This window comes from Ixodes scapularis, unplaced genomic scaffold (genome assembly GCF_016920785.2).
Source record: "Ixodes scapularis isolate PalLabHiFi unplaced genomic scaffold, ASM1692078v2 PGA_scaffold13__105_contigs__length_92229423, whole genome shotgun sequence".
Classification (NCBI taxonomy): domain Eukaryota; kingdom Metazoa; phylum Arthropoda; class Arachnida; order Ixodida; family Ixodidae; genus Ixodes; species Ixodes scapularis.
The window spans coordinates 60,746,709-60,890,887 of NW_024609839.1; the positions used below are offsets into that span (position 1 = coordinate 60,746,709).

At 46.3% G+C, this 144,179-nt stretch overlaps 1 protein-coding gene across 1 annotated transcript; it reads right to left on the reverse strand.

Annotated features, from left to right (window-relative positions):
• Positions 1–3,618: 3,618 nt before the first annotated feature.
• Positions 3,619–115,355, reverse strand: LOC8027243 (serine/threonine-protein phosphatase with EF-hands 2). The gene is made up of 16 exons (XM_042289655.1): positions 115,283–115,355; positions 115,034–115,161; positions 79,097–79,193; positions 55,141–55,307; positions 53,267–53,428; positions 44,161–44,327; positions 41,944–41,980; positions 40,493–40,642; positions 37,671–37,733; positions 36,174–36,359; positions 20,060–20,205; positions 18,351–18,457; positions 10,165–10,331; positions 8,035–8,119; positions 4,619–4,871; positions 3,619–3,679 (listed from the first exon to the last, which is right to left on the reverse strand). Exons 1-16 carry the CDS (start codon positions 115,353–115,355, stop codon positions 3,619–3,621), a joined length of 2,049 nt encoding a protein of 682 aa, XP_042145589.1.
• Positions 115,356–144,179: the final 28,824 nt, after the last annotated feature.

Below are 144,179 nucleotides of genomic sequence, written 5' to 3' on the forward strand. Positions count from 1 at the left end.
GTGATGACTGCACGTGGGAAGTTCTGAATGGCTAGAACCGAGAAGTACGGTACATTTATAGACTTTATGGAACTCAGCTGCAAACAGATTTTGAAAGAACTCATTACCATTTTCTTGCGCCATATATAAAGCTGTGAAATTTGGTGCCAAAGAGAAAGATGTGCACTGACGACGAACAAAATCGGTGTGTGCCCTAGTATATATGTCACCCTCGAAGGCTACTTGAGTGATTGGCGTAATGGTGCAGAGTTGACGGTGATAATCACGCAAACACACGCGCATACGTGGAACTCACAAGGACAAAGAAGCGCGGCGAAAATCACAGCAGTGGCTTTGCTTTCTCACCTGCGGTTTCTACATCTTCACACACACACATATTTTGCTTATAGACATACTATATGGGACAATAAACCATTTTCAAAAACGCGGGAGCCACCTAGTAGCAGCTGCGCCAATTAGCCGAGTCTGCCATTCCTTGGGCGCGAACTCTGAGCGTTTATTGGACACGAGTGCTACGTCATCATTCGGCGAGGATTCGGGTCCAATCACACGCTTTGTGCCCAATAAAGGGCGACCGCCAATGTTGCTGGATGGGGTTTTGAAAAGGTCTATTGGCGAACAGCTGAGAAACTCTTGTAAATCAAACGCGAAAATGCGATCAACAAGGCGAAACGCATAACCACAAATTACGCAGATGTCGAGGGCACAAGATGATTCTCTTTGATTTGAATGCGTATGTAAGCACTTGCTTATCATAGCGTAAGCTAATCTATGAACAGGTGGTAATCTGAAGTTATAGGCTATGGAACTGAAAGCGATTCAGTTGCGTCCAGTTTACTGGCATAGGTATCGAAAGAGCACCGCGGGAGGCGTTCCTGGGAGAAGAATCGTCGACTGAATTTGTTACCACCTAGGTTATCTTATGTACAGGTTACACGGAGTAGGATGCATACGGGAAAAAGTGGCAACCTGGAACCAGTCTGTTTGTCCCAGCAGCCCCGTTTTGGTGTGTGCACACACCGTGCTCGAAAAACACGGGGTTTATACGTGGATCGTACAAGGCGGTGCAAACCTTGGCACTCTTACCATCGGCAACATGATACCCTAAGCCTTCCTGTCTTCAGTAGCCATCAATAGCGAAACATTGCGCCAGAAAAAGAAGTAGCAACAATCGGAGAGCAGCGAGCAGGAACATTTCCACCCTCAAGGGAAAGATACCGATGCTACGCTGCTTCGCTCTCTTCAGGTTCGGGTAAAGACATATAACGTCTGAATTACCCATCTCTCAGTGTGTTCTCTGACTCGTCGTGTGTCTCTGCCTGTCCTACCAAATCGATCCGCTGTACACTTGATAATAATCAGGCTCAGGTTATCGCGCGCACTCCGCATGTCCGCGCACTCTACCAGTGTCCTCTTAGCTTAAAAAACGGGGATACGCCTTAGCAAGGCTAGGCGGCGCAAGCTAGCGCCCTTTATAAAGGGTACAGTCGTAAACATCCCTTCGCCCTACCTCTGTCCATCTAGGCTTGACTGAACTCCATTTCACTTAGGTGCCCGACCGCGGCCGATGCTGATCCGATGGAACCAATAAAACAGAACCAAAAGTGCATTGTCATGGCACTCGTTGTCTTTGTGCGGTTCCTATCACCGGCTAAATAGCAGACGATCTACGCTTACCAGTGCAAGATGGCGGCGCCCAGAGACCATAATTGCAAACATATATTCATTGGTCGGTGCAGTATCAACACCCCCCCCCCCCCCCCCCCCCAAACCTCTTCTTGGAGTTACTATGAGTAACACACGCACAGACGATTATGTCACACGTCGAAATGCAAGACAACGAGGGTTGATAACGATTACGATTAGGTAAATGCGCGTCATACGCAGCGATAGGGCACGCGCCAAAACTCGAGAATAACGGGTTTGTGTGTGAGTATGATTTTTTTGTTATAGCAAAATCTGAGTAACTATATTTTCAATGGAACACATGGAAGCGTATGTTTTAAAGGGATAAATGCTGATGGCAATAACGAGATGTCGTTTGACGTAGGCTGCAGCGAGACACATCAGCAATACGTGTAGACACCTGGTCTTTTTGTGGGACCAACTCGGTACTCGCAGTCGAGGCATTCTTGACGATTCAAATGTCAACTGTCGTTGCGCAGACTATTTTTTTTTTCAATCCCTATCCGCTTTCCAGACTTCATGACATTCGCCGGACGTATTCTGCACATCGTACGGTCTGTTGCAACATAAGAACAGGAGCTTCTCTGCCCCCCAAATGCCGAGAGAGAAACAACGTCATTACGTCACCCAGAAGAAACACTCGTTTTTGAGGAACTTCCGCCCCGCACCTTTTCCTTTTTCCAACAAAGCTCCACCTTGGGTACTCGGCAAAGCATTTCTCTGTAATGTGGAAATGGTCCTCCGCGTTCTGTGCTGGTAAAGCATTGTTTTAGGTGTATAGTTTTATTAATATAATTATTACGAGTGACATATCTTTTTTTAGCTCGAATTTTTCAGCTAAGGGTGACGTTTTACAGCTTTTACTTATCATGAGGTACTCGGATTTGTTATCGTTAAAGGCGCACGTTAAATTTTCGACGTTGACATATATTCTGTACTAACCTTCCAGCAAAGTGACTCGAGCCGTTCGCCATGGTGAAGTATGATTTGTGAGACACGCGTCTGGTGATTTGCAGCAGAACTGTGTAAGCGGCTCACTCGAACATCGTATTAATCATGGTCCCGTTCAACTCAAGGTCTACAAGTAATAGGCCCCCCTTTTCTTTATCAAAAGTGAACGCCATTTGGAGAGAACCACCGAAATATTCCCTTTTCCGCGCCAACGGCGACTGAAGTACTCTTTTTTACCGGATTCTGGCATCCTGACCTTAGAAGACTCGAATACTTAAACTCGTTAGCCTTTGTCCCATTTTTCTTTTTGTCCACTTTTTTTTTAAACGATTATCAGATTGAGTGGTGCGATGTGATGGACCTTTTCCGCGTAGGGACAGACGATCGAGATAGCACACGAAACTAGAGTCGGAAAAGCCAACGTATCATCTGCACAAGCGCAGATCTTGCGCTGGCTGGTCTTCAACCTTGTTGTTTCGGCACGCGGAGCAGCAAGGATATTTCCCCGAAGATAGTACGCTTGCCACTAGGTGCCGGCCTTGAAAAACGTCCATAATTACCAGTTAATATCAGAAGTATAAGGGTTCAATCCAGGACAAAGTGCCTACGGTGACCCAAAAAGAAGAAGGCCTATAAAATACATAAACTCATGTTCCCGACGTCACAACAAGGCGGTGACGCTGGCTGCAGAATAGAGCATACGCGAATGCTGCAGACTTCAAAAAAAAAAAAAAAAAAATCCTGGCCACGCGCGGTGTTCGCAGATCCTGGCGTCTACTCGTGGTCAGAATGGCGGCTGCAACGACGCCACGAGCGCGGATATTCGCGTCCTTTCTTCGTGTACAGAAGTCCATAAAACGAGTTTGATTCGGAATCTCGCGGGAGAAGTCCGCAAGGGACAGCGTGGCCAGGGGGCCCGCCAGGACGACATCGCGACTGGGACCCACGTCTTCCATCGAGTCACCGTACAGTGAACTGGTCTCAGAGCTTGGTGCAGTAGGACTCTGGCTCTGCGCTGTCGGACACGGGAACGCCGTTGCACCTGGGACGGAGATGGCATGAATGACGTAACTAAAATAAGATTATGATAATAGTACACTCATATCTCGAATGGATTAGGAAAAATGCTCGTTGGAAACACCTTCATGTGGAAAGCGTCCCAAAAGTAGTCACTGAAGGGCGAGATGTATCTTTTGCTTCGGTGGCTGCTGTATAAACCTGAAGTCGGTATCCCGAGAACTCTAAACTAAAAACCAGAAACTTTGGCCAACCACAAAGTTAGCCAAAGTGCAGTGCCTGCAACGCGTCTTGAACTGCTGTGTTAAGCGATTTATGCGGAGCGCAAGTTCATCTGCTTCTTTTACAAGGGTTGTGGTGACGTCATAACGCCGAGCTCTAATTGGCTCTAACTGAAGGATAGTGTGAGACCCCAAAGCAGCTTACTCTGAGGTCTACCCACTATTTCATTTTTATACAGCCAATAAGAGCTCGGCGTTCTTACAACATCGCCACCCCGGTGAAAAAAGCAGACGAAGTTGCACTGCGCGAAATGGCAACGCACGACGTCACGGAAGCCGGCATATCATGCTGTTGGATGTCGCGATCCTGGCGGTCGGTCTTAAACGTTCCGACAAAGGGTATACGAGCGAAGGCGAGTGCCGCAGTCGTCGCGGCGTTCTAACTCCTGGCTGCTGAGGCTACCCCGTACCGTCGCGCTGCAAAACGACCTGCACAAAATAGGCGTCTGTTTGCAACCACCTGCGCCGCTGTGCAAAAGCCAGGAGCGCGATAGACAACAGCATGACAGTTCTGTTACGCCTCCAGGCGGAAGTAGATGGACCACATTTGAGAACGTGGTAAACCAGTCAGAGAAGCGTTCAAGACATAACTGCCGAATTAAAAAGAAAAAAAACAAACAAAAAACCTTTAAGGTTTTTTGCACGAAAATGTTTTACTGTAACCTAGAAGCGTATCTGCGTACCTGGGCTCGGACGGCGGAACTCGTTCGTCGGCCATCCTGTTGACGACGGAGTCCTCGGCGCCGACGCCGGAGGACGGCGGACACTTGTCCACGAGTCGGAAGGCTTCCAGGAACTCGTTGAAGTCGATGAAGCCGTCCTTGTTGATGTCGATGCTCCTTGCCAGTTCCTCGACCTGGTCTTGAGACATGGGCGTGTTCACGTGCTGCCCGAGCAGGTCGCACGCGTCCTTGAATTCCTCCATCGAGATGAGGCCTGGTGGACGACGGCGAATCCCCCGGAATGTTACGGTCTGGTGGTCTTATAAGTTATAACAGGCGAGCAAACAACAAATAATGTTCGCTGACGTGACTCAAGCAGCTTCTAAGCAAGTACTGCCGGCTCTTGACGAACTCGTGCTTTTGCGATTGGTAGGTGACGCTCTTTGAGGCCGCATGACTCAATTCATTTAAATTCAGTTTCATTTGTTTCTCTTCATACAAGAAGAGAGGGAAGAAGGAAGAAGGGCAGAACAAGAACTGATCGACAGAATACCCTCCTCCCCTGCAGCAACAGCAGCACAGCACGTTATTCACACTAAAAAAAACCACAAGAAACAACAACAATTTAAGACCAGTAACATGTCTTGTGTACGCAGTAAAACATTGCTACAATTAGCTCGACGAGACGAGCAACGAGCGTATAGTTTTGCGAGAAACACTTTAAATATCAATCCCTAGGAACTAAGTAAGATGAAGTACTTTGCGGAGCTGATACCTTAACTACTGACTACCATAGTTCGTCCTGGTGTGTGGGACCGTCCAAGTACAGGCATGACGTATGAAATAAAAATAACGTTTTAAGTGAAGAGAACAAAGTGAGATGAAATTTCCGTTCGGATTACTCAACGCTGTTTTGTATATCAGGTTAAGTTTGCAATCATAAAAATTTCTTATTGGAACAATACCCACTTTTTTAAATATTGGCGCCGTGCAGCAGTGATACTTTGCATTACCCAAAGTGCGAATTACTTTTTTTCTTTAATATATGGAGAGTGTGGATATTTGTAATACTTGTATTTCCCCAGACCAAACAAAAGCAGTCATTAAAACAAGCATGAAATAAAGAGTTGTACAGAAGTCGTAGCGTAGATGGAGGTACTTTGTTTTGTACTTATAAATTGTTCCTACTCTCTTTGATAGTTTTTTTTTTTGCAATTATTTGAACTTTACTGTCCAATCGGATGTATTAATTGATTATTACTAAAGCACATTGACATTTTGGACAATTTCAATACCACTTGAGCCCAAGGGCCTCAGGACCGCATTATCGCAAACCCTCACACCCTTCGATCTAAAAGAAAATACGGCTTTTGTTTTATTACTATTTATTACTAACAAATTTAGATCGTCCACTCATTAAGTATTTCAAAATATACATTGCCCGTTTTTATCATTTCAGAAATGCCTGTCTCCTAATATAAAATGGTGGTGTCACTAAGGTTTATATGCTTGATAGAATACAAGCCTTATTTCTTCGATCGCGTTAGCAGACGAGTCGTCCGCTAATGAGATCTTGGCTCGCTCTTTCAAAGCAGATATCTCTCTCGCTCTCACAGCAACCAAAACTGGAACCCCCGAAGTTTCTGCCAGCAATGTCCGCTAAATATTCGTCTTGGTAGACTACAGACCATTCCAAGGGCACCAGTATATATAATTCAGTAATTGAACGAGTTTCGCTCAGTATTCACAAAGAGAAAACTTAACCATATGCAGATGCTTACTCTTGTCTGGTAACGAGTGAATTTAAAACCACAGGACTTGTTGCTTTTATGACATTGTAGATTATGTTAGCCTACGAAGGTCGTTACACAAGGGGCTCCTTCCCGGTCTGGTTGAGAAATGCCAGGAAAAGCAAGAGCAAGATCTTCAGCACTTCTGCTGAAAGATCTTGCATGTCGGCTTTTAAACAATTCATTACCTCAGGTGCCGGAGCCACTTCGCTCAATTTAAAAGCCTTCCGGACTTCTAAAATGTTTTGACGTGCCCTTCAAAACATGTTGAGGGGGTTGAGATGTCCGTCGAAGCTTTCTAAAGAGCCTAACGTACCCTCCAAGAATTTCTAATGAGTGTAAAAGACCCGTCATAATTTCTTTTAGAGGCATGTGGGGTCCGTCCCAATGTTCCTCCTGGAAGCACGGCACCCATCATAATAGTTTTAACGGGTCTGTGGGAGAGATCACGTGACCTCAGAATATATGCGTCGGCGAAACCGCTTGGCTATTTTATATCGGGCGGCCTCAATGTCGGCTTCCCGTCCTATGCGTGGGATATATCTTCTAAAGCAGCTCAGTGTGCGGATCAAGGAGAAGGTCTCTCAGTACCCTGTTTCTTGCGCTTTTTTGTCCGTCCGGCTTCAGAAGCTCGTCCAGTGAGTGAAAAAGACACTGGGGATGATACCGTGGCTATGCTCCGGATTTCTTAGTGGTGGCGGACGTTGGTTTCGCGTTCGTGGTCTTTGCTAAACGTGCTATTGACAGCGTGTAGATTGCCGCGCGCAGGGTCGAACGAGCAACGCTCGGTCACGGAATTCTAGAAGATTCGCGTTTATTCTTACTCGAGGCGTAACTTTTATCATTTCGTCCTGCTTTCTTGTTCTCGAAAGTGCCTGTTCATTCTCACCCCGAGCGCGCGACGCTCGAAGCTTCTTTGCCGATTTTTCGAGATAGTCACGCACACTAGATAAGGAGCGGCGCGGGACCTTGTCGAGACTTGCACTTTTGGCAAAGGTAACCCTGCCCCCCCCCCCCCCATCACGACCCCCCCCCCCCCCCCCTTCCCCTTGTCAAGTCAGTCTCGCTCTCGCTGCTGTTCCGCCACCAAATCGCCGCCCGCTTTTCTGCTGTTTTGACGCTCGTCTTTTATTTTGTTTGGCACAAGTTCGCCGATCAATCCTTTATTTTCAGTTCACTGCTCATCCTCTCGTCCCCTTCACTTGTGACAATAGGTGCGTGTGTAACACCTGCTCGGTTTTATTAGTTGAACTACCGTACATCACGAGAATTTACGCAGCGGCATTGTCAGCACCTCGAAAGATTTTTTTCGCCAAAAAGTTTGGTTGTCCCAATTTGGTCTGATCGCTTTTGTCTCCAGCTGCTTGCGCGCGGGTTTGAGTACTCGTTGGTTTTTATCGCATTTTGAATAACAGCATGCAGGTTAAACTCAATGTCTGAAATAGAATTCCAATAAAGTTTTAAATTGCTTTTCTGGTTTATGGTTTACATATATTTAGGCATCAAAAGGTTTGAAGGATTAAGTGGGTCTGAAAGGCTGAAGGGGTTGGAAGGGCTAAGGTGCGTGATGTGCTAGAGGGGCTTGAAGGGCTAAGAGCGTCCCATAACACATCAAGGCCGAAGTGTTATTTTCAATATAGCGGTTACCTGATCCATCTTTGTCCATTATCCTGAAGATGGTTTCCAAACTGTCCTTGTTCCGGTACAAGGACTCCAGGAAGGATGGTCCATTCTGAAAGAAGAGAGCTAAGGTTAAAGGAGCTATGCAACAATTTTTGTACTTTGCGCAAATACCGCTTAAAACGGATCCCTAACGTTAATGACCTATGAAACACGCGTTCGTTCTTCACCCCACGCAATAGAAGTCCCAGAAAAAAATTTAAGAAAAACGAGCAGCGTTCACCCCCTCAACTCACAGCCAGAACAAGCGATCACGTGATCTGGAGCCGATTATATGCCGCCAATGTTGATCATAGCCACGCGCTGGGGTTGGCAAAGCGCAGGACACGCGCTGAGTTCCAGACATTGTTATGGTTCGGCTGTTGTCGTCGTTGCAGCGATTGGACACGGGTCACTACCCGAATGCTTCTCGAGCTAGCAATTATCACGAGCCCGAGTCGAGTGCCCACGCAATGCTCGGGTCCAATTTATGAACCGCATTCAAATATCGTCACTTGGGAATACTGCGATCCCCACGTTACGTCATCAAATTTTGCAAAGGAGAGATTGAATGAAAATGATCGCTTTTGTCCTTGAAATTACACCGCAACAAAGGAGTTTCTTGGCCAGTGGCGTTGCGTGTGGGTATCCTTGAGTCCCAGGTGTGCCAGTAAGCTCGTGTAGAGTGAAAAACATTCCAATTGAATATCGTTGCACCGGTCCTTTAAGGACCATAACGCTAGCAGACTGAACCATAGAAAGGCATCAGTGGCTTACGCTTAGAAACAGTCTCATATACGATACAGAAAAAGGTGGCTCAATTTCAAAAGAATTTAGTACCTGCTACAAAACATGTGTTTAAAATAGTTTTTTTTTTTCACACCAAACCCAAACTGGGGACTACTTCCAGAGTAATCATTGATTTTTTTTTATTATTTTAGGTGGTCACGTTACTACCATTATTTAAGGTTACGGGCAATTACGTGAATTCAATGAAGGTAGTTCTATGAACATCGCTGAGGTCTCATTGATTCTAAAGGATATTATTTGTACCATTCTTTCGCTTATACACAATAGATGCAATTGTTTGCAAGGTTAAAACACTGCAGTAAGAATTTCTAACACTCTAATTTCCTTCATAAGTAATCACTCGGGAGATGTATACTCGGCGTAAAAAGTAATGCAGTATTTTACGGTTTGATGGGTGGACATACGAAGGTAATAGATTACAGTATGTACGATAATTCGCAAAGGGTATAGACCATTAAAATATCCACCTTCTGCAGGCTGCTCATCATTGTTTACTGGGCTGTAGGACGCTTTTCTGAGCGCGTGCAGTATATAGTTCTCTCTTGCGCAATATCAGACGCCGGGTATGCATCCACAGCCCAGTGACCCAGCATGTTTCACCTGGGTGAGAAGCGGAGGAAAGGTAGAGGTGTATAACATCCAAACAGTGTTGGCGGCAGCGCATCACAAGTAACGCCGTTACATGTAGCGCGTTACTTCTCGCAAACCTTTTAAGGTACTCGTTGCGTTTTTCAAAACAGTAATTAATAATATAGTTACGCTACTTATTTCAATTAAAGGTTGACACGTTACTTGTTACATCAACCCAGAAGTAAAAAAAAAAAATGTTTTCTGTTTGTGTTTTTAGGAGCCATGTAATATGAATGCTTGCACTCATTCCACCTTTCACCAAAGTTTTGCTTCTTCAATTGGTTCCACCAGGAAAGGCAAAATCTAGGTGAAACCGTAAAAAAAAGGTAATTATTATAATTACGATCAAAAAGCTTGAAACAATGAAAGACCAGCTAATCTGCGTTTTCACTCTTATATAAGGTTTTTATGATAGGTTTCTGCATGGACATAATGTTCCTTGAAATATGGCGCTTGAGCACACCTGTCCCGTCAAAACAATAAAACGGTAAGGCTTTTTTTCAAGTAACGCAGGTCGGTATAGCGTTCCTTTTATTTACAAGTAACGAGTAACGTATTTCGTTAATTATTTTTCGGTAACGGCTACAACACTGCATATATAAGTCTGCCTAGGGGTAATTTAGGAAGCGTTGATATTACTCAGAAAAGGAGAGCAGAACGATTGAGCATGGCAGCTACCTGGGCGAGCTTGTTGGTGAGCGCGTACTCGTCGAAGGTAGACTCATACAGGACTGTGCCGTTGACGGCGTCGTACTGGGCGATCTTGGGGCACAGTATCCTCCAGGTCACGTGCAGGCCCACAATCTTCTCCATCACCGAACACCACTCCGCCATAGTCACCGTGCCTGGACACAGCGGAGAGGCAGATGAGAATCGCGACGAATTTTTTGTCCCACTGGCCCAACAATCAACCACAATATTGTTCGCCAACGCAGGAAATAGAAGTGTTGGCGACTGGACCAATCTTCAGCGGAATCGTTTGTTCTCGAACGTGTCCTTTTGTAGCCGCCGGCAGGTAACGCTGAAGCGCAAAGAAGGTTGTCTCTTACAAGGTATACCTAATGGCGAATTCCACTGGGCGTTTTGGAGCGCGCCGGGATCAGTTGACCAGATCCGGTCTGGAGCACACGATCCGAACGGGGTCGTGCCGCCTACGGATCCCCAGTGGAACATGACCACTGATCCGGGATCGGCGGATGCCTTCCAGTCATTCAACTGCCCGGGAATCCCCTTTCGGCGGCCGCCGCGGTCGTTTCGAAGACGTTTTCGCAATCGCGGCGCTAACACGCGTTCGACGCACGAGCGGCAGGAATGGCTCAAGCGCTTCTAGCAAAGATTGCCGGAATGCCCGTAGCGCGACAAATACCTTCCCTTCTCCTTCCTGGAAAACGAACCGGCTGTCGAGCCAAGGGGTAAGCAAGCGGCCATTACGAATTCTTCTGATGTCGAGACAATCTAAGAGCCCAGCCCGCGACGTGCTTCTTCCGAGGCGAGGTGGGCGAGATCAGGCGAGATGCCCCACAAGAAAGGAAGTCACGTGTGTGCGCCGAATGGTGGCCCGGCTGGCTTCGGGTTGAATCCGCCGAAATCGTGGGAGCGACTTTTCTCGGATCCAGATCGAGATCTTGTGCGTGAGCTAATCCAAAACGACCATCGAAACACGTCGGTCTCGATCCCGATCGCCCAGTGAAATAGGCTCGCTTCAGAAAAGTCGATCCCGGCGCGCTTCAAAACGACACGTGGAATTCGCCATAACACATCTGCGACCAGAGTTTGTTAAATATCTGTCCAGTGAGACGAACCAAGCACAGTAAGAGGTGGCAATAAGTAGCACAAAAAGAAACGCCGTCAAAGTACCAGACTGACAGTCGGAGTTTCACTGAGAGGGTCAAGCCTTTTTTGTTTTTTCAGGGCAAGATCTTTTTCCGTTGCGCCTCAGCCCTGTGTCCCCACCTGAAGATAAGTTCCTCGGGATTTGCTCTCCTGAAGAAGCTATATGTACACAGGCAAAACGTCAGCTGCTATGCTCTGAGTATTTCCAATAAATGTTTTTCCAGGTTCTAGTCGGACAGGGCCATTCTAGTGGCATAATCAAATCTGATTATATTTTGTTTTCTCACTTCGATAAATGCTGTACTTGCGGTGAACAGGCAAGTTCTAGCTGTGGAAAAAATGAATTCCGCCGACAAATTTAATTAAAGAACAGGGTTAAAAGCAGTGGGGTCGTAATACTGTATGTCAAATATGGATTTAATTTGACGGAACCTCTCGATATTTAGCAACTTGCTCGACCAAAAGCGCCAGTGTGGTCGGCTTTTCACGACTGGTCGTAAGAGCATTGTCAGACTGTCAACTTCGACGGTGTTGGTTTAAAGGGATACTTCAACGAAATTTGAAATATTCTCGTCGTGTTCAAAAACAGGTTGAATATGATCCACAATATCCGTAAAAGACAATCGCACGTTTGTATTTTGAGTCTGGTGGCTGTATTTTTCGTTATAAACGGCCCACTCTGGAAGCGCTCGGAGAGGGCCCAGCGGAGACCACGTGACATCCAACCCAATCGTGACGTAGGTCGTCTCGGGACGAGCAAAGCTACGGCGAGGCTGACGTCGAGAGGATGGCCTTGTCATTTTAGCCACCGAAGTGACTGCTTTTGTGCGAATTTTGAGTGACGGGCTAATCTTCTACAATCTGGTAGGGGGACAATAGCGACTTCTGGGACACACAAAAGGCATTCTCGGGAAGAGGGGAGTTCCTCCTTCCCCTCTTCTTTCGTCGTGGCGGGAGGCGAGACAACCTCCGTCACTAGCTGTCAAGGTTCCTAGACGAGCATTACAAACGAAGCGTTAGCGACATCCACCAGGTGCTCTTTGCTAATCGTTTACTTCGTTTTAAAATTCCTTTTCGAGACTTTTTTCAACAAGATATTGGTACGTTCGATGTGATACTGCTCCTTTGAACACATATAGACCAAAAAATGAGCGCCGAAATTTCGTTGTAGTATCCCTTTAAGGACGCGAGTGTTCCTAGTTTCCAACGTACTTTTCATCCCCACCATCGAGCTTGACCTCACAACTGATGAGAAGTAGCCGGGATCGAAACTCGTGACCTCACGGCGATCGAGGCAAATCCTGATCGCAAAGTCACGGATGGAAACCGTAAAAGACGCCACGAAAATGTCTCGGCGCTTTGGATTAAAATCGACAGGGAGGCACTCTATGCAGTTGCGCGGCCTCGAGCGCAAACTTCCTGGCTTAGAAGACACATCGGCGTCGAGTGAGTATCGAGCTTGCACGCGTAGCCAATGTATGGCGAAAGGCAGCGAGCGCGTGCTGGAGGCAGGGCATTCGAAAGAGACGTCCTGCCATTATCATCCTGTCAAGTAGAGCCCTGTGCAGATAGCAGTTTCATCATCCGCATTCGATCAGTATTTGCAGACTTTGTATCCGCGTCCGAACCGTATAAGCTAAATTCGGAACCGCATCCGACCCTCACTTCGTGCATTCATTTTAGACCATAAAGTGAAGCAGGAATAAAAATGTTAAAACGCATCTGGATGGTATGCTGTAAGCCGTCTGCTTACCTTGGTACAAAGAGCTCTTCGTGTCAGAATATGGTGAGTCACTTTATCGTGCTCTGCTTTATCGTATTTATGAAAGAAGCGATTATCCTTCTAGAGACACTTCGGATCGCTGGAAAGATGATCGCAGTTATAAGATCGTCTTCTGAGTCCGGGTGACACTGACACTGTCCAGAAGATGCGCTCAAAACCAAAGAAACTTTAATATTATATATCTTTTTTTCTTTTTGCTTGGTTAGACCAGCTTTAAGCAGACACCTACTTTATAGATATGAAAATTAACAAAGTACAGACTAATAACGTTGTGGCCTTTATTTAGGCCAAACAATTGAAAAAGCGGGAAAGGAAAGGCGCTCACACCTTGCAGAAAACGTGTATATGTGGTAAGGCGTGAGTACACAACTGGGAAAATATCACAAAATTCAACAATGGCAACACCTCCTATCGGTTTCAGTTTTAAAGACAAACCCTCAACTGCATGCTCGGAGCCATGTACTTAAAAAGAACCCAGTGCCAACTGTCGAGAAAAATAAAACTCACACACACGCAACGTTTCACTTGTCGGGGCTGCTGTGCAAAGAAACAGAATATCCTGAACATGGACGGATTCAGACTAGTTTGCCTTTCTTAAATGAATACCCGCTAATGAGAAGTTTCTCTTTGTTGGTGGACTTGACGCCGGGATGGCATGCCCAAACTGCGCTACAAGAATGAGGTCCGGAAACTCGTACTGGCGCAAGTTCCACCATTCCAGAGGATCGAATTCAGTCTCTTCGATGTACTTGTAGGGCGAAGAAGCCTCTTGCAGACTTCTACTTTCTTGTGGCTTCTACGTTTTGGGCTTTCTTTGCCCGAAGAAGGTTTTCCGCTCTTTCCCTGCCAAACAAGAACACAGTTTCCCGGGACGACTGATGCTTCTGAATTCTTTGCTTTCTATGGACACCATTTTTGGCGACATAGAACGTTATAAAGCGACGTTCGGTGGGAATCAAATCTTCCTTTACGTAAAAAAAAAAAAGTTCTCTCCGGTTGGCACCTTTTATCAAAGGAAGTAGTTTGCTCCCGCAATACGTTCAATGATGCACCTTCATAGTATCATTCCCTTATTCACTCTACACTGTGCGCCGGTCGCCCACGATTATGGGCCGCCTCGGCAAAAATGTAGACCCGGACCCACGGATATCGGTATCCGACCCGCATCCGCAACCCTATAGCCATCCGCATTCGATCCGCAATCCGCTAAATCTGTCTTATTTTTATCCGCATCCGCCAGTTTACTGCGGATATCCGCGGATGATCCGCGGGTAGTCCGCGGATATGCAGGGCTCTACCTGTCAGTGACCAGTCCATTTCAGTCTTGAGTGATAGAGAAGTGAACTCCAGATTCGATTGAGAGACCGACTTTGCCGGTCTTCTGCCAGAACAGTCCTGAGCACCAGCTGTTCTTCGAAACAGGATGCTCATGCGTCGGGATTATTAAAGCTGAGGCCAATTAGCAAACTATAGATTGCAAAAGCCGCCGCCGCCGCATCGAACTCCGGTGTCATGTTTCTGACAGGTCGCTCCGAAGGACACCGTCCTAGCGACATCTCTCCCTCATTTTGGCTTCGGGTACCCATTTATTGTACTCTGTTCACCCCTAAGCTGACAGTGTGGCGGGAGCTACGTGCTCGACGGACTAATCATCCACTTTCTTTTCATCGTCTGGTCCCGCTGTCTGCGCGTGGGTATGGACGGGAGCGTGATCACGCGGCGAAGAATAGAGGTTCGATTGGTTCAACGAGTGCCTAGCTTCCACCGCACTGTCAACCTAAGAAGTGAACGGAGTATAATTACGACCGATTTTTGGCACAGCACTGGCACGTCACAGATAAAGGATCCAGAAAATAACTGCAGCCACCAGAAGGCTAAACTTTTCAGCAGCCGTTCCCTTTCTCCCCATTGGGGATCTCGCGTCCTCCCCAAAACTAATTACTACGATTCTGTGGAGGACAACAATGAGATTGAACAAAGACTAGGTTCGTTTGCCCGACGGGCGTTTTGGGTTCACCTCGTGGACGTTGTGTTGTCTGCTTTCGACATCTCTAGAAAAGGGCGATGGGGGGAGGGGGGGGGGGGGGGGGGGTCTTAGCCTGCAGGTTCAGACGATCCCGTCGAGCCTTTTGTTTTTGGGGATGTTTCTGTTGACAACATCTCAGAGGAAAAGGGACGCCGGACACACCAACGATTTCACGGTTTTTTGTTCGCTTTATTTTGATTTTCTCGAAGAATCGACCTCTTCTTAAAACTGAACCTCGTTCTCGATTTGGCGTGGCACGCGAGTCCATACTGTAGGGGTAGGGAGGTCGCTCGATGCAGAAATGGAGTGGAGAGTGTCGTGAACCTTTGAGTTATTTGGTGGGTTGTAAACAGTTGCGCCAGCATGCGTTTGAACACACCGCGCTTTCAGCGATTTGATAGAGCTTCTTCAAGTTCCCAAATATAGCGATGTGTAAGATCTAATGGAAACGTGTGCAAGAAGGACATTAAAATTTTGAAGCATTTTTAGAACTCATTTTCGCCTTTCTTCTTTATCAACTCGAAGCAGCAAAGTAAATAAACCTGGTCTGGATTTCAAAGTCAAGATTGTTGTATATATGTTTTCTGAGAGATAATGGATCTCAATACATAATGCCCTAGTGTCATTGATGTTTTTGAACTTTTCTCCCCGCTTTTTGTTTTGAAAAACGAAATTAACCCGTACCACTCTCGCAGGACATACACGAATTGATCCTCTTTACGCAACTATACAAATGACTCTAGATATCCGCAGGTATATCGTGTACACAAAAGAATCATAGATGTGTTTATATAGTTGCTTAAATTCGCAAGCGTTCTGGTTTATGAGCTCCGACATATATGGAAAAGGGGGGGATGCCGTTATAGCTCATCCACTGGAATGACCAATGTCCATATTTTTGTTTTGTTATAATTGTTATAGACGATGATTAACGAGGCTAGACATGGCTCGAAACGATAAGACGGTGCAAAGGAGGAATGAGTAATGACCATAAAGAATTGAGGATAGAAAATGATCTCGTCCAAAATCCTCGTCATTATACACGCACCTGATGCGAGGCCTGCGAGGCCACAAACATCCCGCACATACCGTGAAGATACGCTGGGGAACGATAGCTCTATAAATGATGATCTGCCGGCAAATAAATATATTTTATTGCGCGTGACCAGAAAAGATGACATCAACATTTCACCAGTCGAGAACCGATGGCAAGTACGATGTTTTAGAGCAACGTCAAGCACACAGTTACACGAATCGCGCGTGCCAACATTTTTGAGTAAACCGACAAGGATACCCGAGAAAACTAAAATAACAACGATATTATAATACACGTAGAAAAAAAAAATTCTTTAGGACCACGCTTTGCGTCGTGGTTGGCAGGGAATGGATTTCTTCACCGGAAAAGCTGCACAACACATTTTGTTTATGTCTGTTTGTTTATATTAGATGCCCACCAACAAAATGCATTTCCTGTGACGCGTCACAACACCAACAGTGTGCTGATCGTACTACGCGCACAATTGTTCAACACCTTTTGTTGTTGTGAACGTTAATGCTATTCATCTGCACAGTCTAGATTCCTAACTACGAAACTTGCTCAGAAAGTAATGCCCCACATTGTTTCTCTCTACAACTGTACATTGTTTTTCTCTGCAACTGTTTATTCGAAATATGTAAGATCATATCGAACATTACTGCACCTTTCTGCATACATGCTACATTTTTACGCTATCTCTTCTCAGTTTTCTGATTTTGCGCTAGCGTAGAACAAGGGTATGCATGCCTTTCCTGTACCCTCTCGTTTTCTGCTGATGTAGCCATGCTATCACTCCACGAACTATGCGTGTTTTTTTTTTTTTTTCAAACCTTGTTTAGCGCAGTGCATTCCTAGTCGCCTGAACAGATGAAAACAATGATGGTGCCAAATCAGACTTATAGGTGGGAGTACAGTACAGTACAGTTGAACAGTAGAGTACAGTTGAACAAAAGTTAGCAATCGCCTCCTGGGTTTGAGACTTTTGTGAGGGCGGACATTGTCAGGCTGAAGACAACATTTTCCTTGGATTCCTCTTATGGCGCACAGGCCGATAACGTCGATAACTGGCCAATGCACTTCCTTTACTCACTAAAATCTCTAAAGCCCATTCTTGGCTTGCGATGTGCCGATGTGCGCGAAGAAATTTGTCGGCGCGTTGCAACATCTCTAGGTTGCTGGCGATGGCAGGACGCTCCGACTGCGACCGATCACGCAACTCCATCTCTGCACCTTCTGAATCTTTAGTACTTTTCACCCAGCACCCAACTGTGCTCCTATCGATTGCACACAGCGCACAAAACGGTTTCGGATTTTTTCCTGCAGTTTGCTTTTGCGCCGCCACCAGCTCGTCGTTTGTGATGCATGTCATAAATAGACACCATGTTCACGTGCTATTACAACAGCGTCATTTGTGCAGTCGTCGTGAAACTACACGCATGGGTGCAGGAAACCTCTATGTAGTGAGAGGAAGGGAGATAAAAGGAAACATCTATGTAGTGTGTGGGATGAAAAAGTAGAATAAAGATGGCTCGGGGGCACGGGAGCGGCTGGAGCACGCGGGGGCAGTTCGAGACAAGGCACCGTCGGAATCGGTAGTCGTCTCATTATTCTCCACGACTGGCGCTCAATGTGGGGCACTAATTCACGACCCTGAGGTTAAAACTGTAAATTTTCATATTACTGTTTTTATTTATGGGCGAAAAAAAAAATGTGAGGCATTAATATTTCAGGAACCCTCGTAGATTGCAAAACAATCGACTGCACTCTCGAAGAAAGAAGGAAAGCCCGTAGAATTTAATAATAGGCAGTTTAAATTCGATTTCTTTCCCAGTATTCCAGAAGGACGGTCTCCCAAAAGATATTGGTGCTGTCATTTTCCTGTAGTCACGAATTTGGGCGCAGCAACCCAAACTAAACCGCTATGAGGGTAATTTCGGGCGCCACTCATCTACCGTGAGGAGTTCTGTTATCCGCAAACTCCCGCACATCAAGTTAGAGCGCTGAGAGGACGAGGTAAGAAGCCTCTCCGGTGCGCCTTTTAAGAATACAGTCGATCAGAAGTTGTTATCGCCAACCGCAGAGAAGCCTTCCTGAAGACCACGTATGCGTAATTACACTGGTTCATTGACAGGCGCTCCCCACTAACTGCTATAACTAATCGATTATCGTCTCGAAGTCTCTGTCACCTTTGCTTTCTGGGTCATACTTCTGGAACTCTGCTCGAAGCGGTGTCTGGCAGGCGTAGATATGGTGCTTGAGTTCCTTCAAGGCGCTGTGCTCGATGTAACCACTCCTGAAAACAAGACAAAAAGGGGGACCGGGTAAGAGATGGTCCTATTCAACCACCAGATGCGAGCTCCGTTAGCAGAAAGCGCCTCATTAGTATGTTTTCGTATACCGTTAGCGTGTTAACGGTATCGTCACCACCATGCCACAACTGGGTGAAAGTACCGCACGGTTCTGTTCGGCATGTTCCTTTGAAAACTGAGCTGAAATTAAACGTCTAGCCGAATCAAAAATTTGAGCCAAACTGAGAACTGAGTTGAATGAGAACGTCCAACCAAATGGAAACTTTTGGCCCAACTAAGCCTTCAGCAGAATAGAGCCTTCAGCCAGAGTGAAACTTTTAGCATAACTCAGCCTTCCGCCGAATGGAGACATAAGCCGAAGTGAAGCTTTTAGCTTAATGAAGGCTTCAGACGAAAAGGGACATGAACCGAATTGAAACTATTAGCGTATAGCTCGGCGTTCAATCGAACAAATACTTCTAGCCAAATTAAAACTAAATATTAAAATGAAAAGCTCGAATGAGACTTCAGCCGAATGAAACATTCGCCCAATTGAGATGTCACCGCCATTTCCAGACAAAGGAGTCGCCTTTTCTCAACAGCAATACTGCTCACCACGAAGCTGCTCAGGCGAAACGGGCTCCTGTCTCTCCAGTTTACCGATGACTAAAACGGGGTAACCGCCGCATGGCTCTAGGGTCGTAAAATGAGCGCTTGCGTCGCATCGGTTTGCGAAGCCCCGAACACTGGAGATCCTACACTTTCTAACCGACAGGCGTCAGTTTGCACACCTGATACCGCTGTTTCTACTTTCCCGTTTATTTAAAGGGCTGATGCTACTCGCTACATCCTCTGAAGTGATGTATCCCAATTACACTTAACCGCGCAGCAAAAACTAAGTTTACTTTTGGTTTGTTATTTTGTTTCACGTGCTCATTCATGGTTTGGCGTAGATCCACTAACTAAGCTACGCTTCAAAGTAACTACACGTCAGATATCTCGGTGCTTAAAATTACGGTTCCCAGTTATCCGAGGCCTTGTGTGAAAACGCAGGAAATGCTCTGCGATCTTCCAGAAATATTAATGCACTCACCGCCAGAGCAAAACTATATCACCCAAATGGTAACAACGACCTATTGCGCCCGCTTAAGACTAGACACCAAAATGGCGGCGCCCAGAAGATAAAACGAGAGAATGGATTATCGATACTCTAATTTAGTGGATCTGGTTTTGCGCTAGTGTCGAGTTATTATTTTTTTTTAACGTGAAACGTTCTTCGCCTAGGTGATCGACATTTTGTGAAGCCTGTAAAAGCGTTGCCGCGAGGCTCGACAGTGATTGGTTAACGAATAGGAGAGGAGGAGTGAGGTGCTCGAGGCTGATTGGTTAACAGGGAGGTCATATGACCAGAGGGGAGGCGGAGTGAGGCAGGCGACGAGGAGCTTGACCACCTGTGCGCTCTGAGGGAGAGGAGCACGAAAGTATGGAAGGCTCTGAAAGATCTCCAGGTTTATCAGTTCGATTTGCGGTAGTATAATATAGTCGCCTAGCAATTTGCCATAAATGTTTATGCATCTCATTATATGCTCCGCGCGTGTATATCATACCTCTGCTGGATGGTGGCCTTTCGCGTCTGCGCGGTACTGACGAACATCACGGTGTGGGGTACCAGCCTCGGTCCCACCAGTTTCACGTAGGCTCCTCGGTTGCTCCCGATGTCGTAGTAGTTGGAAGCCGAGAAGATGGTCAGCACCTGCGGCAAATCAGCGCCCAGCACGGGCTCAGTGCATACACTCTATAGAGTCGCAGGCACACCACTCGTACACTGTATAAAAGACACTGTTTGCTGCAAACACTATAATCAAATTGTCTGCAAAAACAAAAAAAAACTGAACCATGTTTTTTTTTTTTTTTGTTTATATATGCGTTTGCTTGGAACATGTCTGCCAACAGGTGTTGCATGACAACTGTTACAAGACCGTCACACAAAGAAGAAAAGCGCCTTAGGCATGCGGCGTCCGCAAACTGACTTTGTATAATGTATTAGCAGTGTCCAGATAATTTACCATCAAACATTTCAAAAAGACCCCCTTTTTTATATTTTTTTTTATATTTAGAAAAAACGGAGGAGGTGAGATGGATGTTAGTTCTGACCGTTAGCTTCTTTGGGAAGGGACAAGGGGAAATACGAGATAAAAAATGGTGAATGCGGCAGATCTTGTGTTCACACTGTGGAATCGACAAATCCCACGCAAACTAGGGAACACATGCACGTCATAGCTTGATCGCGTAGATTCGTCGTCTTCGAGAAGTCTCGGAGAGCCGTTGCCATATTGCCCAATAATGAATGGTCCAATGAGCATTGTGAGATTGTAGGGTCTTATGTCGAGGGAAATGCTGGTCGTCGCAACCACGTTCCACTTGTTGTGTTGCCAAAATATTTTCTTTGGTACACGCTAAAGAAAAAAAACGGTATTCAAAGTGTTGTTTGCAGACGCAGGTTGTGAAGATAAAAGTACCGGCTCTTTAGATGCGCAAATCAAAGATACACATGCAAGTCTCTTTAAGCCAAAGATTTTTTTTTTTTTTTAAGTTTTAGGAAAACAGGCGAATATACTTGGGTCAATACAGTAAAGGCGGTTGTTGTGGTTTACAGAGGATCACCACGTCCGCTTGGTCTCGAGCTATGTTGTTGAATGTGTTGCCTTTCGTGCTGTTTTGTGCATATGAAAGTTTTCCACCCCTTTTTTTAATTTGTGACCCGACTTTTCACTTCTCTCGCTAGTTTAGTTCCGAAAATTCAGAAGGGACAAAGGCCTACACCTAATCTGAAATTAAAGGGCTCCATACGATCATTAGGCTAGTTCGTATATCTCGTGATACGATGGGACTAGAATTGTTATCGGAGATAATAAACCCGCGTGTCGTCTGTGTACTTTTATGTGATAAAATAAATGTGGATGATGTTAAGATGGTGTGATGCTGTTGGAAGGGTTTGAGTGATCCTTTAGGTCAGTACCGACCTAAAGAATTTGTAAGGTCCGATTAACTGGCTCCTATATTCGCGATCCAAGGTGCTTAAAGGGACCATGAAATGATTTTAAAATCTAATTTCATCCACCGCACGTCGTAAAAGGTGTGAAAAGAAACACAAAAACACAAAACTAGGGAGCCAAAAAAAATATTTGCTATAGAACTTTTAAAAGAAAACTGGACTCTTTTGCGACTTCTTTCCTTCGAAAGCTCTGCCTTTTCACTACGATGCATCCGCAGAAATGGAGCACGTCAGCCGAATCCACGTCGCCTATTGGGTAAGAGCCTACCTCACCAGCACCGCTATCGTAAACAATAAATAGCCGGCGAATGTTTCCTAAAAGTTTTGTTAAATAATATTCAGGCCCACATTTTGTAGCATAATTAGAGATGTGTGGCGAAAATTGCCAAATTTGATAATGCTGAGAGCCAAGCGCCATCTATCGTGTGGTAAACGAAGCAACTACTGCGCGTGCGCAGTAGGGCAGGGCTGGCAGGGCCGCCTTCAGAACGGTTGTTTCCTTTGGTTTCCTTCCTCTCAAAACTCTGACTGACTGAACGTTTATTTTTCTACGTGTTCATCTCGCGCGTGCCGATTCAAGCAGCAAGAAAAAAATTTACTTAAAACAGACCACGACGAACAAGAACGCTTTATCCACAAACACCCGAGAAGAGCGACAACAGCCGCGAATCGCGCTCCGACGAAGCTCTCAGAATATAGGCCTAGCAGGCACTCCGACTCGGCGCAGCGTTGCTTCGTCGCAAGACCGTCTGTCTGCCTGCGACCGGCTGGCGTGCTGAATGGAATATGCCCGCGCTACCCTTGTGGGGTACCCTTGTGGACCCTTCCTGTATAATAGTTTGATCGCTGACCTCAATTTTACGTTAAGAGGTGAGGTCAATCTCTTCCCCTTGTTTTCCGAGGCAGTGTTGACGAACACTCGTCGAAAAGGGACCCTCGTCGATTCTCTCTTCTTGTTTTGTGTGATATAGAGCTGAAATAAACGCTGTATGGATTACTTTCGTAACACGGTATGTACACTTTGTTATTGGTGTGCCATTTTTATCCTGACAGACTGCACGTCACTGTCGAGCTGTAACAGTTCGTGAGAGGTATACGTGCAATACCGGTCCAACCTTTCTTTGCCGAGTGTCGCGTCAGTATCGAGTTGCAATCGTAAAAGATCGGTCCCGAAGCGCTTACCAACAGCGCGAATACAGCACTTCCATCAAACGCGCGCGTCCGCTCGAGTGTTAGCAGGTATTTACGTGGCTCTTGCTGACACTCGTAGTTCAAACGTATCTTTTTTAACGTCGGCTCGCTCCTGCATCTCCGAGACCGCGAAAAACGCCGCGGCAATTTGTTTCCATCTACGTCGCTTTGCAAACGACTGACACTGGCCGCCTTTTGCCAACAATGACAGTTGGGTTGACTTCTGGAGTCTTCACCGGAAGACTCGCTGCACTTCCCAACAGGCATACCAGCGTATGGGACTAGACCCATGCTGTCGCTGTAGCGCAACATATCTCGTTGAATTTCGCTCAGCTGCGATGCGGCGATGAGAGGCGCCGATTCAGAAAATACATCGGTGACATCGGCGCAGTAAAACCTACCGGCGCACACCAACTCGTCGCCGCTAATGCTCCCATCTCCTACTGCCGAGAGAAGTTCCGGTTCCGGAAATAGCGTACGTCACGGCTTGTTTTGCGGTCAAGAAAAAGTCGATATCTCATTAATTTTTTGTGTAGAAGTTATTAAACCGAGACGAAAACGGATGCCTGTTCGGCATTCAGTGAACATTGACGGTTTAATGTAAAAGTTATCTGGAAAAAGTAAAAAAGTCATTTCATGGTCCCTTTAAATAAACCAGTTAGACCCCGCCCTCACATCCGTGCCTGTCCCCGCTTTCCCTGCCTCCAGGTGTTTAACGAAGGAAAGAAGTTACGCCGTGCGGCTTAAAGGAGCGATGCAACAATTTTTGTACTGTGCACAAATACCGCTTAAATCGGATCCCTAACGTTAATGACCTATGAAACACGCGTTCGTTTTTCACCCCACGCAATAGAAGTCCCAGAAAAAAATTTAAGAAAAACGAGCGGCGTTCACCCCCTCAACTCGCAGCCAGAACAAGCGGCCACGTGATCTGGAGCCGATTATATGCCGCCAGTGTTGATCATAGCCACGCGCAGGGGTTGGCAAAGCGCAGGACACGCGCTGAGTTCCAGACATTGTTATGGCTCGGCTGTTGTCGTCGTTGCAGCGATTGGACACGGGTCACAACCCGAATGCTTCTCGAGCTAGCAATTGTCACGAGCCCAAGTCGAGTGCCCACGCAATGCTCGGGTCCAATCTGTGAACCGCATTCAAATATCGTCACTTGGGTGTACTGCGATCCCCGAGTTACGTCATCAAATTTTGCAAAGGAGAGATTGAATGAAAATGATCGCTTTTGTCCTTGAAATTACACCACAACAAAGGAGTTTCTTGGCCAATGGTGTTGCGTGTGAGTATCCTTGAGTCCGAGGTGTGCCAGTAAGCAAGTGTAGAGAGAAAAACATTCCAATTGAATATCGTTGCACAGCTCCTTTAAGATCGGTGGTCTTCGTCATGGCTATTCGCGACTCCAGCGACCTATAGGGGGCGCCACCACCAAACAAACATGGCGGCTGAGTCCAGGTCGCGTCGGCTCGGCCGGGCCGCCTGAACAGGTGGCGCGTTCAATTTAACAGAGTTTCTTTTGTTTAATGCCCAATTTTATAGGTATTTGAACTGAGACGGTTAAGTGTAGCCGGTGCACATAAACTTGCAGAGCATAGTTTTGCTTTCCAAGAGTCTTTTTGTTCTTTTCGTGTCAAACTTTCGTTTTGGAGATTTCGTTCGAAACCGAAACTACGGGCTCTGGAGAGACGGTAATATACTAATCAGTTTTGATCATCTAAGGAAAGCGGCAATGACTGCAGAATTCTCCCACCGACAGTAATTTTCAGCCAACTCGCATGCCTCGACCATGCGACTTATCTGTCCGCGAAATCGAGCTTTTGTGCGTGTCCGCGTTTAAGAAACCGCTTCAGTCGTCTGCTCGGTCAACAACACAGGCTGCAGGAAAATTACGAAAATTAAGCACGCGCTTTTTGAGCCAAGGAGCATGTTAACCCGCCGGCACCCCCACTAAGCAGCTGATACTCGTATTTCAATTCAGGTTTTAGTAGCATTCGAGAAGTCATTTTGACGAGCGGGTTATGTATTATATTACGTACTATAGTCCCACCAAAGCGATATTAGTATATTCTTCGGTTTGAAATATGAGCTTAGTTAAATAGCTATTAGGTGAACTGCTGAATAAAAGTATATTTGACAAACAGAGAGATACTAAGTTAAACTTAGCCAAATGGTTCTAGCCGCTAGCACGGAGACGAATGCGGACAAACTGAAGAGAGTCTTCATTGGAGATTCACAGAGAACCTCTCTGCATTGAACTTGACTTCGAATCCGGAACGGAAAAAATTAGTATTTTTGCGGCCGGTCAGCCTGAGCAATGTAGACGTATATTGCTGCTGGCTTAATTCGACGGGGGTATAATATAAATATTGGAGGCGCGATAGATCATAATGCCGTGACAGCTTCTAACGTTGCGAGACGCGTGCCCCACCTTTTGAAAACAGATAATTTCCCTCATTCATAGTAAAACATATAAAATAGCGCAACAGAAACAAGGACAAGAAGTAAACAGGGCAGGCGCTCAGAAACAAGGACAAGAAGTAAACAGTACAGGCGCTCATTCATCATTTGCAGCGAGCAGGTTTTCCTGAATCAAGTAATTCCGAAATCAGCCCAACTCCTTCAGAGTGGTCCAGAGGATTGTTCGGCAAAAAGCAGCCAAGATGAATAGCCAACGCACCGACCGGCGTGGGTGGCTCAAACTTGAAGCTAATCGAACACAACCAAACTCAAAAGCAGTTATCGAACTTTCCCATTCATTTGACTGCAGCATTGGTGTTCCCTCTAGTGAAACACCTCGTCTGTTGTCCTCAGTCCACTGTTCTACATCCTTATAAAGAAACCCCTTATCAGTTACCAAGTAGTCGTCACTTTGAATGCGATTCGAGACAGACAAGAAATCAAAACGTTCTTCCGCGAATCCTCCCCATCCAAGAAATCGGAAACACGTGACGGAAGGAAACAATCTACTGAGGCTTCGCCACACTAATGAACACTCAGGGAAACTTCAGAAATTTTCGGGCCTCCGTGAAATTACACGGTTCGCCATCGCGCCGACAACACGTGTCCGCGAAAGCCACCAGAGACGCGGAGGGGCGCGGAGCGACCTGGACCGGCTGGTTCCCGGTTTTCCCGCTTGGTGGCGTCCGTTTTGCTGGAGTCGCGAATAGGGTTCTGTCTTTTCGGTTTTTATTTTTCTTCGAATTAAAAGGTGTTTTTTTGGAGATTATCTTTTTCCCACACAGATACGGTGTTTTTTTTTTGTTATAAAGTTCAATCTTGCCGTCAAAAAAAAAAAAATTAGGTTTTTTTGGAGCTTATGTTAAAGCAAATAGGACACAAGCATGGGATTCCACAAATTCCAACGAACGTATACGCATGACCCGAACATTTGAAAAAAACATCCCTGTACAGTCGAGAGAAAAAAAAAAATAGAATACACGAGATTAGATGTGTGGGTTTGAAGCAAGAAGCCTCGCGGCCATTCATTGGGGGTTGTGTTCAGGGTAAACACAAAGTAAAGCTGGAAGCTAAAACTTTCTCCCCATGAAGCTTTCTTTCTTTCCCCTATTAGATGACAGCTCCCATTCAGTTGTTTTCGCTATTTCCTCGATTTTTAACAAATCTGCTCGGGAGATAATTTTCTGGTTTTATCGGTATGTGCCGAAAGCATGGAGCCCTAGTTAGAACTTATAAGCCGTTTCCAAAAGATAACCGCAAACTTCCTCAAAAATATCCGCGCTAAAGAAACAGTGTTCGAAACCGCCCGCAAGCGTAAAGACGTCATTTTCATCCGCCATATAAAACTCGTGCACGTGGAAAAGTGGCGGCTCTTGTGTTCCTGAGAACGAAATCTTTGCACACAGATAGAACTCGATTTTGCCCGCATCATTACCAGACAAAAAAAAAAAAAAAAAAAAAAATATATATATATATATATATATATATAGCCAATGACGCGGCGAGTAGTAATAAAATTTAAACGCCAGAAAATGGGACAGCAAGTTTATGTAATCATGCACATGGTGGATAGGTTAGCTGCATGGATAGCTGGATAGATTGTAGGAAATCGCGTACCGCCGCCGATTCGCCGTTTCCCACGTGGTCCGTCAACAACCCGAGTCCAGCCTGGTTCTTTCACGGGAGCGGGATTCCGCTCCCAGTTTATTGGTACAAAAACACACAACACTACAAAACACTCAATCTAAAATACAAATACAAGTTACGTTACAAAAATATTTACAACCGCACGTTAAGCCCAACGCTAAACACAAAGAAGGCCTTAGGCCTCGCGCCCGCGATATCCTAGATCCGGTCGCCACCCACTTGCCTGCCTGCGTCTCGGTCTCGTTCGGAGTTCTTAGAGGCCTCTCGCCCCCTGCCCCACCGAGTATATATCTCGATGGGCGAGGAGGTTTCTCCTCGCCTGCCACGGGGGCGCCTGCAGCGCCCTCCAGTGGCTAGGAGAGAAAGCGGCGCGTCGGGAGCCGAATTCGAGATCCCGATCGACCCCGCGGCAACACGACCATGTGATCGTGTCGCGGCCAAGATTGGCCGAATGGTTTGATGGGCGCCCTCGTGAATTCACGGTGCGCCATACTCCCCTCTCCCAAAAATCGAAGTACGCCGGAATTCAGACGTACGGCTAGGCTGCTGGGAACACCGTCGCTTGGTTTGGCCTGGAGACCCCCCCACACGCACACACACACCGCTGGTCCCATGGGTCGTCCTCACTGAGGTCCATCAGTTCGCCTGAGACCTGGGGTGCGCGGCCGCCGCACACCTCACAGTAGACTTTGTCGACTTCGGCTTGGCGGCAACCTCCGGGGCAACGGGGTCCTTGAGCAGTGTGCCTGGCCACCATGAGACTGGCCCCCCCATGGAGTGGTGCACTGGAGAGGGACTGTGGTTGCGACCCAGCTGCGACCGCCCTCCCGGAACAATGCGGGGCTGGAAGTCCAGTGTCAATGAGAACTGCACACCGGCGTCCTGCGTGGCGTCGCGGACGTCCCACAAGGCTCCCCAAGCTGTGGTTCCTGCCGGGGAATACACTGCCAGAAGACGAGGAGTTCAGCCCAAGCTGGTGTTCGTCCAAACGGCGACTCATCCTCTTATCGTCTCCCAGGAGAGGATCACACCGAGCCGCGTCTCGAGGCAGCAGCCGCAGGGCCGATGACGCACAAGCTGGGGAAAGTCCAAGGCGCGCGCCCGGCGAGGGAGCAGTACCCCAACACCGACAGCAACGCCGCACAAACAAAAAAAGAAAAACATTCCACAGCAAAAACAAGAAACAAAAACTAACACTGAGGGTTCCGAGACACCCCTCCCCCACCCACTAAGAAAAACAAAAACACAATGCCGGGAACGCCGATTTCGGATCGTTCCCCCCTCTTCTTCCCTTTCCCGGGCCACGCACTCTACGAGGTTCCGATCCCATCGGGTTGCCTCCGGCTACGCGTGTTGTAGCTGTGCCGCGGTGGTCCCAGGAACTCCTGAGATCGTTGGTGCCCGCGAATGCCCCTTTGCGGCCGCTTGACCGGCTCATCCCCTTCCCTGGGGAAAAAGGGTTTCAGTTCGCCGATGTGAACTGTCCCGCGGACGAGATCAGAATTCTGGTCCCTCAGCGTGTATGTCAGTCGAGACTTCTTGGAATCGATGACAAAGGGGCCAACCCACTTGGGGGCCAACGCCGCCGAGAAAAACTTACTCGCATCGCTCTGCACGTGACTTCGCCGCAGAACGGTGTCGCCCACCTCGAACTGCGCATCGCGGTGCGCTTTGTCATAGGTGTTCTTCTGCTCCGCCCGCGCGCGAGCCCTGTTTCCGCGGGCGGCGTCCAGCGCCCGCGACAGTCGCTCTCTTGTGCGCGTCGCGAAATCCTCGTGCGAGGGCACCGCTCTGGCCGCGCTCTGTCGCGGGCGAAGAACCGCATCGGTCGGCGTAGAGAGTTCTCTGCCGAAGTTCAAAAGCGCCGGCGTGAACCCAGTGCTGCGGTTGAGGTTGGACCGCAATGCAAACGAAATCGAATCCAAGTGCAGATCCCAGTCCCGCTGCTTACGAGCATACGCCCCGAGCAGCGGTTTGATGTCGCGGTTCCGCCGCTCGGTCACATTTGCTTGTGGATGGTAACACGAAGTCTTACAATGCTTAATCCCGAGGGCCTGGCAGGTTGCCGCGAAGACTTTCGAGCAAAATATCGAGGCGTTGTCACTCACCAGTCTCTCGGGGAACCCGTAGCGACACCAGACTTCGGACAGCCTGCTCAGGACTCCCTTGGCTGTCACCTTCCGCATCGGAAACATCTCGACGAATCCGGTGAAGTGGCAAGTGACTACCAACACATGTTGATAGCCTCCGCTTGACCGCGGCAGGGGTCCCATCAAGTCGCAGGCCGCGATCTCCCATGGCCGCGTACTCACGATGGGCTCGAGCAGGCCGGGTGGTCTGCCGCCCCTGGGCTTGCGCTCTTGGCACACTGCGCAGCTACGGACATAACGGCACAGCTGCCCCTTCATGCCCGGCCAGGTAGCGAAACGGCGCAGCTTATGCCACGACTTCGGTGCACTGCCGTGACCGTCCGCATCGTGGTAGTGACGCAGCGCTGCCACTCTGAGATCGCGGGGAATCACGGTCTTGAACGACTCACTTGAATCGCTCTCTTCCGGGAAGTAGCGCAGCAGGACGCCGTCCCCATCGATCAGGTAAGATTCCAGCTCACCTGCTTCGATGTCTGACTCCTGGGCGATGGCACTTGGCCCTCTCGGTGTTCCGGAGTGCCGGAGCGTCTTTTCGCCCGTCTGGTCAGGATCCATCTCTTGCCTGAGCCGGTCGAAGATAGCGCGACAAAACGAATCGCTCTGCTGCGCTTCGTACAGCTCCGTTCGGTTGAACGCCGGTCACAGTGAGGTAATCGCCTCAGCCAGCTGCGCGACGCCGCCACAGTGGGGAGCGGAGCGCGAGGCGGGATTTCCCGTCTCCTGGGGGATGGCTCCGCCTCTGTAGTCTGCTGCCTCGCGCGGTGGGGGATCCACGGGTGCGCGGGAGAGGGCGTCGGCCACCACATTTGTCGTGCCCTTCCGGTACCGAATTCGGTACTCGTACTTCTGCAGTGTCAAGGCCCAGCGCGCCAGTCTTCCGGTGGGTTCCTTGATTCGGGAGAGCCACGCGAGGGCCATATGGTCCGTCTCGATCGTGAATTCCGTCCCCTCGACATAATGATCGAACTTCTTAAGAGCAAAAATGATGGCGAGGCATTCGCGCTCACTCACCGTGTAGTTCTTCTCTGCCGGGTTCAGCGCCCGGCTGGCAAATGCCACCGGGCGGATCTCTCCCTCGGTCTCCTGCAAGAGCACCGCGCCGAGTCCCTGGTCGCTGGCGTCCGTCTGGATCGTGAAGGGCCTATTCAGGTCTGGCAGTTTGAGGGATGCTGTACGCGCCAAGGCCTCGGTCAGCTGGAGGAACGCCTCCTCCTGCGGCGCCTCCCAGCTCCAGGGAGCCGCTTTCCTCAGCAATTGCGTGAGGGGTGCCTGCATGGCTGCGCAGTTCGGGATGTAGGCTCGGTAGTATCCTATCATGCCGAGAAAACGGCGCACTCCCCCGACATCGGTAGGGACTGGGAACTCCAAGATCGCCCGCAACTTGTCCGCGTCGGGGGAAACTTTTCCTCTCTCGATCCGGAATCCCAACAAGCTGATCTCAGAAGCTCCAATTTGGGCTTTAGTCGGGTTAAGTGTGAGGCCGGCGATCCGCAATTTGCGCAACACGTCCTCGAGGTGACGAAGGTGGTCCTCGAAAGTTTCCGAGTACACAATGATGTCGTCCAGGTACGCGAGCGCGTGCTGCCACTTGGCATCTCCGAGCACCCCGTCGATCAACCGCTGAAATGTCATCGGTGCCCCTGTTAATCCGAACGGCATCCGAGTGAACTCGAACAAGCCTCGGTGACACACGAATGCAGTTTTGCTTTCGTCGCCCGGGCTCATCTCCACTTGGAGGTAGCCTTTGCTTGCGTCGAGGGTAGTGAAATACTTCGCCTTCCCCAGATTCGAGATGATTTCTTCGATGCTCGGAAATGGATACGCATCTTTTACGGTCACCGCGTTCAAGCGCCGATAATCGACGCAGAGTCTCGATGTTCCGTTCTTCTTGGGCACCAAAACCACCGGGAATCCCCAGGGGCCTGATGACCGGCGAATGATTCCCGACTTCAGGAGCTCATCGACTGCGGCATCTATCGCTTTTCGCTTCGCCAGGCTCACAGGACGCGGATTGGACTTCCAAGGGCGTGCGTCCCCAGTTTCAATGCGATGTTGCACCTGCTTAGTGCAGCCCGGCTGTTCGGTGAACATTTCGTCAAAGTTGTGCAGCAAAGCCGCCAACCTCTCTCGCTCTGGTCGAGACAGTCCATCGGCATTGGCCAACGGGTGGCCCATTCCGTCGCAGTGCTCGGCGGAGCTCGGAGTTGGGTGACTCATGGCGTCGTCGCGGTCGGTTCTTTCCTGTTCTGTCGCTTTTCCCAGCGCTGCCGCCATGGCCCCCATGGAGTGCTCTCGGAAACTTGAAAGGGGTGCATGTGCCCCCTCTCGGTACCCGCCACTTGCCACGTCAATGATGATGCCGGTGTGGGCCAGGAAATCCCGTCCCAGAATGATGGGCACTGTCAGCCCGGCCAAATGGACGAACCGCTGTCTCTGCGCCCGTTGATTCCAACGTACCACGAGACGCACTGCACCCCTCGAGGTCGTCGACCCACAAGCCAACTGGAAAGTGGTCTCCCCATGCCTCACCCGAACGGACTTCTGTTGGAGATGCCTGAGGACCTCGTCCCCAATTAGCGACGCACTAGCCCCGCTATCCAGAAGAGCTGCGAACTCCTTTCCCGCCACCGTCAGGGAAATAAATGGGGCCGCGGTGCTTGTCACTGTTCCGACTCGATACGCCGTCGGCACGCACACAGTCGATGGGGTGTCGGGGACCCGCTCGTTGGTCTGTTTCGCCGCCGATAACTTTATCGGCGGCCTCCTCCGTTTCCCGGTATCTCCCTTGAGCAGTCGCGCCTATAGTGCCCGATTTCGTGGCACCGAAAGCAGCGGCCTCGCCAACCTGGGATAGGACTCTCCCCAGTGGGACGTGCGATGCGCTCACCCCTTTGTGGCAGCGGGTCAGCGGCAGACTGCTCCTGGGCTGCGGCGATCCGTGGTGCGCCGGTCGGCCGGAATTCCGCCGCGTGGACGGCCGCGCTCCCTCCTCGGCGTGATCCTGGCTCCAAGGCGTCATCTGTGAGCTCCCAGGGATTCCCGCTCGGCTCCCCGCTGGCCGCCGCCATTGCGGCTTCCCCCCGTCGACACCCACGTGGCACCGGCCCGTGCCACGCGCATCGGGGTTCGAGCGTGTCGATTGGAGCTGGGGGAAGGTGGTACCTGCGCTCCGCCAGTATGTCGGCCTGAACCTTGCGCGCCTCCTGTGCGAGCTCACTCAGACTTCCGAATGGGCGCCCACGCAGATACCGCGAAAAGGTGGGATGCGCCTGCCTCACCACCCGCTCGACCTGCTCCTGGTTCGTAGCATTCGGATCGGCGATCTGCAGGAGTTCCTGCATTGCCCGCAGGTACTCAGCAAAGGGCTCAGCGGGAGCCTGCGTTCTTTCCTCCAGTTCCCTGCGCATTCTTGGCAGGTAGTCTGCCGGCAAGAACTCTTGCCGGAAGAGGGCCGTGAACTCGTCGAGTGTTCCGGCTGACTCGCCCACAAGGCGATGCCACCTGGCTGCTGGGCCTACGAGAGCCACCGGCAGAACCCTGCCTAGCGTCTCCGTCTCGGTCAGGCCGGTAGCCTTCCGATATCGCTGGATTTCCAGCAAGAAGTCGGTCGCGCTCAGAGCTCGATCGCTGTGTCCGCTGTACTCCGGCACCGGAATGCGGATGAGGGTTTTTGGCGGTGGCGTTTGCCTCTGCATGCTCTGTAAGGCCTGAGCGAACGCCGCAACCAACGCCGTGGATTCACGGGACATCTCCGTGCTTTGCGGCATAGACACTACTGGCGATACCGTCGGCGTTTCCGGACTCCGCACTACGGTCATCTCCGCGGCGTTCCCCTCCGCCAAGCCCGAGAGCCGTCGCTCTTTTTCCGCTTGCGTCGTCGCGACGTCAGCCAAAAACATTAAATCTGTTAGCGCGAAATTACCCGCGGCCATCCCGAACACTTGTTTGGACGTGCCTTTTCCAACTTCAAAGTGCCGCGGTATAGACCCGCCAACCAGGGGGACCGCCCCGCGTGAACTTTCACGCAGTGTCGTCGACGGACGTTGGGACCGTAATTACGGCTCGCCTGCCCCAACGTTGATGCGCCATTTGTAGGAAATCGCGTACCGCCGCCGATTCGCCGTTTCCCACGTGGTCCGTCAACAACCCGAGTCCAGCCTGGTTCTTTCACGGGAGCGGGATTCCGCTCCCAGTTTATTGGTACAAAAACACACAACACTACAAAACACTCAATCTAAAATACAAATACAAGTTACGTTACAAAAATATTTACAACCGCACGTTAAGCCCAACGCTAAACACAAAGAAGGCCTTAGGCCTCGCGCCCGCGATATCCTAGATCCGGTCGCCACCCACTTGCCTGCCTGCGTCTCGGTCTCGTTCGGAGTTCTTAGAGGCCTCTCGCCCCCTGCCCCACCGAGTATATATCTCGATGGGCGAGGAGGTTTCTCCTCGCCTGCCACGGGGGCGCCTGCAGCGCCCTCCAGTGGCTAGGAGAGAAAGCGGCGCGTCGGGAGCCGAATTCGAGATCCCGATCGACCCCGCGGCAACACGACCATGTGATCGTGTCGCGGCCAAGATTGGCCGAATGGTTTGATGGGCGCCCTCGTGAATTCACGGTGCGCCATAAGATCTATCTACAGTTAGGTATAAATCTACAGGGTTAGATCGGGTGAAAAAAAACAGTTTTTTTCGGCCCGCATAAGCAAACTAAGCATTGCAGAAAGCTGAGACTCTGAGCATGGGACGCTATAGCAATGGTAATATAATTCAAACTTTTGACCACATGATGTTACCTGGATAACGACGAAAAATCAAAATTTCTCTGAGCCGAATCCACCTAAGCCTAATATTCATCAATCCTAAATTTGGGGTTGTGGGCGCGTGTAGCATCTATTTCAGTGACAATATTTCTTCACTTGTACAGTTGCTACGGGCGCGCACAACCTTGAACTTCGGTTTGATGACTATTAGGCTCAGGTGGAGTCCGCTCCTAGAGACATTTCTGTTTTTCTTTCGTACCCAGGTAACGTCATGTGCTCAAACTTATGCATTTTATCACCACCCGCTAGCGTCGCATTCTCACAGAGTTTCAGCTTTCTGCGACGCGTCGTTTTATTTTCTGTGCCCCGGTAGATCAACCAGATGAGCAACGCTTAGAGTATCGGCGCTGTATTTCTCGATTTGCTCGTGGGCATTGCGATTTTGGAGCTCAGTGCAGAATAGCGATCGTTGCGACAGGAAAATGCAAATGTTCGAGCTTCAGGTAGGTTGTCAGAAAGCTCAAGGTAAGATCGGAGTGCTCTCACACGAACTGTTTTTCACATTTCTGGGGGTCAGAAAAGCGTTTTCAGCGATTTCCGCTAAAGCTGGAGCCTTGGATCGCGAATATAGGAGCCAGTTAATCGGACCTTACAAATTCTTTAGGTCGATACTGACCTCAAGAATCACTTAAACCCTTCCAACAACATCACACCATCTCGACAACATCTACATTTATTTTATCATATAAAACTACACAGACGAAACACGGGTTTATTATCTCCGATAACGGGTCTAATCGCATCACATCGCGAGATATACGAACTAGCGTCTGGATCGTAAGCAACCCTTCAATTTTAAATTAGGTATAGGCCTTCGTTATAGTTGGCAGATAACTGCCAACTATGACTTTAGGCATCAAGATAATTGAAGTGTGGTGAATCTGAAGCTTACATAGCGAACTTAGATAGATGAATAGACGAAGGAATTTACAGGGAGAAAAAAAGAAAGAAAGGAAAGGAAACGATGCGAAAGGTCCGAGCGCAGTCGACCGTTTGGAAAGCCTGTTGGCCGTCGTAAATTTCCGTCCCGCACGCGGCTGACTTGACGAGCGGCAAAGTGGCTCACTCGGCCGGGGAACCTAATCTCATAATGCGGGCGTCCACGCGCGAATCATTAAAAGTGGCGCCTCCTTTCGAAGGAGGCCAGGCGCGGTAATACGATCCGACTAGCACTTCCTTCATCCCCGTTTGTCCTCGAGCTGACGGTGCGGTGGAAACTACGCGCTAGCCAAACCACTCAACCGCCTCGCTGTCTTCACCTGACCCAGCTCTCCCTGTGGCTGGATATGGGCGGGAGAAGCGCGATCACGTGACGAAAGATGGCGTACGATTGGTCCAACAACCGTCGTAGCTTCCACCGCACTGTCAGCTAAGGGGTGAACGGACGGGATGCATATATCTTGCCGCGATCCACCGGCCGCGAAGAGGCTGCGCCAACTTCGACTCGCTGAATAATGAAAGCGACTCTCTGGAACCGGAACCCTTGCTGCTCCCTCCACGAGCTCATCGGACATGCCGAGCTAAGCCGAAAGAAAGCCGAATCGGAAGCAGATGGACGCCACGAGCGCATGGCTGGTGAGGCCCGCTTCAGACAGGGCAACTTTTCCAGCAATTTCGGGGTTGCTGGCGGGTTATTCCCTAGCTTTCCCTAAATCGACACGAATTGCTGAGATCGGGTTCGGCTCGAAACGGACGAGCAACTCGAATAACTCGAGCCCTTTGAAGCGGCAGCAGCCAATCAGGGGCACGATATGTCCACGTGACACCCCCGCGGTGGTGATGATGACCGCTAAAGACTTGGTTCTTGTTTGAAATAGATCGCTTTCGGAAATAAACCTTTTCAGAAAGATGCGTTAGTATTCTCAGCGCTATTCAAATATATAAAAGCACGTTTTCACCGCGTAGCTGTGCGTCTAAATAATGCAAGAAATTTAAAACTGAATGACGATGATGGCAAGTGGTAGCAATTCGGTTGCTGCGTGTGAACGCGGGCGGCCAGTGTTGCTGGTGTTGTGACATCAAGTTGCTGTGGGAAATTGCCCTGTCTGAAGCGGGCCTGACGGGATAGCGTCCCGAGCAACTAATAAATTACGCTTTAAAAAAAAAAAAAAGCCATTTTAGCCACTTGCCCGAAGTGTTGCCTCAAATCACCGGAAACGTTTTTCCACGTCCTTGAAAATTTCCACTTAGTCCGCGACAGAGTGAAACGATATCGTCTGAGCTTTCTTGACAACGTGTCGAAAAATCGCGAATGTTAAATGTTCGAGTCGTAAGGATCACCTATTCCGCCTGCCCTGCAAATAAGCGCCGAAGTTGCGGCACCTACGAAACAATCGAGTGACTTTAGAGAGAGCCACGCATGGAGTAAGGAGTGCAGGACTGCAGGTACCTTCCCGTTGTGGGCGTACTCGAAACCGTCCGGCTTGCACTCGTGCGAGCGGATGATCCAGTCGAGCTTGTGCCTCCTGAGGAAGGCCGCCGTCACGTCCGGCCCGAAGAAGCTGCCGCCGCCCCGCATCTCGTTGGGCCGGCAGCCCGGCTGAGGCCGAGGGTCGCTCCACAGCAGGTCCACCAACTGCCGATGGATTATCTTATGTTGATCGATAGATTGATTGATTGTCAGGATTCAGGTCCACCAACTGCCGATTGATTATCTTATGTTGATCGATAGATTGATTGATTGTCAGGATTCAGGTCCACCAACTGCCGATTGATTGATCGATTGATTGTCACAGCAGGTCTACCTACTGCCGACAGTGCGAGAATAGAGATGATAGTGATTATACAACCCTATTCATTTATTAATTTGATTAATTGATTGACTGACCGGCTATGCTTGATTGAGCGATGAACTGCCACACCAGGTTCACGAACCGCCGACCGCCAACTGGTTGTACAGATCTAGAGTAATTATACTTCGTGATCGATCAACTGATTTACTTGATTGATTGATTGACGGACCTACAAACCAATTGACTGATTGATTGATCAAATGCAACTGCAGGTTCACGAACTGTCGAACGCAAAAAGAGTATAGAGATATATAGTGGATATATATTCCCTGTTTGATCACTGATTCACTCGATTGGTTGATTCACAGACCGACAGACTAACTGATTGGTTGATCAAGTGCCACTGCAGGTTCACTAACTGCCGAGCACGGGCACAGTGGATTTATAGTACAGGGTGAGATCGCAAAAATGAAACCGGGTTTTTTTAGCCCGAATGAATAAACTACGCATCACAAAAAGCTGGAACTCCGTGAGAATGTGATGCTAGCGGTGGCGATAAAGTGCGAAAGTTTGAGCTCATGATATTACCTGGAAGAAGAAATACAAGAGGAAAACAAAAATTATCCGTGAGCCGATGTTCACCTAAGCCACCAAATTGATTTAAGATTATGTGTGCCTGTAGCAATTAGGTCAGTGAAAATCTTGTCAGCAAGAAAGAAAACGATATCGTCTTTCTAACTGACAAGTTTCTTCCCTCAAATAAATACTACAGGTGCACACTTTCTCAAACATCGGTATTATGCAAATTAGGCTAAGGTGGATGTCGGCTCATAAAAATATACTTGTTTTCCTTTTGTATCTTTTGAACCAGCGAACGTCATGTGCTCAAAGTTTTGCACTTCACCACCACCACTAGCGTCACCTTCTCCCAGAGTTTCAGCTCTCTGCGATACGTGGTTTATTTACGTGGTCCGAAACATCAGGTTTCATTTTCTGAAGCTCACCCTGTAGTTGACTTGACTGACTGACAGACAGATTGGTAGACTGATTGCTTGATTGATTGATTGATTGAAGTCCCTTACCGCCCTCTAGGATGTTTCTAGTTCTCGCGTGCGAAATAGAGCACTACATTATCCCATCATGTCATGACCTACCTGCCTCCATTCGTTTGCGTTGTAACCACTGTGATGAAGCGGTGGTTGCAGCACCGTCACGAACTGCAACAAAAACGGGAAAGAAAGAAAAGACACTGTTTGAGTCTGCGCCATGTTACGCGCATAAGATTAAGGCTGCGCCGGTATATCAGGAGTACCACCAACATGTTCGCCCTTGTTTCTTTTTCTTTGTAAAAGACGCGTGTAACTAAGTTTTTCTACGTCGTTAGGCTTCAGGAGGCCGAAACTAAGACTTCTCAGTAAAAGTATTTCTTAAGAAATTTAAACTTCTGTCATTCTTTTTCTTCTTCTTACCACCAGTCCCAACACGGTCGGTTAAACGCCGCTATTAGCCCCGAGAGCGAACACAAGCGTCGCTGCGGTCGCCGCGCTCTGATTGGGTGAGGCGTACCGTGACGTCAGGGCGAGTACTCTGCTCCGCGATCTCGCATCGGCTCGCTTCCCAGCACCGGTTTCTTGGTTTGGCGATGTGCGCCGCAAGCTCTTCGAGGAGCTGGACATCGTTTTCCCGGTGTACAAGACGTTAAGTTAGGCCGATATTGACGTGCTCCCGTACATTTTATAAGCCTGCTCGTCCCCTTTACCTTTAAAATTGGGTTACAAATCCCGAAAGCAATCGACGGAGGCAATTTTGCGAGGAATCGGTGAAGCGGTGCCGCAAGTGTTTCAGACGCTGGAATTCTGTTCCTTGCACGTTCATCATTCAGGACGATATTACATCCCGCTTTCAAGGCATTTGAAGTAACATTTATATAATGGGCCTTTGGGTGGTCGGCAAATGAGCTCGCGACTCCGACTTTGCGCTGCCACTCTGCATGCGCTGGTTCGCAGATGTTTCAAAGGCCCTGTGTCTGATTATCTTTGAAGTGCTCATGGAACAGGGTTGTCTTACATAAATGTAGCTTCTTCGTGAATTAATTATATAGTTTATACATGTATGCAGGCATATTTCTTAAAAGATTCCCAATTACTGGAAATTAGTTTGTATGGTAGCAGCAAAGACGGCCGAATTGCCTCCAGTTGCCTGTATGCTATGTATTGAACTGCCCAAAATATGCACAGCAATAGTGCCGTAATTTGGAATGTTTATATTTTTTCCTGACATTTTTATTCCAGCCTTGGGTATTCAGAAAATACACCGTTTAGTCTGAATTGTCATTTCCAAGTAAAAGAGACACTGCTGCAGGTCTCCAAAAGCTTCCTCAGCCTCCAAGTTCCCTACAGCTGGACTCTCTGACAACAGAGGAAAGCAGGAGTAAAAGCAAGGATTCGAACGTCTGTCCAGTGGTAGATGCAGCACTATGTAGTAGCATAAAATGTGGAACCTGTGAATGGCGACAGTCTGCGTGAGAAAAGCTTCTGGTATATTAGCTTCAGTACATTTCGGTTTAAGTAAAATCTCAATTTTAGGACTTAATGGACTAATAACGAGCTAGACACCTTCGCCTACGTTTGTTATACATTACTTGAGGGTTGATATAAACAAGTCCACAGATACCACCCGTGTATTCCATTGAAATACTATCCGAATCCAGCAAAGGTCAAATGCGAGCAATGTATATAATAAATGTTCCTTGTTTTTTTTTCCTTTGCCCCTGCACTTGGGCTGTCTTACTTGTGATTCTCTCCCCATGGCCCAGACTGTATTTAGCATGTTGCTCGAGCAGCATGCAGCTTTTCTGCTTCAGCGATCTTGTTTAAAAACGGAGACACAAAAAAAAAATAGTATACGTAACCTGCCAATTCATCCTAACCATCAGCAGCGTTTATTGTGTGAGATGTAAATCTATAGTGATGCTCCTGCAATTGTGGCCATATTTGTGTATTTTCATATACCAGCTCCGATTCATGCGTTGCCTGCCCTGTCTACCATGCTTAAAATGTTGTTTGAAGTTTCGCCTGTAGCTACAAGCCATACCTCAATAAAGGCACATATAAACGGTTATACTTCCTACGAAAAACATGCCAGAAAAAAAAATATAGAAACGAGCGCGCCGACAGCTAGCGTCGTCACAGCCTCCACAGGGCGAACGGCGCGAGTCGGGGAGAAATTCACTCCTCGCCGTGACGTCACCCCGGTTTGCCGTAAGGGGGCGCCACGCGAACTTCTCGCGGCTAATATTGCGCATGCTCACTCCAAAAACTATAGTACACACACGCAGTTTGCAATTAGCGTCATATTTTGACTGGCAGTACTCAAATAAATCTGCTAAACGATTCCCCAGAACTCTTCCATAAGAATTGTTAAAGAGTTTTTTTGTGCTGAAAGGATAAACTTTTCCGATCTGTGCTTAAAGGATAAAATCCCAAGTAGTACAACAGGTGGGGCCCACGTGGGTCTCACCTCTTGTGCTACTTGTGGGACTTTCCCTAGAAGCAAAGCTTTGGCTGGAAGCACAGTACACCGGAAGGGCGCATCTTACGTCTTCATTCGATTTGCCGCCAGCGACTGCTTGCCTGCTGGCCCGCCACCGCCCTCCTTCGCTGTGGCGCTGGCGTCGTGAAGGGCACCACGTAGCGCGTACTCCCACAAACTCTATCCAACTCCGGTCTGTCAGACGCCCCCAAAGCGCATGCCCAGCCCGAATCGCCGTCCTCGGATGGTGAGCTTACCATACCGCTCCCTAAAGCTCCCTATCATCCCTGTCTTATGGAACTATATAGATCATTGCTCCTGTCCTAGGGAGGTTTAGGGAACGATGCTTCTGTCCTAGGGAGCTTTAGGAAGCTGTTTGGGAGACAACCCACTCAACATCCACTTGATGTCTACACACTCTAACACAGCCAATCGGCGTCTATACCTGATGTCTGTTGATGGCCGCGACGACCTTCAAGTCCGTCTCGGAGGACACGCCGCCGTGAACGACGAACACCTTGTTGTCGATGAGCGTCGCAATGGGTAACCAGCTGTACAGCTCTTCCGTAAGCTGGACAATCTTCGACGCTTGCCTCTGAAAGGAACGCCATGGTCCAAGATGTATACCATCGCTGACCAACAGGAGCGGCATACCAGGATAAGCTCGCGGCCAATGGGCGGAGCTTTTAAAGCCCGCCAGCTGTCCTAAAGCGAGCACAAAAATATTGGAGAGGTTATTTCTTGACTGTTGTCGTCTTCGGCCAAAATTCCCCATGTCCAAAGCCGAATTCGCACTGCTCGTGCCTCGTGTACACGGGAGAACACGGTCTGTTCGCAGCAGACATGATGACAGCATTAAAACTGCGGACACACGCCTCGAGTACGTTCGAAAGCATGTTCACTTCACACGTATGCACGCTCCGAACATGTCTGCAAACAGTTCTTCTGTGACCAATGTGGATGGATGGATGGATGGATGGATGTTAATGGCTATATCCTTTGTAAGAGGTGGTAGCTTGCGCCACTTATAGCCCAGGTTACAAGACCGTCATACAAGGAGGAAACACATCGTAGACAGTGTCTGCAAACTGTCTTTTTGTGCGATATATTAGCTGCGTGTCCGCATCTTAAAAGGACGTGGGCAAGCCGTCCAAAAGTGAGCGCCATCTCGTGGCTGTCGCACCTATCGTCCAAGTCCGCCATTGTTTGGTCACGTGTTCGGAGCATGTACTGCGTCAGCGTTCGACTTGATTTCAGATTCAATCCGCACGCTTTGTGCCCAAGTAATGGCGACCGTCCATATGGTTTAACGAGTTTTTTTTTTTTTTTTCATTGGCGTAACGGCATCCATATTGTGATATATACCCGAGAAACATTCTGTATTACAGCTAGGTCACAGACAAGCCGATTTGTGGTCGGTTGCTCAAAAGAAGTGTAAAGGTAATAAGGGTTGCTAACGCGGGTATTGTAGAACAAGATTTCGTGCTGTTTGTCGTTCTTCGCTCTGACAAGACCCTTACAACCGCGACGCGGCCAGAGGACACTAAAGCCTTTGTGTCGACATCGATGCGAAAAGAGCTGGCGCTGTGAAAGGATAAAACTTTCCCCGCCGTTATGAACGAAAGAACTTGGCGAGACACTGGGAAAGGTTTTGGGATCAAAACGAAGCCCCTATTTTCAAAATTCAGAAACTCTCAAAAACACTCTTAGCGTGTACTTCTAGGGGTTGACGTTCCATTACACTTGAAAGAGATGCATCTATAACTCTCCGACGTCTTAGGAACGGTTCTTAAATCCCCGGGTCGATTTCACGCACGAAGCGTTCAGAATTTTGAAACAAACAGAGTCGCAAAAAAAAAAAAAAAAAAAAGTTGAGTAGGGAAAAAATTTACTTACAGTGTACTTGAACATGATTTCCTTGAGGAACCCGTACCTTCCAGCAGGAAAAGAAAATGAGCGAATTCAAAGCTCAATAAAAATGTCATACGCGTGTCTCAAAACGAAAATCGACAAGTTGCAGGATCTGAGTGCGTGGTACCTTTCGTAAAAATGCACTTAAAAAAATAATAGAAAAAAAAAAAAACCTGAAATAGAAAAGTGTAGATTACATTTAATACCTAGGGCTTCAAACTCCGCGATGAAAACAACAACAACAACAACAACAGCAGCATCGGCAACAACAAGTTCTGGCGTCTGTCTCAGCCGTTTGTATGTTCCGACGTGTGTTTATTTGATTATGGCAGCGTCTGCGTCACTACTTTGAAACGAAATCGGCCGGCATTTGGACGGGTTGCTTGGTACGAATCAAAAAGACGTTTGACGGAAATTTCCTTTCGCAATTTTGACATAAACCTTCTAGAAAGCGCGTAAAAAAAAGAAAAGAGAGAGAGAGAGAGACAGTGAGGCAAGGAAGGAGGTACAGACACTCAAAAGAAATCTCAGTTTGAAAGGCCTCCTAAGAGAGGCGATTTGTTAGTTGCATTCGCACAGAAACTCTCACATATGTTTGATGCAAAAAAAAGAAAAACTAAACTAAAGAAAACCTGGAAGAAAATGAGATATTTGACACGTAAAATATACCAAAAAAAAAAAAAAAAAGAGAAGCGGACACGCGGATACATTTAGGTGGATCTGCAGGCAGACGAGGGTGGCTTTTGGTACTCTACAATATTTCTATCTCGTTTTTTTCTTTAATACCTTAATTTCTTTTCTTTTGGGGATTTATTTATTTAGTATAGGAGTTTCACGACTTCACTCAAACAAAAAGCGTTTTCAAGTTTCAGCTGAGGTGCTTGAAAGTTGGACGGGCCACGGACGTTTGTGTTGTAGTTTTTTTCTTCGCGTAGAGCGCCGGCAGAGCGGGCCTTCGCGATGACGCGTGAAAAGGTCAAAACACGTCCCGTCGGCCATCACTAGGTTTTGAACAAAATAGTTGTCAGGTTGTTTAGATTTTTGTTGTTGTTGTTGCTTTCTGAGGCTTATTCTAACGCTATACACCAACACAGAGTTTAAACCAGACGAGGCGTCCGGCATGCGCAGTGCCGACAGCAGCATCTCATTACAACTCCGCAGCCAATCAGACTGCGGGATTTGTCAATAAGAACAACGAATAACCAATGACAAGGAGTGATATTAATGAGCCACGCCCCCACGTTACTACAATTACTACAGACGAGGCACCGCCTTCCTTCGTGGTGCGGGCTGTTGCCTTTCTGCGGTGCCACGGCTTTCCTCAGCCAAATAAAGATTACTATTACTAATTACATTTACCATTACTATTACTGGCGCCTCTATATGAAAGATACTCGTTTGCCGCAGAACGCGTACCGCACTCAACGATAACGAACCGTCCTATTTCGATGGCGGGTATTTTCGTCGGATAGGGTGGGACGAGGCGAGTCTGCTTTTTGCCCGGCGTGCATTTTGACGATAGCGCTTTAACGTATGGCGTAATGCGTTCTTAAGGTTCAAACGCAAAGGCACAGAACTGACGGGGGTGGGCGTCGCCGCATGCATTGGGGGGTTTGGAGAAGCGGCCGACCAGGAGGAACACTTCTTGAACCGTAGTAAAAAAAAAAAATGTCCGGCTGCACGCGGGAAGTTACTGCTCTGTCCCCCCCTTCCGTGTGTGGTTTTAAGATGTATGTAGATGCATCTTAGATTCGATTTGTGTCATTTTCTCACGATATACACGTTTCAAACGCCCAACGGATAGTTTCTTCCTTCGACCATTAGGATATCACGTGAACAGGCTCTCAGGAGGTCAGCCTGTTCACGTGATATCCTTGGGTGACCGAGCCATTCATATTCCAAAATGGCAGGCAGTGGTGTCTCGATTCCCTCCCCGCATATAATGCACGTTTTATTCATCTTTTGATATGTGACCCTGTACGCCCTAGTTCTCAAAATCCACGTCCTAGCCTCAAATATTAACGTACTGCCTCTAGAGTTATCACATATTCCTTTTTTTTTTTTTTTTTTTAACGGGCCCGATTCGCTTTTGTGAATTAGGAGCAAAAGTTGACGCGCCCTTGCGGCCGAAATGGGAAACAGAGGAAGGGGATACCAAACGCGCGCCGTAAAAGTCGCAATGGCAACTAGATGAGGCCGTACCTGAGGTTGACGTTAAAGTCCTCGTGGTTCCCCCGGTTGAGGAACACGGCGTCCCTCCAGACGAGCATGCAGACGAGCAGCAGCACGAGCACTTCGACCGAGTGCATGCCGCGGTCCACAAAGTCCCCGTTGAACACGTACGGGTTGTCCCTCGAAGGCAGCCCGTTCTGGGGACACACGCACAGACAGAAAGATCCTTATTAATACTCTCCGCTGGCCATAGATGGCGCCATCGATAAACCAAACCCCATGATCTGTTGCAGGATACGAAAAGCAGGGCAAGCTCCTCCCACCGAGCCCTCCACTCTAGAAGGCTATGTACTTGGACCACGCTCTCAGAAATAGGGGGTGTAGTACTTACACCCATTATCCCATATAAAACGTCCCATATATAACATCGCCGAACCGACGGCACCAACTTTACGAGCGACGTGATAGTCGAGTGATGCGACTTTTTAAAATTATTGATGTATGGATTAAAGACTACAGGAAAACGTTCGAGGCTTTGTAGGTCCTGCTGCAAAACCTGTTTTTCTTTTCGGTCTTTGATACGTACATGAACTATTTAGTAAGGCATCAGGCCACTCGTAAAAGTAAATATCGCCAGTTCAACGTCAGTGGACTGAACGTCGACATGTAGTTTTGGGGTGTTATATATATGGGACAAGGGTAAGTATTACACCACCTATTGCTGATAGTGCAGTTGGGGATTTGTTGTTTATGAGAAAAGCGCTAAAAAGACGACGGACAAGATAGTGGACGCAGCGCGATGAGGACACGTGTGGCAACGCCCCGTGGATCGCCTTGTTCGGCTCTGAGGTAGCATACTTAAAATCGTTAGAGCGATGGACATTAGTGTGATAACATGTAGTTTGAGGAAGTACTTTACCAAGGCCACGCGTCTCTTTTCTTTTTATCACGGCGCGTATGTTTTATTTTTTTATTATTAAACTTAATTTGCAAGAAGCTATCGGTGCTGTTCGTCGTTCTTTAACTTGTTTATGTCGTCTTTTTATCGCGTTTATCCTACATCCTCCACCCCCGACCCTTCGGCAGAGCGAACGCTGGAGAGGAGAAGAGTGGAGAGCTTTGCGGAAGGAACTTACGGACCCGCTCTTCCTAACCTGCAACAGAGTGAGCGGCTAGGTAGCGCAAGCCACCGTCCAGTTGAAAAGGGAAGGACCAACACCACCTATAGTCGGAGACAGGTTAAGAACCCAGGAGAAGACCAGGCCTCCAACACGCCCCTCGTTTGCCTCCCGCAGGGATTTGGCTTCGGAATTGCGACGAAGGATTAGGGAAGAGGGAAAGCTCGAGCTCGTGATGGGGATCATCTCGTGGGTTCTTCATCTGTCGCCGACCATTGACGACTTCTGCAAACTCGGTGGCACCTAACGGCTAGAACATAGAGCTCTAGCGGCAGGTTCGTTCGCCAGGTTTCTCGAGCCGATCAAATCACTCGCAGCGCCTGTCGGCTTTAAAGACGAAGCCGCGAAAGTAGGTTCGAAAGCACGCGATGGAAATCGCCGATAGATCGATCAAAGCCCGTGAACGGCCACCTCACACAACGTCCAACTCGGCAATCGACCCTTTCCAAAAAAATCTCCATCAAGCAGCGTGTGCGGTGGCCATTCCTTGAGGCCCGAAGTGTGCGGTTGGAACCGAACCCTCGCCGAAAGCATTCGTTTTCGATCCGAACTGCAGCCGAATTCTCACAGACAGCCAACGCGCACGTCGCGTCAAACATACATGCTCAGAGTGCGCGTTCAAACCACGGCGTATAGTTGAAAAATTGGCGCAAATGCTTTTGGATGGCGCACAATTTTGAAGAAGTCCCTATTGTGCTCGGACCTCACGTCATAATAGTACCACGAATTAGTAAAAAAACAAAACAAAACATATCAGTTGTGTTGTTTGGATGCTTGTCTCTCAGCGGTAGATCAGACATTTAATGAAATGAGTTATGAGGGAAGTCCCCGGCTAGCCTTGGGTACTTAACGTGCACCACGCGGTATAGCGATGCACGACCGCACGCCGGTACGATGCTCATGCAGATCGAAACTTGAAAGGGTGGGGATTGAACCTGAGGGACCCCGGGTTGTGCAGCGCTCCACGCGCTCTACGCTGCGGTCCGGTAAATACTCATCCACCGATCATTTTCGGAACTTTACAAAAATCACATGTTCCCCTCCCTTCTCTCAGATACGTATATACTCCTTTTTTTTTTTTTTTTTTTTTTTTTTTGTAGAACAAACTGAGCAACATGCGGCCGTTAAAATTAAAAACCATTATCATGTTATGGTGTCTCGAATCGTCGCTATTTCTTAAGAACCGGCGTTCAAGAACGCACAAAAATACACAATATATGGTTGTATTTATACTATAGGTGTACGTGTTATAAATAAAAAAACCGCCTTTCTTAATCTGCCCGATAACGAGACAGCGCCGTTTTGTCCGGCTCATCTTACAGTGATCCGAAATGTCGGTGCAACCTCTTATTCGTACATAAGCGTAAGCCTCTTCTCCTTTTATTATTGTTTTTTTTTCTTTTTTAACGAAGCCAGCGGTTTGAAATATTACAAAAAAAGAAATGGCTTCTTTGTTAGGACTTTGACTGTGACCAAACGCGAGAATATATAGTGGTACCTTTTTGCTCCAGTCTTATCATCTTTGCTTCCGTGGCCGCGGCGAATTCTATTACGCCACGAAGTCACGTTTTGAGAAGAAAGCAAAACACAGATTAAAAAAAAAAAAGAAAAGGTAAAGCGCAATCGGAGTATCTTGGCGCTATACACGCCGTTCATCCTTACGATGAACCGCACAGAAGGCTACGAACTATCGAAGCCAATCCAATGCCGTGGTAGCGTCACGTGAACATCGGGAGAGCCGCATGCGATGCGCGGGTGGATGTTGTCACGTGACACGCCTTCACAGCGATGGATTGGTTTGGCTGGGCTTGGCTCGTAGCGTTCGCTTTGGTAGGGACGCAAGGTGATACGAGCTGTATAGAGAGAACCACAACACCCACCGGTGCGCACGTGAAGGCAAGAACAAATTTGATAGAATGAAAGGTACGTGTGCAACGTGTGCCTTCTGAAATGCACATACAAGTGCAAGAGGCAATCTTCTCTCGTGGGTAAAAAAAGTACAATGCGAAAGAGAGAAAAAAAATGTTTTTCGTGGTTTCGTGCCGCGTTCGCTGCGAACAAAGATCTCCTTGATGTGAGGCTTGAAAAGAAAAAAAAAAAAGGCTACGTATTTATTACGTATTATTAGATTATATGAATACGCAACCCATTTTCTTTTATAGAAAGTTACAAATATAGGGCAATATGGTACACGTGTATGCTACCCTATATTTGTAACTTTCTGAAAATGTGTAGTAGGCATCTTCTGCTCGCAATCATGCCTTTTAGATGCAGCGAGATGGCCCAAATAAATGAGTAGATGAACATAAAAAGAGGTGAAACTAATCAGGTCCGAGATGGACGTTTGGAGATTGGACTGTGGCTAGCACGTTTTTAAGTTAGAGCGCAGATAAGGTTTGGGAAAAGGTTTCGAAGTTGTTCGCAACGAAACGGAGCGCCCGCATCGAGCTATAAAAAAGCAGATAAGGATATAAAAAAAAAATACTAATAGCAACCCATGAGAAGAACAAAAACGTAATAAATAAGAAAAAAAAAAAAAAAAGTCCGGAGGATTTTGTTTGCAAAATCGAAGAATTCGGGCAAGCGTTTTAAGCAGTTGGTCGGACGAAGTGACTAAAATTTAAGATATAAAAAAAACTCGCGCAACTTACTAAAAAAAACCTTTATTTTTTATTTTTGTAAGTCGTTTATATATATATATATATATATATATATATATATATATATATATATATATATATATATATATATATTGCCTCTTCCTCAAAAGAAGGACACCTGGAAGTTCCTTTGACACGGCCTGCTATCTTGAAAATGTAGAGATTACGTAATACATAAAAACGAAGCAATATCTCGCTCAGTAATTCAATATAAAACGACCAAACTCAGATTAATGCAAACCAGAAACTAAACTCAACAAAATGCGTGAAAGTCTTTTTTTCCAAAATTTATTTTTGGAGCATGCATCTAAATAGCGGCTCCCCCAAACTGGAAGTCAAATAACATTAATTATATACCGGAATATGCTCACCTCGAGTATAGAAAGGGCGCGCGCTGTGTCTAATAAAGAAGTTTGTTCTACATTGCCCATGTACAAAGACCTCGGTCCCTCTTTGCAATTATTTCGTGATGCGAGCCACTTCACGTATAACTAAACGTCTTCTGTGCGTATGATAGTTAATTACGTTTTCGTTCGTGAGAAATGCGTCTTCCAGGAGGCGAAATTCTCTCTACTAAGAAACTTGATATATATATTTTTTTTTACCTATAGAAAGCAAATTTAGTACCTTTGATAATAATGCAATTAATGCAAAGGTGTAAGCCAGCTAGACAACAATAACTATAATAATTCCTGGAGAAGGGGAACATGGGGGACAAAGTACAAACACACATCTACAAAGACAGCTAGGTGACTGGTGTGCGACCGCAAAAAGCCTTGTCCTGGTATCGAACTAGGGACCTCTCCATCTCCAGTGGAGTGTTTTTCAGTCGCGCACCTGTCACCTAGCTGTGTTTCGAGATTTGTGTTTGTACTTTATCACCGCTTGTTCCCCTTCTCTAGTGATTATTATCGTCATTCTTGTCCAGCTCGCTTGAACCTTTGCATTAATCGCATTATTATAATAACCTCATAATGCAGGCACTTCACCCTCGTTGGTGCTAGACTTGTGGTAGCTGATAAAATCCGTTTGCTCTACTGACGTCTGACTCCTGATTAGCTAACTTGGAAGAGCGCTCACACAAAAATGGAGAGGTCTCTGATTCGATACCAGGACCAGGCGGATTGTTCCGGTCGCGCACCAGTCACCTAGCCGTGTTTGGAGATTTGTGTTTGTCCTTTGTCCATCTCGTTGCCCTTCTCCAGGAATTATTATCGTTATTCTAGTATCCAAATCTAAACCCTAAGACACGAAAAAAAAAAATAGGACAAGAATAAAAGTAATTGTATTGTCCCTTACTTTATTCGTTTGTGTGTCGGGATTTTGATTATGATGACCATGATGGCAGACCTACACCTTAAATAGAAAGGGTGTCGCCTTACACCCTTTTGTTTCATATAATGCACCCCCAAAACTTCATTTCGACGTACAGCGCCCTATAGTCGAACAGACGGCCCCAAATTGTACGAGGGGCTGGATAACGGTGCGATATAATTTATTAAAGAGCTAAGTACATATCAAAGACTACGGAAAACACTGAGATTTTGCAGTAGGGCCAAGAAAACACAGATTACTTTTCATTTTAGTCAGTGACACGTACATTAGATATTTTATTAAGTTGTACCACTCGGCTATCAAGCCCCTCGTAAAATTTGGTACCGGTGGTTCGTCGTCATCGCGCTGACCGTCGAACTGAAGTTTTGGGCTGTCTTATATGGGACAATGCGTGTACGAATATGCCCTTCTTTTATGAGAGTATAAGACTAGAGTAGGAAAACGGAAAACGCGAAGGAATGCAGAAAAAGGAAAGGCAACCTCTTAAACTCAGCTGCAAAATTTATTTTGTGCGTGCCTTATATACCACGCCTCCAAAGCCGTCACTACAATCCCCAGAAGCCACAATACTACATAACAACAAAACACACACACACAAAAAAAAAACAGCCTTCAATGAAAAGGGGGGAATCTATGGTTCACGAGATCCCTTTGCGTGTGCGAAATCTCTGGTTTACGAGATCCCTTTCGAGTGCTGGTTTAAATACGTAGGTCAGAGATCGAGTTGTATAAATGTTAGACTGACTGAACGCGAACGGAATGCGCTAAACAACGCTTCCAAATCCGAGTTAGCAAGACGCCTTCAGGAATATCGTGCATGTAAAGCGAACTATAGTCCGAAACGGAAGTAAGTCACAAAGAACGTAATGACATAAAACGTGTAGTTTAATAAACATTTTTTTTAAAGACGTCTGGTTGTATAAGTCAGGCGTCGTTGCTCTTTCGGAAGGAGTGTAAACAATTTTTGCGCATGTAAATTTTTTTTTTTTTTTTAAGGGAAGTTGTAGGTTGTTACAAGATCGCGGACCCGAGTAGACAGTTACAGAGTGTTAGGAGTGTCTTTGTCTGTCTCTTTGGACTGCGTAGATAGTTAAAGAAAGCGCAGTTTTAGTATTTTTTTGTTCGTTCTCGGAGGGCAAGGTCGTTCCTTTGTTTTAGTTCTGAACTCTCCGCGAAGCTTGCGTTCGCGGAGGTTAAGGTCGAAGTTCTGCCGAACTGTGACCCTTTGTGTGAATGTTTCCTAGCCGAGGTAAGGGTGTTTTTGAATGGGCGGAACATCAACAAGACAAGTTTGAAATAAGAGTTGACGGCAGATTGCCTAGTTTCTCCAGTGGCTAGTATTTTGACGAAATGTCACGTGATCGAGGTTCACGTGACACTCACACGGTCTTAGATTGGCTTCGATGTTTCGTAGCGTCGTCTGCGCTCCATCGTGATGTGCGGCAGTTCTAATCGAAGGTCCCAGGTGGCGCGAGCTAACAGCCGTCTAATTAGGTGGGGACGGCCAATATCCATTCATCCGTTCACTCCGAACGGGCGAAAATAAACCTCCTTCTTCGAACATGTCAGAAGGACGCGATGCGAAAGTTTCGCGATACAAGAGCAATTCCTATGTGACGGCTTTGTTAACAAGCTTCCTTTTTCTCTTCTTTTTCTTTTTTTTTTGGGGGGGGGGGGGGGGTGGGGGAGAACAATAGGGTATATATAGGGAGGGAGGAGGTGGGAAATGGAGTAAGAAAGGTAGAAGTGGAAAAGGGGGAAGAGGGATGGGGAAACGAAGAAGGAACGAGAAAAAGATGGTCGAGAGAAAAAAGGAAAAGGGGGTGCAGGAAAGGATATGAACGGGAGGTTGGATAGATAGGGAAGAAAAAGAGGGAAATGAACTGGCGAAAGAAAGTAGCGCGAACCCCCCACCCCTCTCTCTTCCCCTAAAGACCAGAAAACGTAAAAAGAAAAATATTAGGGGGAAGGGGGTAAGAAATTAGCAAGAAGTAGGAACGCGGGATATGAAGTTGTAAGGAAAGGAGAGCATGGGAGAGTGCTGAGAATGAGTTTGTGGGGGGCGAGAGAAACAGAAGAAGATGTGATTGGCGGGGAGGAATATGAACTGGGAGGTCGGATAAATAGGGGAAAAACTGAGCTACAATATTGAACTAGGGAAAAGGGAGCATCGATAAAGGGAAAGATGGAAACGGAGGAAGGGAAATCGGGAAACCCATCTCTTCCCCTTCTTCGCCACACACCCCCCCCCCCCCCCAAAAAAAAAAAATGACGCAAAGACAAGAGCAGGGAGACATGAAAAGTTTGGAAAGGGAAAAAAATGCTGGGAACGAAACGAAAGTCGAGGGAGAGCGGAGGACTCGTCTTCCCGCGGGAAGTTGAGCGTCATTGGAGACACGGATCAAAATTGATTGTCACGCGGGAAACCGCGCTCGCTCCCTTCCGATCAACCTACCGTTTGATGTTTTCTTTTTTTTATTTTTTTTGACGACGTAGCGTTTATTTTTTCGTAGTGCCAGTGTCGCTATTCTGCCTAATATATACGATCGATTGTCCAGTGTCATCGGGGCGTCCGGACAGCGGCTGCCCTGACGACCAGCGGAGAATCATGCGAAGTATACTCATTTTTATATAGGTAGTGAAAGAGGGTAGTGTGGGTAACGAAGAAATATACTAAGGGGGCAAGGCAGAGAAGGAATCGCACCGAGAACGGCGACGGGTGCCTATATCCTGCGTTCAATCGCCACCCATTCCCGTTTCTATCAGGACGAGGATTGTACCGGCATGCGGTCGTATATCACAAAATCTTAGTTAGAAGCGGACCTCTATGGGTTTCTGGAAACCGGCTTCATTTTGGGCAAAACAACGACCAGTGATTGCCGCTCGAAGGACAGGCGGCGAGCCTCTCCGTTGCCCGTTATCAGTCCAAAGCGTCAGCACGTCATCGTCGGAATTCTCGAGCCAGCATAGTGGCTACAAAGATCACGTGACCCTGCCGATGACGTCATTTTTGCTAGTTTTTCTTTCCGCCCTCGCACTCTTCTGCGCTCGGCGTGTCGCAATGGGCGGGTCTAAGTCGAAATTTAATTAGCGATTACGACGCTCTCACTATTAAGATCGAAAGAAAACTTAAGACACGTAATTTTTTAGGTGCCTACATTAAAACTTTTACGGTTCTTCTGAATTAAAGGATTTGTTCAGCTTCCTTTTTAAAGGCGTCGGGCTAGCAGTGGTGCAACACCGGCTAAATATCTCTAACTAACGCAAAGACACAGTCACCCACAGGAGCTGACTAACGTCTCGATGCCTAAACCAACACTCACCATTTTTATTCTATCTTTATATACCTCTCTCAGTGTTAAAGGGGCACTGAAGTCATCTTTGAAAAAGGTCGTTTTTTTATTTTTTATCTTTAAAACGTGTTCGTTCCCACACATACCAAGTCCTACATTACAAAACCGCCTATTGCTTTCAGGGCAAGAGAAAAAACACGTGGACTCTTTTCTCACGGACTACATTGAAATCCCTACAATACGCGCAGATTCCGTATGATTTTATTATAACTCGTTTCGAAGAGAGCCTGATGGGTACACATTCGGATAAGACTCCTCTTTTTCTCCGCGGGCGAAACCATCGCTTCCGACTCGCTGACAAGTGCCCTTCGTCGACCACTTCACTCAAAACAAAATTCTTCCCAAAAAGGGCGTGTCGCGATCTTTGAACACGGTTTTCACGAGGAAATAAGCTACGCACGGTTGTGGTTTCGGGGTTTTCGGGATGCTTAGAGCGGCTAGACTGAATTGCCATCACGAAAGGACGATCTCAAAATAGACTTCAGTGCCCCCTTAAGTAAAATGTTTTTTTTTTTCTCTTAATTGTGATAGGAAGATTAACTTATAGATGACCCCAACCGCAATCGGTTAGCTATATACTTGCGATGTTCGAGACTTGGACGAGGCCTACCTTGTAGAAGACGGTAAGCAGGTCATCCAGTTTCCCGTGGAGGTCCCCGACCACAGTGATCTGTTTGGCGAAGGCCGTGGACGCCGCGCTCAAGTTGGGCTTGGTCTGGAGGTACTTGCGCGCCTCATGAAGCACCAGCAGCACGTACTTGGCGTGGAGCGTCTGCGTGGCAACACGCGTCATGTCAACAAGAACGGTCTCGCTCTATGTACCACCTTGACCTGTGGGGCCACAGCCAGATCGAAGCGAAGAGGACGCAATGAATGTCAATCTTCGGGGTTACAAGGACCTGCCTGCTGTTAACATCGTAAAGCCGCGGGCAGACTACTAATACTTCGTGCAAATACAGTCCGCTGACACTGTATGACGCACGATCTTACACGAACCACCTGTTGATCGATATATCCATCCATTCACTGAACCGTTCAAGTATCCATTCATTCATCCACGCGCTCGTGCATCTGTGCATGTATCCATTCATGACTGCGTCCAGCGCTTTATCATTGTATCTATCTACCCGTTCGACCATGCATTCAACTGTGAGAGTATAAAACCTCGCGCGCAATACGTTGGAGGTTACCATCATCCATTCACTTACTCGTCATTTTACTTGTCCATCCATACATCTATGAATTAACCTCATGTACCCGTTCATTTCTCCGTGCATCTCTGCGTGCATCCACTCCCCATTCGTGAATCAACTGATCACTTCACGCATCCCAATATACATCTATAAACAACAGTAGGTTCACCGTTCACCCATTCAACCATTCATCCGCCGATCCATTACGCATCCACCTACTCGTTCATCCACTCATTTATCATCTACCCATCCGCCAATTCAAGACCCACCCATCCATTCAACATCCATCCATCCACCAATTCAACATCCATCCATTGTCCATTCACTCATTTGTCATCTACCCATCCACCAATTCAACACCCATCCTTTTATTTATCCTGCATATACCCATCCATTGCACTTCATCGCCGCGACTTTCAGTGGAGGGGACAAAAAGGCAGATCATGCAGCCTGCGCAGATGGTTCAGTCAATGACGAGGACAGAAAATGGCTTAGCTTGAAAAGGCGATCTGCTAAAAAAAACTTAACATGAAGTTTCGCATGCTAACTGTTTAAGTGTCTTGGATCCCAGCGGTATATGTCAGATTCGATCGCATCGCGACAAAGACGAGCTGTGATGGGCGTTGCACAGATATTGTGTACCAGGAGGGAAGGGCGGATATTATCGCACGACCGAGAGCGGTGCCGTTACAGAAGACTAGAGCGAAGCCTATTCCGCATGCGGAAGGTCGCGTAACCTTGCATTCCAGGTCTAAACTGAAAGAAGGTGGTAACAAAAACGGGCTGATTGAGCATTTCAGTACACATGTGGAGGTAGTGTTCAACCGCAAATTGAAACAAGACCCCTCGTATCTTTTTTTTTAAATATTTTTCCTGCGTGAATCCAATTTTCAAAGAATGATCCCATCAGTGCTGTTGTAGCCACGACCCACTGTCGTCGGTCGTGATTGTAGAGCTGCTGCCAGCTTACAGATGGTCTCGTGGTGACAATGCCGCATGATGCAAAAAGCACCGCTCTCGGCCGCTGGGAGAGGCAAGCGATCGCCACGTCTCCGCTTCTGCCCCAGCACGACCCGGGGTTCAGTAAATTGATTACGGAACAATTCATCCCGGACACTTTCTACTGGCTTGCAAATAGGTGACCCGGTACAAACTGTGGTAGAGCCGAAGCATGAAGCATGGGAACGCTCTCGAGCCTCGGACGCTGGGAGAACGACCGTCACACTTCATCTTTCGGTCCCTCCGGGACAGGTCCGCGTGCTTAGCGAGAAAGAACGGCGGTTCTTCGTACCCTCCTGTCCTTGAAGCCCTGGATGAGCGAGTCGACCTGGTTGGTGGTGAGCGGGATCCTGAGGTGGGGTCCCCGATAGCCCTCCTCCACGGGGATGTCCTCCGGGTTGGTGTTCCTGAGCAGCTCCTGCTCGGCCTGCCTCGTCTTTTCCAGCTCCTTGGGCTGGCCTGGTGCAAAAAGAGCGTCACTTATAGGGTCACCGATAGCTTAAGAATCGATGGGCGATTCTCAGACATGTCGTTATTGTTTCGCAGCCAGATTGCGGCATTAGCCATTAAAAAAAACAATTCGAAGAACGAATGATTAGGGGAGAGGCGTGAACAAAAATAAGTCATGCCTCGCGTCCTTTAAGCGGGCGGTGCAACGACATTCATTTAAAAAGTGTTTTTGTTTTTTTCACTGTACACCAGTTTACTGGCACTATTGGAGCCCAAGTTACTTGCACGCTACTTCGCTGGCCAGGGATAAAAGCGAGCGTTTTTTTTTTTTAATCCTCTTTTACAAAACCTTATGACGTAGCTTGGAGGTCGCAGTGTTAGTTAGCGTAGTCCTCCGAGTGACCGTATAATAATCCTGCTCACAGATTCTACCCGGGCGTCGCGGGAGCACCCGATTTGGGTTCGGGCTAATCAATAGCTCGAACAGTTGCCCGTGTCCAATCGCAGCAACGACAACAATAGCCGAACCCTATAACACTGCTCTGGAACTCAACGCGTGTCCTGTGCTTTGCCAACCGCAGAGCGTGGCGATGATATGAATATATAGGCGGCATATATTCGGCTCCAGATCACGTGACCGCTTGCCGCTTGTGGATGAATAAACGCTCCTCGTTTTTCTTTTTTTTTTTTTCTGTGACTACCGTCGCGTGCGGAGAAAATACCAATGCTTATTCCATACTTTATAAACGGTAGAAATTTATTCTAAGCCGCATTTGAGCAAAGTATGCTACAAACATTGGTGCACCACCAAGCAATATTTACTGCTTCCCACGCACTACGAAACCAAATCTCTTGTGATCAGAATGGTGCACGGTATTCTCTGAATGTCTTAACGTCTTGTCTCTAGATGAAAACTGTTGTGGGCATATACATGTGTTGATACTATGGTCACACGTACTACATGAGGAATTCGGGGCTTGGCCAATTGTGTTAATGCTCCTTGCTTCATGATTGGTTCTTGGGCGTTTTTTTTCGGCAAACGGCGTGATCTGATTGGCTGCGACACTATAACGAGCTGCTTGGGCTCGCCACGCCCAGCTATTCTTAAGCTGTCAGACCGCATAGCTAATATATTATAGTAGTGACGGCAAATACCGCCGCAAACTTCCTATCCTCAAAAGATCAAGCGATAACGATCAAAACGTCGTCCCATGTTATTAATACCTTTTTTTAAGGCTACATCTGTTGCCCTGATGATAGGGCAGGGACAAACTCCCATTAAATGAGGGGTTAACCTCCTTAGACAAGAAGTGTTGTATACATTACTTTTCTTTATGGCCGAGATAGGTTTCGACCGAAAGTATATATCCATCATTTTAAATTGACTTGTAATTGGGCCTTGCGAGAGAAGAGACAGCTCTAAACCCGGGGGACAAACTTTGAAGTTTTGATATTTAATAGTCGTTTAGCGACATCCACCTTCGGTCACAGTTTTCTACTTTCGCCGCCAGGGGCTGTGTTTTTCTGGCGCGATCGCGCATCCAAAGTAATGGCGTTTTGGTTCCAGGCTGTATAGCCGACATTTAGCTAAAGGAGCAGGGTTACTAAGCGAGCATTTCTAAACGTGCATCACACAATAGAAGCTGCGAGACCTACAGGGTGATTTCAGATAAGATCGACCAAAGGGTGGCTGGTCGACATTTTTAAATCAACTGATGTTTTTATATGACATTGTCTAGTGTCTGGTATAAACGAATCCACACTTAGTTTTGACCAGAAAAAAAATTTGGAGACAAGAAAAATCGTAAGGCAGGGAGAGGTGGACAGTTGCAATAACGCGCACTGATGGAGGGGGCAAGTTTGAAAGTGAATAATTAAAACAATAAAATTAGGAGAATTTTAAAACGTTTTACAAACAAACTATGGGTACAACTTGCTTGTAATATAAAGTAAATATTTATTAAAAATTTATTTAGTTTTCTAAAAATTGCCAAACATGCCTGCTCGAACGACAAATGGCAAACTTTGGAAATCTGTATCTCATGAAATAATTTAATCATTATTACATAACTTGCAGACATTATTTTACTAATATATGGCTATTATTGAAAAAATAAATAAGGTATCTGAGTGACACAATAGTTACAATATATTTAGGCAAACATGGGAAAAAAATCAAACAAAGAACAATTCCAATGCGAATAAAAAAAAACACCACCTTCGATTTTTTTTAAATTTGGGTACCCTGTTATACTCTATTTCGGCATTCATTTCTATTAAAAACATGTTGCATCATTGCACTGTGAAAGTAGAAACAACTCCCCAAAGTAGGGTCCTTTTTCAAAGCCTACACTTAGCAGTGTCCTATACAAGAAGTGACTCTGAGTTCCAGTTTCATGAAACTTGCACAAATCTTTTATATATATTTATTCAGATGAGGTCATTGATAAAAAGAGCGATCGGTCACACAGTAAAAGGGAGGAGAAACTATATACAGCATTTTACATAAGCGTACAAAGTGGTATCATATTAGAGACTAATGATTTGAGAAAAGATGATGCAGTGTGAAGTTGTACCTTCCGGTATATTTTACATCTAGAGTAAAATAAATAACTTTACTTCCACACACAAAAACAAAGATATAATAGTAAGATATTTAGGTTGGCTGTGTATTTACGATTACAAACAATTTCAGGTGACGGATGCCATAGTGCCTAACTGGAGCAGCTTCGATGCTCTCGGTGTATGAATGAATCGTGGCAAGCCGATATATTTTATCCTGCTCGAGGATAACATTTTGGGATTTTTTTATAGTGATGAGATAAAAATTATTAGTAACCACCAACAAAAACAGTAGGTTAAATACCCCGTGAAGAAAAATGTGATAAATAAGATGTCCCTGCATTCAAAATGAGCAGTCCTTGGGAAATCAAATTCGGCACTTTGAGCTAGGGTTTTCCTCGCTGTACCCATTTCATAAAGTTGCTTCCAAGCAGATCCGACTGTCCGTGCTACATATACGTCACAGGTCCCTTCTGTTGATGACTTGCTGAGCCGCCACGCGTGCCAAGACTGAATGCCAGGGAAGGCGCGCACCGTCAGCCACACTTCTTTTTTTTTTTGTTCACGATACCGAACAACCTCATTTTCGTCCAGATATACAAGATGCACGCCTTTCAGTTTTTTTGATAGAACGCTCACCATTGTCCTGGCCGTCTGAATTGCGCTTACTGAACGTTCTCTCAGGTTGTTCAGCGTGGCCTGGTGCTTCACGAGTCCGCCAACTCCGTCACATGCATTTTTCCCATGTCCAGATGCAGAAAATAACCACTCTGCTTGTGGGCAATCGTCCTTTGCAAATTGGTGAAGCTGGTAGCGATTCTTGAAATGACTGGCGGCGCCGTCACTTACGTACGTCACGTACGAGTATACCGCAACGTTGTCTTCAACCCACTCCTTCACTTTTTCTAGAGCCAAGCAAGCGTGAGCGGCGTCGTGACACAGGTCCTCACTGATGATGGCAAAGCTGTTTGTAGATTTTCTTGTCGTCACTACACATGTAAATATCGAAACTTGTTTTTTTTTTTCCAGTGATATGCTTGCACTTCGTCAGGAAGCACGATAGTCCAGTTTTCAGCAAAGTCAAAATGAAAGACAATGCTCCCGCTTTGCATGCACTGTTTTTCATCGTAGATCGCTTTACCTTGCGTTTGCCGGATATGGTTGTGAAGTACCCAACTTCCAACCGTCACTTGGATGACTTTTAGGAAAGTCTCAGGTTCCAAAGTTTTTTTCACAAGGTCGCCGGACTCCCATGTTGCAAGCACAATCTCTTCATCCTCCGGGATATCAAGTTCCTGGAGTGTAAGAAACTGGCCTTTTGGGCAGTGATCACAGTGTCCTTGAAGGCACAGTTCTGTTGCTGGGTCGCACAGAAATGCCGAGTTCATTTCACCAGTGTTGAATGTTGAGCCTGTAACGTTCTCTAGAGCGGCAATACAAAGATAATAATTGGCGCAGCGCACACAAACGCACACTTCCTGGTGTGGAATACATTGGACCCATCTAGGGCGCAACGAATAAAATTTCGTTAGCCCAACGCCGGAATCGGGATGCTTGTCTTTGTATATACGGAAGGCCTCTCGTATTGAGCGTGTCATGAAGCGCTTTGGCACGAACGTTTTCTCTCCGTTGAGCATGACAGAGATGACGTCCTTCTGGTTGGGACTTTGGCGCGAACATTGTAGCTCGTCTTTCGTGAAGTACTCTAGGGCAGCAGACAGGTTCTCAGGGCTCACCTTGCACCTCGTGTAAGGATCCGGCTCATACCACACGCCATGCTTTTCCTTGAGTTTTCGGGATTTACTGATGAGGTACATTGAGGCCTGTGGAATCATCTTTTGAACCTCATTCTTCGTCAGTGTTGACGGCAGGAGTGTAAGTAGTTGACAACGTTCCCGGAGAGAGGTGGCGGTTTCAAAGGCCTGCCGAAAGTTGTCCACCCACTCAGTGCATGTGGAGCATGTTGGTTCGGACGACCCCGATGGTGCGTCCCTGTCGTACGCAATACGTAGCCTTGAGCGTATATTCTTGACAGCAACCTGCTCCAGTTCTGTCTGCTTTCTCTTGACATAGGCAGGCCTGTCCCGACTTCTTACGACGCTTGGTTGTCTCAGCGGCGACACATCTGTAGGTAGTATGCTGCGATTGAGATCTTCAATTGCTTCTTCAGCTGGCACAAATATGTCAGGGCACTGCTCTAAGCTTCGCATCGAGATCTCCTTAGTGATGTGCATGAAGCAATGGTAGCACAGGTAGTCCGTCGCACTCACTTTGGTGGAACAGTCAGGCGGAAGAATTTGCTTCAACGAGTTTAGGTCCAACTCGCCAACACTTCGAAAATTCCGCTGCTTTGGTATAGTCTTTTTGTGTTTGCAAAAGTAATCTGCACAAAACACTCGTTCGGAGCTCCAGGACGTCTTCATAATGTATACATAAATAATAGAAATTAAACCCCAACTGATGGCATATAATTGCCAAGTGAAAGAACTACTGGGTGCACAAGTGACAAGTCCGAGGCTGAGGAGCTCACTCACTGCAAACGTACATTTGAAAAGAGAGGTCACAACTGAGGCTGTCGGCAAAGCTTGATCCACGTCAAAGGAAGAAAGAGGGAAAGTCTCCAGACAAAAAATTGTGGTCAGCGGCCTTCCTTTCCGGAATCGCACTGTCGTCCCTCCACGCGCTGATATGAAAGCACCCGAGCTTCTACCACGTGGTTCATGACACAGCCTGAGCCATGTCGGCGACCGGTTCGCGAGGGGTTGGCGGTGGGGTTACGTTGATCGTCACTCGGATTAGCCCTTGCTGTACTGAGCTACCGCCTGCAGTGCCTTATCGCCGGCTGGTGTCAACAACGATAACACACACACCCTGTCTACACCAAAACTACAAGCGTTCACCGCACACGCGTCGCCGCCGCTTTTAAGCTTTTGTGAAATTGCTTTCTTTTGCCGCGGATAACCGCCTAATCTTAACTACGCGCCTGAAATCCTTCCAGGCGGGCGTACACAATATCAAGCGTTTCGAGAAATGCCCGTGGAGTAGAACTATGGGAAAATTCGGAGCCCGCGATGTCGATATCGTCGCCGTTGTGTTAGTACGCCGTCGCGTACTGCAGTCCCCCGTTGGGGGAGGGGGGGGGGGGGGCGGTCTTACTACGATAACATGGCGACAGCGTTTACACTCTATGTATTTACGCGAGGCTCGAGTATTTGGGGATAATGCTGCCGGTTGGTGTGCCCCTTTGTGCCTGATATTATCGCCCGTGACGCCAGCGAGTGAGATGGCGACAGGCATGACTGCTCAGTAAACAGGCGTCGGCGGCCATGTTTTGCTGGTTGAAGCGAACCCCCTTGTCCTTGACAGCGAGCGGGGAAATGCGAAAAAAAGATTGTATCGGCCGTTTTGCCAGAACTAGCGACGAGTGTCGTCTGCGGTTTCCGGCAACTATTTGGCCATAATCGTGAGCTTAGCGAGGAAATGATTTTTGCTAGCCACAGAACACTACCACGCAGAAAGGGAATGCTTGAACATGTTTTTGTTCTGGATATATATCAGGGATATATATGAGAGAGAGAGAGAGAGATGAAGGTAGAGCGGAAGAGGGAATAGCATATAGTGTCGCAGGAGAATAAAGTAAACAAAGTTCCTAGTGGCCGATGGCTGCATGATCTTTTCTCGGATCACTAGTCCGTAATATGATACCTCTTTGTACACAGTAGTGTCTCCTTAATTTAAGTGTGTGAACGATTTCTTTAGTTATCATTGGCCTCATCTGAATAAAAATATATAAAAGATGTGTGTTGGTTTCATGAAACTGGAACTCAGAGTCAGTTCTTGTATAAAACACTGCTAAGTGTAGGCTCTGAAAAAGGACCCTACTTTGGGGAGTTGTATCTTCTTTCTCAATAAAATGTTGCAACATGTTTTTAATGGAAATGAATGCCGAAATAGAGTATAACAGGTTACCTAAATTTAAAAAAAAATCGAGGGTGTTGTTGTTTTTTTTTATTCGCATCGGAATTTTTCTTTGTTTGATTTTTTTTCCATGTTTGACTAAATATGTCCTAACTATTGTATCACACAGATACCTTAGTTATTTTTTAAATATTAGCTATATATTAGTAGAATAATATCTGCAAATTATATCATAATGATTAAATTATTTCATGAGATACACACCTCCAAATTTTGCCATTTGTCGTTCGAGCAGGCATGTTTGTCAATTTTTAGAAAAATAAATAAATTTTAAATAAATATGATTACTTTATATTACAAGCAAGCTATACCCATAGTTTGCGCCTAAAACGTATTAGAGTTCTCCTAATGTTATCGCTTTAGTTATTCACTCTCAAACGGGCCCCCTCCATCAGTGCGCGTTAATGCAACTGTCCACCACCTCATGCCTTAAGATTTTTCCTGTCCCCAAGTATTTTTTCTAGTCAAAACTAAGTTTGGATTCGTTCATACCAGACACTAGACAATAACATATAAAAACATCAGTTGATTTGAAAATGTCGACTAGCCATCCTTTGGTTGATCTTATCTGAAATCACCCTACAATGACACCAGTTTGTTGGTGCTTAAAAAATGATCCTTCGTCAAGCCGAAGTTCCGCCAACAAAGACCTAAAGATGCCCTGGGGAGGTTTCTGAGATTGCCTGAATGCGATGACTCGCTCTGATGGCTCTAAGCATCTTAGAAATCCATAGATCATGACGATATGTTGCCGATTTTTCTATTCAAAAAGCAATCAAAGATCGCAAGACAACGATGTCATCTCCAGCGGTGGGAGGAGCATCTTCCGAAACCAGGACCACTGTCAGCCAATAGCAAGCGATCAAACGATCCTCGCGCCTTCGACCGGTAGAACTGCAGAGTGATATTTCGAATGCCCGCGGCTGGTTGCCCATACAGCTCGGGCTACGATTCAACCCAGCGAGCGCACGCTCGAGAGCTGACGACCGGATACCCGCAAGACAACACTGTCACCTCCCGCGGAAAAAAAAAAAAAAATAGTGCACTGTTTTTGAGACGATTATTACAGTATTCTGTTCCCTACTCTTATTTGCTGTTATTATCTACAAGAGCGTACACATTTTTTTTTTTAATAACAGCGTTTGGAATCTCAACGAAATGTCGCGCATTCATTGGTCCCATGCCGTCCTGGCTGCCGGAACAATGCTCCTCCCATCGGTGGAGACGACCCGGCTGTGCTCGATCTTAGATTGCTTTTTTTTAATGAGGAAATCAGCCGCGTATCACTATAATGTATGGATTTCTAGGATGCCAAGAGCTCTTAGAGTGAGTTATCGCCATATTTAGGATATCTTAGAAACCTCCCTCAAGGCACCTTTAACTTCTTCCGACTGTTTCTTCCGAGCTCAGACTCTGAAAAGTCTGAGAAGTTTGCGAGTTCATTTTTTCTACGATTGTGCGTATATTGATAATATTCTGTTAAACTTCGTTAACCACGCTATAAGAAACGTAGAAAATCTACTTTCCCCCGAGGCCCTGTGGAGAACCCATCAGCTGCAAACTACGGATGGAGCCCGGTGAATTATGAAGATGGAAATATGTTTAGACCTGGCTGCCAATCAATCTGTTCACAAACATCATTTATACATGCCCTCCCTCCCGCCCTATCACTTTCTCTTTCTCTCTCTTGGACAAAAAAAAATTGTACGGCAAATTTCTAGGCAATTCTGTTACATACGTGGAGCGTTCTCGCATCACAAACGTTTATGTCATCGTTTAGCAGCACGTCTAGCCTGTTTAGCCGGACGCTTACGTGCACGGTGCTCTTCATCAGACAGTTTAATGCGCGACATGCGTACGCTTGAAATGATAAACTTGGTGATCTTGCACGACTCTCTAACCCACTCCTCCTCTCCCGCCTCGCCTACTGCTCCTCCTCGCTACACCCCTGTTGACGTGACCTCCCCGTTAACCAATCAGCGTGGAGCACCTTACTCCTCCTCTACCAGCCATCAACCAATCAGTGTCGAGCTTCGCGGCCACGCTTTTATCCAGGCTTCACTGTTGGGCTTCACCAAATGCCAAACGCCTAGGAAAAAACAAAACAAAAAAAACGTTTCAAGTTAATAAAAACACACAAAAAGACTGCAGTGTGAGAGAGAATGTGCGAAACGTGACGCTCGGTGTCACAGCGCCGAATGTCACTGTGCGTCTAAGATTATTTTCTGCCTCGTCATTCGTCAAGCTCTCCCCGTAGACTGCAGCGATTGACTCTTCCAGATGTCTTGCGGAAGAATAGACGCTTCACGTACGAGTACATCATACAGAAGACTGTACGTTCACATGCAGACATGACGGCAGTATTACCTGCGAACACGCTTCAGGCATCTTCGAAGCCTGATTGCTTCACACAAATATGTGTGTGCTTCGAACATGTCTGGCGACAGGTCTTGTGCGACGAAATGTGACTGGGCCCCATCGCACGAGGAGCAGACACGCCTCAGACAGTATAGGGAGGTTTAGAGAACCGTTTCTGAAGATCCGATATGGTACGATGGGCCCTCCGGTACGAACTGCGCATGCGCGAGTCATCTGCGGTAGCGCATGCGCAGTTCGTAGCGGAGAACCCGTCATACCGTATCGGATGTGCGAAAACGGTTCCCTAAAACTCTCTAGTGTCTGCAGACCGTCTTTTTGTATGAACCGGTGTGATCGCGGCTGTTCGAGTATGGGATGGATGAATGTTACTGGCTATACCCTTTGTAGAGGGCGGTAGCTTGCGCCACCTAGCCTAAGTCTAAGAAAGACAAACATTTGAAAAAAGGATGGATGGATGGATGGATGGATGGATGGTAATGGCTATACCCTTTGTAGCGGACGGTAGCTTGCGCCACCTAGCCTAAGTCTAAGAAAGACAAACATTTGAAACAAGGATGGATGGATGGATGGTAATGGCTATACCCTTTGTAACGAGCGGCAGCTTGCGCCACCTAGCCTAACATTTCCTCATCCCTTTTTCTTTTTTTTTTTCTTTTTTTTTATTTGTATGAATTTTGTTATAACAGACCCCCCCTCTTTTAAATTTATTTTATTGCTTATTGTTATCTGTATTTTTTGTATCCTTCCCTAGGTCCCTTCCACCAATCTGCCAAGACCACTACGTTGATGTCGATGTCTTTTTGTTTTAAGAATTTATAGCTTTTGGGCTCGCATTTGATTGGGTGTACACAATGCTCCCAGGGATCTTTTGTTTGTGTGTGTGCGCTCACAAACTGTGTAACACTGCTGTCACATTAGCCGTAAAAAAAAGTTTATAGACACGTTTAAAGGTGCGTACGATGCCGACCCTTCGAAGATGCTTTGAGGTGTGTCCGCGCAGATACATCCGTTATCGTCTCTTTAGCGGACGTCGAGTCTTTTGTTAGGACGTATGAACAGTTTGACCGCGGGCTTTGGGCGCCAGTCCGCGGATTCGCCCAAGGGGCAGCTATGGGACACTGATAAACACGCCGCTAAGAGTTTCGCGTTCGGCCCAGAGGGTGTTCGATGGTCCTTTTAGTCTGATCGGGAACACTTCCTTTTATTGTCCTGTTTTTGTTTTCGATCGGACCCGATGCCCGAAGGCATTGACGAAGAGAACGGTCATTAGCGCGCACACCGAGAATCTGTAACCACCCGGCGGGCGTGATTGGGCGGCTCGCTATCGGGTTAGACTAGCTGCAGCAGACGGGCCGCCGCCACCATAAACGCACTGACTCCGAAAAAAAAAAAAAAAAAAAAGCGAAACCGCTGTCATTTGATCTTTTTTCTTATTGTTTACGCACCTCTACCATTCGATCTAAACCACCTAATAACGAATAAAAAAAAAATGAACAGACAATTTAAATAAAAAAAAAACAACAACTAAGAAAGACACTTTCTTTGCCGTGTTCTGCAAATGAACTGCGGCGACAGCCGAGGTGCTGCACGCACTGTTGCAAACGCTGCTGCACGGATCTTCGTGCTGTCATGGCGTCACATCATGTGATGGTGTCACGTGACGTGAATGTGGGTTCAACCAAGGAATGTCTGAATTCCTTTCACGATGTCGAGCTATTTGAACGGCGCGGAACTATTTTTTTGTCCTGCTCCGAACTACGCGCGTTTAGGGGGACTAGTTTCTCGCACCTGCGTTCCAGTCGCTTCCTGATGATGTCATCGCGGCAATTGAATTTCTTAACCTCCCCCTCGCCCCTTCTCTTAATTTAGCGACGTCGGCACTTTCTTTTCTTTTTTTCCACCCTTTTGTCTCCGAGTCCTGACCATTCAATGGACCATAGAGACAAAAAAGAGAAGAGAAAAAAAAAAAAAAATGAACGCACATTGGGATTTTGATAAAGGGCATTCCTGGGAACAGGCCCTTAGAACTCACGTTAAACCTAATAAACGGGAAGGATGCCTCTGCGCTGTCTTGACCACCGCGGTTCTGTCTCGAGAGGCCCCCTTACCTGCTTGGAACAGCTCGCAAAAAAACCTTATACAGGGAAAAAAAAAAAAAAAAAACGCAGTCTGCGAAGGTACTCTTGATTCGATTAGAGCGACGTCGGTCTAAGCGCCCGCCTGGAGAACTAATATACTGCGGTTCCCCTGAGATGGACCGGCAGCGGACGGTACGAGCCATCCAAGCCAATCCAGCACTGCGAAGGCATCAGGCACGTGACCGCGCGTCTGGTGCGTCGTTGCGCCCTTCACAATGGGCACGTGACAGTCAGGCGGCATTGCATAGGTACCGAGAAGAGGCTTGCGGCGTCCACTGCGATCTATCGTATAAACTGAAACGGGGTGTAGTGGCCAAAGATTGCAGAAGTCACGTGCAGATGTGTCCAAGGCGTCTTTCTGTCCACTGATTCACTGCCATTGCATTATTTTTTTTTTAACGCGTAGTATGTTGCATGATTGTCTGCTTTAGAAACTTCCGGTAATCCACTTTTGTATAAGGGAAGGCCGTCACGCGAGTGCTGCGTCGGCGCACGGCTGGTACTTGTGTTCGTTCGGTGAGGACAGGAGTCCCAGACGAACGCTGACTCGGCACTTTTTCCTGTTTAGCGCTGGCCTCCGTTACGTGACGTATAGAGGGGAAAGAGGTAAACCCGAAAACTTCATTGCGTGCCGGCCACAAGAGCTCTCGATTCTTTCCTAAGGAAAAGACAACCGGGGTCCCCTTACTTCGTATCAGCTTGAGCCCAGATCGAAAGTGCGTCGAAAGTGCAAGTCACTGGACCTACCCTGCAGACGGTTGGTTCAGCGATTCTAGAACACGTGAGGAAACGTGACGAACAGCATGTTGGTGAGCGTTTGACGCTCTCTGATTGGTCAAATCGGCTGGTATACTATACTGGGGCCCTAATCTGGACACTTGGCGAAAAAGTCGGCGAGAAATCCCACGGCTCTGATTGGCCGGCGCCAAGGTCAAGTGCGGCGTTGGCCAATCACGCCCGCCAGATTTCTCGCCGAGTTTCTCGCCAAGTGTCCAGATTAGGGCCCCTGGCCGATACTTTCAACATCCAGCCTGCCAAGAACAATGTTTCTGCGGCAACGATTTCCCTGTCCTCCGCTGAACTTGACTTCCTCGGCCCAGAACTGTCCTAATAATCAGTGTTTTGTTTCATTTTACGTTATTTAATTTAAATTCTTCTTAATTTCTTTTCCTTTCCATTTTCTTCTTTTTTTTTTAACTCCTTGCTGTTGATATCTTTTCAAGCTAGCTGCTTCTTCATCGTCCTTTCCTGATGGACCAGGCTGAGTCACCCCAGTGAAATGGCCATCAATACATGTCCGTCGCGTTGCAAAGGGGAATTGAAAATTGAAATTGAAAACCTGGCGTCGACCAATGACAAGTATCAAAACGAAACACGCGAAAGACTGAGCGGCATCAGTTCAGGGATCGACGAACTAAAGCAGAAGGTAGCTACTCTCGAGAAGCAAATGCAGGAAATAAACGGAATTAAGGAAAGGCTTGCCGTGGTCGAATCTTCCGTGCACGAAGTTCAAAGAGAAGTCTGTCACTCGCATGATAAAATAGACGCCCTTGACGCTGGTATCGACGACCTCAACAACAGAATGAGGCGGAACAACTTGTTATTTAGGGGCATCCCAGAGAAACAAAAGGAGACGTGGGAAGAAACGGCTTGCCTCATAAAAGAATTCGTTAATAACCATCTGGGTATAGAGACTGGGGAGATAGAACGTGCACATCGCGTCGGCCAAAAGCGCGGGGTATCTGCTCGACCGATTGTAGTGCGCTTCTTAGACTACAGGAATAGACAAAACGTGCTGAATAACGCTAGTAAACTGAAGCATTTAACTTCATTGAAGGTGTCTATCTCGGAGGACTTTACTGCAAGGGTTTGCTTCCACCGGAGCAAATTGTGGCACTTTAGTAAGCAGTTCAGAGAAAAAAACATTAAAGTGAAACTCGTGTACGACAAACTTTATGCTGATGGCAAGCAATATTCATACTGTTCCGACAGTGACGAGATTATTTTGCTTAACAACTTCCAAACCACAAATTTGGCGACTACTTGACAACCCGATAAAACATCTAGACATGAGTGTGTTGATCTCGGAGTGCTCGTGGCGAATTTTCGTAGTTTTTTACCTAAACAAGATATTTTTTTGTCAACTGTGAATGACACGGACGCAAAAATTGTTATCGGGACAGAAACGTGGCTATATCCGGAGATAAACGATGGCGAATTATTTCTTAATCAATCATTTCATCTATTTCGAAAAGACCGCACACATTCCCGTGGTGGCGGCATTCTTATCGCTATCAGCAAAATGATGGATGCTTCCCTTATATCTTTAGATAGTGAACTAGAAATTTTGTGGGTACGCTTGAGTCACCCTTCGTTGCCCATCATTGTTGGCGCCTGCTATCGCCCTCCAGGCCGAGATAGTACTTTTGTTACGAAGCTGCACGCTTGCATGGAGCAAATTTTTTCTTTATTTCCCAGTAGTACTGTTATTTTTGGCGGCGATTTTAATTACCCCGGGGTCAACTGGAAAGAGGAAGAAATAAACTCTTGGGTGGCCCATTCAGAAGTGTCCAGTTTTGTTGACTTGATGAATAGCTACGGTTTAACTCAAACTGTATTGGAACCCACAATAAATAATTCTGTTTTGGATCTTGTTTTTACCTCGAGTGCAGAAAATGTAAAATCGGTTCGTATTCTTGAGAAAATCAGCGACCATAACACAGTCCTAGTAGAAATGTCTCTGCCAGTAATAGGTAAAAAAATAACCCCTAAAACCATAAACGTCTACAGTAGAGTTAATGAAAACGCTCTAAACGAGTCCTTTGAGCTGTTTGCTTCGGAATACGAGCTGCATTTTAGCGAAAGAACAGTCGAGCGCAACTGGGAAATGCTCAAAAATGAATTTAGGCGTATAAAGTCTGATTTTGTACCTCAGATGGTTTTAAGGACGAGTGCTGATCAACCATGGTTTACAAATATCCTTAGGAAAATAAATAACAAAAAGAAACGTCTTTATGTCAAAGCAAAAATTACAAACCTTGCGTCTGACTTCACTAAGTATAATGATTGCTGTAAAGAGTTTAAAAGTAACATCAAGAAGGCAAAGGATAAATATTACAAGCAAGACCTACTTAACTTATTAATAAACAATCCCCAAAAATTTTGGAAAAGTATATGTCCGAGAAAAGATGATTCGCTTCCTAAATTGTGCAACGAACACAACGAAGTGCTAACGAACCTTGAATCAGCTACCGTCTTTAATAACTACTTTGCATCCGTATTTACCTTAGAACAATTACCTGTACCCAGTGATCAAATATGTAAACCAATTAACGTCTACTGTGAACCTATCACTTTTAACCCCTATGGCATTTTGAGTGTGATAGAAAGGCTCTCCCGAAGTTCAGGTCCTGGTGATGACGAAATCTGTCCTAAACTTCTCAAATTAACAAAGAACATATCCTGTCGCCTTTTGTGTCGCTTGTTCCAACAATCGCTCGACTTAACTTCCCTTCCCGCAGACTGGAGATTCGGGAGAGTTTTACCCATTTTTAAGACCGGCAATAAAAACGACTCATCAAATTATAGACCCATATCACTAACTAGTGTGCCTTGCAAGATTATGGAACATGTCATCTACTCCCACATTATGAACTATATGTCAGAACATCAATTAATATGTAATAGTCAGCATGGCTTCAGGAAGGGATATTCATGCGAAACCCAACTTTTTGAGTTCGTTACTGATCTACATAACAACTTCCACTCGTCTCACCCTACTGACGCCATCTTCATTGATTTCTCAAAAGCATTCGACACGGTTCCTCACCAACGTCTCCTATACAAACTTTCAAAACTAAACATTCACCCTTCTATTATCCACTGGATCGCTCAATTCTTAAGTAACCGTAACCAGGCTGTCCACCTGGGGCAGGACAAATCACCTATACTCTTTTTCACCCCAACTTGTGCACCGGAGGCTCCACCTCTACAGGCCGCGCATTGGCCAGTCACCGTCGCACCACCACGAAGCGCTCCTCCGCCATTTTTGAATCAAATATAAACAAAAAAGTGTCTACAAAGAAAAAGTTCTATACGAGCGTCGTAATCGTGATAATCCAATCATCTTAAATAGGGCTTATTATGTAGCACGTTTTGAGCTATAATTTTTCATATGTCCAAATTTATTGGTGTGATTCTTTTTAAAATACGAATCGCACGCAGTCGCTGCGTGGTGACTGAGGCCCTACTGACTGCGTTCGTTTGTTCACGGAAGAGTGAGTCGTTCACAAACAGAATTGCTTTCTTAATAAATACAGCACTCCCGACTTGGCTAACATCTTCTCTCAAATAAAACAATTGTACCGTCAAACTGTCCACTTAAACGGCGCAAGACTTGCAGCCTGAGTGTCTATTTCTTTACTTCTGTTGAATTTACGAACGCGTCCGGTTAACTCGGTGACGTCATGTTGTTGTTGTAGTCGGGGAATCGAATGCTCGACGCGCTCGGCCCGATTGCGTTCTTCTTCTGCGTGTTCAGATATTTTTTACAACTTTATCGTTCTGTTTTATTATTCAGCGTATTTCCTTTGTGGATATCGTTGAGGTAGTGTCCATGGCTCCATCTCCACCGCCGTCGAGACGTAAGCCAGCCGCCACGACACCTATAAATTTGTGGAAGAAGCATCGGCAAGGACGCAAGCTCTCGAGCGATTGCAAGCAGATGGTTCTTTCCGTGTACGCCAAGCTGCGAGAACAATACCCGGACAGGTTGAGGAACGACTTATACCAGCTGACGTCTGAGTATACTGGCGTCGGAGCACGGACAGTTGTTGCCATAAAGAAGGAAGCCATCACGAATTCCGGGCTCCTTCGAACTCCAACTGGTAAGCGCCCAAAGTCGGTTGGCACCCGTCGTCGCCTGGTCCAGTACGACTCTTTTGTGCTGTCTGCGTTGCGGTCCTGCGTGCACGGCGTCTTTCGAAGGAACGAAACCCCGACCGTCACGAAGATACGCGAAGCCCTCATTGAAGTGCTGAAGGATGATGAGGTCGCCGTGGAACCGAGTCCATCGACTGTGTACCGTCTTTTGCATGACATTGGGTTCGAGCTGCAGAAGAGGAGTCGCAACTCTCTTCTCATTGAGAAGGACGACATCCTTGTGTGGCGTGCGAAGTACCTCCGCTCAATCCTGAAGTTTCGAGCAGAGGGTAAGGCGATCTATTATCTCGACGAAACGTGGGTCAACGCCGGACACACCATCAACAAGATCTGGGTCGACACGACGGTGCGTTCTGCCAGAGACGCAGGAAATCGCGGCCTCAGCACCGGTCTCAAAAATCCATCTGGCAAAGGCAGCAGACTGATTGTCACTCACGTTGGGGGTGACCAAGGCTTTGTGGAAGGTTGCCTCGACATTTTTCATGGAGTGAAGTCGGGCGATTACCACGACGAGATGGATGGCAACAGGTTTGAACATTGGTTTGACTTGTTCCTGACCAAGGTAGAGCCAGGAAGCGTTATTGTAATGGATAACGCTTCCTACCACTCAAGACGCGTGGAGTGTGTCCCCACGAAATCTTCAACCAAGAGTGTCATCCAAGAATGGCTAAGCTCAAAGGGAATTGACTGGGACAAAGACATGCTCAAGGTGGAACTAATTTCTTTAGTCTCCCAAGTGCGACACAAGTTCCTCAGCTACCGAGTGGACACACGTGCTGAAACTGTTGGGTGCACGGTTCTTAGGCTGCCCCCTTATCATTGTGAGCTGAATCCCATTGAGCTTATCTGGGGGCAAGTGAAGAATGAGGTTGCACGAAGCAACTCGTCTTTCAAACTAAAAGATGTGAAGGTGCTTCTAGAGCAGGCAATCAAGAATGTCACGAAAGACAACTGGACCGCTGCTATACAGCATGTTAAGAAGATGGAAAAGCAGTTCTGGGAGAATGACAGCCTGTCGGACAGAGAGGTTGCACCAATCATCATCGAAATCAATGCCGGAGATGTCAGCGACGACTCCTATGAAGATGAAAGCTGCGATGAAGTTGTCTCTGGATCAGGCCAGCCACACATTCCAGGTGTGGAGCCACTTAATATGTAAGCAGTGTGGCAAAGTATTTCTTCCATTGTGCTCTCCGGGAACTGCTGGAGGCCCACGTGAAGCCTTCTCTGCGTATAAGGCGGCCTGCCTGTGTGGGCTGACTCCCGAGATCTGGTATGCAACCCTGCCTCTCCGAAAACGGCTGCAGCAACACGACGAGGCGGCTTCGGAAGCCCACTTGAAGCGTTCTCTGAAAACAAGGCGGCCTGCCTGTATGGGCTGACACTCGACATCTGGTATGCAACCCTGCCTCTCCGAGAACTGCTGCAGCAACACGACGAGGCGGCTTCGGAGGCCCACCTGAAGAGTTCTCTGAAAGCAAGGCGGCCTGCCTGTGTGGGCTGACTCTCGACATCTGGTATGCAACCCTGCCTCTCCGAGAGCGGCTGCAGCAACACGACGAGGCAGCTTCGGAAGCCTACGTGAAGCCTTCTCTGAAAGCAAGGCGGCCTGCCTGTGTGGGCTGACTCTCGACATCTGGTATGCAACCCTGCCTCTCCGAGAGCGGCTGCAGCAACACGAAGAGGCGGCTTTGGAAGCCTACGTGAAACCTTCTCTGAAAGCAAGGCGGCCTGCCTGTGTGGGCTGACTCTCGACATCTGGTATGCAACCCTGCCTCTCCGAGAACGGCTGCAGCAACACGACGAGGCTGCTTCGGAAGCCTATGTGAAGCCTTCTCTGAAAGCAAGGCGGCCTGTCTGTGTGGGCTGACTCTCGACATCTGTATGCAACCCTGCCTCTCCGAGAACGGCTGCAGCAACACGACGAGACGGCTTCGGAAGCCTACGTGAAGCCTTCTCTGAAAGCAAGGCGGCCTGCCTGTGTGGGCTGACTCTCGACATCTGGTATGCAACCCTGCCTCTCCGAGAGCGGCTGCAGCAACACGACGAGGCGGCTTCGGAGGCCCACTTGAAGAGTTCTCCGAAAACAAGGCGGCCTGCCTGTGTTGGCTGACTCTCGACATCTGGTATGCAACCCTGCCTCTCCGAGAACTGCTGCAGCAACACGACGAGGCAGCTTCGGAAGTTTACGTGAAGCCTTCTCTGAAAGCAAGGCGGCCTGCCTGTGTGGGCTGACTCTCGACATCTGGTATGCAACCCTGCCTCTCCGAGAGCGGCTGCAGCAACACGACGAGGCGGCTTCGGAAGCCTACGTGAAGCCTTCTCTGAAAGCAAGGCGGCCTGCCTGTGTGGGCTGACTCTCGACATCTGGTATGCAACCCTGCTTCTCCGAGAACGGCTGCAGCAACACGACGAGGCGGCTTCGGAAGCCTATGTGAAGCCTTCTCTGAAAGCAAGGCGGCCTGCCTGTGTGGGCTGACTCTCGACATCTGGTATGCAACCCTGCTTCTCCGAGAGCGGCTGCAGCAACACGACGAGGCGGCTTCGGAAGCCTACGTGAAGCCTTCTCTGAAAGCAAGGCGGCCTGCCTGTGTGGGCTGACTCTCGACATCTGGTATGCAACCCTGCCTCTCCGAGAACGGCTGCAGCAACACGACGAGGCGGCTTCGGAGGCCCACTTGAAGAGTTCTCCAAAAACAAGGCGGCCTGCCTGTGTGGGCTGACTCTCGACATCTGTATGCAACCCTGCCTCTCCGAGAACGGCTGCAGCAACACGACGAGACGGCTTCGGAAGCCTACGTGAAGCCTTCTCTGAAAGCAAGGCAGCCTGCCTGTGTGGGCTGACTCTCGACATCCGGTATGCAACCCTGCCTCTCCGAGAGCGGCTGCAGCAACACGACGAGGCGGCTTCGGAAGCCTACGTGAAGCCTTCTCTGAAAGCAAGGCGGCCTGCCTGTGTGGGCTGACTCTCGACATCTGGTATGCAACCCTGCTTCTCCGAGAACGGCTGCAGCAACACGACGAGGCGGCTTCGGAAGCCTATGTGAAGCCTTCTCTGAAAGCAAGGCGGCCTGTCTGTGTGGGCTGACTCTCGACATCTGTATGCAACCCTGCCTCTCCGAGAACGGCTGCAGCAACACGACGAGACGGCTTCGGAAGCCTACGTGAAGCCTTCTCTGAAAGCAAGGCGGCCTGTCTGTGTGGGCTGACTCTCGACATCTGGTGTGCAACCCTGCCTCTCCGAGAACGGCTGCAGCAACACGACGAGGCAGCTTCGGAGGCCCACTTGAAGAGTTCTCCAAAAACAAGGCGGCCTGCCTGTGTGGGCTGACTCTCGACATCTGTATGCAACCCTGCCTCTCCGAGAACGGCTGCAGCAACACGACGAGACGGCTTCGGAAGCCTACGTGAAGCCTTCTCTGAAAGCAAGGCGGCCTGTCTGTGTGGGCTGACTCCCGACATCTGGTATGCAACCCTGCCTCTCCGAGAACGGCTGCAGCAACACGACGAGGCGGCTTCGGAAGCCTACGTGAAGCCTTCTCTGAAAGCAAGGCGGCCTTGTCTGTGTGGGCTGACTCCCGACATCTGGTATGCAACCCTGCCTCTCCGAGAACGGCTGCAGCAACACGACGAGGCGGCTTCGGAAGCCTACGTGAAGCGTTCTCTGAAAACAAGGCGGCCTGCCTGTGTGGACTAACTCTCGTCATCTTGATTGAAGCCCTGCCACTTCGAGAACTGTTGCAGCAACACGACGAGTCGGCTCCGTTATGTTGCACAGAAATATTAAACACCGAGCCATGTTCAAGACGTCGTTCCATTCCCTTCTCGTCTCCCAGGCTAATATTGCGGGATTTAGCATGTCTTCAGCTTACACCGGCTTGTGTGCACGCATCTGCTAGTTCCTCTTAGATTGAATCTTTATTTAGGCAACAACATACAAACAGTCGTTGCCCAAGAGCTGACACAAAAGGCAAACAGAATTGCCTCACGAGGCGCCGCCCCCCCCCTCCCCCTCCCAATCACAAACATCATACACACTTGTCGTACACAATATAACAGCATAATAAGGGTACAGCAAAGGTTACAGAATAGACTTGCACAGCAGAATTCAATTTTAGAACACCCCTGGCCCCAAAGACGCCAGAAATGCAGTTCGTTGAATGCAGAGTACACAGGAAGTGCCCGAGGTCTAATTGAACAGTGCAGGTCTACAGAATTTGCTTGTGTTACCAGTTTTTGGCTCATGAGCTTACATCACATTGTAAACCTAGGACACAGGACAAACACGAAAGGGCCTTTTAGTGTTTGTCCTGTGTTCATCCTAGGGATGTACAAAATACGAACTTCAAGAAGGTTATGAGTCGCAAAGATGCAGGGCTGTGGCACTGCAAACAAAAGCTGCCACAAGTACATTCGCTATACACAAATGCATGCTGGTGCTGTCCCAGAAATATTTTATAGTGATTCAAAGGATTAGACCTGCAATGAAGTGACATAGTTCCGTACTAAAATAAGTGGATGTGGGGCGGTCAGTTATAGTGCCCAGATGTAGTACAGCTGCATCTGTTTTCTCGAAGGTAAGAGAACTGGGAACAAACAATGCAAGCATTGTAACAGGAAACTGTTTTGGGCAGTACAGTACAATACCGAAATTGTTCGTTTTAGGGGGTTTTACCATGGGGGAGGGGGGAAAGAGAACAACCAATGCTGTCTATATCCACCATTTTATCATACAATTTTTCGACTTCGAATGCTACATGTCATCGCAGCAAAAAAGCAGGGGCTAGAGGAGCTGTGGACAGTGGCCTGCAATGAACACAGAACATGAACCAGAGCTACTATGAATGTGGTATGCTCCTTGTTACCAACAATAAACCTTGTAGATATACTTGCAGTTTTCTTGTTGACTGATTATATTACTATAACTGCTCATATTAGACCAACAGTATTGTATAAGTGCTCATATTAGACCACAATTCTCACCACTCCACATTCCCGGCTTTGATGCAGTCGACTTCAGCTGCAGAAAACACGTTTTACACTATTTTGAGAATCTGCTGAGTAATCTGCCTGTTACAGCAATCTGGCACTTTACCAGTCATTTCCAAATGCTGTCGGACATCTCGCATGCCTATCGCGGTGCAGCAGAGAGCCGTTCGCGGGCGTGGTATTTGACGCTGGAGAGACTGAAATCGCAAGCTACCAGTTCAAGAAGCAAACAATATAAACTTTTTCAACAAAACCGCGACCGTAACGTAAGGGCATGTCACATACCAGGCAACATAAAAAGCGCGAATGTTGCGCGGCAGCGAAGTTGCAAACGCGGTCCGCATGCCCGATTGAAAGCGATGGCGACGAAGCGCGACGATAGCTGCAAATCATGTTTTCTATGCATCACATTTCCTTGCAACTGTTGAGATGCCGGCCAGTGCGGTTTGATAGCACAGACTCCCGCTCTTTCGCGAGCGACCTGAGCGACCGCTACGAATACGCACGCCACAAACCTGCTTGCAACCCGCTGGCTGAATCAACTGTCAACATGCACTCTGACTACTCCCAGTGGGAGTGCGGGTGAGGACACCCGGCACTCTGGTTGGTTGGCGCACTGATACAATTCTCTTTGAGGAGAATTCGCCGGTGCACAAGTTGAGGTGAAAAAGAGTATAGCCTTCCCGTAATATCAGGTGTTCCGCAGGGCAGCGTTTTGGGTCCGCTTTTATTTCTTATCTATATTAATGACCTTCCTCTCCATATAACATCTTCCATAAGGCTTTTCGCAGATGATTGTGTTATTTATCGTCGTATTACTAAACCTGAAGAGTCTTTAATATTGCAGCAGGATTTAAATATGTTTTCACTATGGTGTAACACATGGCAGATGAAAGTTAATGTCACCAAGAGTAAACTATTAACATTCACTGGCCAACGAACGCCTGCAATACGAAATTATACATTACAAACTCTGCCTCTCGAAAAAGTGTCCAGCTACAAATATTTAGGTGTAACATTTTCAGACGACCTAACCTGGAATACCCACATTAACACTGTAGTTTCTAGTGCTTGTAAATCTCTAGGATATATCAAACGTAACCTTCACAGTACCCCGCATTGTGTTAAACTAACAGCCTATAAATCCTTTGTGAGGGCTAAATTGGACTATGCCAACTTTATTTGGTGGCCGCATCAAGCTTACCTTATTAACAAACTTGAATCAGTTCAGAATAAAGCATCTCGCTTCATATCTCATGACTACTCACGGACATCAAGCGTAACCGCACTTAAAACAAATCTAGACCTTTGCCCACTGGCCGAAAGAACTAAACTTGCTCGTCTTGTCATGTTCCACAAAATCTACTATTCCTCTTCGTCATTCCGAAACCATTACTGCCAACCTCCATCTCACATCTCCTTACGTCGTGACCACAGCCAGAAAATAAACCCTCTATTTGCGAGAACTAATAAATTTCAAAATTCCCCGCTCTCTCTAGCCATCAATAACTGGAATTCTCTTCCTGAGGCTATTGCTCTCGAAAATAATCCAGCTAAATTCCGCGATCTTTGCAAGGCACACCTCAAAAGTGTTTTTCGTTAGTCTAAATGTTTATGTCGGTAGCTAGTCATTAGTTTTCTTTTTTCTTTTTTTTTTTTACCACCATGATATGCATCCTGATGCGATTTAACCCTAGCCATTTTTCGGCAAATATTACTATTTGTATTTGTTTGTGAATCTACTTTTGCTTTTGTTTGTTTTTATGTGAGTTTGTATTCTTATCCCCCCTCATGTAATGCACTTCGGTAGAAGTGCCTTTGAGGTATAATAAAATGAAATGAAATGAAATGAAATGAAATGAAAAGCCACGACATTCAATCAAATCCAATCCAATCGCTATTTGTAAGAGCTCCGTGTGTTGTCCTCTGTTCCTGTAAGTGTATCCTCTTTCGAGTCTTCCGTGTTTCATCTCCAAGTCGCTCGCTTAACACCACCTAGATAAGCAGGAGGCCTCCTTAACGTCATCACAGTCAGACCGATCGACGCCGGAGATTGGGCACGAGCGCTGCGTCAGTGTTCGGCCGGGGCTCGTGTTCAATCAGAGCGTCGAAGGTCGGACTCGGGCCCAATAGCCGAGTTAGCGCGACCCGACTGTGATGCGGTTTCATAAGGGAGAGGAGGCGATCCGGAGAGGCTTTGATTACTGTAGGTGGTGTTGGCTTTACAGGCTTCGTTTCAACTTGAGTCCAGACGCAGTCGACTCTATACGAGCCGAGGCAACCAATCAGACAGCCTCAAAAGCGCGCCGTCATGGTGCTTGCCATGTTTTTCGTGTGTTGTCTATCGCCACCGAAGCAATCGTAAACAGAAAAGGCCCAGTGACTCGCGCTTTTGACGCTCGCACGCCGTTCTGCGATTTGACAGAGCCAATCAAGCACCGCCAAAAGTGTACTGTCATGCCGCTCCCGCTCCCGCTCGTTGTCCGCCTGGGTTTGCTGTCACCAGACAAAAAAGTCACGTGCAGAAAAAAAAAAAAAAAAAGAACGTCAGGCTTGCGGCGCAGTTCCTGTGGGTGATTGCTTCAGCCGGCAATAGAAACGCACAGAGAAGATAAACGCCGTGACGATGCGCTTTTGAGGCTATACTTGGCTGACTCTGTCGGACCTCAGCTGCTGTCTGACTCAAAAGTGAAACGGGCTGTATATGGGGCCGTCTCGTTTTTAAAGGGGGCACTAAGCGAGCGCGCTCGCACATGTATGTCTTTTGGGGCCGTGAGAAAAAGGAGAACCGGTGGAGCTTTCGGCACTCACCCCTGAGGGACTGCGCCGGACTGTTGGAGATGGCTGCCGCCACCGAGGGCTTCACGTTGGACAGGTGCGTCAGCAGGTCGTGGAAGAAGTTGTGCAACTGCGGAAAAAAAAAAAAACAAAAAAAAAAAACAAAGAGAGAGTCTACGTTACCGCGCGACTAAGCCGAGCGATGCGAGCGGGGCAATGAGAAATCATATTTTACCCAATTAGGAGAAAGAAAATGACGGTCCGGAGTCGAGGGCTTTCCCACCTTAATGAGCTAGAGAAGCGCACACACCAGACCCGGTATGAAGAGCCCTGTGCAGCTTCATGAAGCACGAGCTCGTTGCTTTAGAGTTTAGAGAATACTTTCTATTGTTGCGCGAGGCCTCGTGCTATGGCCACTATACTACGATTACTACTATACTACTTGTTTTATACGACTACTACAATTACTCATTTTATACTACCATTGGTGATGTTACTACTACTACTCATTTTATACTACTACTACTACTACTACTACTACTACCGCGCACTATAATAATAATTAGTTATAAACATCATTACGTACAATTAAGAATTAATATATAAGAAAGAAACGCTCAGGAAGAGTTACTTTCACGGGCCATTGGGTTCACCAGTAATCAGGGACGCCTAAAAGTAACGTTTATATCAGACTTGTACAGAGCGCGAACAAGCGATCGCCGGTTTTTTCAGTTTCTTTTTTTTTTTGAAACCAAGCGATGTCATCCAAGTTATTATTGCTACGGAAAGGTCTCATTTAGTTATATAAAGTAAGCGATAAAATTTGGTGCTCGCTAAAACTATTTAGAAGCAAAATGCAAAAATGCGCCGATGTCGTGTTCGCGCTAACTCTGTCGCGATGTGTACGTAGTTCAGCTGCTCTACTCGAGTTACTGTAGTTACTTTCTCAGTAGTCTAGTAACTTTCGATTACATTTTTATTTCGGTAATTAGTAGCTTATTTTAATTACTTTTGCTGAGCAACTTCTACTCAAATCAAAAATTACTTTCGGATTTTAGTGGTTGTTTTGTCTATCAACAAACATTCCTACACAAAAGATTAAGATGTTGGAATACCAGCTGATATTTGCAAAGAGGGAGAAGCATGTGGCGTCGGAAAGGGGGGGGGGAGAGAAAAGAAAATGGTTTGGAGAGTCTGAAACCCCCAAAAGTTTCACGAGCCCCACCACTGCAACAAACTACTACGAGGCGCTGGAAGCGAACAGACACGACGCAAGAGAGGCCGAGTAACTGCGGGATTAGCGCCGAAGACTGGTGTTTCTTTGCGTCCTGAAGCTCAAGGAGACTTGACCCATTGGAAGAAAGGGCTGGTCCCCGCTTCTCCCCAACGTAGAAACTCTCGCTCGCAACCAGGAGGTGCACACACGGCATCCTTACTCAAACGAGGCAACAAAGTGCAGCACCTGCTCTGAAACTCATTTGGTGCTCCCGTAGTTTGTGCACTACTCGAAGAATCGCGTGCTAAAGGGCAACGCAAAGGGGAACCTTTTGCAGTTGCCTTTCCTCCCAAAACTCAGAATATGTAGATCTTTAAAGATTCTAATATTGTTCGAGAAACCTTAGTAAATCCCACAACGTTTTTATATAAAAAAAATAACTAACAAGCAGTGTTGGGAAGTACACTAAGTACATGGTATTTAAAGTACTACTGTTTACAAAACTTGTACTTTACTTGAAGTACATTCTCTGAGCAAGTACTTGAACTTTCCGAGGAAAGTGAAACTCCCGACTTCAGTGTGCATTCCCCGAATTCGAAGACGAAAAATGGCGTATCGTCGTGTGAAAATGCGCTCTTTTGAGACGTCACCTGGTAATTTCTCTGAAGGAATTAATGGCGCTTATAAGACCGACACAAACAAGTGCCTTATAAGTTTATTGTGACAAATAGCTCGTCAGCGAGAGTAAAACAACTACACTGTGGCGAGGACCTTATACAATATTTGCTACCATTTCCGTAAAAACCTGATGCATCTCCGATTATCCCTGGAGCGAAAATACCAGTTAAACAAAAAAAAAAAAACCAAAAAAAAAAAAAAACACTGTGTAAGGAATGAAAGGGCATCATGAAAGATTGTGTTAAAAGTACTGGTACTTTACCTTGAAATATATTGTATCTCTAGTACGTTACTTCAAGTACATTGCACCCGGTGTACTTACTACTTTACTTGCTTTGTACTTCAAGTACTTTTTAGGTGTACTTTACGCAACACTGTAAACAAGCGAACACTGTCTACAAAATCAAGCTGACGCAGAGTTAAACCTCAAAGTAGAAATGACACTGTTGCAGTACATCATTGACCAAACAAACAAAAAAGTACAAAACAATGAGGCACGCAGAAGAACCACCTATTAAAGTATTTCTGTGAAAAAACATGCCAATTCATTTTTGGCTAGCACAATTTCGCTAACGGATACAAACCTATGTACTTATCTTTTTACCATAAAAAAAACACATAAAAGTAACTTCAAAAGCAATTCTCTACTTTTTACGGTAATTAGTAATTTTGTCAATTACTTTCCTTTTGAGTAATTTCTACTCTACTCAAATTACTTTTGAGTTCAGTACTGAATAACTTAACTTAATTACTTTTATTAACTAACTTTTACATGTCAGGTTTATATCGACCAACCAGGCACCTGGTGGCACTGCGTGCACGGGCAATACGAAATTTTATTGTGCACGCTGCGAATGCTGAGCCCGTAAGCCCCGTAGAGAAGGGGAGAGGGATCGGTGGCATTGCTCGGGTGGTCGTGCCGACTGAACATTCGCGGTTGCCCGTCATATGCCAATGGAAGGTACACGGTGCCTGAAACCCGTGTCTCCGATTGGTAAGCGCCCTATCCTGCCCATGTATCGTAAGGGTCCTGAAGTGGCAGCAAACGACGTCTCAAAACCTCGAGTGCCACGCTGTCAGATGTCGCAACGCTGGCGGTGGGGCGCATTCGAAAATGTATCTAGGTACGTACCTAGGTACTGGCTTAAAATGTACCTAGGTACAGGTACAGTTACTTCAAAGATACTTTATTTATTTTACACAAATTTGTCAGAATACATTGGAAGTAAAGATTTTTATACTAAGGATACACACAAGAATGAGTTCGATATATGTGCTTTATTGGTGTCAATGCGAGAAATAAGGAAAACCGCATTCACTTAAGTGCTCTATTTGATTTTAGAATCAGGACCTCCTCGAAGTGTTTATCTGACAGCTTCGATCGCAGTTTAGTAGCAATTGTTCCTTCTACGCTAAAAACGCGCTCCACCTCCGCGCTGCTTGGAAGCCCAGTGTTGAATTTTAAGAACACGTTTTTCAGCAGCGGCATGCGCTTGAGACGCTCCAGAATTCTTGTCGGAGCAAGTTCGGTGTATACTGTACAAATTCCCTCTCTCATGAAGCAGATGAGGACGGTGTTTCGAAGTTAAAGAAGCTCTCGCAGTCTTCGTCGTCACTACTTTGTTGGCCTGACGCGGCGCTTTTTTCATAGTTGATGTTCGCATAAATTGGTGTCGCTAGAACGGCATCGCTAATCCACCGTTCGCTCAAGGGAATACCGCCATTCGCTAAAGTGTCGTTCGATGAAACATCATAGGAGGGGCTTCGTTCGCTAAAACGTCGTTCGATCAAGTCAGTGCCTCCCAGGTCGCACCCAACTCAACGTTAATCAGGGCACATGATAGTGTGTGAATACTTCAAGGTTTACAGTTCCTACCATTTTGACGAAGTAAATAGAAAAAAAAGTACCTATAAAAAGTAACTTTACTTAGTTACAAGTTACTGGAAAATATACCTAAGATACTGATAAATATACCAAGATATCAAAAGTACCTAGGTTTGTACCTCAGGTAGAAGAAAAGTACCTAGATACCTATTTCCCTTTACTTGTACCTAGGACTTTACAACCCTGATGCTGAGGTAATCATTGGCTCTAAATCTAGGTTCGATGCATCAGTAAGAGGTAATGAAGCAATTCGTTGCTCTTTTTGTGCCTTTCGAAATGATAGGTCAACTCACGGAAGTGGAGTTTTCGTTCTCGTTAATAGTATATTGAAGAGTTATGAACATCTTGTGTTGAAAATAATTCTACTGAATCTGTTTTATGCCGTGCCAATGGTTCTGGTTCTGTAGTTTCGTTGTTGGTGCCTTTGATCGTCCTCCTGCTTCTGAACCAGATGGTACTCGTGAGTTACGCAAAATTTCTTGCATTTTTTTACATATACTATTATTCTTAGAGGTGATTTCAATTTAAAAGAAATGACATGGATTAATGGTACTTCTAGTTGGAGCCCTAATAGCAGTGCATACTGCAAAATGAAAGCTATAAAGCATACGTCTGGTCTTCTCAAAATCTTTCATAACGGACTCGATGGTTGTACTTTTCTCGATTTATTATATCGCAACTCCCCTAATATTTTTTCTAACTAATGTGTTATCCCTTGTATTGGTGACCACCACGCGGTCGTTGCTAACTTTGCTTGTCTTGTCGATATAAAATTGCTGAATCTAAACAAAGATTTTTTTTTTTTGAGTAGGGGCATTATACGAGAATTTATATTAAACTACATAACCATTTTAGTGCTTAGCTGAAGAGCTAAGTGATAATGAGTTAAAGTTAGTATTTAAGAAAATGGTTCTTAGTCTCACTAACTCTCATGTACTGAGTACATGAGAGTTAGTGAGACTCGCCCATTACTCGCCTCATTGCAAATACTTTTTAATGCGAGAAAGCATTAACTGTCCCATGGAGCGAACCGGCGTTATCCGCTCTTGAAGCCGCGCCAAACGGCCCCTAAATTCCCCTGTCCAATGGAGCGAAGCCTGTATTCTGTAGCAGCCACCCCATTGGCTGGCACGCGGCGTAGTTCCAAGAAACGCCACCCCACAGGGAAGCCCTCTCCATGGCGCAGCGGCTCGGCCGCCGGTAAGAGGGGGCGGCCGGCCGCAGTGCCAGCAGAGCCCGCCCGGGCAGACTCCGGAGTGGCCATGCGGCCGAGCTCAGCGCGGCGCGCAGCTTGTGGGAATACGCTATGTCTACGAATGCTTTCCACGTTCCGACACGTCAGTAGTCTTGAGTGCATTTGTAGTTTTTCTAATGAGCGGTTTCATTTGAAAGGTAATATAACCCTAATTCCTCTGTTTGGTGTTTTTTTGTGGATATTCATAACGTCGCCAATAAAGAAGGCCCGTCTTGCACATCCTCTGCGAGTTCCCATTTTGTGAAAAAGGGGGGGGGGGGAGGAAGCAGTTTTATTCCCCCGCACAATATTCCCACCAATGCGAAGGCCAACGGATTCGTCCGCAGAAACGCTTAACGCTTAAAGTACGCGCTCGCTTGTGGCCATTTGTGGAAACGCCAGGCAGAAAACAACGTACGCTCCACGGGAAATCGACAGCACTATGTAGTACATCTACACGAACGAGGCAACAGCAAAACTCGAAAAGCTTAAATAAGTGACCATCTTCATTCGGCTAAGTGATGCGGCAAAGCGCAACGTGTAATTTGGAGCCCCGATGCATGCACAGGAGCTCCCCCATGTCCGGAGTACGTAGCGTGCTTCAACTATAGGCTCCGTTTACCCCTGAGCTGACAGTGCGGTGGAAAAACTGTACGTGCTCGTGGGACCAGACGTACATCTATCTTCACCCACGTGACCACGCCCCCTCCTCCCCCCCCCCTCCCCCTTATCCACGCGCAGAGAGGTGATGAAAGGGACGAGCTTGATTGGACCGGCAATGCCATAGCTTCCACCGTACTGTCTGCTTGGGAGTAAAGGGAGTATATATAAACTCCTCTTGCGCGAACCGAAAGGATCTGGGTGTGTTCTGTTTGCGCAAGTTCGTATACCTCCATACGCGCTTGTATACTATACTTAGATGTATAGGGCTTTTGTGTCGTAAGTCTATACGGTCTTCTAGGCCGCGTTTATACGTAGAAGCATTGTGGGAGTTCCTCTCTGTTTGGAAGCGGCCTCGGGTGTGGCATCACAACATACAAGGTTTTTCTTTTTTTTTATTGTAGGATTACATTTTGGGAAGGTAAGAGAACTTGCGCTGGCGTTTTCCTTTTATCCCTGCATGGGGCTAATTTAGTGTTTATGGGGAAGGGGGGGGGGGGAGAGTACTAATAAAAAAGGCGTTCATTGTTAGGTATAGAATTTTAAGTTTCAAATAACATCTTATATATATATATATGAATGTATATATATATTTTTTTTTTGGGGGGGGGGGCGGGGTGAAGTTGGAAAATTGGCGCCCGACTTTATTATGGTCCTGCAGTGGTGTTAAATCTTGATTAAAAAAAATATAGTGGGAGAAACTGGGCGAGAACTGCGACCTGTATAGCAAAAAGAATAGCGTAAAAAGATGGACAGAGTTTCTATCTAAGACCCTCATTGGCTATTCTCATGAAGCAAGATAATCGAGTTGCGTGGTGTAAGGAATACGCTATTTTTGTTCTCCCAACCCATTTCTCTCTTTTTTTGTGTGTGTGCTGTTTATTTCGCTTAAAGAGAGTTTGATCAAAAATTCGATAAACGCGGCGAGTAAAAGTTATAAGAAAAACCGAGTTTATAAAACGATTTTAGTTTGACCCCACTTTCTAAATGCGACAGATTTATGGATATTGATGTCAGTTTCGCCTACATTAAGTGGCCACCGCAATCACCCAAGATTCGATGGAAGAGGCCAGCGGAAAAGTTTGTTCGATGTTAGGAAGAAACGAAGAATATTCACCTTATCTTATCTTATTCTTTCGGTTTCTTTTGTTTTCTTTTATTTGTTTCGGAGGAGCGGAGGGGTTGATTGTTTCAGATTTGAATATATCTGGGATACGCTGCCCTAGTTAAAAAAAAAGAGTGAAAAGTAACAAAAACAAACGATAATAAAGTGAGACAGCGGCTTGCGTTTGACGTAGTAGTAGTACGCGTTGTAGGGAGGTACGATCTCTAATTTGCATTAAGGGACCGACTACGTCGGCGACTGGATTTTTTTAGCTCTTTTGGTTATTCGCTGGTGCTGTCAGGGTGCTTCACGTGGTAACAATAGACATATTGCTAAATTACGCAAGCATCACGGAGAATGCAGGGAATGGTGTTTTACGAGCCCCGCACGCGCACGCCTTCCCCGTATATAATATTCGAATGACATAACCAAAATAAAGCATTGACAAACTCGCGTGCAAGATGCCATTTGTTTTAGGCTTTTGCTTTAGAACAGTCACTGCTGCTGACGCCGGCACGTGCGGCACGTGGAACACCATTCCCTGCATTCTCCTTGATGCTTGGGTAATTTAGCAATAGGTCTATTGAGATATAACCTCGTATACGTGCTCTTTCCATTTTCCGAATTGGCAAAAAATATGGATAGATATGTTATTGTCGAGTACGTGCCTCTGTGCACGCGCGCGTCGGTTTTTTATTGTTGGGCGGTCACGACAAAAAAGTGAAGGAAAAAAAAAAAAGACTAATATAGAAACTGAAACCCAAATAGAAAACCGCTAAAAAAAGCTTTCTTTTTTTTTTTTTTTTGTGATTTCAGAGTTTTGGTTTTGTTTGTTTTTTACAAATTGTATGCACACAATCCGGTTTTTTGGGTATAAATATTGGGGAGAACAGACACGTTCACGCAACCACTATCGTTTTTTTTTTTTTTTTTCTCTTCTCAAAAGTAAAACGGCCGAGTGATGCGTGTACGCGAGACATGTGTCGAGGCGCGACACTTGTGTGTGTATAGATGAAATGAAAGAGAGAAATAAAAAGAGAAAATTAGAAATAAAAAAGGATGCTATGTTTGAGCTTTCATTGGCCATCGCACATCGTATACATCTATACACAACATAATCTTTAAAGGTGTAATGTTCCTTCCTGGGACACGTTGCTAGATCGTTTTCAATAGCAAAAAGTATGTATTTTTTTTTCTCTCTTTGCATGGAGGAGGTTATAAAATGCCTTAGTTACATTCTGACCTCATGCACAAAAAATGAAGATAAAGAGAGAGAGAGAGAGAGAAAAAAACGCTAGCGCCTCTGGAAAACGTCAAGAAGTTTTCGAAAACGTTCGAAAATGGTCATTAGAGGCTATCAAATTTGCATGTCAGAGTACAGAGTCTGCCGCTTTGCCAGAGATACTTAAGACTGCTTACTTGTAGGAATGCGACCGCATTCCTACACGTAGCGCATTCTTACAAGCAGCGCGCCGCGCCTTCCCTTCGCACACGGCGCTCCGGCGGTGACATCACGCGCCCCCACTGCGCAGGCGCGGCGCCATTTCGTTCAGCCAATGGGAATTTAGGTGCCGTTTTTCTCTGCTACAGACAACGGCTACAGGCAACGCCGGCTTCGCTCCATGGGACAGTTAATGCTTTCAGATTAATAATCTCTCCCGGCTATCCCCCTTTCTATGGACAACACCAATCAAATAAACAAAAAGACAAAAATGCAGCTCGTCCATGAAAATGTCGATATAGCGGGGTATTCGTATTAAAGGGGCCCATACTAACGACACCTGACTGTATACGGTTATTTGGATTTCCTCAGTCCCTGTTCTTATGTCTTCCGATATTACGGGTGCAAATGCGAATCCGCAAACCTCCGTCGAGAAAAAAAAAACAGGTTAAAAATAATTTTACAATAAAAGAGTAGAGATAGATAACCAGTAAAAGACAGAATCGAATGACAAGAAAATAAGCAAAGATGCATCAAGAGGAAGGATATCGGCAAATGTGCCGCCTTTGACGGCATTTCAAACGCAGTGTGCTTTCGCAAGCAAGAGGGAAGATGCTATCCAGTTTATTCAAATACGAGCGGTGGCTACGTACTCGATATGTTGAAAGGTTGCTCTTTGCGTATCAAGAACTCCTGCTTTGCATCTGTCTAAAAAATGTATTTGTCCTTCAGCATTTTTAGTTGTTGTTTTTTCTACCCGAGGGGGTGGCGTTCTACAAGCCTAGGCTAATGCGAACAGCACTAATGCTTTCTCTATATTTAATGCGAAAGTAGAAAAAAAAAAGCATAAAAGGAGATGTCTTTTCCGGATTTAAATAACAGAGCTAGAGTATCTTTTGACATCTTCGAAACCCGAAACCAGGGCCAAAAATAGAGCTGTGAGTGTCGAAAGTGAACCTGAGACACAGTGGATAGACATTCTCCCAAGGCGAAGTCTGCAACACAGCACGTGTTGTTTCAGCATTGCCAGCCTCCAGACCCCCTGGTCGTGAGGAACACTGGCCTGTATCGACCATCGTAATATACGTGCTACTCCATCGTTCACTTCCTCTTATCGGGTGACTAGATTACCATTGCCAATAAAAAGAGACACTGGAACTCACTGCCTGACCACATTGTTTCGATAAATGATGCTAATGTATATTTACGGCTGCCGCTTCCTTCCTCCTCTCGAATCCCGCTGTATAGACTCCAGCGTTTTATCAGAGTCTTCATTTTGTGATGGTATCGTACATGTATATGCCCACTGCCTTCTATATCGGGTGCATAAGAAAATATAAATGATGATGATGACAAAGATAATGAAGATGATGATGATAAAATTATAATGATGATGATGATGATGATGATGACTAATAAGACTATGATGGTGGTGGTGGTGATGATAATGATGATGGTGGTGATGATCATGATGATGATGATCAAGTGACTAAAAAGAGACTTCCGGTTGGTCCGTTTCGGCTGGCCCTCCGAGCTTGTTGATTTGAAATTTCCTGGGACGATGAAGCTCGACAGAATTTGAGCGGTTTAGAGAAATTTAGCGAGGTCCTTCTGCTGTGCTATTTCACGTATACGAGGGGGATCGGTCGCCTGACAGGAATATTAAAAAATCTCCAACAAGTATCTCGCTAACCGGTCCTTTTCCTAACCACCTTGAGAACTGGTCATAAAATATTTTATGAAAGTTATAAGAAGCGGAGCTATGGTTTGGATTTGTTTGCCCTCTCGTTTGACCGGAAGTTCGCGGGAACGTAAATTGCCAACAGCGCCTCCTTCCGCCACTTCTAAAACTGTAACAACCCCCCCCCCCCCCCCAAATAAAAAAAAAAAGAAAAGAAAAACAGTGAGTGTGCAGGGTATAGGTGGCGATACTTAATCGTAACGTAACATTTAAAGCTTTAGTGCGAAAAAATTAAGAAACGTTCAAGTCGAAGGGAAAGACATGAGTATTTTCACATTTAGCACGTGAAGCTGAAAATTAACGCATCTTATTTATGGGTCATAGATTTGTCGATTTTTTTAGTATTGATTATAAGAAAAATCGGCGCATGATTTTCCGCATTCAGACATTTTTAAGATAGAGATATATGTCGGCGATCTGCTTCAGAAGTACGCTAGAAACGGTGATTATCGGTAAGTGAAACTTCTGAGATCCAAGAATCCCAGGGTAAGAGAGGAGGGCGGGGACACATACAGCTCTAGCCGAAGCATACCTTTAAAGAAATTTTCAGTTTTTCTGTTTTACCCGATTTTTGTCTTTTTGACAGCAATAGATGTTTGTCGGTGAATATCGGTTTTGATCGATTTTCTATTTTCGACGCCGACAGATGTTTGTCAGTTTCTTTCATTAAAACCGTGAAGTCTATGGTCCACCACGTGAGCATGTGCACGTGATTCAGTCTTCGGGCGATTTTCTGAAACTTGTGTGATGCCTCTCATGTCAGTCTTACTTTGTTTTAGTTTCTTTTATTTTGCAATGGATGACAGCGCCAATTTATTGTTGAGGAATAAAATGGACGCTCAGAATTCTCTCTCAGATGATGACTCCTTTCTCCCATTAAATCTGAAAACCTTTCTGTTTCCACATTTTGGGATCCCAGCCATGAAAACTTGATACACTCATTTGAAATTGTTCAAAATAATTTTGTTCGTTTCATATTGTCCAATTATAATAGAACTGCAAGCGTCAGTACAATGAAAGCTAACCTTGATCTGGCATGCCTAGCATCTCGCCGCAAAACCTCTCGCCTCTGCCTTTTTCACAAACTGTTTCTTCACCCTCCCTTGCACGCCAAACATATTTTTGACCCCCTAATACATCTAATCTCGGTTAGATCATGTTTATAAAGTCGGCATTCTATTGCGTAGAGCTAATGCTTTTTTTTTTCAGTCATTGTTTCCCCGCACATCAGTGGAGTGGAATGGCCTTCCCGCCCCAACAGCAACAATCGAAGATTCCCAGCAGTTCAAGAACTCCATGACCAGTATTGTGTAACTAGGAGTAAATTTACTGTACTAATAATCACTTGGGCATATTTTTGTGTATAAAAACCAAAAATTTCAAACAAAAAAACAGAAGGATCAGTCAATGAAATTACAAAACATAACAACCGATAGCTTGAACGATTTTAGACCGAAACTCTCTTGTTCTGGACTGGAACGACGTCCTTGAAGAAACGAACGCAGATGTAGCATATAACTTGTTTCTAAATAGATTCAAAAGACTATAAGAAAACTATTTTTCACGCAAATCACGACGTACTTGTAGAAAGGGTCGTCATGGTTAACAAAGAAATTATTCACAAAAATTCGTACCAGGATTGCGCTATAGAATAAATTTGTGAAAACCAGAGAACTGAAAAACTGCAAAGCTTTCAACTGTATCAAGACCAACCAAACGAAGAACTTCAAGATGCTAGAGAAGTATATTTTTGTGAGATCTTCAGAATGTGTAGTAACAAAGTTAACGTTGTATGAAAAAAAAAACAAAAAAAAAACTTAAGTGTGCCCAAGACTTATCACATTGAGCATTGGCGAATGCGTTTATTGATTATTTCGTTAGCCTTTTTAAAGAAAGTCCTGCGTCAGATTCGTGCAAGTATATAAATGTGCAAAACGATATATCAATGTTCCGCACGCCTATAATTGATACAGATGTCATATCTCTCTTTAATGCGCTTAAATATAGTAAAAGTTGTGCCTCCGATGAATTACAGGTTACGCCGGTTTTGCATGTAATTGATCTTTTTATCCTTGCTTAACGCACATCTTTAATCTATGCTTGCTAGCCGGAGTATTTACCAGTCGAATGCAACTAGCGAAAGTAAGAGTCATATATAAAAATGGTAATAAAAATTACCAAGGTAAGTGCCGTCCCGTTTCAATCCTACTGGTGTTTTCTAAGGGTCTAAAAAAATTATATTTCTTAGAATGACAATATATGTGGATAAATACAACCTAAAAGGTTCATGTCAATTGGGATCTCGTAAACATATCTTTCTAACGAACTCGCTCTTCTAGCCCTAAAATAACATATACTTTAAAACGTCGAGGATAAAAAACTCACTCTTGGTTTATATGTCGATTTCACTAGCATTTGACTATCTGTATCATAATTTGCTCAGTAGGAAAATTTTTAAACTGTTTCTTGGCTACTTTATTGATGTGATTAAGCAAGAAACATACATTCGCCTTGTTATATCCTTTTCGGCGCATGTAGAAAGCAAGTCACTGCGATGGAGAAGCGATATATTATTTGAAAATTCAACGTCCGGGATTATGAACGTAGTGACGGAACTCAGCTTGTTAATTACGTGCTCAACGAACAACGAACGCGAAGTCGTTGTGGAAACCAGGGAAAACAGCGTTTAAAGTTTAAAAGTGTCGACGCGTATACTTCGAGCATTCAAGGCTTAAGCAAAGTTTGGTAATTACTGTTTCTTTTGTTTCTTTCTCTGGGTCGCCGTCCTATTGTTTACGAACTCTAATTCTGTTTAACAATGCAACACCTGGCGCGCGTCGCGCTCGCTTCGAACTAATTGGGTTAAACTCCGCGAAAAACTACTCTGGCGCGACGAACCAAATGCGTGCCCCGCGTCTCTTTTAAAATGTCTCCTCGCAACTTGAAACTAAATGAATCGAGGCAATTTTATTTGTTTTACAACTTTTTTTCTAATAAATATTTGCTGTGGAGGTAAGGACAGCAAATTTCACGCGTTCGGGGTATATTCGCAAACGCTACCCGGCGTGCATTAAAAGCTTTGCTCGCACAGAATGTCTCTCTACTGTTGTTGCCTCACCCGTCCAAATATTCAAAACGACAAACACCCAAAGTGCCGAAAGAGAGGCAAAGCTGTGTTTGAGAAACGGGAGTTTCCCGACTGTCGTTCGGAACGTGTTTTACCTAGACGTCTAGACGTCTTAATGGACGATTTGTTTATTTTTTAGCGCGCTATTTTCTCGCACATTCTTCTTTAAAGCTTTGTTTTGTGATATCGAGTTTCTTCAAGTTAGCTGTGGAATATGTGGTTCGCAGTAAATGACGAAAACGCAAAACGCATGCACGTCTCTGCATTATTCACTGCGGCACTCGAGGCGGGACCATAGTCAGTTGCGACATAAGATATGTTGGCGACTTGCGCGACCAGAGACGTCGCTAACGCGTACAATGACGTCAGAAGGGGGATGTATTCATTATGTTTTAATGAATGGAAATAAAATTTATACCAGACTGTTATCTTTGGCCGTATTGGTCCACGAACGTGATTACTTTTGCTTCAGTCTTCCAGCGTACTCTTCGCAGCGACCATCGCAATTATCGTTCGAAACTTATACCACTGGTCGTGTCGTCACGGGTAATATGTCGTCACCGCAAGAGGGCGCCACCAAAGAATCTCGTCGCAAATGTTGGAAAGCCATCGCCGGCCCCCAAATATCCAATTCAATTCATCTTTATCGACTCCAGTTTCGAGAAGGAGACAGGGGAAAAAGCTACATTGCGTAGCTTGACAGGTCCCTGCCACCAAGCGCGAAGGAGGTACTACTAGGTCAAAGAGAGGGACATCGCGAAACATAGGCTTGTATAGCCAGTTGTAGAACGTAAGATAAAGTCCTTGTAAAACCAATTTTAAAAAAAATTACGCAAATTCTAGGTGTGAGGCAGTCAGTCCTTCACAAATTTCAAAGCAAAAAAAAAGAAAAAAAAAGAACCTTTAGAGGAAGTTTTGTTTAACGAAATGGCCCGACAATATCAGTCCCCTGGGAAACAACAAACAGCCAACGCTGCTGGTCAGCACATCGAAAACGCCCCTTTTGTGACTCGAACAATATACAGCAGGTGCCGCTTGTTCAGTCGCTTGTGAGGTTGCTAACAATGAGTATTTGGCACAAGAAGCACACTGCTTGTATGGGTCGGCTGCCTGCTCGGTTACTAGGGGGCGCAAGTTGCCGCTCGATACCAAGGGTCATTACCATCCATCCATCTATCGTCTTCAAGCAGTTTGTTGCCTATTCAACCGGCGGGAAGAGGCGCCAACAGACACATATTCATTCATTTGAACGCACGAGGCCGTACAAAAATGATCGGACCATAAGAAATGCATTGTAACTCGCTTTACTCCATTGAAAAACCAGAATCAATAAAAAATCTCTCTCTCACACTCACTCACACACAGACGTACACACACATACATACAAACGCGATTTAATTTCCCCAACAACGCTTCGGGAAGTTTTGAACCTGGAGATCCCTTCATATTCTATTCGTAAACTTGTTAATTACAAAAGCGCAAAGGACAAGGACAGGACAAAGAATGAACAGGACAAGCGCTTGTCCTGTTCATTCTTTGTCCTGTCCTTGTCCTTTGCGCTTTTGTAATTAAGATGTTTAACCAACTAGCCCAACAGTTAATTTTAATTCGTAAACTTGGCCTAGTGATACGCCTATATTGGTGTTCCATGATTTTTTCTGTAATTTTATTTATAGCTTCGACGTATGTGATGATTAATTAATACGTTAATCAAAATCACTCCCTCCAAAAACAAAAAAAGATACAGCTCAGCTAGGAAAGAACATGAATGAGTAAGTTACCCTCCGGTCATACTTTAGAGTTAATAATGCCTGAGGGATTAACTCGGTTTCTGGTCTAATATCAGCGCGTGTCCGAGTTTGCATCATGTCTTATGTAGCAGTCAGCTTAGAGGCCGACGTGCGCTTCGCGTTTTCCACTTTTGCACGTCCCCTCCTTTCTTACATCCCCTTAACTTTTTACCCTGCCCCCATCACGGCTTTCCTCCCAGCTAGTTTAGGAGAGGAGGACACTAAGAGGATTGTCTTCCCCGCAGAAAACCCAGGCTGTACGTCGGACTTTAAAGGGGTACGAAAACAAAATAGCTTGCTCTTATTTCGTTGTTTAGATATGGCCTATGTTGTGGTGGGAGCCCCGAAACACGAGTGTATACTGTTGTTTCTGGCCTGCCGGCAGAAAAGTCAAAACGACTAATTTTAAAACGAACGAACAGATTTCAAGACTGTGAAAGTCTGTGAAGCTCTGTTGGAAGGCCGCCACTTCACCGGCTTCTTAGAAGCAGCGCCAATTCGTGGCAGTATGGCTCCCTCATGGAGTTAGTCCTGAATGGAACTTGGTGGAGAACGCTTACGAGTCTATACCACGTTGTGTACGTTAATTTCCACAGTGCTTCCGCTACGTGCATTCCACGCCGTCAAGGTAGCCGCTCTTTGCAGACGTTAGGTAGGAGCTTGATCTGAGGAGGCGAGGACCTCTGCCAGGCCAACCATACCACTCAGCCCCCCCCCCCCCCCCCCCTTCCCCGCCCCACATGCGCAGTGCATAATGCGCTCAAATATGGCACCCTGTGGATTTCTCATATACATATTTTGCAGGTGTCACCATTACTGGGTACTGAGGGTTATTTCTATTTGCAGGTCCCCTCGATCTCCTACTTCTGCGGTGCGAAACTAACTGGGTGAACCGAACGCCTGTAGCAGATAAAATACCGGCATGGCAGCGGATGACGTTACAGGTAAGCCACGTATAGAACATAGGATGTACAGTCTTCCTCAGATATTACTATATAGAGGAGGTTGTCACGCGTGGACGCCACCGAGCGACAACGCTCGCAACTACGGTACCTTTGACCGTGCAAGAGCTATTGACGTCACGAGTGCGATATGCCTTGCGCTTCTCGATGGCCGATTTTGAAGCGAGAGGCATACTCCGTCTGATTAGAACCGTGCAGTACAGCCAAAGGTATTCAAGGGAGAGAGCGTATGCACACCTGTTCAGGAGGAGGGAAAGGAGGAACGGGGGAGTTCCAGCCTTTCTCTCCCGTTCCTCCTTTCCCTCCTCTTGAATAGGAATGCATATCTTACTTCCACAAACATGCCTCGATCTAAATCCCCTGCCCGGTGATAGTCGCAGAAATCTTTAAAGGAATATATCAAAACAGAGTTCACGAAAAAAGATATAGTTACGCCATGTTTCTGGCAGCAATGAGCAAGCATAAACGTAATATCGATCCTCTTTTGTATGCTTCATTTATTTTTGTGTGTGTGTTCCAAACAATGGTGTTCCGCGCGAGGCGCTCGTGGTGCCGGCCTCGTTCGGTGACGTCACCACGATGGATCGCGGCACACGGTTCCACCATTGTCAACGTCAGTGGGGACGGCACGCCGACACGCTACCAATAAACGTGCTCTCTGTCGAACTTCCAGTCGGACCCGCCGTGACAGCCCGTGACCGAGCCTTTTTGAGAAGCAGTAGTTGTCGGACGCGTCACGGACCGTCAGTTTCCAATAAATTGAACCGCTCTTGTTGTTGTTTTGTTGTTGATGTTTTGGGCGAGCCAATTTTCGAAAGGGCTCGCAAGCATCACGCAACTCCTCGTGAAAACAACAAATTTTCGTTTGGTTCATCGATATGTCGAAGTTTCGATTGATCGCAAACATGTTTGTTTCTGGCAAGTTGGTCGTACTCGTGCGTACACGAAACGTTGCTCTAGTCTTCCGACTTCCAGTACGCGCTCTTTGCCTTCCGCCGTGCTTCGGCTGCCCGTGCACGCTCGAGACTCGTAAAAACGCCGATCGCTCCATCGAAGCCACGGGGAGAGCAAGTCGTCTGCTTCTTGCGCAGGATTGGCGGCGACGTCAGAACGACGCCGAGCTGTGATTGGCTCTGATTGAACGAATAGTGCACGTAGACCTCAATGCTAGATGGCTCGAGGTCTATTCACTATTTTTGTTTCCATCAGCCAATAAGAGCTCGGCGTTCTGACGTCATCGCAACCCCTGTGCAAGAAGCGGACGAGCTTGCGCTCCGTATACACCTTTCCAAAAATCACTCCTAGGCCGCCGCCATGTTGCTGATGCCGATGCGGCTGGTGCGACTCTCGTGAACTCTATCAACTAGAAATTTTTCGCCACTTTCTTGGACTGCGAGGACCCGCTCAGCGCGGTTCTCTACCTACGTTTTTGCGGTTCTGCATTCGACGTTTTCTCGCCCCTCTAAAACGTTTCCACTTAATTTTTTTTATGCGTGCCGCGTACCCTTTCTGTGTGATCTTCCACTGTGAGAAATAAGGCTGGTAAGTGCCTGTCATTCAAGCTTTTCTGCTGGACATTCACGGGAAACGAAGGAGGTGAAGGACGTCGAACGACCCTCGACGCGATTTTGCGAACATTGTTCTCCCCCCCCCCCCCCCCCCTCCTACAGATAATCCGCGTAGATTCCTTAGTCCTCTCCAAAAATAGTTGTCCGGGTTGCGAACCATATCCCGTACAGCACCTGGCCACGCCCCCTTGTCACGTGACATGACGTCACTTCGGCCAAAGCAATTTGTCATGTCACGTGACATGACGTCACTTCCGCTCCAAAACGAAACCAGATGTTTGATTGCTTTGTTAAGTGTCACGTGACATGACGTCACTTCCGCTCCAAAACGAAACCAGATGTTTTATCGCTTTTTTTAAGTGTCACGTGACATGACGTCACTTCCGCTCCAAACCGAAACCAGTTGTTTTAGTGGTTTGTGAATTGTCACGTGACATGACGTCACTCGCGCCGCTGTGGCAAGGTAAACATGGCGCCCGCCGCCGCCTGAAACACGAAGCCTTACGCGGTCGATCATCGATGCAGTCGCGGCTGAAGCCAGAAACGCTTGAAACGGGAAGCCTACGCGGTCGACGCAGTCGCGGCTGAGACGCTGTGAACGCGGTGACGCGAGGGACGCAACACTTGGTGACGCAACTATACGCGACGCCCGCAGTATGCGACGTCTCGCATCGTGCTTCTGCAGGAGTGCCTAAAAGGCGCAAGTGTTAGCGTTCTCAACTCGTCGCTTGATAAGGGCGAAGCAGGGATACTACCAATGCCTACCATTGTATAAAAATTCAAAAGCGCAAACACCAATTTTTATACAATGTGTAGCCAACTAGCCCAACAGTTAATTTTGATTCAATGCCCACCGCTGGTTTCCGAAGTCGAGCCTTCTCTCGATGTCGCCGCTGGTGTAGACTTTAGTCCGGCGTGGGATGGGAAACGGGTCAGGCGTGTTCGTTCCTTTGCCTTGGTGCGGTTGTAAAAAAAAAAAAAAAGGAAGCTCTCCCCAAAATGTGCCCCAAAACGAAGTCATCTCGGATTCCGTCCAATCGTCAAGATGTGGCTGTCGTCGACTGTGACATGTGTTATCTGAGACCTTTCTCAAATAAATTCTTTTCGGATAACGCTGCATCGTGTGGTACGTACGATATATTGTTCGAATGTTAACACTTCCTCAATGGACCTTTTCCACATACCGACGGCACCAGGCGGTGGCTGCACGAACTAAAGATCGAGGAAGTGACCTACCTGCGCTACCAATCGATAATGGGAGCTACGCTACCAGTTTCTTCGCTCTCTGAGCAGCGGCGCCTGCCCAACGCGACTTTAAAGAGGGGCATCGTGCCGTCCACCCAAACGTCGTGTTTTCCTTTCCGTCGACGTTCTTTTTTTGTGTAACACAATTATATATAGGCTGAAGTTACGTGTTCTACTCGCTGATATACAGCCTCCTTCCAAATTTCCTCGATTTTTCGTTCCGACTTCCGCCGCTTGGCATCGGGCGCTCGCGCTTGCGCAGAACGCTTCTAGGAAAAGGTCCATTGTACGTCCGTGTCCCGTCCATCGGTAAACACGTTACTTGTGAGCGTGAAAAATGCATGTCTTTCGGCCCTCTTGTGTTGTAATTTAGTTTTGACAGCAAAGTGCTTTGGGGGGGTCGTTTCACATGCGGCGAATCCCGCGGCGCCGTCAAAACTTAACGTAAGAAAAACACACAAATAACTAGAACTATACATTCCGGTCGCATTTGTTCTGTCGCGCGCGTACCCAACAAAAATAGTTAAGCTTTTTTTTTATTATTTGTTTTTTTTCAAATGTGGTACAATGCTTTCTCAATGCCCTCGGGAAAATACATGTACCACGAAACACAAAATATAGCGGGAAAAGACGAGAATTTAGCCGCCAGCAGCGTTTGAAACTGCGCCTCCGCAGGCTGCGCCTATTGAAATCACAGTCCACTCGGTTAGGGTTAGGAGGGACGCCGGTGAGAATCTAGCCTCAAACTCAGTGACTGGGCGGGAAAACGGTTTGTTGCCCCTGGGGCCGAGTGTTTTTTTGGAAAGGTGTATAGGGAGTTCACGCTGGAGGACGGGACAATAGAAACTCCCCTGTGCCGCTCTGATCCTATCGGGCGCAGTGAAAAAGGTATACTTGAATAGTCTTCGAAGAGCGTTTGTTCAGCTCGTGCGAAAGAATACGAGAAAAAGTATACGACACAAATAAAGAACAATAACAAGCAACAAAACGCCAACAACCCTGACGCATCTATGCTTCGAGACGGATACTTTAAAAAGAGAAATTTGTTGCAAAAAAAAAAAAATGAAATCTATCTTGAACTTTGAAGCGGGGTGAGTGTTTTTCTTTTTTTTTTTGTAAGCTTTGGTTTGACAGTTATATATTTTCCTCGTATTTTCTGGAGCATCACAGCTGCTGCCATCCACTGCAGTCGATGGGCAGCTGGCGGTGTTCTCGTGGGCCTGATTAGACTGACGCAACGCGAGACATCGTGGCACGCTAAAGCCGGTGCCGCATTGCTCGTGTACAACGTTTAATTAAATCGTGAAATCTCGTTGTGTCAAGCCGTTTTCGTTATTGCTTTTATCGCGTTGTTCCGCACAGACACGACGAGAAAAATCAAATCTACGCACAATGCCCCAAGCATCTTCGAAGCAGGTTTTCTTCGTACATTTGGATGCTTCGAACATGCATCTGCAAACAGGTTTTAGATTAAGAAAGAGTAAGTAGACGGGCGGAGCTAATTATATGTTACAGATTTTTGAAAAAGAAAAAAAAAAAAAAAACATGGAGACGCCGGACGAAGGGGACGAGCACGAAACGTGTTTGAGCTGCGTTTTGAGACGTTTTGCGTTTGTTCCCTTCTTCGTCCGTCGTCTCCGTTTTCTTTTTTCGAGGATTGTATAATTAATGTGACATGGCTGTCGTACGAGGAAGATATACGTTCCAGACAATGCTTGCACATTGTCTTTTCGTACGATGTAATAGCGGTGGTAACGCGGCTTAACAGCGAGGTTCAGAGTCGCGTAAATACGCAAAAGCTTCGCGTACGCAAAGAAATCGCGTGGCCAACACTGTGCGTGCACCAAACCCATCCCGCGTTCTGGATTGGTGCATGGTGACTACGCTCGTCTTCTTGTTTTTCTTTTTTTTTCTTTGCATAATCGGTTTATAAGGAGATGTGAAAGCTTAATATACGACTTCTGCGGTCTGCCATTCTTTGTCTGCTGCGCTGTGGAACTAGTTCCGAACATGCGCAGCAACCGTCTTTCGCGAAACATGCGTTCACAGTCGAGTGCTCCGGCGTGTTTCGCTTGGGTGTCGAGTGCTCGTAAAGTGCATACTTCCACCCCCTAAACATACCTGTCGCGTCCGTGTGCTTCTGGTGGGGACTTGACGCAGCAGAGGGAAACACGCTGCAAGATGGAAGTATACCGTGCTACCAAGCCGACTGACATACACCGTGCTCCCCCCCCCCCCCCCCCCTTTCCCCCTTTTACCTCAAAAAGGAAGAAAATGGTCTGAATCTATTACAATGTTTCAGAACTGTATCTGTTATCAGACTGAAAAGCTTGTGGCCTCCCGGAAAGAGATCGCACAACGCAAGATACAAAGGATCTACTGTCTCGCGGTTGGACGATCTGGGCCCGTTTGCTCGAAGCGCTAACCGCGGCTAAAGTTAGCCGTAGTACCTAGGAGAAGGATTTTGAAGTCACGTGACTGGCTCGGTAGGGATGCGGGGAAACATGGCGGTGCCCCGGTGAGTGAGCGCCGCACGCTTTGGAACTAATATGTCGTTGTAGCTGCAATATCGGGCGCGTTAGTCAGCAACGAATGGAGCAGGAGGCTTTCACTTTGCCTTACCTCACTTAAGCTGAGTTAACCGCAGTTAAGCGTGCCCGTGTAATACCCCTGTTACACGGGCACACTTAACCGCGGTTAACTCAGCTTGAACTGCGGTTACGTGGCAGCACAGATGCCGCACTATACCCTCGGACAGCTATTTCAAAAGAAGTGAAGAGAGCGCGTGCACTGCTTTGATGGGTGCTCAAGATGCTCAAGCGCACGTTCGCCCATAGCTTTGACTGCATAGCCGCAGAATGTTGTCCGCAAGTATTGTGCGCTAATTGTAATTTAGCGTAACTGCAGTTAGGTGTGCCCGTGTAACAAGGGTATAACAGGGGTACAAGACGGCCCAGAGCTAAACTGTCACCGAGCCGCTGAGATTGAATGCTTCTATTTCACGCTTGGGGGGATCGGTGGCCGAGGGGGAGGAAGAAGAAGCCGTTCGGAACGGCAGCAAGGAATATGATGTCTGGTGGAAACACCGTATCGGCCACTGACCGAGTTAACCCCGTATCGTCTGACAACAGTACAACCGACTACAAGGTAATCGTTCCCCGTTTTCCAACAGGCAACCTGATTTTAAACTCCGTATTCCTGCATGCAGACATAAGCGCTAGGCCTTACTCAGCGCCAGACTTTCGCGACGCCCTCAGAGACGTAATAGATCTCCAAGATGTAAAGGCAACCGGACAATACCAAATGAGTCACTTTTGGATGGTCACCTGCACAAACGCGCTCGCGAAAGCGAAGCTGTGTCAACAAAGAGAACTTCTCGTGAAAGGACGAAAATGTCTGGTTATAGACCCAGACACTCGCGACATCAAGATAAAAATAATTTGGCTACCAGACCATCTTGAAGACCGACGCGTCGCTGAGGCCCTGCAGGCCTACGGAACCGTGCGGAGCATGAGCCGGGAGAAATGGAGATGCCCCGGCATGGAACATATGGACACTTTAAACAGAGAAGTGAACATCACACTTCACGACGACATCACGATTGAGAAGGTGCCACATCTCCTGAAGATTTTTGGATGCCAGTGCCTCCTACTCGTGCCAGGCCGCCCACCTCTATGCCTCAGGTGTAACAGAGTGGGGCATGTTCGCCGCCAGTGCAAGACCCCCCGCTGCTTTAAATGTGGACGGTACGGACACACGACTGATACTTGCGTCACAACGTATGCAAGTAAGCTCCTTGGACCAAGAACCCAGGAGGCCGAAGAACAGAGCGAGCCGCTTATGGATGTCACGGAGGTCCTTGACGCATCGGGGCACACACCACCGGCATCAACGATCGAAAAGTTCGTGGAGCAGGAGCACCCAAGAGCAGCACCTGCCATCAACGAATGCAAGGATGACCCTGGGGCCCCTCGGAGCTACCTCCGCCTGACGAGGACGGCGCGTCATCCTCATCATCAGAGTCAACGATTGTCGGCGAAGTGGATACAGAGTGTGACGAAGAGCATGACGAGGTAGACGTGGAACCCGCCACCATCGTACCTGCCTCTGAGACATCGAGACCATCCGATGAACCAGAAGGAACCTCAACGCCCCTCCCGACCAAAAGTTCCTCTGCCGACGAGCTCCCTTCCAAGAGGTCCAAGAAAGACCGCCAGCCGGCAGGGGTGCGGCACAAGCCATACTCCAAGCTACTGGGGAACCTCAAGGGTACAGAGAACAACACCTAAAATGTCCTGATACATCCCGCCCTTCCATTACATATTCTGACGCTAAATGTAAGAGGTTTAGGGTCTAGAAGGAAGCAGTTTCAGCTGTTGCGTCTTTTCAAAAAAGAGAAAGTGGACGTTGCGGCAATACAGGAGACAAAATTATCTACAGATGAAGGCATCGCGGGCGCATTAGAACCTTTTCTTAAGGATTACGAAATCTGCGTTAGCCAAGCCAAAGGAGTCTCCGCCGGATGTTTTCTTTTTTTTCGTAAACAGCTTGAGTTATCATCAGTTTCCATTCTAAATGACCTGGAAGGGCGGCTTATTTCCTGCGACATTTGTTTTAGGCAGATAAATTGGCGCTTTATCTGCCTGTATGCTCCAAATACCCCTAGAGAAAGAACATCATTCTATGAACTAGTTTCGCCTCTTTTCGACACAAATAGAACAACAGTTGCGATGGGAGATTTTAACTGCGTTTGCAGTGCAGACGACCGATCGGTGTCACAAACTAGGTATGACGGAAGTGCCGCCGCTCTACGGAGCACGCTTCAAGACCATAACCTTGTTGATGTAGCTTATAAAAAAGGTGAATCGATACGCTCCACCCATTTCCAAGGAACATCTCACGCACGATTAGACAGAATATATGTCTCAGGTGATATAATCAACTCAATGAGCAATTACCAAGTCAAACCAGTTTTCTTTTCTGATCACTGCCTGGTATCAGTCTGCTTTGGGCCGCGCAGACTCCGAGGTGTTCATCAGCAGTGGGAACACTGGAAGCTCAACCTGAGGCTTCTAAGTGATGAGCAATTTTCAACTAACATCTCCTTACTTTTGTCGAATACATTGCAAAACATTGACATGCACATCTTTGCAAAATGGGATAGTTTCAAACAAGAAGCAAAAAACATCGCAATCGAACGCGCTACAATTGCATCATATATAAACAAACAACAGCAGCGCGACCTTTTTAAAAATTTAGTAACCCTTCACGAGCTTGAATGCTTAAACCCAGGCGCGTACAGCGACGATGTTAACATAGTACGAGCCCAGCTTCAAAAGTATGAAACCGAAAGGTACCGCGGAGCATTAATTCGCTCGCGGAAGAAACGCTTTCTCCTCGGCGAACAACCTACCAAAAGATCTTTGGATGACGAAAGACGTAACGCGCTGTCAAAGGAAATAGTAGAAATTAACAAAGATGGTTTGATACTCACCGACGCAACTGAGATAGTCAAATCTTTTCACCAATTCTATACAAATATATTTGGAACAGTAATACCCACAAAAGACAAGACTGAGATCGAACAGCTACTAACAGAGATGCCAAAACTTGACGAGGAAGATCGCCTTTTAATTGAAGGCCCCATAACATTAAACGAAATTAAGGCCGCCATTAAATCTCTCCCAAGTGGGAAAACACCAGGACCCGACGGACTAAGCGGTGAATTTTACAAAAAGTTCCAAGATATTATATCTCCTGTTTTACTCGCTATATTTGAAGAATCCTACATTCAGAAAACTCTTCCCCCTTCATTTTACCGTGGACACACGGTATTGCTGCCAAAAACAAAAGATCCTGAAATGCTTAAAAAGATGGAAAACTACAGACCAATATCACTCTGCAACGTCGATTATAAGATCTACGCTAAAGTTCTCAATGAAAGACTTCAGTGCGTAATAGAAAAGCTGGTAGGTGAACACCAAACTTGTGGCATACGGGGCAGATCTATTCAAACGAACGTACATGTTGCCCGTTCCGTCCTAGAGTCTGTGTCAGACAGTAATGGCCAGGTTGCACTTGTACAAATAGACCTTACAAAAGCCTTTGACCGCGTGAGTCATTCATTTCTATTTGCCCTTCTTGAGCACGTAAACCTGGGAGAGACGCTTTTGGAAGGTATTCGACTTTGCTACATGCATCGTTCGACAAGACTGAAAATCAATAACACACTTTCTGATGAAATTAAGATCAAATCTTCCGTAAGGCAGGGCTGCCCTCTATCTCCCCTCCTCTTTGCATTGTATTTAGAGCCCTTATGCCTCAGCATCCTGAAAATAGAATGTATTCGTGGGTACTCTGTGGAAAATGTCGAGGTAAAAGTCCTCGCATACGCAGACGATGTTGGATTTTTTTGCGTTGACAAGAAGAGTGTCGAGAAAGCGCTTGATCAAACAGCGCGTTACTGCGCAGTCACTGGGGCTTCAGTGAATCCATCCAAATGCAACGGATTCTGGTGCGGTTGCTGGGCCACAAAACCTCGTTTTTTTGCAGGGATAGAGTGGAATCAGAGTCCGATCACATATCTTGGAGTACCGCTCTCACAAATTCGTAGTAGCTCGACGTACTGGTCCACCCTTGCCACCACACTGAAAAGGAAGGCTGATGCGTGGAAGGGTAGAGATATTTCCATCTTTACTAGAGCAAGTGTCTGTAATATATTCCTCGCTTCAAAGCTTATGTACGTTCTTCAAGTGCTTCATTGCGCTCGAACAGACATCCAAAAATTCCATAGAATATTCGCCACTTTGATATGGTGCTCAACGTGGGAACGTGTTAAAAGGGACAACCTATTCCTCCCTCTCGAATCCGGTGGTTTAGGACTGTGTCACATATTTGTCCGCCAGTTAGTGTCGAGATTCTTTTTCTTTAAAAATGCTAATCACGAGTTCCTTAGAGTCATACTCCAATCACGCCTTGCTGAGAGTTTAAGTTATCTTGTTGTTTCAACGGGCGAAACGTCGAAAAATAGGCCCTGGGGATTTTTAAAGGAAGTTGTCGATACCTTAAATTTCCTGAAAACACGGTTTTCATTGGAATATTTGTTTAGCGTGTCCAGGAAGACACTGTCAAGGAATATTACGGAAAGCTTGTTTTCACTACCACTCTATCGTACCCGTTTCACGCTAGAACCCATCAATGATGTTCTCAAAAGAGTCAAGAAAATGGGCGTGCCTCCCTCAACCAAGACGTTCTTCTTCAAATTGCATACATCAACCCTACCAGTAAAAACTTACCTCCAGGAAAAAGGAATATTTGTACCGTGGACTGTTAATTGCAGACTCTGTAACAAGCCAGAGACCATAGAGCACTGTTTTATTTATTGCAACGACGCGTTTTTGTTTTGGAATGTTCTACAACGCACGCTGAAGAAAGATCTAATTCTTAATGACTACAGTCTCCGCTTCCTCCCGTTCGCTGAGAACGAAACCATCCCGTACGACATGTTCGCTCTGTTGGGACTTCATAGTCTATGGAAATGTCGCATGATCGACAGACACGCAGAGAAACCCCGTACGACAAAATCTCTTTTTCTAGAACTGGTAGCGCAAGTGAGGAGCGTATACGCTTCACCTCTTAGTCAACCAGAGTGGTTTGCCCTGTTCGATGCATGTCTGGGTCTCCCAGATTTCTGAATGCTCTATTGACGATATATCCTTCTGTGACCATTGTGTTACACTCGTCGACGCAATTTCTGTCTCAATTTATCACATCCACTGGCCACATGTATAAGATGCCATATATAAGGTGTGTGTGTGTGACATTGGTATGTAAATAAGGTGTGAAAATGAATGTCCTATAACTGTATATACGCATAAGTATCAACATGTTATGTCACTTGTAAAAATTTCCATGCATTAAAGAAAAAAAAAAAAAAAAGATCGGTGGCCGAGTGGTCTAGCGCACACCAGCTCGGAGCACGTGGAGCGAAAGCTCGCGCTGCAGAACCCAGGGATCCTGGGTTCGAGCCCCACCCCTGCCCGTTTCGATCTGGATGAGCATCGTACCGGCGTGCGGTCGTGTATCACTACTGCGTGATGCACGTTAAAGACCCCAGGTTAGCGGTTTGTACCGCACTGGCTAAATTTCTCATCTACAGCTGGGAGACTCGTCGCCCCTCTGAGGCAGACCAAGTTCTAGGCTGTATAAACACACACACAAACCCAATTTTTTTTTATTTCACGCTTTGAATGTAGTTTCCAGTTTTGTCACGTCGCGGTCTGCTGATTGGTCGACGCTGCGTCGCACTTTTAGATTACGCTCTAACCGCGGGGGCAGTATTCGGCGCTGGCGGCGGCCTTTGCTCCGCCCATTGGCCAAAGTTTGCCCCGTGCCGCCGTTTTCTCACTTGGCCCTCGCAGGTAACCTGCGAACTATGTCCGGCCCCCTCGCAGCACCCCCCAACCAAGTTCTAAATGATTTTCTGCATCTTCCAAAGTGAAAAGGGGGCCCGTTACCGCGGTATACTTCACGCCATTCATTTTCACGAATTCGAGGGCGTCGTTGGCCACCATTTTCCCGTCGAAATATTTTTTTTTTTTTAAAGAAAAGCACTTAAAACCTTCAAAGAAGGTAACAGTTAGTTATAAAACTTTGACATGTGGTACGGACCGCTAGCGCTACCTTTGGGCGTAGACTGGGAGTACGGCGACGCGTAACTTGTTTTTCAAAAAAGAAAAAAAAAAAAGAAAACCCACTAAATTTCTTTTTTTAGGGGGAGACCATGTACATACATAACTTCTCTGATTCCCTTTTTTTTTTCTTTTTTTCTGTGATCGTTGTTTAGGTTTACGCGGACAGGGAAAGTGGACGCGCGCATTCCGCGAGACGGCCCACTTTAGGCTCTGGATTCGGCTTCGGCTTTTGGCAAGGCTGCTGCGTCTGCATACGCGGGCTGTGAGCCAAGACCGTGTCTTCCGGAAAAATATCCTTCATTTTCGTGTCGTCCTCTTTCCGGTCGCGTGGCTCGCGCGCTCGCGTTCGAGATTCGCTTGGATCTCGCGAATGCACGCCGACGATGTGTTTGCCCTTCGGGTACGCGTCGCACCAGCGGCTACAGTGCTTTCCGGTGTTCCAGATATCTCGACATTTCTCCTCCGAAGCAGGGCGGCGTTCGTTTTTGCTTTCCTGTCGTTTTACGTAGCCCGCAACAACTCCGTAATCACGAGGAATCTTCCCTTCAGCGTGGAGGCACTTCCTCCGGTTCGATGTCGTGGTCTCTTTCCTTTATATCTACGTGGAACAACGACAGAGTGCAATCAACCGCCCACGTTGTCGTACTTGTCGAACTTTTTCTGCCAGCGGCATTGGCGGTATTCAATTCTTCTGAAACGCCGGAAAACTTTGACCCCGAGACCGAATTCAAAATCGAGCCGCAAGGTATATGTGATGAATAACTACAATTTACGTGAAACCACCTCTGAAACGGAGCCATCGTTGGAGTGGAAACCCATAGCGACATAGGCGAAAATGTTGACGTCTGAAGTTTTTACGCAACCTATATATTATGGTAACACTGGAATTGTCAAATCTAGATATATATCCTAGCGCCCCAGTAGATTTCTCGCCGAGTAAATAATATTCGAAAGATTCGCGAATTTTCCACACGGAGTGATGCGTTGAACTCCTCGCTTTTAATTCAAACTGTTCATTAGTAGAACTGTCGTCTGCTTCCTCGTTTCTTAATAAAATAATATTGTTGTTAAGTTTTCGCTTATTTTTTTTATTTTTAGAGTTTTGTCTTTTATGATGTTGTCGTATGACGTAATATTCCTCGAGAACCTGAGGGTACCACATAATAAATAAATGAATAAATCGAAACCTATTTTATAAATAAAGCGGTGGTGTTGGCTGAGCAACGGGCCGTGTGCAGATGCAAGCATGCCCGTATGCGCACGCGGGCAGATGCCCTTAGTTGATGTGAGCGAAAACACGTTTGTTCAAAAACAATGATTTGTTGCATATATACGTAGAAATTTGGAGGTGATCTTGAAGCGAATTTGGAGCTCGTAAGAAGCAAAAGTAAGAGAGCTCAGCGAACTTAAACCGCTCTAATAGCAAAAAAAAAAAGAAAAAAAAAAGAAAAAAAAAAGCTTTTAAAAAATGAAGTTTATCAAATTTGTTTTATTTAAATCAGAATAATTTTATTTAAATCACTGTATTCAGAAAATAAAGACCCCTTATCACAACACGTGTTTTCAGACATTGCGGATTGATTGATAAATCAGCCCGATCAGTAATAAAATGCCTAATAATAATAATAATAATAATAATAATAATAATAATAATAAGCTTTATTTTCATTTCCCATTACAGGTAATGATGGGGCCGAGAATAAAAGCCGCGATAGACGGCTTGACAAGCTCTCTGCCGCAGTTACATTCAGCAGCAGTGAGAGGGAACATAATAAAATACAAAGGCATTCAATCAAAGAATAAGCACATTTAACAGATAACAAATACCTTGTTAATCTTCAAAGCATATCAATGTACAAAATCTACGTTTACATAACAGAAACAAATACATGGACATGAAAAGAAATTATTAACAACTTACCGAGAACATAGAGATAAAACATCGAAGATATACAAAACCAAATATCAGTAGACTACATGACAGCTATGCATGACAGTACGCAATTCATTTAAACTCAATTTATCTATATCAATATTGTGTAAAATTAATGAATTGAGAAGTCTTGGGACTCGGTAGGCTAACATTTCTTTGCCAACATTCAATCGACACGTTGGTATTTGCCAATAATCGGGGTTACGAGTTTGATACGTTAAAACATGTTTCTGTAAATTTGACAATGTTACCAAGGAAGAGGTGTTATGTTGCAATTCTTTTTTAAGCCTTGGGGATAGTCTATAGCTATAAATATTTTTGATATTAAGTATATTATAAATTTTGAATAAGTTTTTTGTATGAGACAAATATGGTGCGTTTGCAATAGTTCTTAGCATTCTTTTTTGAATTAAGTGTACTTTCTCTAAGTTTGTTATTGTAGTTGTGCTCCAGACTAAAGAACAGTAATTCAAATGAGAATAAAATAACGATTTATATAACAATAGCTTAACAAGAGGTGCCGGCATATCAGCCCTACAACATTAGATAACTTTTTATTTAGATACGCAATATGATGTTCCCAGGTCGTATTATGAGAAAATACTACACCAAGTGTTTTAAAATCCTCTACCGATTCGATGTCAACCGAGTTTAAGGTTATCCTACATATTGATGGAATAGCTTTATGTTTTGTCCGAAATATAACAGCTTTAGTTTTGCTATTATTTATTTTTAGAGCGTTCCTGTCGGTCCATGATGATATTTTATCTAATACTAAATTAATTTTTGACACGAGCTCTTCTACATTATCAGCAGCATAAAGAAGTGTTGTATCGTCTGCATACATTACAATTTTAATAGACTGGTCAATATTTACTATATCATTTACATAGACATTAAAAATAAATGGCCCTAAAATTCTTCCCTGTGGTACCCCTGAGAAAATTTGTTTTATATTAGAACAAAAGTTACCACAACACACATATTGTTTCTGATTTTCGAGATAGGACCGTAGTAGATGCAAGGCTTGCCCCCGAACACCATAAAATTCGAGTTTTTGTAATAACAATTCGTGGTTTAAATAATCGAAAGCTTTAGTAAAATCAATATAAACCCCCAAAACAAGTTTCTTGTCCTCTAAGTTGCGTAAGATAAATTCTTTTTCATCAAGTAAGGCAAGTTCCGTAGAACAATGTTTTTGGAATCCAAACTGCGACCTTGTAATGAGTTGATACTTGTCGAAAAAGTTGGGCAGTCTTACATGAATAAGTTTTTCAAGCCCTTTTGAAAACACGGGAAGTATTGAAGCCGGTCTATAGTTATTAATGTCATTCTTATCACCTTTCTTATGCAGTACAGAAACTTTGGCAATCTGCATACGTTTTGGAAATATACCTGCAGATAAACACAAGTTAAATATACAAGTTAAACAATGCACGACTAAGTCTAATACATATTTTACGGGTCTAATTTGGATATCATCCGCATCTCTACTGCATGTATTATTTAAGTTCATAAATACATTAAAGACCTCGGAATCGCTAACGGGATCCGAGAATATTGAATTTAAGTTTTTATATTTAATATACTCGCAAGCCTTATCATCGTAAGGTGGAGAAACTAGATCTACAAAGTAAACATTAAATACATTAACTAAAGCAGTATCTTTAACTTCTTCACCGTTAATATGCAATCTATCTATGTTGTCATGGTTCTAATTATTTTTTCTAATTGAATTTACTTTTTTCCAAATAACATCAATACTGAAGATCTAAAACTATTGTGATAATACCGTTCCCTAGCGGTTCTTAGTTCCTTCGTTAACTGGTTGCGATAAGCTTTAAACTTTGTCAAATCATCTTGATTTCTTGATTTGTTAAATCTTTGGAATAACTTGTTTTTTCCATTAATTTTCGATAAAAGACTTGGAGTAATCCATGTTTTCCGAATTCTACGTGATTTTTTAGTTTTTTTTGTAAGGAAAATGTTTTATATAGAGGCGTTTAAAACTTTCTAGGAACGTATCGTAAGCTACATCAGAGTCTGTTGCAGCAAAAACATTGTTCCAGTCAGCATTTTCAATATCATTACGAAACATATCCAGATTATAAGGGGTGATATGCTGAAAGTGCCTAAATGGCTCTGCATTTTTTTTTTGTGAGAAAGACTATCATTTACGCATAGGAATATAGGTAGGTGATCGCTTATATGGGTGGTAAGTATACCACCTTTCAGACATACGTGATCAATGTTTGTAATAAAAAGGTCAATAAGAGTTTCCCTGTGCACTGTAATTCTTGTTGGTCGAGTTATTATATTAGCGTATCCATACGTTGTAAGTAATATTTCAAATTCAGATCTAGGCGTAGTATCAAGTAGCATATTAATATTTAAATCTCCTCCAATGATTACATTCAAGTTATTATCACTACCGAATTATTACTGTAAATAAAAAACACAATTTAATTAACAACTTTTATTGATGTAAAAGTCGCCATAAAAACACTAAACCAACTTAATTTTTTTTTAGTTGGCTAAAGCATTTTATTTTTCTTTCGCGTTAGTGTGGCTTGCTTGCAGCAAGGCCATACTTATGTAGTTCTCGTGTTTTTAGGGGCGAAGCTCCTTAGGGGCTTGCGATGTCCGTATGTCCGTCCGCCGTCGGGTGGACGTGCTCCTGCTCGTGAGCTCACGCGCTCACGTGCTTACGAGAACGTGAGAACGTGCTCCCGTGCTCGTGTAAAGCAAAAAAACCAAAAAAAAAACAAAAAAAAAACGCATCTTTACGTGGTGAATGAGTTGATTGGGGCGAAGCTCTGTTGGTGGTGCTTGTCTGCGTAGACGATGAGCCGCAGCATGCCGAGCCTTTCGTTCGTTTTCATCCATGTCAGAAAGAGAATGTGTGGTATCGAACGTGGTTATATACGCATTTGAGCATTTGACCGCAGCCTGACATGGATGAAAACAAACGAAAGGCCCGGCATGCTGCGGCTCAGCGTCTACGCAGACAAGCACCACCAACAGAGCTTCGCCCCGATCAACATCATTCACCACGTGGAAATGCGTTTTTTTTGTGTGTGTGTGTGTTTTTGTTTTTGCTTTTTGCGTTCTGATTTGCTTGCAGTAATACATTGCGTGACTAACAAACAAAGTGGCAGGTAGGAAGCAGGCTCAATAATCCGATTTCCTCAAAACGGCACCGCTTTTTGCGCATGCTCAACCTGATATAAATCTTTCTTCCTTGAATTTTTTTCAGCACAAACCAAATGCGCATAACAAGCAACAAATAATAAACCAACTCTAAAAACAATACATATATATGGATATATATGCTAAATTTCTAGGCAATTGTGTTGCATACGTGAAGTGTTCTACCATCGCAAACGTTTAGCGACACTCTGAGCTTCCAACCGCCAAACGCCTACGTTCACAGCGCTCTTCATCAGTTAGTTTAAGGCGCTCCATGTGTACACTTGATACTTGTTCATAGAACGAAGCGATACTACCGCAGATCGGCCGGATAAAACTGGCGATCATCCAGAGCCGAATTCCATACTGGCGAGCTTCTCTCCCTCAGTGCGGAAATGCGGCCGATCTCCTCTTCGCCTACCCCCCTGGCTAAATACATTTCCCCCTCGTTGACCAATCAGCGTCCAGCACTTCACTACTCCTCTTCCGCCCGCCGACCAATCAGTGTCGAGCCTCGCGGCCACGGTTTTATCTGAGCTTCACGAAGTGCCGAACACCTAGCCAATGAACGTGTCACGTAAAAACTAGTTTCGTGATTATTTTTGCTGGAAAGGTTCGATTTAAATCATCTTAGTAAAAATTTTCTAATTAAAAGCGAGATTGAAATCATGCTTTAAATCGCGATTAGAATTTTGATATAAATCGCGATTTAAATCATCTCGGCTTTCATTCGGCATTCTGTCGAGAAGTGACTCGGAAAAATAGGCGACAGTGACGTTTGTCGTCTGAGTCCCTTGACAACGCAGATTCGTCTGCGATGCCCTCCTGTAATTCACCGCCCCAAACTTTCTGGCTAAGGGACCGGAGTAGGCGTCTGTCGCATCATCGAGGGCTGGTAAGAAAAATAGTGACTATAAACGAGGAAAAACTCAATGAATACACTTGGCCAAGAATTTAAATAGAGAAATAAATGTTAGACTAAGTTTTAAAAAGCCCTCAGTTGGACGAATACATATAACTCAATTTGAAATTTAGTATGTTGCTAATTATGGCGTTACACCACAATTGTGACCGCGAAAGCTCACCAGGCATAAATCAAAGCGCCTGAAAACTTCGGCACATTTGCGCTGTGAAAAGTGGCTAATGAGAAGGATACAACTAATGCTGACAAAGTACATGATAACGCAAAGGAATTTAACAGACATGAAGCCGGAAACTAAGAATGGTAATGCTGGTGATTACAATGTTCAACAATGCCGAAAGACCCCGTCACGACGCAGTTTCTTTCGTTTTTTTCTGGTACTATATATATATATTTTTTTTTTTTTGCGCACTTGGAGCGCGTCGCGGCGCTGTTTATTTAGGCGCATATCTTTTTACGACGGTTCATTGGAAAGACCGTGGCGAGCCGCGGGTCGGTCGGAAGACCTCCGCGAGCCAAATCTGGCCCACGGACCGGGGTTTAGAGACTTCTAGGCCCTGGAGCATGGCCCCGATGTCACTTTCTCTATGTCCAAGGACATCTGCAGAGTTCTTTACCATCGGACATCTTTAGAGTTCCATACCATAGGACATATTTAGAGTGCCTTATCATTGTTTCATACCATAGGGCATGCGCACTGTTACTTTCCATACTACATCTACTGAATTCTTTAAAAAGAGCTCTAAAGATGTCCTATGGTAAAGAAGTCAGCAGATGTAATATGAAAAGTAACAGTGCAGGTGTCCTATGTTATGGAACTCTATGCAGATGTCCTATGATAAGGCACTCTAAACATGTCCTACGGTAAGGAACTCTAAAGATGTCCGATGGTAAAGAACTTTGCATATGCCTAAGTAGGGAACTCTAAATATGTCCCATGGTAAAGAGTCTCTTCACCATAGGACATCTTTAGGGCTCTATACTATAGGCAAGCGAAGTTCTTTACCATAAGACGTCTTTAGAGGTTCTTACTATAGAAATTTGTAGATTTGCTTATCATAAGACATTTGCAGAGTTCTTTACCATTTGACATGTGAAGTGTTACTTACCATATATCTGTAGAGTTATTTACTATAAACTTTTAAGTTCCTCATCATGGGACATATGTAGAGTTCCTGCAGTTGACGTTCCAATAGAGACGTTCTCTACTAGACAGAACCCTTTTTAATGCCTCCGGACATCTGTGAAGAACTAACTACTTCTGCGGCTTCGTTAAGGAGTCTCAAACATTAAGGCGACCACGTCCAGAAAGAAGTGCGGCGCATGTCTCTGACAAGTTAATCACTTAACTGGTGGTTTTCTGTAATGAAGTCTCACCACCTTCAATTTATAAGTTTAATTAACGCTATTTCTTTTTCTTTTTTTCATTTTGACCGGCGTGTAGATGTTCGCACCAATTACCATCAATTAGAAGCGTGTTTCGAGACCCTCTGCAAACGTCATTGCACCATGTTTACCGACGCTTAGAACTAATTAGCTGCCAGGTATAGAGCGTCAGGCATCGGTTGAAAGGGCTTTGGTTGGCGCCGTTCGCTGTCATAGATTATACTCCGTTTCAGTACATTAAACCAGAGCGACTCTACAACATTCACCATTCTCGCGCGCCGACAAACGGTTATTGATTCCGGTGTGATCACTCTCTGCTGTGCAATTTGAAATATCGATCGTACATTCGCGACATCCTTCGAAGGTTCTGAAGCACCGTGTTATTTATATGTTAATTGCATCTCCGTACGGTTAAACATAGCTCGGAGTCGCAAACACCATTCTCGACGTTCGTTGCGCCTTTATTCAGAATTTGGTGCTGTATTCGTGCACAAACGTTCGGGTAAAACGTATCGTTTAAATTCGCAACTTTCATTCCGAAGAACAAATAACAACTTTTTCCATGTTATTTCAAGCATTTCGTGTGTTGATACCTTTCAGATATAATCCAAAAGTGGCGCACGTAAAAGGCACAAACGGGAAATCGCTACCGATAAACAGATGTTTATGTCTCACGCCTCTGTCCTTCACATTTTTCGTTTTGCTTATTATTTCCATTTAAACGTCAGTTTTATCTCCATATCGTCATTTTCAGTTCTTCTGTTTCCTTCTCTATCCCATCTTTCCCCCTTCTTCGAAACAAAGAGAACAACAAACAAACAAACCAACCCGGCACATCCACACAACTAGACCGCCATGCTTTTCGGAAGCGTTCATCGCTTGCATGAGAGTAAATAAAAATAGCAGGACAAGCTCATCCAACAAAGCCCTCCACTCTCTCCACTTTAGCAGAACGAACGCTGGAAAGGAGGCGTAAGGAGAGGAGGAAACCGCCAATCACTGCGTGTATGGAGCTTTCTGGGAGCTTTTGTCCCGCATTTCCGTTCACATGCGCGACCTTGTCTGCTCTGCGGTAACTTGGGACCTGAGCTCGAATGGCCATGAGGCAGGATCTTGGCTACGCTGATCGGTGTCAGCAGAGGTCGGTGCGGTCGGGACAAGCGATCGGCGTGAGACTGAGGGAGAGACCGAATACCTTGATCTGATCCTGTTCCCCGGCGTACTCGAGGCTCTGGAAGATGTTCCAGGAGCACCGCTTGCGGATCTCCTGGCGCGCCAGGTAGCGCCGGTACCAGCGCTGGATCAGCAGTGCCGCTTTCATGGCTGCAAACAACGGGAAAAGAAAAAAAAAAAAAAAACATATTGAGCGCACGTTCCGCAGAACTTAGACGGTGCGCTTCAGGCGGATACCCGGATAACAGTACAGAGCGGTTAACCCGTATACCTGCATAGGCAACACCGTACAATAGGCGCAGACAGCTGAAGAAGCCCGGGGCGTGATCTATACACCAACTCATCTCTGTGACGTCACGGCGCGGTGGTGGCGCGTCGGTCGCACTTCCGGTCTGGGGCTGTGGGCAGAAGTCCCCATGCCAGACGTGTATTCCTGCGTTGTTTTGAAAGGAACCAGACAAAAACCTGCCTTCTCGTCAAAACGCCGCTACTGGGGCCGTACCAAAAGTGTCGAGACAGGTTTGAAGGTCAGTTTTCACGTGCTCGGTTCGTCCGAGAATCTGGATATGTGCTGTGAAACGGAAAAAGCAGATGCCGTCGGACAACGATTGCTTGGGCGGGAAGCACTTTGGGTTGAATTCACGGATACTTGTGGTCATCAGATTTATTTGTTTTGTTTCAACATGAACGCCAGAAAACTGTCAAGTTGCGCGGACCACCTGTGGACTACGTTCAGTGCGTCTTCAAGTTCAAACGGCCGCCTGATTGTTCGAATTGTCGTCTGCTCTTTCAAACGTTTCTGCTTGTCGTCTGCTCTCTTAGACGACGCCGGTTCGTAGACCAAACGTTGGCCCGGTACTTGCGATAAGAAGTGAGTGCAGGCCTCAAAAGACTTCAATTTGAAGGTTGGTAAGCAGGCTTGATGTAAACAGTAGATACAAGGAGATGTTGGTCATTGTTACCAGTGACCAACACCGCCTTGTTGTTATGCCTAATTCAGTTGGTCCGATTCTGCTTGCGATTTTCAGTATCGTCGTCGACCATCTCAGCTACGGTTCACGCTTTTGCAGCCCGAGCGGCGTCGCGACTGAAAATTCTGAGCCAAATCTCATCATGCGAATCAGGCTTTAGGGTACAATCTGCGGCGTCCATGCGGAATGAATCGCCGCGTGTCACATTATTCACGCGAAGTTTTGCGGTGTAACGAGCCTCGGTAATTTCGCTGACGCCGCTCAAGATACAGACATCGCCAGGAAGACGTAGAACCAACAATTCAAACGCGAAAAAGGGCAGGGGGACTCGCACCGACGCCGATAACATCGCATTTCGATGGTTTGTTTATGGGCGACGGCGAGCTTCTTGCCCACACCCCCATCGCGCATGCGCGGCGCCGGTGGCGTCCGCTAGGGGCGCTCCGGTTTGTTTGTAAACATGAGTTGGTGTATTATGTTCACGACTCTTACTTTCTGATTGGCTCCTCGGCTTTCTTATCAGAAAATGCCGCAATCTCATTGGCTGAGGAGCGATAATGAGATGCACGGGGCTGACCACGCCCTCCGTTTCTTAAGTTGTCGATGACGGTATAGTGTTGTCTATAGGATAATGAAAGCCTTTGAACGGCCTCCTATACCTCAATGGAACGTCGTCACACTCTAGGACGGCGCCTACTTAGCGATTAAGCCCGAGCTCGGCGCCGAGAGTACTTGGACGTTTCTCTGCCCTCTCAGCAGGGCCGAATCCTCGTTCATTAGGAACCAGTAGATTTTTGGCAGCCGTAGAAGGCGCAAGGAAGTCATTGCTACGACTCTGAAATTCGTTCACCCTTATGCTTAGGCTATAGAAGCTCCGCCTTCAGCGCGAGCTCGCTGGCTTCCGCAGTGCTTTGGTTGTGCGAGTTTGCGCGTTCACACTTGTGTTAACAAGGGCAGAAACCTCGCGTTGTACGCGGAGCTTCTAGTCTCAGCTTAAGGGTGAACCGAGTATAGCAGACGACGCCGAATTTCGGTGCCCTGACGCAACCTGACGCCACTGCATCTTCTGCTGAAAAAGCAGACGAAACTTCGCATTTGTGTCTGTCTAGCCATTATATCTTCCAATCAAAGTTCGGCACAGCGACGTCCCTGCAGTGAAGATCAAACGTGAAACGTCGTCTGTTCTCTAGCAGACGACGTTTCGCGTTTGTTCTATTCACTCTATCCTCCCGTAAAAGCTCAGCGCATTAACGACACCGCACACCGTCCGCGCAAGGAGTAGATTAACTTTCGTATGCCGCCGTCATTACTCTCCTGGCGTGGGAAAGCACGTGCAATGGCAAGCCTGCCAACGGTACTTTCACGCACCCGCTGCGCGTGCTAGCACCGCTGGGGCCAACTAGAGTGCCTTCATACACACGCGCGCTTTTGCTTGAGTGGTGACATCTCAGCCATTTTTCCGCCCAATTCTCTTTTTATGCATTTTGAAGTGCGCGCAATCCGGTGTCACTCAGCTCGAGCGCGTAGCTTTGGCTTATGCATGGACGCCATTTTACCACCCATGTCACGCTCCGAGTGCGCGAGAGCATCACGTGCTGGCACATTCAGTACAACAATGGATGTCTTCACCCTGAGACACACAGACATGTAGGCACCCTAGGGCCAACGTTGCTGGGGCGCTATTAGCGGCAAGATGTTTTGGTGGCGCCCTCGTATGGCTACCTTTCCTGACGTCATTCTTGCGAACAACGAGTTCGATGGTGCTTGTAATTAGCATGGTGGAAGCTTGAAATCATTGCGCTGTCATAGCAACACTGCCAACACCGCCGTCAAAAATATTCTTACATTACTCTTATTTCCGTCGATTACAAATTCTTTTCAGTCAGCATTCCGCTAATCGTGTAAGGTAAAGCCCCTACATGTTTCAAAAGTAGCGCAATGTGCGTCGATGCACGAGGCACGTGCAACGTGCAGCCCTTGGGAAGATCATGGCGGCACAGTGCAGCACTAAGCTAGATTTCAGATGCCACGTTGTTACCACAAGTGGCGCGCGCGGCTTGTGTCTCGTGTATTTCCACAACAATGAATGGCGCCACTTTTCCCAGGATAGAGAGGCTTTAGCGTAAGGTAGAGTGCCTTCATACACACACGCGCTTTTGCTTGAGTGGTGACATCTCAGCCATTTTTCCGCCCAATCGTTTTTTTTTTTTTATGCATTTTGAAGTGGGCGCGTGATCCGGTGTCACTCAGCTCGAGCACGTAGCCTTGGCTAACGCATTGACGCCATTTTACCGCCCAAGTCACGCACCGAGTGCGCGGGACCGTCACGTGCCGCGCGTGCCACAGGGTGAAGTCATCCATTGACGGCAACAATGGATGACTTCACCTTGAGACAGACAGATATGTAGGCACCCTAGCGTAAGGCCGATTACAGCGACGCTTTCGATCGCTCACGTCTGCAATCGTCTACACATCCTCCATTCACATCTCAGCGCAGTAACATCCCTGCACTCTCTGCGCACAAAGCAGACGAACCCTGGAATTCGTGTCTACCCACTATATTTTCAAGCAAAGCTCCATGCAGTGACGTCACTGTATCATCTGCGCAAGGAGCAGACGAACTTTCGTATTTGTGTCTATCCGCTATATCCTCCAATCAGAGCTCGACGCAGTGACGTCACGGTATCCTTCTGCGCAAGGAGCACATGAACCTTTGCACTTTTTGTCTATCCTCCATATCCTCCAATCAAAGCTTGGCGCGGACACGTTCCTGTATTCTCTACGCAAAAAGCGGAAGGACGTTTTTCAACGAGAACTGGCCGCAATTCAAGCGCACGTCCCGCACTTTACCGATAATGAACGGAGGGCGCCTGTCGGATGCGCGCACATCTTTTCTTCCAAACCGCGCACCATCCCAGACGACCAAGCCTCCTCTTTTTTTTTCTTTTTCTTTTTTCTTTCGTTAGGAACTAATTGGAATGCGTGCCACAAGAACCGCACACGCGCTCGTTTGCGGGTCCGTGGGTTCTTCCGCCTGATTTGCGAATCGGGCCGCCGAAATGAACGTGGCGCTGCAATCGCGAGCGACGCACAATAGATAGCGCCAGAACAAAGAGAACAACCTCTTTTAGGTGAAAGGGGCCTGACGGGCCGTCACCCCCAATTTAACCGGGCGCCGCTTCGGCAGGCTGGGTGCGTCATCCGCGACCGCAGCGACAAATTAATTACTCCCATACGCAAACTGACAACCGCAAGCAATTTCAAAGACGCCCCCTCCCTCCCCCTTTCCCCTCCTCCCCCTCTTTCCCACTCCGCTGCGTAAACTTTCCGATAGACTGTGTGCACTGGCTGTCTGGAAAGAGAAATGCGTAGAAAAGACGTCTTTTTGCCTACAAATACGTTTTTTTTTCTTTAGCAAATGGATGTCTGTGCTATCGAGGAAGACATTCAACCGTCACGCCCGTGGCGGATAATTTGACCACCACACCCATGATCGGTTTGCTGACCGATTCGGGTATCTTTCCGGGTGGTTAACTCGACCGTAAGTGGAACTTTCGCGCAAAATCAGATTTTATTATTCGATGCGAGGACAGACTGACGGCTGCCACTTGGCTGCAACGCTGTATCTTGAGTTTCTCGTCCCTACGTACCCGGTCACGTGACCTCTAAATCCCTCTTGCGGGTGGGTTAACCGTCCGCATTGATCAGCAAATATCCAGCCATGGGGACAACAACGACGTGAATTATCGGTTTGTGTTTCTGACCCTGTGTTCGACTATCGTAGCAGAGCGACGGGAATGAGTTGAGAGCAGACTTGTGCCGTTGCTTGAAAAAATGTAATGGATTACAATTACAAATTACCGAGCCTCAACTGTAATGAATAACCGTTACAAAGTACTTTTGCTGAGAAGTAAGAGATATTGCTTTAGTCCTTACGTTACAAATTACTTTCACGTCACTTTTCCCGTACATTTATCGAGAAAACAATAAAAATAATTTTGATGCTTTCCAGAATGTTCTCCAACACTACCTTCCATATCTCACACGCCCGCATTATGGGAGTTCTCGTAAAAATAAAATACTGTATTTAAGAGAAATAATATAGATGCACACCATTCACCTGTAAGCTGCCAATGGACCGAAAGCATGCAACCACACCCGCCATCCCGCTAGCTTATGTCGACCGGAAATGACCCCTGTAATTCTGGAGACAAAGCTAGCGGTGCGCATGCTCAGTAATAGCGTCTACCTCCGCTAGGAGATCAAGAAGACAGCACCTACTCGGCGTTGTCTTCATGATCTTTGTTTTTCGCATATTACAGTGAAGCTGCGTAGGACTCGTTGGTCGAGTTTTTTCGTGTCGGTCGAGAGAACAGTAGTCGAGAGAATAAATGCGTCAGAAAACCATCGCGCGCGCCTTATCAGCATTCGCCCGCACCTTATCATTCATCGTGTGGTTTTGAGAGTGCAATAAGAAAACCACAAAACATGTGCCAAAACCACATGATAGGTGATAAGGCGCGCGAACAATGCGAAACATGTAGCGCTCCCCGCATGCTTTTCTCGGTAAAGATAGCGGTTGCATAGGCTGCCGTGGCAACGCGTGTACGAAATGAGGAGTGTCGTCACGAGCCCCGCTAACAATACGAAGCACGTAGCGCTCCCCGCATGCGTTTCTCGGTAAAGATTGCGGTTCCATAAGCTGCCGCGGTAACGGCAGCGTACGAAGTCTTTCATGTATAAAAAAGTTTTTTTTTGGTATAGTGCATTCACTTTTGTTTCGTCAACCACTTGGTATAGACCCTTTTGCTGCCTACAAATATGAACTGCCGCTTGCGTCCCAAGCGACTTCGGGTCGCACAGTCTTTGCAAGCCTGTTGAGCTCGCTTATGTTACCAGTGCTAGAAAGCATAAATACTACACAGATAACAAAGTTGGAAATTTAACAAGGGCCTTCGGTTGTACTATCACGATCAATATGAGTGCGAACACCACTCCCCGTGGCCCGCGGTAGTATCAGTGCCCCCTGGCAATTGCTCTTTGAACTATAAGTGCACCTTGCGGTCGTGACATATCGTCTCTAGCGATCGCCGCGCCACTCTGCACTTCCGGATCGTCTGGTAACGAAAAAGTCGGCGAAACCGCGAAACTGTTCAGAAATGACGAAGCGCAGTTTTCGCTAGCGATGTGCGCCAGCAGAATTAGCTTGTATAAATATTTTAGGGTCATCTTTTTTATTAGGACGTTTTAGTAGATTATTCCGATTACTCCGATAACAATACCCGGTTGACTGAATATATAGGACAGTGGGTAGACCTCAATGTTAGGTGCCTCAAAGTCTACCCACATTATTTTTTTCTTCAATTAGTCAATAAGGGTTCGGCGTTCCGACATCAACGCAACCCGTGTGCAAAGAAGCAGACGAACGTGCGTTCCGCGTATACCCGTAGTTCTCAAGTTTTGTAAAGCGCCCCTGGCGAGCAAAATTGAATATTTGTAGGTCGCGTTTCCGTTGTGCTCCGCGTCGCGTACTTTCGAGCGCTCTGTTCGTGCCCGTGGATAGACGCGGAGGGACGCTGATCGGCGTTAGTTTACGCCCGTTAAACCGTGCATGATGGAACACTAGGAGCGCCGCGTCACGTCCGCATTAAACGCTCGCGGATGTTGGCCTAGGTGCCTTTTTAGGGAACGCGTCTCGGGAACGCTATACCTGCACCTCATTGTCGTTCCTCGGCCAATGAGAACGCAGCATAAGCCCATAAAAACACCCAAGAACCACCACAAAGCGAGAATACTTAACATAACAAACTACGCCCTGCGTTTTTTTTTAATTCTTATGCTCTCAGTCGCTATAGTGTGTTAACAACATGCGTATAATCTGCCTCTAATTAAACGTGTATTTGTGGGTGCTTGAATGAACACCCACGGATCTACTGTATACGTGCCGAAATACTGTGCTTTACATAATTGCCAATTTAATATTGTGAGACAATTTGATGACAGACGGGGGAAAAGGACAACCAAATAACAGCAAAAAAGCTTAAAAATTAAAATTAAGCCGGCCCAAATCTTATCCAATTACTTGGATAGTTCTGCAAGCGACTTGAAGAGATGGAGTGCTACAACTCGATGGGAGTTTTTCTTTTTCTGTTCTGTTTTTTGCTTGTTTTTGAAGAGTTTTGCAATGGAGCGTTTATTTGAAGAACACTCCATCTGGCAAACGAGACTTGGAGGAGGCGGGGTGCACTACTTTTTTTGTTTGCTCAAACTTTCGTACGACAATTTTGACTCGACTCTGGGATTTGCTCCTAAGTAGATGCCTACAAAAAAGCGCCTTTTTTTTTTTTTTGCGCCTGGTTTGTTTGTGTTCCGGTGTTCGCGAGTCCAACGTCGTGCATTTCAGCCCGTTTTTTTCTATTTCATATTTCGGCCGCCAGGGTCTGCCAGTTTTCGCTGCACACTTGAATAGGCGGTATAGCATCCCCACTTCTCTCCTTCACATCATTTCCGCAAGGTGGCGCCACGTCCTTTGGGATCCGATAGAGAATCTAGTTGAAGGGAGGGTCAATCTCAAACCATTGGGGGGGGGGGGGGGGGGGGGGGTTTGCAATTTAATGTCGGACGCCTCCTACCTACGACGATCGGTCGCAAGTGCGCATGCGCGGCGTTTCCGCGTGGCAAAAAGGAAAGGCGGCGACGATTGCAGACGATCAACGCTTTCGTCACCCGTTCGCAGCTCGTATTGCAAATGCGGTCCACTAACCTCGTGACCCCGACCGTGCAGCTGGAAACTCTGTAATATGGAGTTTCCCACTGCTAGCACTGTGTCTTAGTGCTCCTTTCTGTCCGTTGTCCTATTGCGCTTTTTAACCATTATGAACCACCAACTCGCCCAACTCCCCATCCTCGTCTGTAATGCAGGCTCTCTAGGATCTGATCTTGGTCACCGCGACAGCGAGAACGCGATCTGATTCATCTATCACTGCTAAGGTATCATTCGCAGACGGTTCGGCTGCTAACCAGGACGAAGAACGTAGTTTGTCTGCTAGGAAGTCTCGTTCGCAGACGGAAATGAGGCAAGAAAGCACCGTAAGTCGTCTGTTTTAAAAACCGGAAGTTAAAAAAAAAGTAGTGTATCGCTTGCTATACAAAGCGAACGCCATTTCGAAGTGATATTGCACGCCGGCTGAAGTTGTGATCGTCTGCTATTTCACGTTGGAAGCGATCGAAAACCCGTGCTTCTAATGCCAATCTCGTGTTACGGCTGCCATACAGAATTGAATAGGGTCAGCTGAACAATTACAAATGAGAAAAACCGTGTGAGGAAAAGACATACACATCGCTGACTATCAACTTGCTTCCTTTAATACTTCGTCTTCTTTTTTTTTTTCTTTTTACTACAGCTAGTGATAAAAGCCATCCCCCATGTTCGAAGGAGCTGGCACCGACGGATGGGTGAAGAATCACTCGGGAAAATCACATGAAAGGCCTCCAGACCTATCTCGCATTTTGTGAATGGTGAGGAGTCTTCACTAAAATACTGCACGAATGTCGGCTCGCGGACGGGTGACACGTTTTTGATTGGACGATAACGCGCGCCAAGTGAAGAGCTTTAACGTCAAGTCCAATCAGTAGCCGAAAAAGCTCTGGCTTTTACCCGGGACCTAAGTTCAGTGGCGCGCATGTAATCCTCTTTTCTCCGTTTCACAATTCGGCCACCAGGCCGCGTCAGTTTCCGCTGGACACTTCAGTAGGCGGTAGGCCCCCTCTTCCGTCCTTCACGTCTTTTCCGCTGGGTGGCGTGACTTCCTCTGCAGTTCCCAAAATAAATCCTGATCCTTGACACGGGACACTGAGCCGCGATCGAGATTTGCGTCCGATAACAAGAGTGAACGTGTAATACCCTTTTGGGGTGTTCTCTAACAAATCAAAGCTCTCGGTACTTCTTTTTTCGTTTTATTTTTTCTTTGCTCCGTAATCTACTTACAAAGCTCGTCTTATTTATTATCTTCTCCACTAAGCCTTTTTCATCTTATTTTATTGGATACTTTTCTAAGGAGTTTGTTAACGTTTGGTTATATTTGTATCAATTCCTGAACTGAGTGAGTAATTTATATACTGTCATATTTACGCGCGAAGACGGGTATATTTGATGGTTACGATGGAATATCTGACTTCCTTATTGAGATAATAACTATTAATGATATTATCATGCCTCAAGGCAATGACTTCGTAGCTTTTTCTTTTTCTGTGAAAAATGAGAGCATAAATTTTGCTAAAGTCAGTGTTGGGCGCGTTCGCAGACGACCGAGTAAGCGACGCAAGTAAAGTGCGTCACTAACTCGGTCGTCTGGAAACGCGCTCAGCCCTGACATTGTCAAGTATTTTTGCTCTAATTTTTTTACAGGATGAAAACTGTGCTTTGAAATTTCAGACGGTAAAACTGCACTGCTCAGTGCACGTTGGGTGGAAGTTTAAGCTTTGTATATGAGGGTGCCGATTTTTACGGTTCATTTTACAGCGGAAAATCCGCTTGGGACACCCTATATATTTGGGTTCGGCGTCACGGGGCATATGTTAGAAGAAAAGAGAGAGAGAGAAAAAAAAAAGGAAGTCCGGCTCTTCCTAGTTTTTGAATGTCCAATTCGCATATCTCACTGACAGCGGAATGATAATCACCACGCCCTACATTTATTAAGCTCTCTCTCTCTCTCTCACACGCACGCACGCACGCACGCACACACACACACAAACACACACGCAAACACACACACACACACACACACAAACACACACACACACACACACACACACACACACACACTTCGAAACGCCTAGAGGGAACCCTTTCGAAATTAATCGAAACAAACAAGCGCAAAAAGTGCGAAGGCAAGTCAATTTCGGTATAATTAATAAAAAAAAATGAAGTGCCACGCAGTATTACTTTAATACGACGAAAAAAGAGCCACAAGATATATCACTTCGACGCCCATAAAAGAAAGTAAGAAAAAAACGAACACCAGCAATTGCTTTTGTAGCAACGGGAGCGAGTGAGGCCTGACTTGTCGGGACTCGAGCCTTAGCGTATGGGCACTCCGTTTCCCGATCCGCCAGTGGGCGCCGCGATCTGGGTGCTTCGTGCAGAGCAGACGCAACTGTCCATGGTCACGATATAGAAAGGCGACTTCTTCAGCTTTAGACACGCTGTTAGGAAGATCAGGTGATATCGTTATTGCGCTGTCGCAAACTGTTCGAACATTTCTGGAGTTTCCTGGGATATCAGATAAAAGCTTGGGATAACTGGCAACCATGATTTTAAGCGTCAAGATGACCGAAAGTGTCGTTACTCTGAAGCGTAGCCTTACTTCTAGTGACTCTCTATATAGTCGGGACATGTCGACCCAAGCACCGAATGGCGAGCTCGGGCGATACCACTCATAAGACAAGGCTTGAGTATGACGTCATCGTTAGTGGATCCCCCGATCGACCCGCCCCAAGCGGCAAACAAGCTGAAGCTCGACGGGCCCGTCTTGGCGTCGTCGCGTGCTAGCGTTGCGCTCGGTGTGACACGCCGCAAGACGCGCTGTCGGCGGTGCCGACGCACGGTAGGGGGCGCTGCGCGGACTCACTAGTGATGACGCGAGAAGGGGAAAGATGCATGGCGCCTTTTTGTACAGATGTTGACTCAGGAGGCTATATCAAATTAACAGAAAGAAGGGAAAGAAACACCCGTATGTACTCGAGCAGCACAAACGGTCCTGTGAACGTCCACAGGACATCTCTGGGACGTTAGGACATACCAAAACGTTCCCAGGACGAAGTGTGCTACTAGGGTAATGTCGCATGAACTTCACAAAAAAGACACCAATGAGGCAAATACAAAAATAAACGAGGCAACGGACCCGAAGCAACGAAAAATACGTCCCCAAGTAAAACTCGAAAAGGTAAAATCTTCTTCAATAAAGTAGTGGAGCTTGAGCTATGTTTGCGTCGCAGATCTTGTTGTGTACACAACCCAACGTAAGAGCGCGACTCGGAGGTAATTATTATTAAAATATTTTGAATATACAGCGTTTGGGGTTTTCTCGTGAGCATTTTCTGGCTCGCCGTATATAGTAGCGCGGCACAGCGCGACCGAACGACAATGATTCACACATGGGCCCTGATTTTGTAGCGTGAGCTACACTGGCCGTGGTTGAGCAGTTTCGCGTGGCTCGCATAATGAGCCGTGCTCCGTGCTGCGCATGCGCGAGGAGCAGTGACGTCACATCGGCGCATAGCTGGCGCGCGCCTCGCCGATCTGCGCTTTCCAGAGGAGTGACTTCATAGCCGCGGCAGACGCACTGGCGCCGCCGCGTGCCCAGCTGTGCGCCTCCGTTGCGCAGTAGCCAAGCCTGACGCTGCACCGGAGCCGCTTGTGAGCGCCGCTTATTTTGTGCGCATAAGCTCACGCTACGTGTATCCTGGCATAGGCGAGCTAAGCCACCGCAATTTTTTTTTCTTTTTCCGTGATCGGCATTTTGTTTTTTGTCTAAGAGAATTCCCCACCCCGGACGAAATCACCTTCTACGCGTGGCGTTTCCGAAGAGAGGAGAAATATACGCACCTCCTATGACCGTATCTGGCAATCACTAAAGCGTGAGATGGCGCCATGTGTATGAACGCGTTATTGTTCATCACTCTATGCTCAGCACAAGCTTCCAGTTTTTTTCACTAAAACTTCCGCAGTGGAGGCCTCCATTCAGTTACACCACGCCGGCAGTTTTACGCGAAGTCAACAGCATGCCCGCATAGCGCGGCCAACGGGCTAAGGTGCACACAGATCGAACACTCGTGTCAACATTGACCCATTCCCAATTCTTGACCCGGGAACTGCTCGTCTCCCCAGCCACGATGTTTGCTCGAGCCGCATTCATTCGTGACGAGACCGGCGGAACGTGCCCGGCGTCGCGGATTGCGGCTTTGCTCAACAAACAGCCCCAAGCGCAGGCTACAGGGAAGTCGGCGCGGGTGGCTCCGTTCGGGTACGGTTCACGCATCTTCATATTTTCGATTATATATATATATATATAGTGTACAAAATGTCGCTCCCCCCAATTTTTTTTTTTTTTTTGCACCGCAAAAGTAAAGTACGCGCTGGCTGACGCTTATTTTCCGACCAAATGTAGCGCTTGTGGTTCTAAGCAGATGCCAGAGTTTCAGAACTGATCGTTATCTTTGATAACGATCAGTTCTGATTGTTAAATAGTCATTTTCTGAAATTTTCAATGGCAAAATGGCGGCCGACGGAGCTTTCGAATGCATGGAGCCGAATGGCCCCAGTGCACGAAAACCGACGAAAACGGGCCTCATTTTCCTATCCAAATTTTCAGAGAATCACTTATAACTTTTGATTAAGATAACGATCAGTTCTGAGACTTTGGCATGTGGTTCGGATTGCTAGCGCTACATTCGGGCGGAGAATGATCGAGCGTTCGGCAATGCGTAATTTACTTTTTGCGGGGGAAACAAAGAAATGTAAGTTCGTTGACACTGCGCAAAACTCTTCTCAGGCCATGATCCGTTAGTCGGGAGAGACTGACACAGAGAAACAAAATGACTCGCGCCTGTTTCCGCCGGGGTGCCGCTAAGTACCGGGCGGGAAATCATCCTCATCATCGGGCTCCAAAAAACAAGCTCGTTTGACCGAATTACGCTCGTTGCTTTTAACCACAACACATTACTTTTTGGAGTAAGCGGTAGTTCGAAGTCCAAGTGAAGTGCTATCTTTGTGTGTTTAAATTTACCAATCGTTTCCAATATCTCGCGCTTTTTTTTTTCTTTTTCTTCATCTCTTTTTTTTATTGATACTGTCAATCTCTTGCGAGATCGTAACAGGAGTGATACATCGAAACACTTTCATGCGGGGTGCACTTGCTACGACGGCAAAAAACAAAAATCTGAAAATGTGGTAGTATTTAGAACGTCAGGTGGTAGGCTGTTCCAATAGATTATGGCACGAGCAAAGAAGGAAAACTGAAATGTATAATTTTTTTTATATATATTTTTATGGCTTTATTGTTTTGCTTTCTGTATATGTGGTAGACCCTGGGCAAAAAAAAAGTTATATAGTTATCTTTCTCTATTCCGAGCTCGTCATGGCGATAAGGTAAAGATATTTAAGGCGGTTTAGTCTCATTCTTTCTAGCAGGGTTTCCAGGTCTGCGTCGTTACAGAGTTTGGTTGGAGATACATACGAGGAGTATATGTTATACACAAAGGCGCACTGCTAGTCTCTGAATTCTATCAAGTTCTGAAATACAAGATAAGGTATGTGGATCCCAAATGACGCTTCCATTTCCTATCACAGGCCGAACAAGAGTTTGATACAGGAGTAGTTTTGTATCACAGGAGGCCTGTGTCATACACCAACGCAAGAAACCCAGTTTACGCATTGCTTTACTAGCGGTTTAAGATTTAAGAGCAGACGTCATTGTGAACCGCAGATATTTATATGAACTTACTCTCTCAAGGCTACGGTTCCCAATCGAATAATTAAAAGTGATAGGCTCCTTCCCTCGAGTAATTGACATACATACAGATTCTGATAAATTCAGTGACATTTGCCAGTCATCACACCATCTAGACAGTTTTTCTAATGAGAAATTTAGAACTTCACAGTTGGCAGAGCTTTTGATATCTCTCGAAAAATAACACAATCATCAGCAAACGGTCGGATCTTTACTGGAATTCCACAAACAATATCATTCACGAATATTAAAAACAACAAAGGCCCGAGGACCGACCCCTGTGTGACGTCAGAGATTAGTGTCTGGTATTGGAGCATCATTGCGTTTCTCTCGTGTGTTCCTCGGACGTCGTTTCGCCATGACCTAATTTGCTATCGGTTTCGGCCCCTCCGCCGACGTGAAATTTCTCGCGAAAATCTGTCCCGCAGTTTACTGATGATCAGGGCAGGCTTGCTAGAAGCCCCGTCTTAGCAAACGTTGGCGGTAAGAAGGCACCGTCAGAGCTAGCGCGCACGTGCTGAGCCTGAGCGGCACTTGAATCGCGTCCCATCGGGTTCGCGCGTCTCTGCCTTAGCAGTGCCAGCGAAGATACGACACCCTGCCAATATTTACAAGTCCTCAGTCCAGCGTGCGATCTCCTCCACCCAGCACGTGCATGTTCGTCGCATCGCAAAGCGAGCAAATTACGCGCCATGCGCACGAGCACTGCAATTGGAACAGGCCAGGAGCCCCTTTTTTTAAAAGGTTTCTGCGGAGAGCAAGTCGTCTGCTTCTGGCACAAGGGTTGCGATGACGTCAGAACGGCGAGCTCTTATTGGCTGATTGAAACAAATAGTGGGTAGACCTGAAGGCATCTGGCACTGAGGCCTACCCACTATCCTTTCAATCAAAGCCAATCAGAGCTCAGCATCGTTCTGACGTCACCGGAACTCCTGCGTTAAAAGCAGACGACTTGCTCTCCGCAGAGACCTTTTCAAAAAAGGGCTTCCGGCCTGTTCCATTTTGAGTGTTCGTGCGCATGGCGCCTAATTTGCTCGCTTTGCGATGCGACGAACATGCACGTGCTGGGTGGAGGAGATCGCACGCTCGGCTGTGGACTTGGAAATATTGGCATGGTGTATTAGCATCGAGATGTTTCGGTGGCGCCCTCTTATGGGTTCCCTCCTTGACGTCACGACTGAGATTTGCCTCGCCCTGACGTCACTAGTTGTTTTTCTGGCTACTTACCATCGGGGGAGACGACGAGTTCGATGGTGGGTTTAAAAAGCACAGTAGAAGCTAGGAGCCATACGCAATCCGAAACTAAAACCGTCAAAGTTGACAATCTGACAGTGCTCATATGCCCATGGTTTGGCCAATCGTGGAAAGCTGACCACAGCGACGCTTTTGGTTGCGCACATCGCTAATACCGCGTGGAGAGCTCGACCATTTCCATTATAATTTTTATAGACGGTCTTTCGACCGAAGTCAATGGATATTTTCTGTTTCCTGCCGTTCTCAGTCACGTGGTTTCCGTATCTGGTATGCGGGACGAAAAAATACTAAAACATTTCAACCTGGAATATGCGAGAAAATATAGGTGAGGCAAAACAAGAATGTGTAATAGTCACGCATTTTTTGTAAATCCCTTCCAGTGGCGTGGAAAGATCGAAACGATGTTTTGCCACATACCAGAACTGACGACATTCAAGACGGCTGCGCCCTTGTGGAAAAAGTGTATAAAGTACAGACGATATAAATGCTATACGTTTATGTCGCTACGTTTCAATAGACTATCTGTCATCATGTTTTTATAAAATTTCTGTAGGCTAGACCTTAAAGAATAATTAGATGCAGTGCGCAGTAGCGAGGTCACATCAGGGTAAAACCACCTCGTGAAGGTACCAACCCTTAAAAACCACATTTCGTCTAAATTCTTGGCGGGAAACAAGCAACATATACTTGTAATGATTATGTAATTAAATGCACAGGTGTGAGCGAGCTGGACCAGAATGACGAAAACAATTCCTGGAGAAGGGGGGGCAAAGGACAAACACAAATCGCCAAACACAGCTAGGTGACTGGTGGGCGACTGGAAAAAATCCACCTGGTCCTGGTTCGATTTGTGTTTGTCCTTCCTCCACCTTGTTCCCTTTCTCTAAAGGATTATTTTCGTCCTGCACTGTACTTGTAATCTTTTTATCTTCTGGGGTGGTCGCCGTTCAAATGATTTGCCTTTCAAGACTGGAGTACATATGGCGGTGGACCAATCAACACTACTAAATTACATCAGTGCTCCGTGGCGTGTGTATTTGTCATGTCTGCGTACGTGCACACGGCAAGTGGCGGTGCATGTCTCCATAGTTGTATTGTCGCAAGCCTAAAATTATTGCTCAGGATTTCTTTTGGCTATTGGGTATTTGTCTATTCGCCCTTTTTTGTTTGGCAACAAACTCAATGGTGAAACTTACTGGGTACCCGCGGCACACCTCTGGTTCACGTACATTTCCTAATTTTTTATTCATCGTTATTTTATAGTAAGAGTGAATTAAGTATGTCAGTGCCATAAGTCTCGATTGCCAGAAGATAGCGCGTATATTTGACTTCGCATATACTGCGAAACCCGCCGTCTACTTCAGAACCGGAACTCGTTGGGGGCTGTTTGCATACTGGCGCCACCGCGTTTCAACCGTCCCGAGATAGAGCGAATAGGCCTTTCTGCACTTACTCCCGTCCCCAGCCACCTGGTAGGCGTATCCGATATGGGCGACGAAAAAATAGTACAACATTTCAGCCTGCAAATAGGGAAAAAACGAATAGGAGGGAGACAAAACGAGAATGGGTGACGCTTACGCTTATATCGTAAATGTATTTTATTGGCTTGGCGACGTCAAAACAATGTCTTCGCCCATACTGGAAGTGACGAAATTTCAAGATGGATGTGCCCTTGGGAAAGAGGTCTTTAGAAAGGGGATGCAAACGTTGTTAGAATGTCTAGTTGTTTAGTTGTCTTTTTATAGAGTGTCTATCCTGTCTTCTTACACTAAATACTATAGAAAGTCTACTGAAAAACCGGCCAAAAAGCTGTCGACAGAGGGTAGAAAAGTGGATACGTTTCCTATAGAACATCTATAGCCTCTATACAGTATTTTCTATAGGAATTCTGTAGAAAGTGGATAAATACTTTTGTAAGGGAAGACATAAATTGTTGTACTGAGTCATAGCCTCCTCTACTCACAAAGCCTGGCACTTCAACGACGGAGCCATACAGTGCCCGGTCGCAGATTTGGAGAGCGAGGATCTGGTAGCAGAGAGTATTTCTGGTATTCAGCGCACAGCTTCTGCAGCGGCGAGGACCCGAAACACGTTGTTCAAGCCCAACGAGCAAAGAAGCCGTAGCGCGAAGAACGCGAAGAGCCCGAGCCGACATTCCATCGCACGGTAGAAGTGTGTTTCGGTGTCTCCCCGCAACGGGGCGCCTGTCACGTGGCTCTCTTCTCATCCGTTGTCTGCCGCTCTACCTTTTCAATTTCGGCGGCCGCTTCTCGTGGCGATCTGCCAGGCTTTGTCAGTATTGGCGACGTGCGCGACCGAAGGCGTCGCTGTGGTCGGCCTTCCACGATTGGCCGAACGCTGACTATGACGTAAGAAAAGGATTTATCATCGACGGAAATAAGAGGAATGGAAGAACTTTAATTTTGACGGTGTTAGCCGTTTTCCTTTGAGAGCGCAATGATTTCAAGCTTCCACCATGCTATTTACAAACACCATCGAACATGTTGTTTGCGAGGTAATGACGTCACAAGGGGGAACCATAGGAGGGCGCCACCAAAACATCTCGCCGCTAATAGGAAGTATTCACTGGATGCCATATTTGTGGGTGCTCTTTAAAGCGCATGCTCAGAACGAGCTCACATTAATAGGCTGCTAAGACCGGCATTCTGGACGGTGCGGAATGCACGCGGCGAAAGAACCGTGGAAGCTCGCCGTCAGCACGCGCTCAGCAGTCGTGCACACAGCTATGGCCGCCAGTGAATACTCCCTATTGAGGAGGCTATATATAACTGAGTGGCCCAGCGCTTGACGCGCTCGCGCACTCAGTTCATGACTTGTGCGGTAAAATGGCGTCTAAGCATTAGCCAAGGCTACGCGCTCGAGCTGAGTCACACCCGACTGCGCGCACTTCGAAAGACATTAAAAAAAAACAAAAAACAAAAAAACGATTGGGTGGAAAAAGGGCTACGATGTCAACACTCGAGCAAAGGCGCGTGTGAGTGTGAAGCAGACTTGTGCTTACCTCAAATTCTCTACTCAAGATACTGTATTTCAATTACTTTTGGTAGTAATTTGCTATCTTGCATATACATGTGATTGATACTATTCAGACATGTACAAATTACTCAAAAAAGGTAGTTAAGTTAAGTTACTGAGTATCGACGCCAAAAGTAATTGGAGTAGAGTAGAAATTACGCATCTGTAATAGTAATTGAGTAAACTACTAACTACTCTAAAAAGTAGCGAGTTACTTTGAAGTTACTTTCGAAGTTACTTTTTTATATTTTTGTGGAAGCAAAATTAACAGCAGTTTTGATCAATGAAAAAGCCGGCGAGCCTAAAATAAATGCAGTCTATTTATAGCTTGCGTTTTCGCCAAAATAGTTTATTCGCTCGCAGAAGCAATTGACTTTCAAAGTTCTTGATAGGAGAATTTTCCCATTTTCCTTCTAAAGACGTCCCCTGCCAAGCTAAATAGACGTTCCACCGTGGCACTGAATGAAACGGCAGTGTTGAATTTGAGAAACAGGCTGTGCAGGGTCGGGTAAGCGAGTGTCGGCATCTTAGGTGTCCATGACAAAACATATGAGGTCTGCCTCGGGTAGGAGGGTCTTTTATAACAAACTTTCCTCCTTTTTTCTTTTTTCTTCGTCAAGTTGAGATTGTTATGACCAGGGGCGGACGCAGGTATTTCTTCAGGGGGGAGTCAGGTGTTGGTCAGCGTATCATATGTTTAAGACCCCCCCCCCCCCCCCTTTCTTACTCCCTAAATTTTTACACATCCAGAATTCAAGAGGGGGTCAGGACATCCGGACCCCCCTCTGAATTCGCCCCTGGTTATGACTGGCCCCTCTTTATTCCGACGTCGTTCTGAGAGTACGCTGAGAGAGTGCCCCAGACCGTGAAGGGTTCAAGTCTCGCGCCACGACGATGGGATCATCCGGACGACTGCGCGTTCCGTTGTAGTGCTAGTGCTACGCTACTGAAAAAAAAATGTTTTGGTTTAACAGAAGATGAACCGAAGTATACTTTGCCGCTGACGCCGGTCTAACAGAAGGATCTCCCAAGGGTAACTCGCAATCCTCGCCGGCGACTACAATATTCTGACGCGCCTGACACACCTGACAGGTAAATCGTTTTTTAACAAAGAGATCGAGGTCTCCCAGGCATGGATGGTCGGAAGGACGCGAAGGATTACGTGAACAAGCATCGTCCCTCGTGTACAGTTGCAGCTGGAAGCGATAACGTGCTCCCATGAACGGATTATCCGTGGCAGGGTTTGTGCGCGGGGGGAGTCCGGCTTTGCAAAGGCGTACGCGCTGACGACAAGGCGACCATGGGAACAGGCGCCCAGCTGCGAGGTCATTCCAGTGGCGCCTCCTGTGGAACCTACCGCTTGAGTCAGAACTCACTAAAGACAGACAACAACTCTCCGTGTGTCACCGTCTTTCACGGTTGCAGCTGGAAACGCGGCGCCTGCGTGCATTACCGGATTAGGTCAATACCCGACCAAGGCTTGTTAAGCATCTCTTCCTGCGTTCGTGCGTACCGGTGTTATGTTTTGGCTGCTCGTCACCACCTTGACCCAAGGACGCCTTCCCGAACCAGGGGGCCCCTTGTCAGGGACTACCAGTTCATCTGCCGGCGTCTTATTCATTTCTGCGCTCAAACTTTTGTGATGGGCAAAATTATCACTATTTAATTTCGAAAGTAGTTAGTAATTTGAGTAGAAGTTACCTGAAAAAGTAGTTAAATTAAACTACTAATTACCGAAATCAAGTTGTAAATGAAAGTTACCAAGTTACTCGAAAAAGTAGTTAAACTACAGTAGTTTGAGTAGAGTAGTTGAACTACGTCCAAGTCTGATACTATTAGCTTCTCTATTTCAATTACATTTCTCGGTATATCGTACTCATTATCTGAAATCTATTTTTCAATATTTGAAAAAAAAAAGATTGTCGCAGGAATATTTTACGTAAACTCCCGCGAGCGCAAAGTCGAACCGATTGCAAACTTGAGGCAGAAACGACCGGACATGGAACAGGAAACAACCCATGGGACAAAATATGCAGACTAAAAATTTCACTAAAAGAATATATGGAAGGAGGTGAAAGAAAAGCACCAAACAATTACAGATTTTTTTTTTTCTTTTTGGTGAGGCAAGGATTTAAGTTACTTTCGGGAACTGTCTAGGGGGGAACCGTGATAGCCCTATCCTTTCCTAAGAACAGAGATTGTAACAGTTGGAAACGGTTACGTTGGGTTGGAAACGAGTTACGAACAGGATGAGCTCTCAAAATGCAAACAGAGTCCTCTCAAAGTTGTACGCCTTTCTTAACGGGCTCCTAAAGCATAGGGTGGCGAAAAGAATAAAGAAGTCGACAACCGCGAAAGAGACAGCAAGCAGTACTTCTCTGTGTCCCCTTCCACCTTTTTTTTTGGAGTCGTCATATTTTAATGCAGCGCTTGGGGCACCGCACTTGAAGAAGGCGCGGCAAATGCCATGCCTATAGTACACCTGAGCCCTCCGTGCTATCAAATTCGTTGTTTTCCATAAATAAAATTGATTTAACGTGAACTCCGGATATAGCGACTACGGCGCCTAGTAAAACAGTTTGCCAAATGTGCCAATAAAAAAAAAAAACAAAAAAAAAACTAGGAGATGGGATTTTTAGCGATATGACTATATAGGTAGAACAAGCTATTTTTGCTTATGTAACTGAAGAATATCATATTGTAAAATGCACCGGTGGTCACAGTACCCGTCTATTGAGGCTGCATGGAATATCGCTGTAATTCGTTTTTGTTTGTATTTGTCGCTTGAAACAAACTACGCAATGCGAAATTATCTTCAAAAGTAATTGAATTACATTCCTAGTTATTTGCACTGTACTCAAGATACTTCTCAAGGACAGTAACTTGAGTAGTACTAATACTTTATGAAGCAGGTATTTAGTAACTCATCTTAAATAGGTTTGTCGAGTACCTTGTCCAACACTGGTATGAAGGTACCGTAGTCTTTTCTGTACCGGTATGATATCGCTCATTCGCAGAATTATTGTGCCGGAGTTTGCCGCGGAGCCAGAAACGGCGGCGCTGCGATCGCATCTAGTTCGCCACGATGGTGAAGGAAAGGGACAATTTCGGCGTTTATTGAAGCTCACTTTTTTTTTCATTTCTCAAATTTGTAGCGATTCCGCATGCATTGGATTTGATGATGCCTCGGCCCTTCCTGCGTTGCTTAAACGGTCGGGCCGCGGACAACAGTCGTCGAACAATATGTTCGCGAACTCGACTCTTCCCAGGTAGCTTGTGTTCATCGTTGTCCCAAAACGTTGGACTTGTATATAGCTCTCGAAAACCGCCCATCATCCGCACGCGGTACAGAGCCTCTACATAAAATGTACACTTCAGAGTAATACCATTTAGGTCGCTATAGTGCTTCTGATCATTCATTGCCAGATACCCGAGAATGTATCTGAAATCGCAGGAAATGTTTCTCGTCCTCCAGAATCGACTCTATAGTTCGCGGTACGCACGCAGCAGCGATAAGGAAGTGCTTAACTTTGCTGCCTTTACATAAAGTGGGTGCTTGCAGCGAACGTTCTCATCGATGGCGGTCATTTTAACCGCAATCTTAAGGAACAGCCCAAAATCCCCACTTTATTACTATAATGGCTGAGGGAAACAAATGAACCGTTCAAAACATCGCCTAGATACACCATTATTTTTTTTATTTAAATAGGGGAACTGCCGTTAAGAAATTTGAGTGCACGTATTATTAAAAAAGAAAAGTCACGAAATATATAAAGAGAAGAAAAGTATACCTAAATTATTCTAGAGCTGAAAACGAAAATACAGAGAAGGAATTTCGCAAGGACCAAATCTGGATGGCATTTATTCCGGATGAGCGAAATGGACGGTCACACTTTTTTTAATCTTTCTTCTTTTTTTCCAATTTGTTCAATGAACGAAAAACAATTATATATAAGCAATAGATTTGAAAAAGGCAGCAGAAATTCGCGGGTAAGCGCGTTCTTCGTAATCTTGGCTTTCGTCGCATCTCCAACGATTTTTCCATTAAGGAAGGCGAACCCGAGAAACCATTCCGTTTTCGTTGTTTTAAAGATTGAAATATTTTTTACCGCTATCCCCAATCCCAAAATTTTGTCCGTCTGTCCGTCCGTTCGTAAACTTTCCGCCAAATCTAGCGGGAAAAGTGACGTAACGTGACCTCATGTCGCCTATACACCTTGGCGAAACTGACGGCACGTTACCTATAGACGCTTTGCAGCAGCTGTGCATGGACGCCGCCATAACTAACCTTCAGTTTTTGTTTCCTCTTATTCCGTTTATTTCACTTCATCATTACCATAGCAGGCCAGGTTATTGCCATATTAGATTCAACTGTGTCCTTTTCTAAAGCATCGGACTTTGTAGAGGATCTTCAACTACCGTTTCAGTTGCTCGGCATCTCGGTAAGACAAGAGAAGGTCAGCAATGGCGGCTGTAATTTGGCGCGTGTGTAAAGCGTCTATACGTCAACTCAGTTTCCCTGCTAAATTTAGCGGGAAAATGCACACTTCGTGACCAAAAGATCCGTTCAGTTTCCCCACTAAATTTGCGTGAAATTGACGTCACGTGACCCATGCACCAGTTCAGTTACCCGCTAAATTTAGCGGGAAAATTCCCGCATCGTGACCCCAGACCCCAATCCAGTATCCACGTCAGGTAACCTGACGTCACGTGACCTATAAAACCATTTTGTTTCCGTGCTAAATTTAGCGGGAATATATTCGTCGCGTGACAAACCAATCCCCTCTCCCGACCCCTCTCTCCCTTTCCCTCTCCTTTTCTTTCCCCACCCCTTCAACACCCAGTGAGGCCTAATAGATTACCCAGTAAGCGATGTTGCTCCCAGGCTGTTTATCAGCATTTCATGCATTGGAGGACTTTCATAAAGATAAAGGTCGCGGTCGATGTTGTTTTTATGCGTGTTTTTTTGTGTAGTTGTGGGTGTTTTACGAAATATACGTTGGTATTTCTCCTCCCAGCTAGATGCGTCGAGTCGTTCCCCACAAAATTATGGCGCCTGAAACACGTCTCCGACAGACGTGCCTAAAGGCAAAAACGTTTAGCCTTTTCACTCCGGTGAAGAAGGAAGAGCAGCGGAGCAGCAGCTTCTGTTCTCGGCGGTGGCTTTCCTGGCGAGCGATCTGCCTTTTCTTTCGCAAGGGAATCTGAAGCGCTCGATGCAGTGGAACTTTAGGCGATAGCGGCCTCGCAATGGTAGCGAAATCATTCGCGCTGCTGCGCACATCGCCGCCCGTTCCGTTCCCGCTCTTCTTCCTCCGAAGAAATGTTGCCACCACGGCAGCAACCAGTTGTCTGGTTGCCGAGGCTGGAAAGGCTGCCGCGATCTATGAGCAACGACGGCAAGCAGACAACCGGCAAACACAACACTCTGGACAGCTATCGCCATCTATGAGCGACGGCGGGAACCAGAGTGTTGTGTGTTGTGTCGACCACGGGTGTAGACATTTTTTGGTACCGGACACGATCCTAATGTTGAGCGGGCGGAATAGACCCTCTTCAAAAGTCCATCGAGCAACATTAGCGGCCGCCATTGCTTGGGCACGAAGCGGGCGATTGGATCCGAGTCCTCGCCGGTCGCTGACGTCACACTCGTGTCTAATACGAGCTGGGCCGAGTGGACACCGAACGCTGACGCAGGCCTCGGGTCCAATACAATGCATTTTCCGTGATCGAGCGATGGCGGACAGGCTTTGGCGCGCTTTTTGAAAAGGGCCTATTGGCGATCGTTTCGAGCATGCGACTTTCGGAGCATATATAATGCCGCCGGGCACACTGCTCGTATACATCGCACAAAATACGGTACGAACTGCGGATGCGCTAACCGCAGAAGGCTCGCACATGCGCAGTTTGTATTCCGGAGGGCCCATCGTATACCGTATGGGATGGGCAAAAACAATTACCCTAAAACTCTCTACTGTCTGAGGGACGATAACGGGAGGGAGGTCTTTCTTTCAGCTGGCCGTTCTTATCACGTTAGTGAATATACGATCAGCGACCAGATCACAACGGCTGGAGGATATGTATTTCAGATGGCCGTTCTTGCATAGTTTCTTTCATTAATAGTGCGAATGGAGAAAAAAAAACGGAATATGTAAGGGCGAGCTGCATGCGGGCGCTGTGAATATGCATTAAATTACAATACGATCACTGACAGGGTGAGAGCGGTATAGAGGAAGAGGCGCGAGGTATATCAGTGTTCGGTTTTATAGAGGTATACGAGACATTGCTGGTTCGTTTCATAACTGGAGGGCGTTTTCGTGACTGCGCAATTGTGTTTCTACGTGCGTCCGTAGGAAGTTTCGCAACGAAACAGAGAGGTTTAGAGTCAGTTTTTTTTTTTTTTTTTTTTTTTTTTTTTTTTTTTTACGTTAAGCCGGAAATGTGGGGCTTCAATTCGTATCGCGACTCAGTTGCTCCTACTGGTCGAGAGGGTCGTTAAAGGGACATTTGTGGGCCACTATACTTCGGAACGAAATGCCAAAGTGATGGCGCCCAAGAAAGCAACATTCGTCGATAGACTCAACACAAGAAAAATCTTAAATAAAAAATAAAAAAAGAGTCAAATTTTTTTTTTTTTTTCTCTCTCTTTTCTTGAAAATAGCATTTCCGATCTGTTGATTATTTTTAATATTCTTGCTTAGGTACTACGAGTATCGAGGGTACAATAAGAAAAGCAGTTTCCGTCGTTCGTTTTCTTTTTTTTATTGATAATTTAATGATAGGTATAAATATTTTATTTATTTATTTATTTTCAACATCCCACCGGCGGTAAGATCAAAGCACGCAAAAAAGGAAGTGCCCTCAAGTCGTAAACATCTTGTCAAGGAAAGCCGCGCACATTTTACAACGTATCGTCGAAAGACAGATCCAATTCCTGTAGACACCAAAAAATCAAAAACTTCCTACAATAGTTTCTGGTAAAGCGATGAGCATGAATGCAAACTGGAGGACATTCCTTTTATCGCACCCGAAGCGCGCAACTTACGTCCAGTGTTGGCGGCGACGCGTTACAAAGGACGGCGTTACCGGTTATGCGTAATCGTACCCGTTACTTTTTTAAAGCAATAACGGGTAACGTACTTATGTTACTTATTTCGTGTTACGGGTAACAGAGTTACGTTACTCGTTACGTCTTCTTCACTAGACTTTAAAAAATTACACTTCAATTTTTTTTTTTGTGTTTCACGGCGCGAAGTTACGTTAATCTTTTTAGCTTTTATTGCGCTGTTCTTGGTGTTTCTTTCTCCTTAGTATTTAGGTGAAACCGTAAAAAAGATAAAGTATTATCAGTTAATTTCTGCGTGAACATAACGTTTCTTGAAACATGGCGCTTATGCAAGCCTGTAACGTCGAAACAGTAACAACTGTAAATTCATAATTTAAGAAAGTAACGCAAAAGTAACGGGCGTTACTTTTCATCGGTAACGGTAAGGGTAACGCGTTTTTTTTTTATTTTGAGGTAACGTAGAACGGTAACGCGTTTCTTTTATTTGCAAGTTAAAGCGCACCTCTTAAGGCCGGTTCTCACATGCAGCGAAGCGCTGATGTAGCGCTCCTCACGTGCCGTCAGCTACTTATCGTCTGCCATGAGCAACAGTTTTGACGGTGCGATACAAAGCTGGTGAACGCTGCCGTCAGCACGCGCTTAGCGCGAGGTTAGCGCTATGCTTGAAGCGCTCCGCTGCATGTGTGAACAGGCCTTTAAGCGCCGGTTTTCCTGTTTGTCGGCGTCGCCGTAGCCGCGCTAAATTTAGCGAGAAAATTTACGTCACGTAACCTCAATATCAATTCAATTTTCCGCTAAATTTATCGGGGAAACTGAATTGGAGGAGGGGGAGGAGGAGAGGGAGGAGAAGCAGGGGCATACCCTCCCCTCCTCCTCCTCAAGAGCTGCGCTCTAATTTCGCACTGCAGAGATTTGCAAACGTCTTTCATTTTTTCCGGAACGTCTACAACATTGCTTATGCCTAACTTTTTGGCGGTCGTGTTTATCCGATGTTTCGTTTCGTACCTCTTACATCAAGCATCTCAGTTCTTTTTCTTCTTTTTTTCTTTTTTGAATGGATAACATTTTTGAGCGAATTCTACGCGTATACGCGTTCGTGGCTCGGTTTGTAACCAACGAGGCAGGCGACACAAATCTGCTTATATCCCTGCATCAATTATGCATGCAGCGACGATACGAATGTGATACGGTGATACGACACATTAGCTTCTCAACGGCAAAAACAGCTACAGCGAGGGTCCTATTATGTTTATGCGCCGAGAAACTAAGCGAGAAGAGGAGACGAGAGCGCGACGCCGGAACGTCAGAACGCTAAGCACCGGTTCGAATGACGAGTGGCTAGGCCTAAAGCTATAGCTGCCTTTGTCTCCTCGGCTGCACTCGTCGTCGAACAAACTCGAATGCGAGAGCCGAACGCCGGACTCCGGCGTTCTGCGTTCGAACGCGTTCGGTGAGCGCAGTGGAGACGAATACAGCTTGCTTTGGGTCTTACCGTCTATTCATTCCAACAAGATCTCGGCGTTGTGTGAGGTCCCGCGGTCTCTTTTCTCCCCCTCTCCCTCAGTTTATCGGCGCAAACACGTATCATGTTTATACGAATATAATGAGAAAGAAACATTTAAATTGCAGTAATTCTTTTAAAAATCGTTGCCTAGTTGCGGGAGGCCCGTCCGCGGGGAGTAGACAGTCATCCCCACTGTCACATCGAGAATATGTCGAAGTTTTGTCCATTAAACGTGTGCTCCGCGAAGGAGCTCTTACAAGATTTGGTTGTCGAAAGAAGAAACGATGCATATTCATTCATTCATTCATTCATCTGTTTACTTTCCGTGCTCATGAACGGCGAGTAGTTACGGCATATAAAAACTGTACGACTTAATAAAAGTACAAATACAATTTCAAATTCACCTACATATACCTTAATTCAACATATGAAGGGGAAAATTAATTCCGTCCTGCAAAATGCCGGATCCGTCTTGCAAAATGCAAAATGCTGAATACGAGTATAGATGACAAAATGGTGCGAATTGGTTTTATATATAATGGAAGACTTCATGGACGCCGGCGAAAAATATTCCTAGAATCTATACAGTAATTACTAAGTAGTTTCATAAAAAAAAAATCTTTTACGCAGTACAAAACGATGCCAAATACTACTGCGTTTCAAACGACAATCTGCGCAGCAATTTTGGCAACATTTTTATTGTATATAGATGTTTATTACACAGGGACCTTCGTATTACATCGGGCGCTTATAACATGAATTGGAAGTGTTGTCTTAAGAGCGAACTGGACTGTCACGAACGGATTTATGGGAGCGAGTGCAGGTAGAGAAAGTACATGACTGAAAATGTAGAAGACAAAAAAGCTGTCCTGACACACTCATGACAGTTATACCTTCGGAGGAGACATGGAATGAGGAAGCAGAATAAATCATTACCTAGAGTCGTTTGTTCGCTATCATCGAGACAAAGCCGCGCGCAGGTGATTCGGTCATTCATCGGGATCGCTCACACGCAAATGACGGAACGCCGTTCAAACGTTTGTCGGGAGCCTTCGCGAAGACATCACATCTGGCCAATCACAAATCGCGATTGACCCCCTGAATGCTCCAGTGAACCCTGTACTTGGGGATAACTTTTTTCTGGTAACAGAAAGTTTCTGCAGATCCTTCCATGACTCCGATCACGATGCCCGATCCTCCGTCGACGCCTTTGCGCATGCATCGTTTTGTTATTGGGTATCGTTATCGGGGGTTACCGGAGGTACCGGAACGAATAAAGGTGGCGATGTGGGTTAGTTGGTTCATACTGACGAAAAGGCAAACAGCGCACAGTAAATGGGGACTAAAGGAAGTGCAAACAGGACAAGCGCTGACTCTCAACTGAAATTTAATCACACGAAAACAAAACAAAGAAAACACCAACTCCGCCCACGTCACATGATACATTCACCACGTGTCCAAACAAACCATCTCTTTACTACTCAAGCGCAGTGACGTTTGGCTTACGCAGTTCCCGCCTGCTTTAATAATTGCATGCGCCTCTAAAACTTCTCGATTCACTCTGTCCCTTTCATTGCCAATGATACCCGTCTTACTGAAGATAGGTTCACATCCACATTCATGACAATGCAGTGGCAGATGCCCCCCTAGAGCTCCCACCACTGATCGCAACGACAAGTCATGCTCCCGCAGTCTGTGATTAACACATCTGCCCGTCTCACCGACGTAGGCTTTCCCACACGTTAGTGGAATCGTGTAAACAACTCCCACCTTGCAAACAACATATTGATTCTCATGCTTTACCGAGCAAGCGGGGCCTTTGTCCTTCTTAAGTTATCGGCAACTCTCGCGCATAGTTGTGCCAGCTTACACGGAGCGGAAAACACCAATGGCTCATCGTGCCTCAAGGCAACTTTTTTCCAGTTGTGTGAAATTTTATGGAGATACGGTATTACGAGCGGTCTCTTATTTGGCCTTTCCCTCCGGGGACGGGGTTCCCCCTTGAGTTTCTTTAACAAACCCTCCGCAAACCTCAATAAGACCGAAGTTAGGAAACCTGCCACTGTCAGTCTCTCAACCTACCGGGAAAAACTATCGTTAACCACATGATGACACGACTTCTCGAGTGCAGCTTGAAGGCAAGACGAGGCAATGCTTCTCTTGACCAGTTTAGAGTGCGATGAATCATACGAAAGAAGACCCTTCTTTGAGCGTGGATGATAAGACCAGCAAACGTGTTTAGCAATGAATTCTAATCTCAAATCCAAAAACTGTAGGTAAGCCCCATCCTGAAGTACGTGAGTGAAAGTTTTCTTTGTTTTCTTTGTTTTCGTGTGATTAAATTTCAGTTGGGAGTCAGCGCTTGTCCTGTTTGCACTTCCTTTAGTCCCCGTTTACTGTGCGCTGTTTGCCTTTTTGGTAGGTACCGGAACGATTTACTAAAACCTAATAAAGTCCCAGCTATGTCGGTATACCCCGTGCCCTCGTACGCCTTGATCTAGCGATAAATTTGGAATAAAACATAGATTGTTATTCAGCTACACGTGTAATCGACTAAATTTATAAATTCAATCTCTATACCGAAATAACCTTGCTTCAATGTCGAGCTTCAAATATAGAGAAGAAAAAAAGAACGCAAATTACGATGCGCGCAGCAGCTTGTCGCAACTTCGCTACTTAACACACATCTTGCAGAGTAAGCAAAGTTTAATTCTAGAGCTTTTACCGCGAGGTAGCTATTAGCGTTCACCGAATTCCCTGCTCTAATGCGGAACGTATTTTAAAGGAAGTGGATGTAAGACAAGGCGCAACCGTATACCGCGCCGTGG

Bases quoted from the DNA above. Each gene is read 5' to 3' on its own strand.
- LOC8027243 (XM_042289655.1), bottom strand. From the start codon at position 115,355: ATGAGTTGGTGTATAGATCACGCCCCGGGCTTCTTCAGCTGTCTGCGC. The intron at 41,981-44,160 runs GTACGGCCTCAT...TCCTGCTGGAAG, and splicing joins GACTTTAACGTCAACCTCAG to GTACGGGTTCCTCAAGGAAA. The intron at 4,872-8,034 runs GTAACCGCTATA...GTCGTCCACCAG, and splicing joins AATGGACAAAGATGGATCAG to GCCTCATCTCGATGGAGGAA.